This window comes from Toxorhynchites rutilus, chromosome 3, assembly GCF_029784135.1.
Source record: "Toxorhynchites rutilus septentrionalis strain SRP chromosome 3, ASM2978413v1, whole genome shotgun sequence".
Taxonomy (NCBI): Eukaryota; Metazoa; Arthropoda; class Insecta; order Diptera; family Culicidae; genus Toxorhynchites; species Toxorhynchites rutilus.
The window spans coordinates 295,856,686-295,978,581 of NC_073746.1; the positions used below are offsets into that span (position 1 = coordinate 295,856,686).

The 121,896-nt window shown below is 38.9% G+C and overlaps 4 protein-coding genes across 21 annotated transcripts; all 4 read left to right on the top strand.

Annotated features, from left to right (window-relative positions):
* The first annotated feature begins 19,066 nt into the window (after nucleotides 1-19,066).
* On the top strand, nucleotides 19,067-42,909 carry LOC129777757 (endothelin-converting enzyme 2-like). 2 transcript variants are annotated; one of them, XM_055784223.1, is made up of 16 exons: nucleotides 19,553-19,571; nucleotides 27,325-27,364; nucleotides 27,428-27,510; nucleotides 29,282-29,368; nucleotides 35,355-35,475; nucleotides 35,619-35,713; nucleotides 39,916-40,209; nucleotides 40,270-40,528; nucleotides 40,585-40,831; nucleotides 40,886-41,566; nucleotides 41,620-41,779; nucleotides 41,850-41,898; nucleotides 42,111-42,178; nucleotides 42,241-42,371; nucleotides 42,430-42,594; nucleotides 42,658-42,909. In XM_055784223.1, the coding sequence occupies exons 4-16, from the start codon at nucleotides 29,326-29,328 to the stop codon at nucleotides 42,832-42,834; spliced, it is 2,490 nt and encodes an 829-aa protein (XP_055640198.1). In that variant the 5' UTR covers nucleotides 19,553-19,571; nucleotides 27,325-27,364; nucleotides 27,428-27,510; nucleotides 29,282-29,325; the 3' UTR covers nucleotides 42,835-42,909. The 2 variants fall into 2 exon arrangements, with proteins under 2 accessions (XP_055640197.1, XP_055640198.1); XM_055784222.1 differs by lacking the exons at nucleotides 27,325-27,364; nucleotides 27,428-27,510 and having other exon boundaries at nucleotides 19,067-19,571.
* A 12,238-nt stretch (nucleotides 42,910-55,147) lies between these two features.
* Nucleotides 55,148-77,951, top strand: LOC129777769 (endothelin-converting enzyme 1-like). 2 transcript variants are annotated; one of them, XM_055784247.1, is made up of 14 exons: nucleotides 55,148-55,322; nucleotides 67,316-67,362; nucleotides 67,423-67,501; nucleotides 67,568-67,662; nucleotides 67,722-68,015; nucleotides 68,081-68,342; nucleotides 68,405-68,642; nucleotides 68,698-69,279; nucleotides 69,335-69,494; nucleotides 76,989-77,037; nucleotides 77,095-77,162; nucleotides 77,223-77,353; nucleotides 77,414-77,578; nucleotides 77,638-77,949. In XM_055784247.1, the coding sequence occupies exons 2-14, from the start codon at nucleotides 67,332-67,334 to the stop codon at nucleotides 77,809-77,811; spliced, it is 2,328 nt and encodes a 775-aa protein (XP_055640222.1). In that variant the 5' UTR covers nucleotides 55,148-55,322; nucleotides 67,316-67,331; the 3' UTR covers nucleotides 77,812-77,949. The 2 variants fall into 2 exon arrangements, with proteins under 2 accessions (XP_055640222.1, XP_055640221.1); XM_055784246.1 differs by lacking the exon at nucleotides 55,148-55,322 and adding an exon at nucleotides 55,334-55,522 and having other exon boundaries at nucleotides 77,638-77,951.
* Nucleotides 77,952-80,190: 2,239 nt separating this feature from the next.
* On the top strand, nucleotides 80,191-91,677 carry LOC129779766 (neprilysin-11-like). Of its 13 annotated transcripts, none has more exons than XM_055787447.1 (14): nucleotides 80,191-80,327; nucleotides 85,051-85,098; nucleotides 85,149-85,233; nucleotides 85,300-85,394; nucleotides 85,456-85,749; nucleotides 85,817-86,072; nucleotides 86,141-86,297; nucleotides 86,352-86,933; nucleotides 86,990-87,149; nucleotides 88,833-88,881; nucleotides 88,938-89,005; nucleotides 89,065-89,195; nucleotides 89,252-89,416; nucleotides 89,475-91,677. In XM_055787447.1, the coding sequence occupies exons 2-14, from the start codon at nucleotides 85,068-85,070 to the stop codon at nucleotides 89,646-89,648; spliced, it is 2,247 nt and encodes a 748-aa protein (XP_055643422.1). In that variant the 5' UTR covers nucleotides 80,191-80,327; nucleotides 85,051-85,067; the 3' UTR covers nucleotides 89,649-91,677. The 13 variants fall into 13 exon arrangements, with proteins under 13 accessions (XP_055643422.1, XP_055643420.1, XP_055643416.1 ...); XM_055787445.1 differs by having other exon boundaries at nucleotides 80,197-80,327; nucleotides 84,900-85,098; XM_055787441.1 differs by having other exon boundaries at nucleotides 80,198-80,404; nucleotides 84,697-85,098.
* Nucleotides 91,678-95,801: 4,124 nt separating this feature from the next.
* Nucleotides 95,802-120,653, top strand: LOC129776195 (cdc42 homolog). 4 transcript variants are annotated; one of them, XM_055781692.1, is made up of 5 exons: nucleotides 95,802-95,944; nucleotides 108,579-108,896; nucleotides 109,025-109,134; nucleotides 109,198-109,395; nucleotides 118,793-120,653. In XM_055781692.1, the coding sequence occupies exons 2-5, from the start codon at nucleotides 108,719-108,721 to the stop codon at nucleotides 118,880-118,882; spliced, it is 576 nt and encodes a 191-aa protein (XP_055637667.1). In that variant the 5' UTR covers nucleotides 95,802-95,944; nucleotides 108,579-108,718; the 3' UTR covers nucleotides 118,883-120,653. The 4 variants fall into 4 exon arrangements, with proteins under 4 accessions (XP_055637667.1, XP_055637664.1, XP_055637666.1 ...); XM_055781689.1 differs by having other exon boundaries at nucleotides 95,883-96,039; XM_055781691.1 differs by having other exon boundaries at nucleotides 95,914-96,056.
* Nucleotides 120,654-121,896: the final 1,243 nt, after the last annotated feature.

Sequence of the window (121,896 nt, forward strand, 5' to 3'; positions counted from 1 at the left end):
GACGCATGTGAATCGCTGCTGAATCGCTACAAAATCGACCCGTTTCTGAAGCGGATGGTGACTGGCGATGAAAAGTGGGTCACTTACGACAACGTGAAGCGCAAACGGTCGTGGTCGAAGCCCGCTGAAGCGGCTCAGACGGTGGCCAAGCCCTCATTAACGGCCAGGAAGGTTCTGCTGTGTGTTTGGTGGGATTGTCAAGGAATAATCTATTATGAGCTGCTTCCCTATGGCCAAACGCTCAATTCGGACCTGTACTGCCAACAACTGGACCGCTTGAAGGTAGCACTCATGAAGAAGAGGCCATCTTTGATAAACAGAGGCCGCATTGTCTTCCATCAGGACAACGCCAGGCCACACACTTCTTTGGTGACGCGCCAGAAGCTCCGGGAGCTCGGATGGGAGGTTCTTTTGCATCCGCCGTATAGTCCGGACCTTGCACCAAGTGTCTACCACCTGTTTTTGCCCATGGCGAACGAGCTAGGTAGTCAGAAGTTAGCCACAAAAGAGGCCTGTAAAAATTGGCTATCCGAGTTCTTTGCCAATAAGGAAGCGAGCTTCTATAACAGGGGTATTATGAAGTTGGCATCTCGTTGGGAACAAGTCATCGAACAAAACGGCGCATATTTGACTTAAAACAGATGATTATAACTAATTTTATGAACAAATGAAAATTCAAAAAAAATACCGCAGGACTTTTTTGACAACCTAATATGTATAGAGAAGATTTATTTATTTATTTATTTATTTATTTATCTAACAACATACTTAATAAATTAGTCATTTATCAACTTTAAACATTCATTAGAATATATTTTCAAGTAATTAGTTAGTTCAAAGATAGTTATTTGTTCATTGCGGAAATCAGGGGTGACATTGCACATTTCGAAACGAGTGATTTTTGTTCGTTTCGACCATTTTGACATGCCTTTGACCAGCTTTGTTTACGAATCCAAAACTTTTACATTTCTCTACGAGACAAATTTTGCTCAAAATCTAGTACACCGAACATATGAACTTGAAAAAGATACATAATACTAAAACCAATTCGATTTTAGTTTCAATTTGCTCGAAACGAGTCACTCGTTTCGAAATGCGCAATGCCACCCCAGGTGCTAGGTTTCATTTATTTGCCGCTTTCGTGCAACGACACAGATGTTATTCCAGATTGCAGCCGAAAGAAAAAAAATCAATCTTTCACAGTCACGTTGTTCAGATGCGACAATCGTAAAACATTCGAATATCGCCAAAACTACCGCGGTTGATGCGCTTATGCGTTTCCGCGAGCGGCCCAAACGAAGTGTCATAAGTAGAATTTACGATAGTCAGTTGAATTGGAAAGTACAAGTCGGACTCGATTATATGTGCTTCGATTATATACAATTTTGGACTCGATAATATACAGTTTGAAAAAAAAACAATTTTACAATTTTGTACATTTCAAATATGACTTATTACAAGAAAAAATGTAAGCTTTCAACGTTAAAGTTAAATTGGAGTGGGTGGCAATGAAGTGGGGTAAAAATCGTGATTTTGAAGATTTTGCTTGGATTTTTCACTATGAATTGTTTATATCGATATTGTAGAGAAATTAAGAAAGATAGAAGTTGGGTGTCAAAAAACAAATTGTAGAACTTTTATTTGATTAAGAGAAACAATCAAGTTGATTATGAATTTTTAGGATAAATTTAACAACAACACGTTAAAAATTGCTAACCTTCAAGTTTTCACTTCCAAAATGTTATTTAAATGCACTAATTTAGAGCTTGAGCTTGGGTAGACTGTACAATTCGTAGTTGCTCTCCGTGATTGACCTGAACCAACCAAATTGCACAAAGAACACAAAGAATGACGCTTGGGACTAGCAAATCATTCTCCTTGTGCAATTTTCGGTGATTCGAGCTTTAAATTGTCAATAACGACGCCAGCCACGTCCTTACAGTCACCATAGGAAGGGAAGGAATGTTAGTATGATATTCGCCGCCCGAAGGCCAGAAGGGTCGCCTCTATAGCGTGGTTTCCTAGCGAATGTCATGGGAGGAACAGTTGTTAGTGGGGAGGGGTGAGAATCAGGATTCACTGAGGTAAGTGATATGATTATATAAACGCGAACTATCGACCGCTTGACGAATCTAAATTCCGAAAATTTTATCTGTCACAACACAGAAATTATCTCTAGATAACCTGACAAGGTAAACCTGTAAAATTCATTGGACTGTCTAAATATTCTTTTTTTATCGCCAGTACTTTTATCGAAATTCAATTACAACGGCGAAGAGTTAACTGTAGACAACCTGAGAAGGTAACCTAGTCAGTAAGACCAATGAGATCGGCGATATATTCCGTTATTAGTCGTGTGTATTTTATTATCGAACTCCAATTGCGATGACGAAGAGTTATATTTGGGAAACCTGAGAAGGTAACCGAGAGAACTCCGGAGATATTAGAGCGATCTTTTTATCGAATTCCAATCGTGCGCGTACTTCTGATACCAATGAATACTCATACCAATACTGAAACTAAACTAAAAGTACTATTTGTGGGTTAATGTTTTCAATTCGTTAACAGGAATTTCTGAAACTATTCTACACACATAAAACACACCAAAGAAAACGAACAATCTGTCTTTACCTGTCTTGTACATGTACAGTAAGTCCTACAGAATGAAGCACCCCACGACGCATCGCCTCCTATACTACGTCAGTGGATGCCCGGCAGTGTAACACAATGCAAAACACTTTTGTAGTTCCTTCTTAAACCACAAAAATGTCCCACACCGCATCACACCACCAAGCAACCACCACCGAACTACAAGAGATACATTGTGACGCACCTCATTCTGCAGACTCACCGCAAAGACATGGCAAAATAAGTGAAGACATTTACAGACTTCCCGTGTGGAAAACATATAATATTTTTAAATAAAATCATCTGGCATCTCTGAACATTAATCACACGCACACATACACTTATGGAGTAGAAACCAATGTGTAAACAAAACCACACACACTTATTTTGTATCCCAAACAATACCAATACAAACCATGTGTATGTGAGATTGAGAGGGAAATTTTTAGCCATGCAAGCAGTTCTTCCGACCTAAACACAACAGAAAAAAACTCTCAAATCATGCAGGGCACAGCGATACCGTTACACCGCTCTCCTTTTTTCCAGATAAGGCTACCGGATAAGGTGTCACCGCGATACGCGTGTCAACACAAGAAACACCAACTCTCCACAAAACAAAAACCCATAATCACAACAAACATTAAAAAAACTGTTTAACAGAATCAAAATAAGAACTTAGCTTCCGATGTGACACAATTCTCGTTCAAGATTGTTCAACCACTTGCAAATGACATGTTTCTCCGTCACATGGAATATATTTGATACATAAAATATGATAGAATAAAAACAGACACCTCTCCTCTTCTCCCCTTAGAGGGGGGAGGAGTGTCTAATCACCATAGAAACGTTTCGTCCTCCCTAAAATCTTCACTTGCCAAATTGGGGTTCGTTTGCTTGATTCATTCTGAAGTAAGGCAGAAATTTGTGTTTCATTTGTGGACGGAGTATCCGTAAAAACATTTTTTGCACCCTAAAACCTCCAGATGCCTAATTTGGTTCCGTTCGCTTGATTAATTCTCGAGTAATGCAGAAATTTGTGTTTTATTTGTATGGCAGCCCCCCTTTAGAGAGGGGAGGGGTACATATATATATATATATATATATATATATATATATATATATATATATATATATATATATATATATATATATATATATAAAATTTATATATATTTATATATTTATATATATAAAATTTTGTTCCTCTGTATTGGAAAACTGTGGACTGACAGATAATGAAGTCGCAAGTTATTCCATTAATCAAGTTAATCAAGTTATTCCATTCCAGAGATATTAGTATTATTTCTGAACAGTTTCTAAGTGAGCAATGCTTCAATTGAGGCTCGACATACGAAATTGAACTGCACAGATTAGCATTTTATCTTCCGTCATCTTCTAAATAATGCCTGAACTCATCCAAAAATGTCCTCTCTTGTTACGCGGATCATGGAATGATTATCAATATTACAAACACAGACGAAAAAGGGATCCTTTTTAAACTCGACGAAATGAAGTTTTAAAGCGTTTTATGTTAATGAAGTCGCAATGAAATAGGATGCCGCGCGTAGTAGGGAGACGTAGGATGAGACGCACCACCATGAAAAATCATGGAAAACGCAATAATTGGCAGGATTATTCTGTCCTCAAAACTTCTTTTTTTCATTACAAATACAATTAAAAGTATTGTAGCATCGAAAACCTCGTATTGCTTTATAAAATAGTAATATATAAAAATTGCATGATTTGTTGCAACTTTGGCCGCTTCTGTCATAAAACTTTTGGAACATCATAAAACTCATTTAAATTTTACAAACTTCAATTGCTATCGACTGAGTTTGAATTAATATTTTTTTTGTATTTAAATGCAATTTTCTAATCCATCTCATAATGCGGCACATCGCTCCAATATGGAGATTGAAAAAGTGTAAGTCATTTTCAATGTTACCAAATCACTCAGATATTTTCTGCAATTGTTTTATGCCTAGATGGTTTCTGGAAATCACAATTTCACATATCTTCTCTTGCAATATGTAATAAGAACCAGAATCCGTCTATTATTAAGAACAGTACAAACCTTTTTTTATACCATTTGTTTATTTATTCAGGTTCATTATCATTTTAGCTGTAACAGAGCCGAATTTTAATCATTAACATGTTACATGTTTCATTGTATCTATAAGTTGCACATTACACAGTAGCCATTTTCAGAGGTTAGAGTATACCTTCTGTCCTATTACCTATGATGCATTACACAGTAGCTAGTTAGGCGTAAGAGTATTCAGTCTGTTCTTCCATTGTGCAGTTAGACCGAACAGCTGAGACAGTTGATATGATCATTGTCGTGTTTTTTATAGCACAACAGCCCGATTTTTCTGGCAGAGCAGAGCAGTTGTATGGATGAATCGATCTCCATTCGACCGCGGATCGATCTCCATCGCTGATGATTGTTATTCTATAACAACACAAAGATGGTCAATTGAGGGCCTTGAGTTTGAACACACGATCGGTCACTTATTAAGCGAAAACGCAACCAATATGGCTACGAAGACCCCCGTACAAACATTTGAATCAAAATAAAAACTCTCAAATACATCGGCCAAAAATCTGACAGGCTATGTTCACGAAGCATTCACAAAGCAGCACATAAAGGGCGAACACGAAATTATTGCGACACATTCAACGGGGCATAACTTTTGACATAACATTGGGTAAAAATCAACCAAAGTTTGCACACTTTCTCATTGATGTGTATTGTCTACATGCTGTCAAACTCGAAGTCGTGTTTTTCGATTCAACGAAAATGGAGGTGAACCAACGCGAGTCGAGAGAACAAGTTCTTTCCAAACACCTGGAATTTCCTGAACTGTCACACCGGCAGTTGGGAAAAATGTTGAACATTCACCATTCAACCGTCTCCAGAGTGTTGAAGCGGTTCCAGGAGCGGTTGACGTTGGACCACGGCAATGGAGCTGGAAGAAAACCGGGACCGGAGAACAAAAAGACGGAGGGAAAGGTGAAGCGGATGATTAAAGCAAATCCCAACGTCTCAAGCCGTGATTTGGCTAAAAAGATCGGCATGTCGCAGAGCTACGTCCAGAATGCAAAGAAGAGAGCTGGACTACATACATACAAGGTACAGAACTTCCCAAACCGCGATGAGCGGCAACAATCGACGGCTAAAACTCGGGCACGGAAGCTCCACGAGAAGATGCTGACAAAATATGGCTGCTGTGTGATGGACAACGAAACGTATATAAAAGCCGATTTTAAGCAAATTCCAGGGTTGGAGTTTTTCATCGGAAAGAGCAAGTTCGATGTGGACGACAAATTTAAGAAGATGAAAATGTCGAAGTTCGCCTCCAAATATCTCGTTTGGCAGGCCATCTGCTCTTGCGGACTGAGGCGTAAGCCTTTCGTGACAAAGGGTACAGTAAATGACGAGATCTACAAATCTGAGTGCCTCGAGAAGCGTCTTTTGCCGTTCTTGCAGCAGCACGACGAAGCTCCGCTATTTTGGCCAGATTCGGCATCATGCCACTATTGTTCCAAAGGACATGAACCCGCCAAACTGTCCGGAGCTGCGCCCGGTGGAGCAGTACTGGGCAATAATGAAGCGGGAACTTCGGAAGAGTAAGAAGACAGTCAAAGACGAGAAGGACATGTTAAGAAAATGGAAAAACTGAGAAACTGGTACCGGATGACACTGTAAAGACTTTGATGGAGGGCATCAAGCGAACATGCGTTCAATTTTACACTCAAGGCTCCATCGATTAACTTTTCTTTTGATTTTTTAAGTAAATATATGTATAAAACTACCCTAAAATTTTTGTTTGATTCTAAACATTATAAGAAAATTGGCATGACATTTTCGGTGTCGCAATAATTTCGTGTTCGCCCTTTATTAATAAGATTGAAACATTATGAAAACATCTCGAAACTTCGAGACCATCTGGCGATTCTAACTAACAGTAACACATCGGAAGTGGAAGGTATAAGCAACGAATCAAGAATTGTCCAAAATAAACGCATCGATGTCGTTTGGAATTTTGACGCGTTTTGGGTCACTTTGGACACGCATAAGGCCATCTTACCTCGCTTAAGGTGTAATTATGTAGTAATAATAATATTGTGAAATAATGTGCAATGCCATAATATTAATCCATTTAGAATTCATTCCATTACAAAGAAAACAGACGTGGCTACGTTGTGGATTTTTTAGCTTTAGATGAGCGTCTTGCTCTGACCTCCCCTACCGTTCGAAAAATCTGTCTGCGACCGGGATTTCGTTTCGCAAGTAAGCAACCATACAGAACGTTGAGGCAGAGTTTAGGCGTGCACAAATTACGTAGCCCTAAAAACTCGAATTGAAAGAAATGCCTGAATTCATCCAAAAATGTCCTCTCTTATTACGCGGAACATGGCATGATTATCAATATTACAAACACAGAAGAAAAAAGGAATCCTTTGTAAACTCGACGAAATGAAGTTTTAAAGCGTTTTATCCGCTTTTCAGAAGATCAATCGGAACTTTCTATAATCTCCTCAGAGGAGCGGTTCAAGCGTCGAGAAATTTGTCAGTGAAAGTGGGTTTAGCCTCCGGATAGCAACCGAAGATGAGTTGATAGAGACGGGAGGGCTTATCATGTTTACGCTTATTTCTTGCGAAATTAGAAAACAAATTCAACCAACGACCTTTTCGTCAAATGGGAAGGATGATGATTCACTTGACCTTCCTGAATACATGAAAATAAAATTGATGCATCGAAAAGATAAAACAATTTTTATCTTGAGAGCTTGCTGTCCATTTGTAAAATAGTCTGTCTCCACCTCTAGCATAAGTCAGATATCGTTCGGATTCGAATGCAATAGTATAATTGAATCTCTTGCATTATCATCACATGGAATATTTACTGAATATTTAATTATAAATCAGAGGCAGATAGAAGAAAATAAACTCTAACGAATCCAAGAAGAGGCTTGAAATAACCGAGCATCGACAAAAGCCGGCTATTCTATAACATATGAAATCGAATGTTCTTTATCATTTGCCGCAATTGTGTGTGTATTGTACCATTTCAAAACAGATTGTGTTTTCTCACTGTGGATGCTTCATTGAAATAATAATTGAGCATAATAATAGCATGAAGGAAGTATTCAATCCTCTCTAGGAAATAATTCGCGGAAAGTAGAAGGATATTAAACCTGAACTAAAGCTCAGGTTTAATACCCTCGAGCTGAACCCAAGCTTTTTATTCTTCATGGCACTCATTTCTGAATTGAATGTTTGTAATTTACCCTTCATCACGCCTTCAGTTTGAAGCCATTTTTGTTCACCACCAAAAACACAGACATTATCAAAATCACGTGAAATATATATATTTTTCCTTATTTGGCCTATTTTTAATACCATGTTTATCGATTTGTTTTGTTTATTATTACAGAGCAGTCGAAGTAAGAGTAAATTTGTTCCCTACAGACATTCAAATGGAATGGCAAAACCATCAAAATCTAGCGCCTTCATTCAATTTATCGAAAACAAAACATACGAAACGCCATAAATCATACCTGAAATACGAAATATCACCTAGACATCAGAAAACAGATTGGATAAATGGATTTGAGACAGTGTAGCTATATAAAATGATTAAAATAAAATCATAAAATCATGAGTGCTTCTTGATACATTACTAACGAACTTTTCTATTAAAATCAATGTTAAATCAAACCCTTTAGACCAGCATCTCGTTGGAACAATGGGGATAATTGACTTTGATGAACGACTCCGTTACTAACCATTCAGCCAAGTGGACCATTTTCTTTTGGGCGATTTTTCGCAATTCTGTATCACGAACAACTTTAAATAATAGCTTAAGCCAAACAAATATAGATAGTTTGGATTATGGATTATATTATTATTAGATAGCTATGAATTTTTAATTACTGGAGAAAAAATATGCTTCTTCAAAAATCACAAGTTGTTTGTGAAAATATACTTCTCACCCAACAAAGGTATATGTAATAATTTAATTCGCGTCTTTTATTCATATTTTCCTTTAGGACTCAATCTTGGTTCCATCAAAGATCATATTTAATAAAAGTTCAATTAGAGAAAAAGTCACAGGAGGGTTGTGTCCGAGACACGACCGCATAGTTGACGTAGGATTCCGTTAGGCTATCTGTTGATTTTGGATATGTTTGAAGAATTACATCGTTAAACTCTTTGATAACGATTTGGTGGCCCTGAAAAAGGCCGTTTTGTTTGGTTGTTCACTCCACCAGTGTTTACCGAGTGATGATGACAGAAGGATGGTAAACAGACGTTGGATGGAGCGTATTAGATAGAAGATAACCGAATTGAAACGAGATATGACGAAAACCGCACTCTGTGATCCTAGAACAGTGCTGCAATTTGTCACAGTCACTGCGTATTTTCGGACTACTATGACGACCATTGCAACATTACCACCAAACGACGTGCTACAAAACAAATTCCTTACTCTTTGATGTTAAATAGTTTGTCAGTGTTTTGACCATCAAAGCATGTTACAAGTCAGCGCACTATGATCGTCAAGACAAGAAATACCATGTCACCTGATGTAATGGAAGTTTACACTTTTACCAGGATGCATTTGTTCACTTTGCTACCTGAATACCATTATTATATAAAATGCCAAAACATCGAGAAGAACAAAGGATATAAATGAGTCCAAACGGAGTATCAAATACGTGAATTTCGATATCGGGCAGAAATTTCAACGAAAAGAGAAATTTCTTCATTATTTCAGCATGTAGAGATTGTTCAAGCTTTGGTCAATTATATATTCCGTTGCCTAAAAGGTTTGCAATCTCTCACACGTTATCGCGTGTTAGACATAGTATTTACTTCAGTAAATACAAGAAACAACAACCGGAATGAAAATCGAAGCTTTGCTCGATGAAAATAAAATGCAATCTGCGACAATCATCAATTCATTATGGACAATTTTACCGCCTACTTGATCGGTCAAAACGTATTGACAAAGCTCAGTAACAGGCAAATTATTGCGTTGTACTCTGTCAGTCACCATTTGATCGAGATTTTTGCCAGTAGGAAATGACTAGCGTGCCTCGTCAGTTGTAAGTTACATAGATGAAAACATGCAGGTCTGTCCTAGACGAGATGTCTCCTTTGGTATGTATAAATGCAATAAAGAAAAAAAACTCACCAATGTAATATAAGATAATTACCAATACCGAACACAATTATCAATTTTTCTCCTCAGTGAAAACATGTTACATATTTGAAATGGAAAAGGTAATTTTATTTTAGAATTTTTACCTAATAAGTGTTTATTCAACCCAATGCGAATTTTAATTGGACTAACAACACCTAATACTATATGTAGAGCATATGGGGAATCACTTTTTTTAATATTTCTTCACTTTTCCAATCCTTCACGCCGTATAAACTTTCCTTGGGTGAAAATGAACACAACAAAACAGACAGCTTAAACCAAACGACCTGTTCTCGAGCGGGAACACACCTTGGTTTTTATTTATAAAAATTGAAATAAGTCGTTTCATATATCAAGTCATTTTTAACAAAACTGCATCCATATACAAGTTTACACTTACAGTTGTGCTAAATTTTTCACAATACACGATCGGTCATGGATATAAAATTTCACGAAGCAACCAACATTAAAGTTCTAAGATTAAATTTTATTTGCTAGAATTAATCGTATCACTCACCTTAATTGCAATATAAAAATGCCCCCGACTTGTATATAGTTGCCATGCCGTTTTCCTCCAGACAGCTTGGTTTTGATGTCTCTGTTAGGGAATACATTTCGGTAGGAACAAAAGCTCTCGCTACTTTCCTGTATTTGCAATGCCGATTTCCCCCAGGCAGCTTAGTTTCGATGTCTCTGTTAGGGACCCGCCGCATGTGTCGTCAATTTCAACCAATCAGAAGTGGTTATTTCCGTTGGGATAGGGGTTGAGATTTTTCAATTGTTCGATAGTTAGTTCCATGACATATATTATTTTTTTCAATATAAAATTTGTTATGAAGTGCCGAAATCGATTGACGCAAAAATTTCATCAATCCATCATGAAATGACTGAGCAATAAGCGGTTGAAATTGGACAATTTTCACGATGTGCTCGATTTTCGATTTTCAATTTGTACCCCAATATGTTCCCGAAAGACGTAATCCTACGTCAAAAAAATCCCGTGACGACATTTTTCAATTTTCATTAACATTTCGGTAATGGTTATCAAAATACCACGTACTACATGGGTTAAAAAGTCCCGGGTTTTCTAATGGAAGCAATCGTTTTTGGGCAAAGCTGGATTGATTCCTCAACATAGTTTCCTTCGAGGGCAATACACTTGGTATAGCGAGTTTCAAACATTTCGATTCCCTTTCTGTAGTACTAAATATCTAAGTCTTCGAAATATGCCTCAGTGCCACTCTGCAGACTGCCTATTGGACTCAGGAGTGTGGTAATAGATCCAAGTTTCATCCATTGTCGCAATACATCGAAAGAAGTACACTCGATTACGCTTCAACAGCATCAAACCGGCTGTAAAATCATCACCGCTTTTTTGGTCGACGGTCAGCAAACGCGGTCCCATCGCGCGGATAGGTTTTTAATGTCCAAAGTGTCGTGCAAAATGTATCTCACTCGTACTTTTGAAATACCTAACTTGCGTAACTTCACATTACGATCGTTCAAATCGAGTCGATGCACTTGTTTAACGCTTTCTAGATTCGTAGCCTCTTTTGGCCTCCCAGAGCGAGGTGCATCTGCGGTGTTTATACAGCCCATTTTAAGTTCACTATACCACCGATAAACTGTCGTTCTCGAAGGAGCAGAAGTGGAATAACATTTCGACAGCCACTGCATTGATTGTTCAGGAGTTTTCCCCATCAAAAAAACAATGTTTGATCAAAATACGATATTTCTCTTTTTGCATTTTCTATACGAATGGTCAGATAGTGACACTTAAAAAACTGTAGTTTGTGAACAAATGAATGAAATGTCATGAAACTTCACACATAAGCTAGCGACAGATGAACCTCTCGAAGTGAATCTTGTTCATTTTTATTGGCGCCAAACAATGGATTGAAAATAAACGATTTTTTTTTCAATTTGCTTTCCCACTAGAAGATTATTTGTTTACCCAAGTCATGAATTGGCTCAGCTTCCTCCGGTTTTTTCTTCCTGATAAACAGAAAGTTTATTAATACACAATAATTGGAAAAAATGCATTAAATAGAAAATTTACAGCTTTGGTGAAAATCAAATGTAATTATGAAACCAATCCTAATTTTAAATTCAAAATTGAGCATACCATTTTGCATGTGAATAACAAAATCGTTAACTCTTTAAGAGTTCTCCAAGCGTTTTCGTTATATTTATCCATTCCGTCCAACGCAATCTGCTTTACACTAGGATTGGGCGGTCTTGGGTCAATCTTTTCGTCTCCGATTTCCGATTTTTTGGATCGATTATTTGTACCTCAAAAATCGATCGAAAAGATCTTTCCGATCTTTTTGATCGTAGAAAATTTTTTGTAAATTTGTTTTTCTGTGAACATTGATTTTAATCTCACCAAAAATAACCTGATAACAAATTTCATGAACATTTTATTCCTTTCAAGGATGTCAAATTAGTGGTCCCCAATTTAGGTGAAGTAGTTTTGTAAGATTGGACATTACAAAACAAATACAAAAATTATATTCACACCATCACATTCACTAGGCTGACAGTGAAAATTGTAAAGAAACTGGATCAGGTCCAGCTGAAACTTTTTTTTCTAGAACTGGGACTACTACCAAGATTTCCAAATCCAAGATTACCACACACTAGGCGTATGGCACGGTTGGATTTTACGTATGGCATAAAGTTGAATTTCTAATAATAATTTTCAAATATTTTTTTTAATTAAATAATTCCATGACGGTACATGATGAATGCCCTCAAAATTACAAATTTTCTAGGCTTCCAAGTTTTTTTTGTGACCTTCATGCTGACAATTAAAATTGTTGTTTATTCTATGTTTAAAGAAAAAAACAACACTTTAATAGAACAAGTAAATAAATTGGAAAAAGGCATTCGATTTTTCAATGATCGATTCATGAATGATCGATTCTTTACTACCGATTTTATCAGTGAATCGATCCCCACGCCGTTTTGAAAATCGATCCGTCAAGATCAAAAGATCGCCCAATCCTACTTTACACCTGTATTCAGTACAGTTGCGCATAATTCGTTCCCACAAAACTACCGTTTTATTAGAGAAAAACGACCGTCCGTTCGATATTTTTTTTTGAACTAGTTCTTTTATACCGTTCATGAACGGTTTGCCCATCTCTATCATAGAGACTAAAGTCCCAATTGTTTGCAAACATACTATTTGTTGCTCTTCTCCCACAGCGCAAACAGCGAGTAAAATACTAAAAACTTACCTACTTTATTCGTTAAATTGTTTACTTGGTTTGCTATCTTCACTGTTTGTGTTATAATAATAAAAAAAAGCTGAAAAAAGTGCTCCAAAACAAATTACCCGCTCTAAAGAAAATATTGTATAGGATACTAAATAAGAAATTTTGACTATTTTTTTCTGAACCCCTGTGAGATTCAACATAGGTTCTAAGGGAAAAACGTACTTTTCAATGATTTTCACGGCATTCTCGATAGCTTCGAAATAAAAATCTGAGAAAAATACTGAAAGTGCATTTTACTTTGGTTTATCGAGAAATATTATTGAAAAAAAATCATAAAAATATTTAGTACTAAAAAATATTGAAATATTGATTTTTTTTCAAGATTCAAGTATTCACTACTACTCTAGTTCGTATTGTGTACTACTTTAAAGCTATTCTCGAATACAGCTATAAAAATTGGATTTGGCGTTGGAAAAATATATTGATTCAGAAAGGACATTTTTTGAAGCAATAATATAAATTTAGATGATAAATAAAGTATTTTGTTTAAAAACACAAACTCCCGAAATAAATTTGACAGATTTAGTGAATATAGAGTTGTTAAATCAAAACTCGAAACATGGAATATTTCCAGCTGTGATAGTAGAGCGGTGAAAATTGTGTGACAATAAACATTTAAGATATCAAATGTCAACCCCTAAACACGGACGAATGTAACAAAATTTGTAAAAAAAAAAAAATACTTAATTATTTTCCACAATCTGACCAAAAAAGTCATTGATAGGGTGTATATACTTGAAGTCAAGCCCGGACTGCATGAGCATCTCCCAACAAAGCTTCCGCATGACTGAAGAGAAGTTACAGCAGTTTGCAGTAAATCAACTATTTCAAAATGTTTTCCTAATTTTCACCGTCAGTATTTTTTTAAAATTTTCATTAAATCGATGAAATAGCAAATTTTAATTAATGAAACTAAACATATCGACATCTGTTCTATTGCAAAAAAAATACTTTTAGATGGTATTTTAAGCATAGTAAGATACTACGATAGTTCTTATAGTGAACCGTATAGAGATTCAGAAAAACCATCTAATTTTCTAATTTGCAACAATACTTTTCATAGCGCTGGTGATGAGATTTGGGGCTCTTTTTACGAATACATGAATACAATACAATAATAGATTTTAGAAAAATTAAAAAATACTGGAAAATCACAAAAAAATGGAAATAAAAAAAAATATTTTCGTACCGCGCAGCTCACGAAATAAAAGATCACCAATATCAACACGTATAATATAAATATATAGATATACATATTTAAATATAAATAAAACCTGTAATGGGTCTCAAAATTCTAAAAACAATCAAAATTTTAAAATATATGTTTTTGCATCGCGCAACACTGTTAAAATTCTCAAAAACATATCTAACATATCATATATTCTTGTCGTTGGTTACACACGATTATCCCTAAAGGCCCATTTATACGTTGCTAGTAGCTGACTTGAGAATGAGCAGCTACTGACCCGGTGAACTCGCTTGACATTTGGTTGACTCGCCTTGTCCGTTCACACAGTGTGAGCTGCTGACGAGAAACTAGATACTACAGCATTGGCTTACTAGGGATGCCAGATGATTTCTCAAATGTCCATCAAATAGTCAGAAACAGCAATCAGGTCCGAATTTGACAGATAATTGATTCGAAATCGACTTCTCTATTGGCAGTATTCGTCTCAGGTTTTCAGTTGCATTTATTTTATTTAGTTGCACAATTTTATTGCAAAATACACGCTGACCGTGTATAAAAATACTTTGTGCTGAATTTCTTCGAACTGAAGATACTATCCGAAAAAGCAGAAAGGCAAAAGGATTTGAGCCTGTAATTGGATGCAAGAAAAATGAGCAACAAATAAAATCTTGAAGGAACTCTACGATGATGATCCTTTAGAGCACATAGCAGTGTTGAAAAAAAAAAACACCTGAATTAGTGGAAACACTGTTGGATTTCATTGGTCCAAAAATACAACGCCAAGATACACTCATGAGGGATGCTATACCTGCAAGAGTGTAATTAAAAAACGAAATTGATGTGCCTTGCTTCTGGAATATTGTTCAGATTGTTGTCGATATTTTTTAGATTCTCGAATGCATTCATAGCTAAGATAATTCCGAAAGTATGTGATGCTATAACTGGCAACTCAAAAGATTTTTTAAAATTTTATTTATTTCGCCTTGTTGGCAGCTTCGTGTGCCAATTTGTGGAATAAAAATGATAGTAGATTTGCAGGTGGAGTAAATACGTGTCAAAAATTAAAAATACCAATTTAATAATAATGAACGAAAATGCACTTTTTAAAATCGAATATGTATTCTGTTTTTTAGAACAATACTTTATTTGCAAGTTGTGAGTGAATTTTGAATGAAAACTGTGCCTGATATTAGAGATTCTCAAGAAAACTATCTCAAAAAGAAAGGGTGCCCCGCCAGCGTACATAACAAAATAACAACGATTTCGTTTAGAAACTATGAGGGTTTATTTGTTTTTCCAATAATTTTCAAGTCTATAAATATCTTCGCATGTTTTCAAATATCTTAAAAATGAAGACATTTCTTTACATTTGGCATCCCTGATTCGAACGCTAAATTCTGTTTTTGACGTTTTGAGGGATGCGAGTGCTAGTGAATTCAAAAAACTTTGAAGTAGCTCGCACGCCGGATTACACATGACACTAAATGGCATGATGTGTTCACACGGTGTGAGTAGCTGCACTGCAGTAACTGACTAGACCGACTCGTATGCTTACTCGCACCGTCTGAACCCGGCTTAAGGTCTCGACGAGTGCATGGTTCAAGGGATTGAATGTAGGTCGTGATTTCATTCGCGTGATATCTCGGCTTATGTCCAATCACTACAACCTAAACGCGCATCTCTATCGCATTGGGCTCGCAGCAAACAATCTTTGTGATTGTGGCGATGGCTACCACGACATCGAGCATGTTGTCTGGTCGTGTATCCGGTTCCATGCTGCTCGCTCTCAGCTCTCTAGAGCACTGAAAGCACAAGGCAGACAATCGGATATCCCCGTCCGGGATATCTTAGGTAGCCGGGATCCTGATCTTCTGCTTCATCTATACCTGTTCCTCAGAAACGCCGATGTCAACGTTTAATGATGTTTCCTTCGTTGTGTCCCCGTTTCATATCCATCCTATCCGATCGATAAACTTTTACTTAGTCGCGGCAATATATACACACACTCTTTACAGATGCACGGGCCGAAGGTTGTGCGGTCCACTGATCATTCAACAAGAGCCAAAGGTTGTACCGCTCATGACAACTCTACACGAACTGATGATTGCGCCGGCTAGTGACCATTCTATCCTGGATTCCTCGAGTCGAGAAAGATGCACCACGCTAGATATGGGTTACAGACTAGGGGGGCGTTGCTGATTAATGGTCAGCTGCATCCCAATAGGAAGTATCCCGTGTCGGGCACACGTACAGAGCATTGGAGACAACAACATCCCAATTACGAAAACACTTGTAATACTAACCTCGAGCCAACCGCGAGTAATCGGTTACATATTACTAACATAGATAATAACTCCCGGCCCCGTGAGGCTAACGCCATATGAGCCTTGATAAAAATATATATTTTGGGAAAAAAAAAATATCATATATTCTCATATCTAGAGAAGGTGCAGAATTAAATTTGAATATGAATTAGAATAGTAGTGAATCTTTAAAACCACAAAAAAAAATTCAATACTTCAAGAATTTTTTTTAGTATTTAAATTTTTGGTGTAATTTTTTTGATAATATTATATTTCTCGATACACCATTATAAAATGCACTTTCAGTATTTTTTTCAAATTTTTATCTCGAAGCTATCGAGAATGGATTTTTTGCTCTTATTCGGCAGACTGTTCAAGAGAGCTTCCAATGCATCCAAAGATTAATACGTTGAGTTGGTTTCATTGCACCGACAGTAGATTTTTTGTTTAGAGAGTGTCAGTATCGTAAAGTATCGTAAATGAAGCGCTTGGCGGCCTTACGGAGTTGGCCGGAACCTCAACCATGGCAGATGAAAAGATGTATGTTGGCGTGTTCTTTTACCTTTTCGTGGCATTGGTGGTCGGCTGTCTCTACATTTTGGCCATTCGCCCAAAAGTTTTCTATCGGGCGCAGCAGAGGGATGTAGGGAAGGTTGGCGGTCTTCGCGACAACGTTCATCTCCAGCCGCTCCATCCTCCAGTGATTTTCTGGCATAATGGGCAGATCCCAGGTTCGGTATGAAGACCACATCACCTTCGCAACTTCCGGTAAGCACTTCGTACTGTGTATCTCCCATTTCACCATATGACTTGAAAGAAGAGCGGCTTGGACATTCCCTTCTCGTTTGTCAGAGAATGACCTTCTTGGAGAACTTGAGGTTTAATTGCAAGGACACATGTTAAGAGTTTCACGAATAAATGAGACTCTCTAAACTATGGTTTATGTCACATAACGTATATACATAACGTTTTGTTTTTTGTGTCCCGCGATGGACCACTGACCGTCTGGTCACTTTGTCCTAGGACAAAACATTAAATATACTTTTTCATATAAAATCGCATGTAGATTCCGCCAGATAGCGCACAGTATTGGTGAGTCCGTTTTGGTGAGTCCAACACGGCATAAGTTAAAACTTGTTAGATTAAAAAGAATTTCTAATGAAAATATTTTTAAAAATATCGAACGGCATGTTTTGAGTTATAAACATTTTAAATATTAAATTCAATTCTTGAGTATGATTTTTCAGAGCTGTTTTCAAAATATTATTTTCTCAAAATAGTTTCTTGTTTTCCCAATAACTTTGTCGCTCATCATATTTCAACCGGTTATCTAGATTTCGAGTTATGATTTTTTTTGGAAAAAAGCTAATATATTTTGGATATGCCCTTATAAAAAATCAGTCGTAATAGAAATTGGCCGTCTGAAAATAAAAAAAAATGTGATTTTAGGTAGCTGCCACTTTAGGTGGCTGCCACAATCCGAAACGTAATCCTACGTCAAGAAAAACAATAAGTTGTAACAATTTATCCGTTGACCGAACAGGTTTCAGTCTTGAAATCGCTTTGAAAAATTTCTAAAGACTCGAGGACAATTGCCCTGTGAGCAGTTGGGCAAAAGCCAGGAAAAAATCGAGCTTAAGCTAACCCTGAGAAGAAACTAGGTACAATGTAAACAACAAACACTTTTAAGCTCCTGCTTCCTTCAGCGTTCCACACAACGAGTATCCGAAGTTTTCTGCAACATTTGATACGTACGTGTCCTACGTGTACTCCTACCGTTGTATCATGGAATTACGTTTGGAAGCTAACGGACAACGGCGAACAAGCAATGGCTTCCGCAATATCACCACGAGTAGGTCAATATTTGTGCACTATACAGGGCCGCAAATGTGTACTCGCAACGAATATCCTCGGACGGTTGCGTGCTGAGCCTGGTGTCCACAAAGTAATTGCGAATGACCGCATCAAAAATAGCATGTCCCAACGAGGTCTCCTGATATCGCGCGTAGATGAGGATGATGATGGGGATGATGGAACAAGTTGAATATTTTGTTGACGAACAAAAATAATTCATGAGTTGAAGAAAATTGATTTCTGCTACCGAAAGTTTTTGCGTCTGATTTCACCACTTTCTGCCGCGAATAAAAGTATCACCGGATAATGGAAATAATAATCTATTTTCCCCGCTGTCACACATCATAACTACACTGTTGTCGTACCCATAGGCACACTCCCTCAATCAAATCGTGCACTCACACCAATTTCCTATCTCCGACCACAATCGTATTCAATCCTTTCAACCTCGCACCGTGGAAAATGCTGAAGGTGGGAGACAATATGAAAGCGAATAGTGCAGCCCATTAGAAGCACCACATCAATAGTCCGTCCTGCGAATAGGCGGCGAATCGAACCGATTCTTCACATCCTCAGCCAGTCAGAGTCGGTCAGTCAGCCACAGTCAACCACCGGTCGTCGATCGTTATTCGGACAGGAAGAGACCTATTCTCAGAGGAAAAAGTGATTCCATCAATGTGTGTTGTGTTGCAGACTTAAGAATATATTGCCAAACCACGTCGCTCGAATCGAGCTGTGCAGCCTTGGCATAGTTTTGGGTGGGAAAATAACAATTTCCATACAAACAGCAGCCCCAGTTGTGAGTGGTAAAACAAACACGTGTAAAAACGAATATCCGCATGATGGTGTGCACAGTGGAAAAAAAAATCTAGATAAAATATTGAATGTTTTCACCTGACGGTAGTAGTACGCGAAAATCTACAATTTCATTACCGTGTCTCAAAGTGGTAAAGGCCTCGAGGACTCTGCGGATCCAGCGTGTGTAGCATCGAGCCCCATTTCACCATATCTGTGATTAAACACTATACTGGAAGCGAGTAGCGGTGCTACCGGTGATCAATATTGAATATTGTGTAGCAGTTTCCACATCAAATTCTCCCAGGTTTAAGTATAATGCCAATATTAATGATTAAAAGAGCTCATAGTTTAATCGAGAGCAGGTTCATTGATGTATGAAACCTCATCGATATGATATGCAGTAGATTATAATATGCATGAAGATTCCTATTTATATTTTGTCACTAATTGATATTCGATGATCACATTAAAAAGTTTGGTTTTTTTTTGGGGAGGCTTGATTTTTATTGTTTGTTGATTGGACTCGAGTAAGTTTCATGCAATTGTATAACGACTTTTGACCCGGGCTGTGGAGCCGGAGAAAAATTTCCCAGCTCCGACTCCGACTCCCACAATTATTAGTACCGACTCAGACTCCTGCTAAACAAAAATGAAATAATTCGAAACCAAGTTTTTCATTAGTTTAGTTTACCATTTCCTCTGATTAGACAATAAAAATAAACATCAAAATATAGAATTATTTTTTCTAAAAAAAATGTCACCCTTCTAAACTCGAGTCGTCTGCGAGTAAAGGGTGTGTCACATCAAATTGCATCACGGAAAAAACGCTGTAGAAATTCGCTCAGTAGACCGATCCTTTTGAAAATTTTAGACAGTAAAATAAAAACTATTAAACAACTTTTGGCATTTTCTTTTTATTCATACTTCGAGCCCAAGCCCGTATGCTCGCACCTTCCTCTTTACCCCGTCCATAAGGTTCTGTACAACGTCAGGTTGTAGTTTTTTTTGAACAGAAATCCATTTTCTCTTGAAGTCCGCCTCCGATTTGACAACTTTTGGGTTCTTCCGGAGGGCCTGCTTCATAATCGCCCAATATTTCTCTATTGGGCGAAGCTCCGGCGCGTTGGGCGAGTTCATTTCCTTTGGCACGAAGGTGACCCCGTTGGCTTCGTACCACTCCAACACGTCCTTTGAATAGTAGCACGAAGCGAGATCCGGCCAGAAGATGGTCGGGCCCTCGTGCTGCTTCAATAGTGGTAGTAAGCGCTTCTGTAGGCACTCCTTAAGGTAAACCTGCCCGTTTACCGTGCCGGTCATCACGAAGGGGGCGCTCCGCTTTCCGCAAGAGCAGATCGTTTGCCACACCATGTACTTTTTGGCAAGCTTGGATAGTTCCTGCTTGCGAATCTCCTCCGGAACGCTGAATTTGTCCTCTGCGGAGAAGAACAACAGGCCCGGCAGCTGACGAAAGTCCGCTTTGACGTAGGTTTCGTCGTCCATTACCAGGCAATGCGGCTTCGTCAGCATTTCGGTGTACAGCTTCCGGGCTCGCGTCTTCCCCACCATGTTTTGCCTTTCGTCGCGGTTAGGAGCCTTCTGAACCTTGTATGTACGCAGGCCCTCCCGCTGCTTGATCCGCTGGACGAATGAACTTGACAAATTCAGCTTATTGGCGACATCCCGGACCGAACTTCTCGGATCACGTCTAAACTGCTTAACTACGCGCTTGTGATCTTTTTCACTGACGGAGCATCCATTTTTGCCGTTCTTCACCTTCCGGTCGATGGATAGGTTCTCGAAGTATCGTTTTAGTACTCTGCTGACCGTGGATTGGACGATTCCCAGCATCTTACCGATGTCCCGATGTGACAACTCCGGATTCTCGAAATGAGTGTACAAGATTAATTCACGACGCTCTTTTTCGTTCGACGACATTTTTCCAAATTTACGAAAAATTGACAGTGAAGCATGGCCAACGTGATCTATACAATCTTATCTGATTATAAGCGAAAGCTGAAGATATAATTCCTAAAAATTAAATTTCTACAGCGTTTTTTCCGTGATGTAATTTGATGTGACACACCCTTTAATCGGCTTTCTACCCAATTAACAAAGCAGGAAGGAACATTTTGGCTCCTTTATGGGGGTATTCTAGTGTAGAGATACAAATTTCGGACGTTTTTTCGAGTTCCGTAAACATACAACAAAGAGCATTTTTACTATCCATTATATCCTTTTCTGTTCATCTATCTTTTAACAATAAAACAGAAACTGAATGGAGAAAAAATATTCATAACTAGAATACCTACAAGCCGATGAAGTGAGGGGGTTAAAAAAAAAGTTGTGCCATGGCGTACACGATTCAAGCCCTTCTGGTTATCTGGAACAAATAAAATCGAACAGATTCTAAATCAGTAAAGATACCGCTATCGCTACAAAATTGTGTGAAGTTCACTTCAGCGCTTTCTCATTCATGTCTGTAGATTATACACGATGGAATGCTAAAAGCACACAACAAAAAAAAACCGCTATCGCATGAATCTCGGACAAGTCAAAAACATAATTTTTAACAAAATGGTGGACGTTTGAAAAACAATATGCGGTTTAAAACATTTTTCCTGACGTTTCCTGATTTAAAAAAAAAAATTTGAAAAATGTAATTTTTAGAGGTTCATGCGATAGAGAGATGCAGACAGATTGTGTTCATATAAATTCGACATGATTCGGTTCAGTAAAACTTGAGAACTTGAGTACGCCAGTTTGAAAAAACTAGTTTCGAGAAAAACGCGTTTGATGTTCATTGCTATGGCCGTACGAGGTTAGATACCGCATCACTAAAATGGCTCTAACTCGGTAAATAATGGAATTTTTTTATTTTTTTTAATTTTTTTTCAAATTTCTAGACTAGAATACTGCCTTAAGGTGAAGGTGGAAGCTAGCCACGAATGGCTGCCACAATGGCGCTCATTTCTTCCATCTCTCTCCCTCACCCCTCGCCCGAAAATCAATAATTTTACGAAACAGTGTGAAGAAAATGAGCTGTTTCGCACACTTCCCATCAAGTAATATCAACCAAACTCTAATCGATTACTCACAAGATATTAAATTTTCATCTGCTGTCGCACTGTATAGTGAAAAACGTCGGAAAATTCGAGCTAGTGCTCTGAAAGTTAAATTTTCATGTTTCAATCATCGGCAATGGTTTTGTTTGTATTGGTGAAAGCATCGTTATTTTTTCGACACTGATGCCAGACAACATCATCGAAACAACTATAAAAACCACTCAATAAAATGTTATTCCTGAGTCATAGCGTTTCATGTCATGAAAATCAATAGAATAAAATTGTGTTGATATTAACACACGCCCCGGCTGCCTATGCTTTCAAAAACAGTAAACGGAAAAGTATTGCATTCAATCAAAATGCCTCGGCCAACGAAGAGAAGGGTTAAGGCTCTCCAACGTGAATATGTGAAAACAATACGATCAACGAAGGAAAATATTAAGGAATCATCAACATCGAGTTACTATGCGGAAGAACTTGTTAATACCAAAAGAGCCCCAATTTGCTTGTGTTATAAATATGCTCATGTTACGCTCGCGTATAATCAGAATTTTACTTCATATGCAAATGCACCTTCTATATATATTTATATTTTCAATTGTTCATCGGAACATATCGTTCATACATTTTACTTTAGTATTGAATTGTAATTTTTTTTTCAAATGTATTCAAAGACTCGTGTCAATGAAGCGCCACACAGTCTGATAAGTGAATTGATCTATTTACGTGTGATTTGCTCTTCTCTCACAAACCCTATTACCCATTTTTACACGTGGGTTTACCTATACTACTACAATGGCTAGCTTCCACATTTACTTTGAAACTTATGTAAATGAGCCTTCAAAAATGAACGAATTCAAATGAAATTTAAAATGCTCGTAAAAACAGAATTGCTTCAGCCAAATCTTCCTTCATTGAGGCTTCAAAATTTTGACGTGGGAATACGTTTAACCGGAATATATGGGGGGTAAAATGAAAATCTAAACACAGAACATGCAGGAAAAAATGAAAGATTTCGAATGCTTATAACTCGAACATTTCTTATTGGATCGGAAAAATGTTTGCATCAATTGATAAGGTAAATTTCTACGCATCTATCGAAACTAACAAAATGTTATTTTTCATTATATAAACAATTGAATAACTGTAAAATATTGGGCGTTATCCAAACGCCCTAACTGCCTCGTTTTGATTGGCCCTATTTACGGTTTCCCTAACACAGCCATCAAAACCAGCCTTGGGGAAATCGGCATTGCAAATACATGAAAGTAGGCGGACTTTTGTTCTCACCAAAAAATGTTCCCTAACACAGACTTCAAAACCAAGCAGCGATGGAGAAATCGGCATTGCAAACACATGAAAGTGAGGGGGCTTTTGTTCCCTCCGAAATGTGTTTTCCTAACACAGACTTCAAATCCATGGTGCTTGGGGAAATTGGCATTGCAGATACATGTAAGTCGGGGGTATTTTTGTGCCGACTGAAATGTGTTTCCCTAACACAGACTTCAAATCCATAGAGCTTGGGGAAATTGGTATTGCAGATACATGTAGTCGGGGGTGTTTTTGTTCCGACTGAAATATGTAAGCAACTAGCAAGCTGCAATACGCAATATGCAACAGACGACATTATTTTGGCAATAAATTATGGGCAATAAATTGCTCTTCAACCGACACGTCGTGTTATTAGCGATATATGTTGTTCTACAAAGACGATAGCGATATCGTATTGCGTTGGTGTGTGAGATCATCTAAAATTAAATGGAAAGCCCCATTGGGGATAATATTGCTTATTGCATGTTGATAGTTGCTAGTTGCTTATTGCTCCGGTGTGCGAGCCGCCTAATACAGACTTCAAATTCACGGAGCTTGGGGAAATTGGCATTGCAGATACATGTAAGTCGAGGGGATTTTTGTTCCGATTGAAATGTGTTTCGCTAACACAGACTTCAAAACCAAGGTTTCTGGGGAAATCGGCTCTGCAAATAAATGCAAACAGCGAGTAAAGGGTGTGTCACATCAAATTGCATCACGGAAAAAACGCTGTAGAAATTCGCCCAGTAGACCGATCCTTTTGAAAATTTTAGACAGTAAAATAAAAACTATTAAACAACTTTTGGTATTTTCTTTTTATTCATACTTCGAGCCCAAGCCCGTATGCTCGCACCTTCCTCTTTACCCCGTCCATAAGGTTCTGTACAACGTCAGGTTGTAGTTTTTTTTTTGAACAGAAATCCATTTTCTCTTGAAGTCCGCCTCCGATTTGACAACTTTTGGGTTCTTCCGGAGGGCCTGCTTCATAATCGCCCAATATTTCTCTATTGGGCGAAGCTCCGGGGCGTTGGGCGGGTTCATTTCCTTTGGCACGAAGGTGACCCCGTTGGCTTCGTACCACTCCAACACGTCCTTTGAATAGTGGCACGAAGCGAGATCCGGCCAGAAGATGGTCGGGACCTCGTGCTGCTTCAATAGTGGTAGTAAGCGCTTCTGTAGGCACTCCTTAAGGTAAACCTGCCCGTTTACCGTGCCGGTCATCACGAAGGGGGCGCTCCGCTTTCCGCAAGAGCAGATCGCTTGCCACACCATGTACTTTTTGGCAAACTTGGATAGTTTCTGCTTGCGAATCTCCTCCGGAACGCTGAATTTGTCCTCTGCGGAGAAGAACAACAGGCCCGGCAGCTGACGAAAGTCCGCTTTGACGTAGGTTTCGTCGTCCATTACCAGGCAATGCGGCTTCGTCAGCATTTCGGTGTACAGCTTCCGGGCTCGCGTCTTCCCCACCATGTTTTGCCTTTCGTCGCGGTTAGGAGCCTTCTGAACCTTGTATGTACGCAGGCCCTCCCGCTGCTTGGTCCGCTGGACGAATGAACTTGACAAATTCAGCTTATTGGCGACATCCCGGACCGAACTTCTCGGATCACGTCTAAACTGCTTAACTACGCGCTTGTGATCTTTTTCACTGACGGAGCATCCATTTTTGCCGTTCTTCACCTTCCGGTTAGGTTCTCGAAGTATCGTTTTAGTACTCTGCTGACCGTGGATTGGACGATTCCCAGCATCTTACCGATGTCCCGATGTGACAACTCCGGATTCTCGAAATGAGTGCACAGGATTAATTCACGACGCTCTTTTTCGTTCGACGACATTTTTCCAAATTTACGAAAAATTGACAGTGAAGCATGGCCAACGTATAGATCACACTCTTATCTGATTATAAGCGAAAGCTGAAGATATAATTGCTAAAAATTAAATTTCTACAGCGTTTTTTCCGTGATACAATTTGATGTGACACACCCTTTACTTTTGTCCTCGCTTGCCTTTGTGCAGACTGGAATATATCTGTCCTAACATGAACTTCTAAACTTGCCAAACTAAGGTCCCACGTCAACCTTGCGGTTATATCATAGATATAACCCACCCATTTTTTTCAAAGCAGAGAACAGCCTCTGGCAAATAAGCTAGGATTTCACTTCAAAAGATGTTCAGCAACAGGTTTTCATTCTTATTCTCTTTTGCGAGGCAACGTCGTTTTGCTTTCCGATATACACCTATGTCTTTCAGGAAGGGTGCCTGTATAAAGTGGTATGTCAATCACTTCATTCAAAATATAAAAGGTTCGTGAGTAAAGCTGTTTACTAATTGACTCAAAAACTTGTTTCAATATCTCAAAACTGCTTCGAAAGCAAACTATCGAAATCACAAAAATCTACAAATATGAGTATCTGCTTGAAAGTTCATCTTAGTCAAGATTTGTCGATGCATATCTTTGCTGTCAGCGAAAGTTCTCTAAATATTGTGCTCGCCCTAGCCAATCTCAGTTTCTATTTTGCTACTGCGAGGAACACTTTTTTTCGCCACAGAATCCATCTTCAGAATATGCGAAAAACAAGCATAATGTAGAGTGGAATCAAATAGGAGGTACGTCGTCGGTTTTCATACCGTGGAGATTGTATGGATTGTTGATTTTATGCGTTTTCGGTTATCAGACAGATAACTGTAGTGTGGGACAAATATATAATCGCCAGAAACGTACGGGAAAAACGCCGCGGTACATACTGAATGCGTTAAGTGTATTGTTCTGAGTACGTGAACTGTTCTCGCGAGAACAAGAATGAATAATGAATCAACCATTTTCAGCTGCGTGTACAAAAGTACAAAAACCCATCGGTCCTTTTCAGGGCCACTTTCGAATGAATAGTTTTTTAAGAATTTTCAATGCATTCTAAAAATCTATTTAATATTTATGTTTGCAAGAAGAGAGCTTCTGTGAATTCATGAGAGTGTTTGGATTCATTGGTATAATGATGTTGTTTTGAATTGTAGAGGGGTTAAAGTTCTCGCAGTTTATTCACCTCTAACCTTTGAATAAACCAATTTGAAATACCAAACTGAACATCCCAGTCTTGGGATTACTATATGGCAAGCCTTGCTGCTTGGATGACTGATAAATCGTGAATGACTGATAAATCGTGAATGACTGATACGTGATTTTTTCAATCAATCATTCAACTTAAAATTTTGAAATTATGTTTCAATACTATTGATTTCGCCTTCAGTTTTCGGTTCGGTTCAGTTTTTCTGTTACCGTTCTACGTCTGCTGAGATGTTTCGTTCTGCGCTGGAGATGTAATTTAGCTAGGAGATACTGTAAATCTACTTGGATACTCAAGAAGTTCAGTATTCCAGTTTCTAGACAGCAAGCTATCAACAGTACATGTTGACGCTTAGAAATCATTTGACAATTTACCGAAATTGCCTCGCGAAGCGTTCGCACTCCTCACTCAGTGAAAGTATTCATTTATTGGCCTTTGTCATTGCTATCAAATATTTGTACCAAAGAGTTTTATTATTAAATTTCTTCAATGTTTGTGCTCGCCGGCAATAGTTTCGTAGTTCTATGTTAACAATGCGGTCGTGCCTTGAACATCACCATTCTTCATTTATCTTTTCTTTACGGCCCGCGGCACCATGAATTGTTTGTCGCCCCTATAAAAAAAGGTTGAGTACCGCTGGATTATATGCTTCACACTTAAATCGGGTACGATGATTCCGTTTGCGACATTCATTCTAAGCGACTAATGTCTCTTATAATTAAAAACAGAAACAGATACTAGTGTCCCAAGAGTCACCAAGTGATTGAAAATATCAACGGACGATTCGGTTCATGCTTCATACAGACCCGCGGTATGTATTCACTCTTATTAGTCATATCCATGAATAATTCCCTGTGTAAGAATTTCGTTTCATTCAAACATAATATAAAAAATATAACACGAACAAACGAATTGAATGAATATTGTCATAGTCATACACCAACAATGCGGTCGTGTCTTGGACATTATCGTCCATGTTTTTTCTTACTTTTTGTAACTGTTATAACTCCACAGCTGAAAAATAAAACAGCAAAGAAAACAACTGGAAACAACCTAAAGCTTTAAAAAATGCTATAGTTATTCAGCTCTTGCTGAAGCGAATCCGTAGCCTCAACCCATCTGAATTACGTTTGGGTGATCTTTATAAATAGATCGATCTTACCGAATCGATTTTCTAAACGGCGTAGGGATCGATCCACCGATTTATACCAAAGAATCGATCTGTGCCGAATCGATATTCGAAGAATCAAAAGCTTTTTTTACAATGTGTCTACTTATTCTACAGGGGTGTCGTCTTTTATTTAAACAGGGAATACAAATTTCATATTTCTATTCAAACATCAAAGGCATTTTGTTTTGTTTCTCAGAATTAAAGCCACAACAAATTTTAAAGTCCATAAAAACATTTTCCAGGGCATTCATCTCGAGTACAAAAGATCGATCCGAAATATCGGAAATCGAAATGGAAAAGATCGATCTTCTAAAAATCGATCCGAGATCGCCTAATCCTAATCTGAACGTATGTTCCTCTACGAACCAATATTTTTCCACGAACAAGCGTATTGAAGAGGTTATTGATAAAGCGGAGTACAACAATGCTCACGGCGAACCAATGCTCAAAACCGTAGTTAATTAATGTGTGAGTTTGCGGGTGGTCGGTTTATATTAATATCTGATTGTGATTAAGAAACACAATTCCAAAAGCCAGTGAAAGGAAAGTTGGGGGTGGAATCGGACGGACACGTTAAGCAAGCATAAAGTGGTAAACGAAACTGAACAGTTAATAGCATGCGAGCTTGACCAGTGGAGTGGGAGCAAGGCTCGAGAAATTATAAACGTTGGTGTTCAATCACAATATAAAAATCACGTACTCTTTCGGTGGTTGCGAGTTAGGCAAGCGCTAAATAATCGACATAGAATACAAACCGGTGGTTAGGGATGGATGGTTGGTGGGTACACTGTGGCACATAAAGTATTTTGGGTATTTCACAGGAATAAGAGTGATTGATAACATGAGAATATTCAAAGGTAGTATATATGTTCTATCCAAAACATTTTTTTTCTAATATGAATATTGGTAGAACGAAAAATCTAAATTAGGTTCATCCAATTAACCAATTTGTTTTTGGCTTCTTAACATACATGTTATTTTATAGCTTCGAGTTCAATTCCCGGTCAGATCGGAAGGTTTGTGGGTCAGGAAAGTTCGCCGAACTTGCACTGCTGCATGAGTATTCTCGAATTTGGCGAATTTGACAAAAAAGTCTCAATCAAGTAATGATTAAAATGACGCAAATAATAATCTGTGAAAACAACGAAGGTCCTCTAGAAAGAAGAACAACTCAAACGTAATTCCATCGTGAAATCAGTAGTGGTCAGAACATTTGGAATGCAAACATCTCTCTATTTTGTTTCCCAGAAGTGAATGTTCCATTTCAGTTGGCTTATATCACCATTCGAGAGCTGATCCGAATCGTAATCGAATCAGATATCCTCACTCGACTTACACTAACACCACAGCCATCACGTTTCATTGGCCATGTATATATATCTAATCAATCGCTTTGTACTTCAATTTTCAGACTGAACCGTGAAAAGTGCCGGAAAATAGCACCCCAATTAGAGCATGTCAACACAGAGAATTTGGACTGTGGAGGGAAAACGAGATGGTGAGTTGAGCGCATGCAAATAAACGGAGTCTTCCAGTAGTATTTGAGAGTGGAAAAACAATTTGCGATGAGCGTTATTTATGTCTGCGCGTCGTAAAATAGTGAAATAAAATCGTAAAAACATTTCGAAACAGTTAGTGAATTGCACAGCCGATGAACATAGAAATAGCTGTCTTACGAAAACGAAAAAAAAACTCCTTTGCCCTATTAAGAAAAAACAAAATTAATAAAATGCACTCAAAATGCTAATTTACACAAAAATTAAGATTACAATTTTTAAACTAAGCCGCTGAAATGCGAACATAGGATTGGTTTACTGTAAATGCTGCCTTCTCGATAGTTATTGTCCCACATATCCCATAAAGAATAAATAATACAATTCGAAACCAAACATTTCAGTTGCCAGTGCACTTCAAAGTGCGCCAATTGAAATGCATAAGTCATTCTACTTTGATCGCAATCATCGTTTTCCATACTGCGGAAACCACTCTTAGAAACCACCAATCTTTATGCAAAAAATGTTCATTAATTAAACGAAAATACTTCCTGCGGCGTCATCACAATGTGTTGTCTATTGATCGACATCATCACCACGCCGTATGCTCCCATGTTTCTCACGGTTAAGTTTCGCCTGGTTCGAATTTGCGATACAGTTTACCCTCGGGCAAACAGGAAATAAGCGCTTGGAATTTCATTTTTGATGAAAGTAATTCAACCAAAAAGTTTCCTGCCACTCTACAGAATATAAACAGAGAGGTTGAAAATGTAACAGTCTTTCAAAGAACAGGCGTTCTGGTTTAAAAGAAAATTCACAGGATTACTGTTCTTGTAGAAAAAGTTTAATTATTTTTCGTTCGAAAGACTTTTATACCCCTACTGCAAGCTCATAGTACTATGGAATGAAATTATTGTATATTGAGATGCTGGAAACTGAATTTAAGGTGTTCTTATATTATTCCTTTACGGTTCATTCGTTGCTACCTAATGCCAGCATAATGGATCGTCAACATCATGAGACTTAATTTCTTCTATAGATGGGTTGAGATAAAAATCCTCACCTGTTAGATAAAGAAAAGGGCTGCTAAAGCCAATATCGCATCTCTGTAGAAAATGAAACGCTAACTGAAGCAACAAACCTAAATTCTGATAGATAAAAATATTTTGTAAAGGTTTTTATTAAATTTCAACAACAATAAAAATATAAGAAAAATTTTCTATTGTTTTGAAATTTCGAACTTTTTGCCAAAAGCCTTGTATCTTTTTCTGCACAGTGACATTTTCAACTTATCTGTCATCTCTTTCCACTATTTTTCCATATCATATGGTGTTTTGGTTGTTTTGCCACACTTCTTCAGTTTACGCTTGACAATTATCCAGTTGACAGACTCACACTTTTTTTTCCAATAAAATAATATATAATAATAAAATAACATTATACAATACTACAGCATCTCGGCTGTAATGGCAGCTGACAAAATCAGGTCAGAACTTCACGAGACCTTCGTGTGACGGAATTCCTTCTGAAGACACATTTCGTTGTGAAATTATCCATCCATAGTTGCTCCAATGCTAAAAAGATGCCTTGCCACAGCATCAACTTGCGCGCGAATGAATCTGCGAATACAAATTAGAACATACCCGGAAACAGCAAGGTAATATTTTCGACCCGGGTTTTGTCCAAAGCCCATTTTACATATGTTTCATCGTCCACCAAAATTCATAACGCGCCATACTGAGTAGTCCAGCGGATTAACATCGGTGTTGGATTGCGGATACATATCCTTCGCCCAGAACGACAGATGTTCCTGCAACCACTTCTGAGTGCGGTTTGAGCTGTGACTCGGAGCCCCATCTTGTTGAAAAACAACATTTAGCTTCGGGACGTGCTACTCTTTGATCCACGGAAGAACATACTTACTTAAAATCCCGATGTTAACCACCGTTTTTACTTCGTCGCCTTCTGGAATGAACGCTGGGTTCTTTTTGACGTAGGACTAAGTTCACAGTTTCGAAAACCAAAGCGTTACGCCGGAGAACGGGATTTTGAGCGTGAATAGCTCCTAAACAACTGAATTCGTTTTGCTATCACGTTCTACAAAAGCGGGTACAAATGGAACGCTTTGGCTCGATTATTCAAGACTGCGTTGGAAGATATCTCTTCATGTCACCAGCTCACTGAACTTCTACGCATACCGTTTGATGATTAGGCAACATGTTGATAACTATTTTCTGCGATAACTACTACCATAATGCATGAATTGACTTAAATTGAGATTTGTTTGCAGTTGAATTCGTAAATAGTTTCATTCATTCACTATTTTAATCAATAATTTAATCAATACACAAAAGATAGCACTGCGCAGCGGCGATATCGTACCCAAGAAGGATCATCCGAGGTGGGATTATTGTTAATTGAAGAAATACAATTGATTACTAAGCCAACGGCAGTCCTACGTCAACCTTGCGGTTATATCATAGGTATAACCCATCCATAGTTTTTTGCCATCGGAAGCTAACAATCCAAACACCATAACACTAGCAAGACCATAACTATAACGTGGGACAAATCACGAATACGCTGCCACTTCATCATGGCGCAACTGTCAAACTTAGGAAATCGGCTTCTTTTACTCGAGGCCTGTTATGATATGAATTAGAGCTTACATACATGCGAAAATTACCAAAGCATTGTACGCACAGGTGAAACGGGAACTCTTTTTTGAACGCCTTTTGAATCCTCGAGGTCCAACGATCTCTAACTCCGTACAAAGTGTTTAATATTTAAATCCCCTTCAAGACCAGGTGTCCTTCATGAGCCCGAAGCAAAGACGATACTCGAAGTCTCTCAAGCTCCACGTGTTTTCGAATGTCGAGTGCCCAGAACAAGCTACGACGAAGTATGAGGTATGATTAAAAACTAACGTGGTATTTCGAATTTCCGTTTGACATTTTAATATATCGGTAAACATGCTCCTGAAGTATGATAAAATTTCCATTATTTATTTTGTTTGTGACAGTTGCAAAGGTGAGGCGAGTATCTATGAACTCGGTGATTTTCGTTTGTTGAAATAATTTGATTAAAAGTTGTAAGTGTTACAAAATGTGTGAAATAATAAAAAAAAACAATGGGAAGTTTGCTCATTTATTTATTAATTTTATTCATTTATTCATTTATTTATTTATTTATTTATTTATTTATTTATGTATTTTTTTTTTTATCTGTATTATAGTGACTTTCAACTCATTTGGCTGGTTCGTCACTTTTACTTCCATTTTTGGAAGAATGTCGGGAGTGAGAAAATCTAAAACAGAGGCGAATAATCTGTCAAATTTCAAAGCCTCTATAATTCAAACAATGACCATGATCATCATTTTTCAAGATATATATCGGGAACAGTAATGCAATTTTGTTCAGTGGGGGCAGCGCGTCGATCTACATGCCGACTGGTGGAAAGTGCTTCTGTATTTTTACACCACATTATTTCTGTATCTTGGCTGAGGTGTAAATTTCGAAAAAAAATTCCCGCAAATTTTCCAAAGATAAACGGTGTATGAATGATGTTTGTTACTTATTAAACCAAACAAATTTTAAACATGGCTTAAAAACTGCATTGAAAGCAAATTATTGAAATCACAAAAATCTATAAAAATGCTACGGACTTTCACATCAAAGTCAAGATCGACGGTTGATGCATGCCGCCGAATGGCCGTGAAAAACACTATCAATATTGTGCTCGCCCTAGCCAACTACATTCCGTGTTGAACGGACGTGCAAAATTTTTCAACTCAGAATGCATTCTCATATATTATAGCGCGAAGTAAGCATAGTGCAGAGCTGCATTGACGAGCAGAAACAAAACAAAAGAAAAATATTGGATAGGGCCTACCGCGTCGGTTTCCATACCGTTATGTGGAGATTGGTTGTGTTGTGTATGTGTTGAATCACAGTTACTTACTCATTTTATGGGTTATTAAATAGATAACGGTGGCGGGCGACCCTGAGAAATTGATTAATCGGGAATTAATTGGTGACTTTTTCCGATCGATCAATTTATGTTCGTGAATTGTTTCCGAGTTAAAGTGCCGTCAAAGAGCAGCATATTTCAAGCCGGATGTGAATAAAATATTTTTCAGCGATGAGAACTGCGTTCTTCGGTGGAAAGTTTAAGGTAAAAATTTATTCAATAGTGGTTGCAGTTGACGCCACAACTACACATCTGATTCGGCTCGGATTTTTTGTTGCTGTTCTGAGTGTATTTTGAAGCGTTTGAAATATAATTTTTCTAAGAGATACTGAAAAATACTTATACTCAGCAAGTTCAGCGTTTCAGTGCCGCTCTAGACAGCGAACAATACACGGTACATGTTAATTCTGAGAGTTAATATGAAAATCTGCTCAACGTTCGCGTCCCTCACTCAACGAAAGTATTCATTCCCCTTGATAGTGCTACCAAAAGTTTGTATAAATAGTCAACATGTCTAAATAACAACATGTATAAATAGTCAACAACAAGCCATTGGAATCAAACACAACGTAAAAAGGCATCAAAATAATGATTAAACTAGAAAATTATACGGTTTGATGAATAAGTCTGAAATCACAATGCAGCAGTGTGCGTTGCATCACACTAGATGAAGTGCCCAACACGCTATTGCGATTCAGCGATAAATTTATACGCTATTTTTAAATTTCTAGAAAAACTATTAGGGAAACAACCCGATTTTTTTCGCACGCTCTTTAGATTTAACGAAATACCAAATAATATTTCTCAGCGTCCAATACTGGATATATAGGGGGAGGCGTTTCAATCACGACATCAAAAAATCATGTCCCAATGTTTGAAAACATTACGCTCATTCATCTTTTCAACAATGCAAACCACATGAGTTATTAATTTGTAATCAAAGTGGATTCCCATAAAGTGCGGCTGACCACACAACCGCACATGTATGATTGACACTCTCCGATGACTAATGTGGAACAGGTTATAACCTTATCAAGCAACAGGAAACATATTCATCGAGCAACACTCACCCCAACTTCAGCACCGTTGAGGTCAATACCCTAGCGAGAAATCGATAACAGCGGGAAAAATGTACACAAACACACTAAACAAACAATCGAATCCACCGAACCCTACACAGCAGGCATCCATACATGTTTAATTCCGACTGCATGTGGAGGACCCCTGTAAAGGAAAATGCTTTATCAGTTCGGATTGTAATCAACGACTGCCGCATATTTGCGGTCTGAATAAAAAATGCAGGTGAGAAAACATGGAGCTACAGTTGTGTCGGTTGTCCTTTTCCGTCCAGTTTTGGTTAGCAGAGGAAGGGGTGTTTCCTTTTTGAATGCAGAATTATATGGACGGGATGATGTGAATTAGATGCGATACAGCTTTCTACTTCTGTCACCTTACAGTCGGAACAACAAACCCCTTTGAGAATGAATGGAACTTTTCACGGAGAAGTTGTATTTAGCCGTTTATTTATCTACTTCTACCCATGGCTATGAGCATAAATGAACAATGTACCTCTAGTTGACGCTTATGTTTTTCAAAATTAATGTTTAAACTAGAAAAAAAAGAGCATCCGTTACATAACATACGACAGGCGTGTTCGATAAACGTATACTCCTTAAACCCTTTCTATTCCAAGTCCTGTAAAAACAGTCGCCAGCATTATATTTTCTAACAAAAACAAACTTATTGCTGAAACCTTCAACTTGAGTCGAGCTGAGAGTATTGATATAACTGTTTATTTCCAAAATGTTCGAACCGATGACCATTACTTGAATTGTTGATGATACACGACACTGAATCAATACTTAATCATTTTCTCACATAAACTCTAACAGAATGCTCTTAAACTCATTTTTATGATCCTTTTTCCACCAGAAGGCACGAATTCCAACACATCAATTCATCGTAAAGCATTCAAACTCACACTTTTTTTCTGTTTATATCTTTTCCATCCCCACCATTAGGTCGACTAAACTCCAACAGCAAAAACAGTATAAACCACAGCGAAACACTTCCCTCCGATGATCCAGGCAGCCTAGGCGCCAACCATTCCCCCAACCCGTATCTGGTGGGAGTGCAATCAAGGTAATAAATTGTACCATTTTCCCACCTGTCCGAGCTTAAAACGAGATCGTATCGTCGTCAATAAAATTTTCCACCTTTCTTCTTCGCCACAAAAAAAAATGGTCCATCGGGACATCAATCCCTCGGCCCTCGTCCAACCTCAGATTCCGCCGCCGCTATTATCACAAGTTTACCGTTATAGCGCTGATCGTTATCGTCGTAATTTTGCTGATTGGAATCGTCGTGCTTGCCTGTTTACGTAAGTATTGGAATCCCCAAGGGGCATATCGGGGGATCATCGATGAGATGGTTTATTTGTTTTCATTTATGTTATTGGGGATCTGCAGGAAAATACACGTACTTTGATGTCGTAGTGGGGCACCAAATTGTATCGTGCTTCATGAGTTTTCATCAGATGTAATTTAACCCTACCGAGAACCTAATCGTTAATGCGAGGGTTGTTCCGAAAGTGGTACATAACATAGTAAAACTGCTTAGAAAATGACGCTATCTTAATCCAAATTTTCTTATTTTCTGTTGAACACGTGAGGATTCAGCACGCTATTAGTTGATCGTATAATACTAACCATTTTTATTAGACGGGGCGATTTGATGAGCAAAAAGCTTTCAAAAAGCTTTTTTGTTTTTTTCAACCGATTAGGATTGTATTCGCGTTTATATGGCCAAGTGTGAATCCAGCCAATTATAATACCCTGTTCTGTAGAAAAGTGTATTTCACTTGAAGCGTTCTGTTTCGATCAAAACAAATGGTAGTCGGAAGTGGGAAGGTTTGACTATAAGTAGTGTGAACCAGAATTTCCCATCCGCTATTTTCCAAACAGTTTTCAACTCGAACAGGAACATGAGGCCGAGCGTTGTCATGATGTAATATTATCGACTCGTGTCTGGTCGCAGAATAAATTGTTGCTTGTAGAAGTCTCCATTGACCATTTGACCAGATTTTATCAGCTTCACCTTTTGATCTCACCAAATCCAGAACATTACTTTGGCACGTGGATATTCGGCTTCGGCGTTGATGTTCCTAATTGCCCGGGCTTTACATACGATCTTTTGCGTGTTAGATTGCCTTAGTGAATTCATTTTTCGTCCCCGATAACGATTCGATTAAAAAAAGACTTCCAATATTGTCGACATGAAAAAATGAGTCGTTTAAAAGTAGCTTGTGAAGTTACTCCCAATGATTCTACAATCTCTGTTGGCGTTCGACACGAATCTTGATCGAGTAATGTCTCTAAATATTCGTCTTTGTCTTTTTCAGCGGCTCTTTTCTTCCTATTGAAACAGAAAATCGAATGGTGCTTATTTGCAACGAAACTTTACATTTTCAACTCAGTAAAAATTGATCTTGTGCAAAACAATACTTGGTTGACAGATGTCGACACTTATCGATACAGTAAAAATCATCTTTCACCGTCGACTATTTATAGTACCATAAACTACCTTGTGGAAGCGGAACGAATAAATTAACACACCCACTAAATTGTCAATTAAATAATTATAAGGATGGTGTCCAATATACGACTGAATTGTAGAACTACGAAATTATTGCCAGCGATAGTAAATATAATAGAAATGAACTCATTAATAGAAATATTAGGTTGGGGAAAAAGTTATCCATTATTTTCTCGGTAGTTGGCTTTAGTGATCAATATCTTGCGTAATATCGATCATACAATTTCAAGTTTAGGCTCGTTGCAAAGGTGACATTTCACACTGGAAAAAAGTTTTGCTGTTTCTTGTTTGTTCCATTCAGTTGTGAGTTACAGGGTGTTAACAATGGAGGTCAACAATGTGAAAGTTCGGTACATCTTACACTTTTTTTATAAATTCAAAAAAATGCAAGCCAGTCCGCTGAATTTATGAATGGTGTTTATGGTCTACTGTAAACCAATGAACCATTTGAAACTAACGATTGACCAGAAACGTCCAAAATTGGCCTACAGAAGGGGTATTGTGTTTCATCAGGACAACGCAAGGCCACACTATTCCGAGAGCTTGATTGGGATGTTTTAATGCATCCAACATATAGTCCGAACCTGGCACCAAGCGATTCCCACCTTTTTCTCGCAAAATTTCCCGAGTGATACGAAATTGAGATCAACAGTAGATTATAGAAACCTATTGCTAGAGTTTTTCGCCAATAAGGACCAGGACCTCTATCATAGAAACATTATGAAGCTACCTTTAGAATGGCAACAAATTTTACAATGAAACGGTGCATATTTGACCCAAATCGTACAATCCGAGGCATATTAAAAATAGTTTTGAATTTCACCCAAAAATAATGGATTACTTTTTCCCCAACCTAATACTTTGACAAGGGCCTATGAAAGAATGCTTGCACTGAGAGGCGCGAACGATCGACAACGCTATAAAAAGTCAATTCGAGCTATTGTCAATTGTCCATTAACATGTACATGCAATCAACTGCTCGCTGTCTAGAGCAACACTAAAATACTGAATTTTGAATATTCAAATAGTTTTTCCGTATCAAATAGCAAAACTACATCCCCCACATCCCCAAAAACATCATTTCCCAGAAAATCATCTGCTATGCAGTACCTTTCACAAAACGGCAGCAGAAAATCCGAAACGAATCGATTGTGTGGTGACGACGTCAGCAACAGCAACCCGTGCGGAACAAATTTTCACATTCAGTTTTCTTACAAAGAACATCGATTCCCCCGCTGGAAAATACATTGTTCACATCCAACCTAAAATACGTTGCACTTTAACACCACTTTTAACCCGAAAACAATGCTAGATTTCACAAAAATCGAATGACCAATCGGAAAATTTACCAATAAGTCCGAACACAGTTCTGAATTCATACAAGTTCTCTTCCAAACAAAAAAAACGGGTGAGTTTTATCTATGACTAGCTGACCCGACAAACTTCGTCCCGCCCAAAATTTATTTTTCCTTATTACATCCACGTTTTCTTACTAAGCGCTGTTCATGGGTCCAATCGCAGACATATTCATTGATTGATCTTCTATTCTATCGTTTAAAATTACCTTTTGCTATAAAATTCCTAGTACTTCTACCAAAACTCATCATTATAATATCAGATTATTTTCAGACAAAATTCTCGTTCAAGATTTTTCAACCACTTGCAAATAACATGTTTCTCCGTTACGTTACATGCCAAATTTGGTTTCAGTTGCTTGATTGATTCTCGAGTAATTCAGAAACTTGTGTTTCATTTGTATGGCAGCCCCCCCTAAGAGATGGGGGAGGGGTATCTAACCATCATAGAAACATTTATTGCACCCTAAAGTTTCCATATGCCTAATTTGGTTTAATTTGCTTGATTAATTCTCGAGTAATGCAAAAATTTGTGTTTCATTTGTAAGGCAACCCGTCCCTTAGAGAGGGGGGAGGGGTCTCAAACTATCACGAAAACCTTCCTCGGTCCCAATATATATATATATATATATATATATATATATATATATATATATATATATATATATATATATATATATATATATATATATATATATATATATATATATATATATATATATATATATATATATATATATATATATATATATGCCGTGGGAAAGCCTCGAATAACCCGAGCGAACAAGGTGACTTGTCACACAACCAATGCCTACTATGATTCTGAACACTATCAACCTTATCCAGTAAAATTTAAAAAAAAACCATTATGTCTCGTACTTGGAATTCTCAAAATAGATTCACTTTTCACTCCTGATAAACGACATGATGCAAAAACATTTTTCTTGTACAGTGCGAGCAAAAAAAAATTCACCCCTTATTAGCATTTTAGCTGTAACAGAGCCGGATTTTAATCGTGTACATGTCACATAAATAGCACATTACACAGTTGCCATATTGGGCGTAAGAGTATTCTTTTTGTTTGTCCAGTTAGACCAGACAGCGGAGACAGTTGATATGATAATTGATGTGTTATTAATAGAACAACAGCCCGATGTTTCTTGCGGACCAGAGCAGTTGTATGGATGAATGGATTATTTCGATCGATCTCCATCGCTGATGATTGTCGCATGGACGTAGTCATTCTGTAACAACACAAAGATGATCAATGAGGGCTCTGAGTTTTGAACTTACGATCGATCGCTTACTAAGCGAACGCGCAACCAATGTGGCTTTGAAAAAATCCTTAACACGACGTGCGAGTAGCTTTTGTTGCGTAGCCGTCATTTTGAGAACAAAAAACCAATGTTAAAAAATAGAGGCATCATTCTGCACGTATACTCCTACAAAATGTGGGGGGTTGAGATTTTTCAAAATCGCGATTCAACCGAATGCGTCGAGTTAAGAACGACCAAATTTCGAATTGATAAAGGGAGGTATTTCAAATATAACTGACGCGTTAGTCACTAGCCCATCAGTCCTGAATTTTCTTTTACAACCACAAAATAAACAAACCTTACAATCCCATTCGCAGTCCACTTTCCGCCAACCATTTGTCGCAGCCCGGAATGTCTCCGGTCGGCGGCAGCCCTCAAGCAATCCATGGACATCAGCGTAGATCCTTGCGATGACTTCTACAGCTACACCTGCGGGAACTGGGCCGATGATCATCCTCGCCCGGAAACATATCCCAGCTACGATTGGTTCACCGAGCGGCAGTCCAAGATTCTGCGGAACATCCGCCGGTATCTTCAGCAAAACGACAGCACCGATGATCCGCAGCCTGTACAGCAGGCAAGAGCCATGTATCGGGCGTGTATGAACTTGAGTGAGTTCCCTCGTATTAGGTTTACCTTTCTTGTGGCTCCTAATGTATTGACCTCTCCAGCCGCCATGGACGCCCTTGGATATGACTACGTGTTCACCCTGCTAAACGATATGTATCTTCCGAGCTATCCAACAATTCTAAATCTCACCGCTGTCGATTACGAAAGTTACGACTTTGACTGGATTCGATCTCTGGCGAAGGTGAAACAGTTGCTGGGGATGGACATCCTGATTGGCTTTGACGTATTTCCCGATCCGAGAAATCGAGACTACAACAAACTGGCGCTTGGTACCCCTGAGGCGGCATCCGATTTGCCATTGTGAGTAAGACAGCTAATCTTGTGGGCATCGAAATGAAATGTTACTTTGTTTGCAGCAACGATAACGTCATGAAGCACATTACGCGAGTGAAACACAAGATAATAGTGAGAGAAACGGATGACGAGGATGTAGATGAAGCAGAGGAAGATACCGGTTACATGAAGGCATACAAGAATTTTATGATTGGTACTATGAAAATCCTAGTGAACAATTCCGATTCCAAAGCCGAGCTGGAGTCATTCGACGACAGTTTCAGCAAAGCGGCCGATGTCTACGTAAGTATGTCCAAAGTTTTCATGAAGGTAAGCTAGAGTAACATTTGCAATCCGGTAACCACTGAGAGGATTAAATTGCAGTTTGAAAAACAAGCTGATAACATCTCCAAAACTAACGACACCGAGGATAGGCTGAATCTGCAAGATTTGGTCTACGTGAACTTGGATGATCTTCAAAATATGACTGACCGAGGGTCGGCTTCTAAGGAACCACTTTCAGTGTGGAAACGCTATCTGCACGATGTCTTCGATGGCATCCCAGAGGCACAACTGAATCTAAACGACCTCATCATCCTGACAAGCAACACAGATATTTTCTATCTGCGACTGTTAGTGGACTACCTATCACAAACCCCTCTTGTTCACATCGAGTTGTTCATTTGGTATACGGTAGTCGAAGAGCTGATCCTCCACACGACGGCAGAAATACGAAGATTACACTACGAGTACTACAAGATGGTGATGGCGATGGAAGGATACACCCCGCGGTCACTGTACTGTGCCGGGGCGGTGAATAAGTTGATGGGAATGGCGGTTAGCTTTGCGATTACCGAGCGTAACTTCCTGCAGGACACGAAACCCAGAGTGGAGAAGATGTTGAAGTATATCAGGGATGCGTTCGAGCGATTGGTACGGGATACAACCTGGATGGATTGGAACACCAAGCAGTCTACCTTGGAGAAGTCCAAAGCAATGCGTAGTTTAATTGGCTTCCCCGAGTGGATACTGGACGAGAACAAGCTTGAGGAGTATTATGAAAAGGTACTTTACGGTTTTTTCCATGAATCCAGATAAATTTGACGATTTTTGTCTAGTTGGAGATCAACGACACGCGTCATTTAGAAAATATGATTCAGATCATAGAGCAGCGAAACGTCCGGAAGCTTCGCCGGTGGAGGATGAAAAACATTCTCAGCTGGGATACGATTCCGACCAATGTGAACGCATTTCATACCTTCCAGGATAACGCTATCAGTGAGTAGATAGATGTTCAGATGCTACCTCAACAAATGCTAACCTCCATAATCTTCATTGTGGGACGCAGCCATTCCGATTGCTATTCTGCAGTATCCATTCTACCATTTGGGCCTAGAGTAAGCGTTGGTTTGGGCATCCGTTTGCCAAATACACATTTTCCATATGCACCGTCATCACGAGTTGAGCACTCTATTTGCTCGACCCCCAAGCTACACATTTGCACGCGTGTTGAGGCGTACACTCACAGAAGGCTTCTTTCCGAGTGCTGTTTTCTGCGACTCTGTGATAGAACTGTACAACTCATCCGATACTTGCGATACAATTTCAGAGCGCTGAATTATGGAGCCATGGGAACGATCTTGGGGCACGAGCTTACCCATGGATTCGATGATAGTGGTGAGTATTTGGACAGCAGTTGGTGAATTGAGCAATCTTCAATACAAAATTCGACTCTGCAGGTCGTCAATTCGACAAGGAAGGTAATCTGAAGCAGTGGTGGACGAACAGCACGGTCCGAGAATACGTTAACCGCTCGGCCTGTTTCGTGCAACAATACAGTGGCTATTACATTCCAGAAGCGGATGATCACGTAAATACTACATAGAACAAGTGTCATAGGGCAAAGCCGATAACTTGTTTACTTATAGATTGATGGTTTGCAAACACTCGGTGAGAACATCGCCGATAATGGCGGCTTGCGGGAAGCTTACTCAGCGTACAAAATCTATACACAGAAAAACGGCAGGGAGCCGCTGCTGCCAGGATTTGAAAACTACACTCATGAACAATTGTTCTTCATATCTTTTGGCAATGTAAATCAACTTCAGAGCATTGCGACAACATTAGTAACCTGTGTTCAAATACATCTTTCGCAGCTATGGTGTGAGTCGCACACGGCTTCCGCCGCTAAGGCCGCCTTGGATGACAGCCATTGCCCAAGCTGGATTCGCCTAAAAGGAGTACTGACAAATTCACCCGAATTTAGCCAGACGTTCGGTTGCAAGCGGGGCAGCGGAATGAACCCAGTCGGGCGCAAATGTCGAATCTGGTGAATATCAATTGAATTAAAAAAAACTGTGTGATTTTGTTCAACGTATAAGTGATTGATTTCCTAATCGAAACGTGTGATAAGGTAGCAATAAATTTCGTTATTTGTTAGCTAACAATAAAAGAAGAGTTATTGTCGTTTTATTATCCCTTTGATGCTCCATAAACAGTAAACAATCGTAGTAAAACAATTGAGAAAGCAATTCTGGGTGAATTCTTCTAGAATGAATTATATCACCTGATCTAAACACACCCCTGACTCTCCTCGTCGTTCATTTCAGGGCTATGCGGAGAAACAATGAAATAAACTATAATAAATTGTTTATAGACATTGACAACAAAAGCATCGAGCATGGTAGAGACAAACGGAACTATAAAAATGCACAATGATATGTTTTGAGGGAGCGTTTAATCAGAATTTGCGATAGACTGTCGGTACTACACTAAATCACAACAAACTCGATGAAGGAAATTCACAGAACTTGATGGTGCTAAATAAAACAACAATCATCTTAGCATGAGACAGCTGTTGGTTTAAAAGAAATCCATCTGCCGTGATCTCCAGCAATGAGGCTGATGACAATGTAGAGTGTTTCATCAGGCTGGAACGAAATTTCTGATCACTCTACCTCTACCTATAACTTTTTGAATACAGTAAGTTAGGAGGAGTGCGCGTTATACGGACAGTAGGGGTAATATGGACAGGTGGTTGATTTGTAGCTACATTTTGAATTTCAGATTTCTGTTGATGAGAACACCTTCTACATGTTATTCTATAATATTTAAACCAGCAATATGTTCCGTACACTCCCGCTGATACCATAGAGATTTCGCAGATCATCAAATTTCGGGCAACCACACAGGAAATGCTCGACGGAGTGGTGGATTAGGCAGTGGTCGCAGAGTAGACGGAAAGGTCCTCCGTTGAAATCATGCGAGACCGAGCAGTGGCCGGTTCTCAGTCTGGATAGGATTCGTTGTTCTCACATCATTTTAACGTCTTCGAATTCTACAATCGAGCCCTTAACCTTTCTGAGGAACTGCCCTCTCTCTGCGAACCATATTTCGGACCAGAAGATGCGAAAAGAGTTGGTGATCCACAACTTCATGTCATCAAGCGGCACCTCCCGAGTGAAAAACGGTCCGATGTGACCGATTCCGGCAAATCGGTCGGCCGCTTTGTTCCCTGCAATGCCGCTGTGTCCTTGAACCCACATGAGCACAGTGTCGGGTAATAGGTTCTTCCTGACGGCCTGTACCCATGGGTGTTTGGACCTAGTCGCACCGATGGCATCAATGGCAGCAGTGGCTTGGGAGATGGGATGGTGGTTGCCTCGAAAAAACTGGCCGCATCTGCCGAGAAGACATGGCAAATGTCTGCGACTTTTTTGCTGGAAATTAATCTGTTATAGCCATCGCTTATCCCGAATCCAACTCCTGATGGTTCTTTCGAGCCGTCCGTATGCCTGATTTCATGGAAACGGTATTTTCCTGCAATGATTGAAGTGCTCTGGCAAACCGGCCGAGCTCACCCCGGCTCGGAAGTTGTTTCTGATACCGTTCTACACGAGAACAGTTGGGAACCTCCAGTCGTTCGCCCCATACCGCCACCCGCTGCAGTATCGTTTTGCTAAGGACGATCAGGTGATTCTCTCCCCTACCGCTGGTTTTCGACAAAAAAAAACTGGCAGTCCTAGTTACAATGGTCAAGTCGATGATTAGGCTGAAAGGGGGTCCCCATTTTCAGCGCAGACGGAGGCAGAGACAGTCCGTAGTGCCTTATTATAAATCGGTGCCAGAGTTTTTGGGAGCTCATCTCCGGTCAAACACGTCAGCTCGAGACCATAGGTGAGGCGGCAGCTGATGATAGCTTTGACCACCCGTAACCTGACCTTCCTGTTGTTGCTCCGGTGCGTAGTGTGTACGTAGAGCGACAGAAAGTTCCTCATAGGTGAAGTTCCGGCTATGAGGATTATTGGGACGGCTCACCGGGACCACGAAGTGCCTGTCAACGGATGAACTCGGGGTCATATTCAGAGATGGAGGAAAGTCCCGCAAAATATTCTCCATGTGTTCGAGGTATCTACCGGATCGCTGAGGGTTATACCGTTCACTTGAAGAATGAGGTTGTGTTCATCTTTCCATTCAGCGCGTTGACTCTACGCCAAAGATTCGCAAAGGACTGGTTCTCGTTGATAGATTCCAGAAAATCAGTCCAACTGTCAAGTTTCGCTTTCCGGGTTAACCGCCGTACCCTGATGTGTTGCGCTCGATATCTGTTCATGGCAGCTTCCTTCATTCGGTCTCCTAGTGGTAATCGTTTAGCCACACGAAGAAACTCCCTCCGCTTACTGACTTCCCCTTTGATATCCACGGACCTACAATGCAGCGCTTTTTTGCCCGGAGTGGTTTTCGTTCTCGGGATGGAGGCTTCGGCGGCCTCCATGATGGTTTTGTTGAAAGTGGCGATGGTGGTCGGGTTGTCCCTAGATAGCAAGAAGTCGGAGGTTGTTCGAACGGCTACCCAGTCTGCTTTTCCGAAGATCCATCTGGGTCTGCGAGTCGTGAGCGTCGACGGGCCGTTGAAGCTAATGGTTATTGGGTGGTGGTCACTGCCATGAAGATCGTCGGCTTTGTTCTACCCTAATCTACCCACCAAGTTGAGGCTGGCTGCTGAGATATCAATGGCTGTGGTGCTGGTGCCTCTATGGAAAGTATCCATGCCGTCGTTTAAGACCGTGAGCTCCTGCTCCTGGGAGGATTTTCTCAAAAAGACCTCAAAAAGGTTTAGATAACTTACCATCAACACGAATGAACAGTTAGAAATGCAACGAAGTACTTCAGAATCATTTACTGCCGTTTTTTCATCATAAGCAGTATAACTACAAGTGATTTGAAGAGCTTCAACGAGCAGTATCCTCTGCGTAGAACGAGATTCACACTACAACATGACGAAATCGAAACCACTCCGAATGGGTTATTTGAACTGACTGAGTACTAAAAATGGCCTACGAATTAGAAACTTACCGTAATTCATGTTACATTGACGTTAATTTTGTAAAAGAGGGAGTTTTTTTCCATATGGTTCTATAGTTATAAAACACTGGAATTTTAGTTTTTTTAATGCTTCGCCCTGAACACAACAATACAGTTGAAATGGCCAGTCTTATAAATAAAGATAGTTATTGTATTCTATACTACATACTTGAATTCAACTGACTTCTTACATATCTCTTAAAACTCAGAAAAAATAGTGGTTCTATAGTTGTGAAACGCAGTGTAGTGCAATTCGATCAATTTGACCGTGGCGACGGCGGAATTTCAATTTTTTTCATTTTTCTAAAATCCGCGGACACGGTCAATACAAAACTACAAGTCCGATTCGGCTGAAATTTTGACAGTAGCCGTTAATGAGAATGTACTACACGAGAAGTAATCTCTCCTGCGATAGTGATACCATCGGGCGATGAGGGTAAGTATTTATCGGAACGCCCTCGTATATCATGAAACTAACTATCGAACAATTAAAAAAAATATAACAGTTATCAAAAAAACACGTGTTTTTGGATACAACATATATCTTTATTCTGTCAAGTTAAACACCTTTTTCTTTTCTTAAAGAAAAAAAAACAAAGCATTACTGCTTATACTTATTTGAACTCCTCACACAACCTAACAACAACGAGTCAGTTTCAATCATTTCATAGAAATGGACACAGTCAATTTGGTAATTAAATTTTACCGTTATTAATGCTTCGACACATTTGAGGAGCAAACGATTTCTATCATCAGACCAGAAGCTATTCATAAAACTGAATAAGCGCTCGACTGTGGCATTATGACTGGGAATGGCAAACAAGAACTGAGCGATTTTTAACAGTTCTGTGCTCGAACTTGGAACGATGGTTTGAAAATAAGTGGTCCATTTATGAACGACATGTAAATCTTTGAATTTCCCATCCTCAGCATTGGATTCAAAAAATGAAGAAAGATTCGACACCTGATCGAACAAGGCACTTTCATCAATTTCGATCACTTTTTCATATAGGTATTCCAAGCTTTCTTCAACAATGTCCCATTTAGGTACTTTATCTAACAGCATCCAGCGAAAGACTTTTACTTCATCGAAGTGACCAGTCCATTTGTCTAAATAATCTAGACAGTTTTTATACACCTCAATAAACTTCTTCTTCTTCTTTGTTTTTAAGAAACTTTAAACTTTGCAGTTCATTCGCCTCTAACCTCAATAAACGACTTTTTGATTCTATCTGAACGCTTCGAATCAAGACTGTCTCGAAAAATTTTCTTTACTTGAAGAGGAATGAACTGCTGAGTGTACCTATCCGAAAGTTGTTTGCGCACACTGTCGACTGTACAAACCGTTTCGATTAAGCTGTTATCTGCCGCTTCAATATTCTTTATGTTATTATAAAACATTGACATTAATGAATGGACAAACCACAGATACGCTTCATTTATGTCAAATGTGCAGGGCAACCCACCCCCACAAGTTCACGTTGAGTGGCTTGTTTCATATGGTGAAACACATTATGTTCTCCTCGGCGACCAACCCCACCGAAATTAGTATTACAGCTATCACCACCAAATGCAACACACTTTCGAAGCAGTTCATGTTTCACCAGATTTTCTATTAATAGCTCGGAGATACGGATCGAGGTTTCGTTTCCAATGACTCAAACGACAACAGCACATGTTGGATCCCCTTTTCACGATGAAAATACTGAACGAGAACGGGGAACATTTTGATCGCCCCATGATTGCTTCCATCCGTACTTACTCCGATGAAAGGAACGGCCAGCCTTCGCATCTCCTCCAAACGTAGTTTGATTGATTGTGGTCCCAGAACGTCATTGATTATAGCCTCAGTCTTAGTTCTTGCACATGCAAATTTGCCGGCAATCTCTGAATCAGGAAACACTTTCTTGAACAGCTTACTTCCGCAATCACAGCTCAGGTAGCTATACAACAATACAACAATAGTGCAAGGAGATAGTTTCGGATAAATTTCAATTATTTCACTTCGGTATTCAGCGAAAAAGAAAGCAGGCAGGCGAACGATAGGTAAAAACCAATAAACATTAAAACAACATTCCGAAGAAGCGCAATCATGAACTGTCAGACTTTGGGTGCGAGAATGGTTTTTATTACACGTTCGGGGGGAAGGGCAAGTGAATGTTTGTTTAGGAATGAAATGTACTACTGCAAAATGTATATGTACAGTTCAATTCAAAAACAATTCGTTTATAACAATTTTTTTTAGTTTTGAAACTTGACGGTCAAAAAGAGTACATTTGGGCTTATTTTGCAAAAAGAAGAGTACACTCATTTTTTTATTGGAAAAGAGTACATGTACTCTAAAAAGAGTACGGATGGTATCCCTAGTCGGAATCAAAAAGCAAGCTTTCTCTTGTACTCGCAATTATTGCTCAGTCATTTTCGGATAGCTTTACGATAGTTTTGCATCATTTTGGGCACTCCTTACAGTGAAAATGAATAAAATAATATATTTTATGAAACTACAGACTTCAAATACAGGATCTTTCAGATTAAACGCTAACGCAACAAATTTTAATAACTTTTACAAAAGTGAACCGAATTTTATTTTAGAAAAACGAAAATAAAGCTTATTTCAGGATATTTTCGATGTGACCACCTCTTTTTTCGATTCTTTGAGTTCCTCCAAATTTTGTGGCTTATTGACATAGCAAGGGTCCTTCACGTACCCCAAGAGAAAGTAATCGACGACGAGAAATGTTGAAATTCTCACCATAAGAGGACAAAGTTTCATTAAGGCTTCGGTTGCTCGAGTAGTACGATTTCACTAGAAATACACGTTCTTGTAAATTGTACATCTTGACACTAAAAACCATCCGATCAGACTGAACGAATAGCCGAATATTATCGTCCCAAAGTGGGGAATACAGTGTTACTATCGATGGAGCGAAAAAAAAATTATAAGAAGCTATTCGATTTTTTTGCCGGAGTGTTTTATCTGAAAGACCCTGCATATGCAAGTCGGGGTTATTTATGTATTGCAAGTAAGGTGAGTGATACAATTAATTCTAACAAATAAAATTCAAATTTGGGACTTTCATGTTGGTTGCTTCTTGAAATTTCATAGCAATGACCGATCATGCGTTGTGAAACGTTTAGCGCAAGTGTAAGTATAAAGTAGTATATGGTAGTGGTTGTGTTAAAAATGAATTGAGATATGAAACAAATTATTTCAATTCTCATAAATAAAAACCAATGTGTGTTCCCGCTCGAGAACGGATCGTTCAATTTAAGCTGTTTGTGTTATTGTGTTCATCTTCGCCCAAGGAAAGTTAATGCGTCGAGAACAATTAGAATAGTCAAAAATGTGATTCCTACATATCGTATTAGGTGTTGTTAGTCGAATTGAAATTCGCATTGAGGCATATAGCATCGCATTACGTTGGGTTTGAAGCGAAAATGGAATTGGGTTGAATAAACACTCTCATAATGTAAAGTTATAAAATCTTTTCCATTTCAGATATGTTTTCTCTATAATAAAGTAACATGTTTTTCTGTGATGTGAAAAATTGATAATTGTGTTCGATAATGATAATTATCTTATATTACATTGGTGTGTGTTTTTTTTGTTTTTTTTTTCATTCATACAGAACACAAGAGCCATCTCGTCCAGGGCCACAGAGGACGGCTTTCATCATATCTCAATACATTTCGGCATCTTATATCCTGATACGCTAATCCAACGACCAATCACCATCCTTCCGTTATCAACTTTCGGGTGTAAATACTGGTGAAGTGAACAAACAATACCCAACAATCAAACAAAACGGCCTTTTTCAGGACCACCGAATTATAATCAAAGAGTTCAACGATGTAGTTTTTTAAACATATCCAATATCGGCAAGCAACAGATAGCCTAACGGAACCCTACGTTAACTATGCGGTCGTGCTTCGAACACAACCCTTCTGTGATTTTGTTTTAAATGTTTGGAAGAAACAATTCATGGCTTGTGCACTACAACACGGCACCTGCTCACACATTATAGCTTTTTCATGATTTTTTTTGCCAAAACCAATACAGCGCGGACTCGATTATATACAGTTTTTGATTTCTTTTCATTGTATATAATCGAATCCTGTATATAATCGAGTCATTTTTTTTTTGTTTCGGACTCTGTTGCTTCAAACTGGCTCTATATTAAAAAGTACGACACGGAAGAAGATTTTGATGCTTTCATTTGAAAGATGAGAAAATTTAGAACAGGATATAGTAGTGGAACAATTAAATTAGTGGATTTTAATAACATTTTGAAAGTGAAGAACTTAAAAGTTAATAATTTTCAATGTGTTAATATTAATTTTATCCTAAAAATTTATATTAAATTAGATTGTTTCTATCAATTAAATTAAAGTCACGTCCGCTTCCACACACGGTCAATACAAAACTACAAGTCCGATTCGGCTGAAATTTTGACAGTAGCCGTTTACGAGAATGTACTACACGAGAAGTAATCTCTCCTGCGATACTGATACCATCGGGCGATGAGGCTAAGTATTTATCGGAACGCCCTCGTATATCATGAAACTAACTATCGAACAATTAAAAAAAATATAACAGTTATCAAAACGAAAATACCTCGTTCTAATTGGTCGGAATCGTAGATGCAAGCTTTCTCTTGTACTCGCAATTATTGCTCAGTCTTTTTCGGATAGCTTTACGAGAGTTTTGCATCATTTTGGGCACTCCCTAACAATTCATTACAGTGAAAATGAATAAAATAATATTTTTTATGAAACTACAGACTTTTTTTTTGTTTCAGACTCTGTTGCTTCAAACTGGCTCTATATTAAAAAGTACGACACGGAAGAAGATTTTGATGCTTTCATTTGAAAGATGAGAAAATTTAGAACAGGATATAGTAGTGGAACAATTAAATTAGTGGATTTTAATAACATTTTGAAAGTGAAGAACTTAAAAGTTAATAATTTTCAATGTGTTAATATTAATTTTATCCTAAAAATTTATATTAAACTAGATTGTTTCTATCAATTAAATTAAAGTTCTTTCACCGCTCTACAATTTGTTCTTTGGCGACCAACTTCTATCTCTCTTAATTCTGCTGTAATATCGATATAAACAATTCCTGATGGTAATTCAAGCAAAATCTTCAAAAATCACGATTTTTACCCCCACTGTACATGTAATAGCCACTTAAACTTCACCTTAAGGTTGTAAGGTTACATTTCTTCTTGAAATAAGCCATATTTGAAATATAAAAAAAATATTTTTTTCCCAAACTGTATATAATCGAGTCCAAAACTGTATTTAATCGAATCATATATAATCGAGTCTGTATATAATCGAGTCCGACCTGTACTGTAACGAAGCCCCAACTCCTATATACGCCAATCATAGCTCCGCTTGATTTTTTTCTTTTTTTTTAAATAAAGGGAGCCTCTCTCTGGCTCTGACTCATGGCCGCACTCTCATTTAGTAGGAGCCAGAGTTGAAGTGTGCTTCAGTCAGAATTTGATCGCTCATTTTGATTCACTACAACGCCCTCGAGAAACTATTGACAACGTTGAGGTGGAACATACGTCCAATTGATCTCGTCGATCTTTATTGCGCAATTATCAAAGGCAAACTAAGAAAATATGGCAGAGCCATCAAAAGATATTGGGCAATTATCTGAGGCAAACTGAAGAAATATGATAACGGGTGTTAAATAAAAAATGAGAATTTTTTCAATCACATATAAAGAAAAAATTATTTTTTTTCATCGATTTCAGTATTTTTTATTAATAACATAATGTATTTTCTTCAAAAAAATGTCAGTGAATGTTTGAGTAAGGGCCGTGGTCTGCTGTTCGACGCAACTTTGTCGCGATGCTCTCACAAGAACGTTGTACGGCACTTACCTCCATTTTCCGGATACAATTCCGGATTCTTGTAGTCAGTTGCTTCGTGTCTTTGGCCCTCCAATTGTTTTTATACACTAGTGCACTGAGTGAGCCAAAGAAATCCTCTATTGGGCGGCACTGGGGCAAGTTTGTTGGGTTGCGATCTTTCGGAACGAACGGTATCTTTTTCTCCTCTAGATACGCCAGCGTCTTCTTGGCGTAATGGGAAGACGCCTAGTCCGGCCAGAAGACGTACTTCCCATCAGCGTGATGCTCGTTCAGGAACGGCAGCAGGATTTTATCGAGGCACTCTTCTCGATAGATTTGTTGGTTGATTGCCAGACCGCTCGGCTTAAACCAAGGCTTTGAAATGCCCCGGTCGAAAATGGCGATGTACAACATAACCTTTTTTTCAAACTTGTGCTTGAACTTGTATTTCACTTCAGGCGGTGTGGATGACTTGTCGCTGGAGTCTGGAGTAGTAATTATCATTTCCTGGAATATGCGTTTTGAACAGCGGAAAATAGCTTTCGTCTTCCAGAACGAAAGACGTCCCGCGGTATTTTTAGGTCATCCACCGACACTGTGATTTAACCGACTCAATCTGCTCCTCCGTGTACTCCGGCGACCTCGTTTTCTTCCTGCAGACGATTCCTTCCATCTTGAGGGTCCGATGGATCAATACGTGGGAGCAGCCATATTTCCGACCGGCGTCACGCAGGCTGGTTGCGTCCTTGTTGTCAAACAGCTTCTTTAACGATGTCTTCCTCTGCTTCGTCATTATCGTCACCGGACGACCACTTCCGACCTTCCGCTCTACGTTCAGGGAACCCAGGATACGATATACCGTACTGAAAGGTACATTTTCTTCCTTAAAATGTGCCACCGTGAACTTTTTTTCTTGCTGGAAATGCGTTTCGTTGAACCGTACAATGCGTTCGCGGAGCACGTGCTGTTTCGACGCCATCTTTGCTTTGACTAAATTTAAACTAGCTAAACCAAACACGTCTACTGTTTCTAGGGAGCACAAAGAGCAATTTTCTTGGAGAAAGAAAATTTTACGCTCTTTATTTGAGTTACTGAAAGGTATTGAAAAAATTCTCATTTTTTATTTAACACCCGTTAGAACCATCAAATAACCAGCTCAAATGGAAAAGTGGTGGAACAAGATAGCAAATACAGTTACCAGTAGTACTGTGCAGAAAATGAAGGGTGGTATCAGACGAAAAGTTCGAAAATTCATCCGAACAGATGACGAATAATGTTCATGTTTTTTTCCCATAAAGTTCATTAAAAACAGACATAATGACCTCTGTTTTGTACGTCATTTTGATGCTAAGAAATGTTCTACTTAATGCGACCAAGTTTTAACAGGCTTTAGGTCAATGATTCGCACGATCAAAGAATTTGCCATTGTATGATCTACTCAAAGACAGGGGTCAGGGTTTTTGATATCAACCCTGTTTAACCGGTCGTCAACCGTATTTAATACTTTTTGGGAATCATTCGAATGTATAATGAGTGAGGAACTGAAGAAAAAAATCCGAAGAAAGGATCATCCATCCATTCAGCGACAACAGTACAACAGTACAACAACAGTACAACAACAGTAAAATTGTCCTCAACTGTAAAAAAATATATATCTCCTGTTTACATATTATAAAGGGTGTGTCACATCAAATTGCATCACGGAAAAAACGCTGTAGAAATTTAATTTTTAGGAATTATATCTTCAGCTTTCGCTTATAATCAGATAAGAGTGTATAGATCACGTTGGCCATGCTTCCCTGTCAATTTTTCGTAAATTTGGAAAAATGTCGTCGAACGAAAAAGAGCGTCGTGAATTAATCCTGTGCACTCATTTCGAGAATTCGGAGTAGTCACATCGGGACATCGGTAAGGTGCTGGGAATCGTCCAATCCACGGTCAGCAGAGTACTAAAACGATACTTCGAGAACCTAACCATCGACCGGAAGGTGAAGAACGGCAAAAATGGATGCTCCGTCAGTAAAAAAGATCACAAGCGCGTAGTTAAGCAGTTTAGACGTGATCCGAGGAGTTCGGTCCGGGATGTCGCCAATAAGCTGAATTTGTCAAGTTCATTCGTCCAGCGGACGAAGCAGCGGAAGGGCCTGCGTACATACAAGGTTCATAAGGCTCCTGACCGCGACGAAAGGCAAAACATGGTGGGGAAGACGCGAGCCCGGAAGCTGTACACCGAAATGCTGACGAAGCCGCATTGCCTGGTAATGGACGACGAAACCTACGTCAAAGCGGACTTTCGTCAGCTGCCGGGCCTGTTGTTCTTCTCCGCAGAGGACAAATTCAGCGTTCCGGAGGAGATTCGCAAGCAGAAACTATCCAAGTTTGCCAAAAAGTACATGGTGTGGCAAGCGATCTGCTCTTGCGGAAAGCGGAGCGCCCCCTTCGTGATGACCGGCACGGTAAACGGGCAGGTTTACCTTAAGGAGTGCCTACAGAAGCGCTTACTACCACTATTGAAGCAGCACGAGGTCCCGACCATCTTCTGGCCGGATCTCGCTTCGTGCCACTATTCAAAGGACGTGTTGGAGTGGTACGAAGCCAACGGGGTCACCTTCGTGCCAAAGGAAATGAACCCGCCCAACGCGCCGGAGCTTCGCCCAATAGAAAAATATTGGGCGATTATGAAGCAGGCCCTCCGGAAGAACCGAAAAGTTGTCAAATCGGAGGCGGACTTCAAGAGAAAATGGATTTCTGTTCAAAAAAAAACTTCAACCTGACGTTGTACAAAACCTAATGGACGGGGTAAAGAGGAAGATGCGAGCATACGGGCTTGGGCTCGAAGTATGAATAAAAAGAAAATGCCAAAAGTTGTTCAATAGTTTTTATTTTACTGTCTAAAATTTTCAAAAGGATCGGTCTACTGGGCGAATTTCTACAGCGTTTCTTCCGTGATGCAATTTGATGTGACACACCCTTTATCTCTCATGTTTCTACAAAGTCACCAAAGTACAATCATTTGACAAAAAAAATAAAAAGCATCACTCTCAACAATCAACATTCGATTTGATGTACATTCCGAACCCTATTGGAAACCGAAGATCTAACTACGGTAGCCACCCATATGCTACCACAACCGCTACCACCACAAACCGTAACTATTTTAAGGTTAGAAATTCCCCATTGGAAAACAAAAGCCGCCCATTCGAGATATCCAATGGCGGTAAACATCGAATCCGATATCCCCACGAACCGGTTTCTTCCGTTCTGAGTGGTATTCACGCTATGCGGAATAAAGCTTTTTATCGCCCGATGGGCAAGTAGTAAAATTCACACCACAGCGCACATACACACACGCACCTCATGTCAATAGTTGCAAACAAACACGTGAACCGTGAGATTAAAATGCTTGCGCTCTGTCAGTTAGGCGTCACGACGCGCTTTGTTCGAATCATTCTCTCCGATCGGTGTGCTTTCGAATTCGAGCAGTGGAAGGTGCCAAAAAATAGGTGTTTCGAATCTCTCAGTGCTGGATTCGATTTCGGCGCGGTGGAATACCAACTCCATGCTTTCGGGATAGTTGATGTGAAGTTATGTACGAGTGGTCATAATATTTAGTGAACTGGTGGTGGGAACAAACAGTCGATTAGCTCAAGTCAATTGCGTGATGGATAAAGATTTATGATTTAGTGACACGAATATGAGAAAAGCAAAAGTGCATGCATTCTATTTTGTCAGCTCGAAGATGGATCTCGCACTAACTGAAAAGCTTCTTCGTCGAAGAAACAGAATTGAGTAAACCCAAAATTTACAATTATTATAATTATGTCAATTGCGTTTTCTATTATTTTTGCTTAAAGGCAGCTTCTGAGTGCATTTCAAATAATGAGAAAACAGTGGGCGAAATTGAATCTAACAATGTTTCATGGAAACAAAATTCAGTTTGTTCGCAAATATATTGTGCACTTGTGTTGTTTGTTCTTCGGCATTCATCCAGATGTTGGAAAAATGTTACGTTAAACTAAAATCATAAGTAAACGCCGATATCACTAACCTCAAAAACATATTTTAGCCTAACATAAGTATCCTACTCTGAAAAGAACTTTTGCTGTTACCATTGGCGTTGGTGTTGCTGGATCATAGCTTTAATGCTCTCGATGTTGACTTCACTTTAACGCATTATTTTATTTCTGCCCAATTTCCTAATTTCTACACACTTCCTTGTGGCTTCCTCTTGCTTTATTTTAATGATGCTTTTAACTTAAATGTACATTCGATGGGGATATTTTGGTGATTATGATGATGGTGATGATGTTGTCTCGAATTATAGAGGCTTTAAACTTTATCAGTTCCATAGCCTCTAGCCTTGAAAAAAAGGCAATTTGGAAAACTAAACTATCATTCTTTGGTATCGAGAAAGACTAGGAATCGTCATCTCCTCAAAGCAGTCAAAGTTTTGATTTTTTGATCCTCGAAAATCTTCAAAACTTTGTTTGCTTTGAGGCACCCCTAAATCATGCTCGATTGAGCTGAAATTTTGTGCAGGTCAATTTTTTGGGCCAATAAACAAAATGTACATGGTCGGTTCTTTAAAATTGATAATTAATTTTTTTTTTCATACCTGCATTGCCACTCCGGCTAACTCCCAGAAGGTCGACCAAAAAACTGAGATAGTACCAAATCTCGACGTTTTATGCATTTTTAAGTCATTTGGCAACGAAAAAAAAGGTCAGTATGAGTGTAACACTATCTGGTGGCAGTTTCATGGGAAATGCTCCAAAGCTCAAACAGGTTAATCAAATCTTCAAATATGGAAATCCAAATCGAGAACGGATCGTCCGATTTGAGCTGTCTATTTCGTTGTGTTATTAGTCCAATTGAAATTGGCGTTAACGTATTTAGCTTCGTGTTCCGATGGTTTTAAGCAAGCATGGCAATTGAGAGTTCTGACCGGGGGATTTTTCGTCAGAGAAATTCCTTTGACTTGCACTGTGGTCACGCGTATTCTAGAGCTTGCCCCTCGGAATACATTCAAGGCGTGTTATTTGGCTTAAGAAATCTCAACTAAGTATTAATAAATGACGCTAGTTGATGCATACGTTGAGACGGCAAAAGTTCCACAGGGGAACGTTAACGCTATTCAAGAAGAAGGCAATTGAGAAAATTCTACTGTTGCCATCATCGCTCGATTGTACCACTAGTTGAATGAATAAACAATACCCAACAATCAAACTAAACGGTTCGATTCGTTATTATCAAGGAGTTTAGTAATGGCGCTTTTCAAAAATATCCAAAATCAACATGCAACAAATAGCCTAACGTAATCCTACTTCAACTATATGGTCGTGTTTCGGACACAATCCTCCTGTTCCTTTTTATCATTTCGGATATTACTTCAGAATGCACCGAGCCTTTTGAAATTTTTTGAAATTTGAACTCTCTAGTGAACGTTTTGATGGTCCTGAAAAATTCCAAGGTGTTATGGAAGCAGCTGAAGATGATTGATTCATGATTCGTTCTTGTTCTCGTGATAATAATACATGGGCTAACCATATGTTGAAATTTGTGTCATTATTACATTATTAGTCGTAATAGTAATACATCTCTTCTTCTAAATACACACACTGCTGGCACAGGAAATTCTATATTTGTACCATCACTATCGATATCGCATAAAATTAAAAATGCTTGCATATGATTCAGTCACATACGAACAGTCTCCACTCTCTCCTATCTTTTCATCGAGCCATCGCTGTCGTCCGGTCGCATGACTGATGAATCGTGAATAAGGCGTTTATATTTGGTTCCACCAACAATATTCTACATTTCTTGACCACCACATTCTACCTTTGGCAACAAATGAACACCATCAACCTCAACGTGCGCGTTTGATGCAAAAATACAAAAGAGCTCTCCAACAGACACAATAAAAATCGATGCAGTGCATCAACCGAATACAATTACATGACTGTGTGTGTTGGATCGGTAGCACGACAACGGTTCTGCGGTAGAAATACGCTTCTAAACGCTTCAACTTGCAAGTCCACAGCGAGAACCCTTTTGGACTTGCAAGCTTACAGCGAGAACCCTTTTTAGTTCTGAAAAGAACTGACAGATCAACCCCTCCTGCTTGGTAAACGGTTGAATAAAATAGGATTGGGCGATCTCGGATCGATTCTTAGAAGATCGATCTTTTCCATTCCGATTTCCGATTTTTTGAATCAATCTTTTGTACTCGAGAAAATCGAGAAAATCGATTTTTTTTACTTTGGATCATTTCGATCTTTTTGTAGATTTGTTTTTCAGTATACATCGATTTTTTTATCTCACCAAAGGTCACCTAACATTTTTTTAAACATAATGCCAACATTTGGATTACTTCTTCTAAGATTTACTTCTGTACAAATGCTGACAGAGACAGAACTAGCAGCAGCTACTGAGAGAATGAACTGTAAGCGGTTGCGCATAGGATCCTGAACCTGATGTTGACGTCAATTATAGGCGAAAGATTGTTTTCTAGATCTGGCACCAAAATCAAGAATCGGTTTCGACTAAATGACAGATGTATGGCGCGATTGGCTTTTATGGGATCCTGGTCAGCTGAGTTCTGGGCGGTTGTTGAATTTCTAATAATACTTTTTCAATTAAATTATCAAATAGAACGACTTCCTGACGGCACAAGATGAATGCCCTGTGGCTGTGGCCAAAATGATTTTGATATTTCAATAGCAATATGAAAATTTGTTATTCCTGTTCAAAGAAGCGACAGCATTCATATAGAATAAGCAGATAAATCGACAAAAAAGCTTTGGATTTTTCAAAAATCGATTCAGCAAAGATCGATTCTTTGGTCCCGATTTAATCAGTTGATCGATCCCTACGCCATTTGGGAGAATCGATTCGACAAGATCGATCTTTTTATAAAGATCGCCCAATCCTAGAATAAAACACGTTGCGAAATGAGCGCATAAACACAGGAAAATGACAAGAAAATTGAAATTAGTTTGCTGCTATTACTGCTGTCTTTGCTGAAGATGGGGATGGGGTTGTTTTTTTCCTGCTGGGTACATTTTCCACTACGACTTTTTGTTTGATATATTGTTGCTGCTGGTGAGCTTGTTTATTTTGGTGTTATTGCTTTGTAACTACCCGGATACAAAATGACCGGTCGCTTCCCCGCGAAGCAGCTCTTTTTTACATACTGACTGGCTGGAGAATCATACATGAGTGGGGCTTGTGACGCAATGTTCGACTTCTCTTGAAGATCTTGGTGCGAAAATAAGATTGACTTGTTCCCTTGTTATTGATATTAGAGAGACTTTAAGCTTTTGCAGCTCATTCGTCTCTAGCCTTAATAATGCACTTAGGGACGAACATAAACTAAACTCCATGCCTTAAGAAAGACAGATTTCATTCCCACTCGCGCCTGCCGGCAAACGATGTTATTTCGATGACCCAAAAACAGGGCAAACGAACGTGTTGAATTATATAGGCTTTAAACTTTTCAGTTCATCCGCCTCTAAATGAGGTTGACTAATGTATGCATTAAAAAAATGGACAAATATCGGATGGCGATGAAAAAAAAACTACAAAAAATTATTCAATGAACCAAATTTTCCTTGAATGCTAAATTTATTAAGCTTTCTAAAAAAAATATTCGTGCCTCACGATGGTTGACTGGAACCTTAGCAATGATCGATGAGAAGATATATGTCAGCATGTTCTTCGGATCTTTCGTGACCTTGGCGATTCTAGGTTCTCCGTTTGTGGTCCCCCAGCAATTTTCTATCGGTCGCAACTGGGGTCCTTTGGGTGGGTTGGCGGACTTCGGTACAACGTCTGTCTTCAGCCGGTCCATCTCCAGTGATTTGTTGTCGGCCACTCTTCCTAGGCGACTGCCTGCTGTTCAGACACGTAGACTGACGCTTCCGCATGAATGTACTTGTTCATAGTTTGGTCGGTTGCTCCGACCTCCCTTCCAAGGCGCGTGACGATGAGGTTACCTTGCTCTCGGTCTCCCTCTCTGGCTTCTGCTGAGAGATTCTGATCAGAACCAGACATCCTTTCGACGCTCTCGCCATTCTTCTGAAGAAAGAGGATGTTTGATTGATTGATTCTTTGTTTTTAAGAGGCTTTAAACTTTGCAGTTCATTCGCCTCTAGCCCAGTGAAGAGCCACAAATCAAAACCAGCCCAGAGGGGACTGGTAAAAGGGAAACCAAAAACAAAAAATCATCCATCAAATCTGTCCGCTCGGTTGTCGATTCAAGGCGAAGTTAGGATGGAAACCTATGCTTCATAAGATATTTAATATATGCTGCAAGGAAAGGATATATATATGTTTATTATTTCGAGGAGCAAAGCTGTAACGAAGCACAAATGACCTAGAATTCAAGCGAAGGGCGTGGTCCGGAACAAAAAAAAAACACAAAAAGACCCCTACTCAGTGAGATAGGAAGGAAAGGAGTGCATAATGAAGCTGCAAAATTACATGAATTTAATAAAATTATTTGGTAGATGTAGGAATAGTTCAAGCTGGGTGAGGCTGAAAAGTAGAGTTAAATGTGAGCTGTGAAAATAAGTATTTATGTATGAATCTGCAAAATTTAATAAAAATTATTTGGTAGATGTAGAAATAGTCCAAGCTGGGTAAGGCTGAAAAGTAGAGTTATATGTGAGGTGTGAAAATAAGTATTTATGTATAAATGTATTTCAAATAGAGTATGTATATAAATACATCTGAGACTGAAATCGCAAAGCGATTCTAATAAGTATTGTAATAGTATATTTAAATTTTCTCAAAGAAGCCGGTTTCTCTCAGAAACGCAATAAAATTGGTTTCTTGTGTCTCATCTCTGCTGGGGATATCTCGGAGATTTTGGCCTAAGTTGTGCCGGGCTCGGCATCTTTGGTGTGTTGGCATTCTAATAATAGATGTCCAACTGAAACTGGTGCTGAATTGCAAGCACATTGTGGTTTTTCAATCCTTTCTATCAAGTGGCAGTGCGTAAATTTTGTATGACCGATCCGAAGACGGGTCAAGACTCGTTTTTCATTACTGCTTCCCAGGTCGTTCCAGGGAAGAGTGGAATTCTTTACTCTATGAAGATGAGTAGGGGGACTGTTTACCCAGGCTATGTCCCAACCTTCACGGATTTGATGCTTTGTCCAACGGACTATATCAGATGGGGGACAGGGCATATCTGGAGGTTTGGTTTTACTACCCTTGCCGGCCAGTTTGTCGGTGGCTGTGTTTCCAAGGATTCCGGAATGACCCGGAATCCAGCAGAAGGAGATGTTTTTTTCAGTAGCAGCCTCTTCAATTTGAATGATCCATGGGTGTTTACAGCATCCGTCTAGAAGGTTTTTGAGACAGCTAGCTGAGTCGGAGAAGATAACAGTAGGTAGGGAGTCATGTGTGCATTCTTGTGTTGCTATCAAAAGAGCAAAAGCTTCCGCACTGAAAATGGAGCATTGTGGTGGAAGAGAAAAGCTACCAGTGCGCCTGATCTCAAAAAATCCACATCCAACTCCATCGGTGTTAACTGAACCATCTGTATAGACTTGGTGTTCAATTTGAAAATTTGTTGCAATGAGGTGGTTGAAATGAGCTTTAATTTTAGAAGGAGGGTCTCTCGCTCGAATGGTCTTGAGAAGGTCAAGATTAATATTCGGGGGTTTGACGTTCCATTTTCTTCCCGTGGCAGTTGAAAGTGCACTTATATCGGGAAGATCCTTGTTTGTGATTTCCTTGAACAAAGTTTTAGCCCTACGTATAAGAGGTACGTTATGGTCACTTTCAGGAAGCGAGAGGTGACGGATGGCTTTATAGGTAATGGTTTTGGTCACCAGGTATTCGAAAGGGAGTTGACCACTTTCAGCCATGACAGCAAGAGTTGGGCTAGTAGTGAAAGCTTCTATTGCTATTTTTACTGCTTGGTTATAAACAGGTTGAAGGGTGTTCAACACTTTATCTCCTTCTCGGCTGAAGATGCCTATTCCGTAGAGTGTTAGAGGAACCAACCAAACATTTATGATTGTTAGCTTTCTGTGTCCGGAGACTAAATTGCCCGCAATACTCTTGATGACGCTGAGTCTTACTCTGGAGGCTTTTTGATCATTTGGACATGGGGTAAGAAGCTGAGTTTTTTTTATCGAAAATTACACCTAGTATTTTGAGTGTCCTCGCAGAAGGAATTGAGATTCGATTGATTTGAAGGTCGGTTTTCTTCTTGTGGAGTCTACCAATGAACAAGTGTTTGGATTTTTCTGGAGAAATAATAAATCCTATACTTTCGGCCCAGTTTTGTATGGAGTTTCGGGTTTTTTGAAGCCTCTCTCTCTGCATTATGCCGAATTGGCTCGTAGAGATAAGAGTGATGTCATCTGCATAGACTAGGATTTTAATGTGTTCGGGGATAAGTTCGAAGATAGATTGCAGAGCAATATTGAAAAGAGTTGGTGAGAGTACTTAACCTTGTGGAAAACCGTTTTCTAGGGTTTTTACAGAAGATTGGTGGTTATTTATAATTGTTTTGAAGGTACGGTTTTCAAGGAAACTTTTAATGAAGAAGCCTAGTCGGCCTCGAATCCCTCAATTATGGAGATTTTTCAGTACAGGGTACCTCCATGCCAGATCAAAGGCCTTAGATAAGTCGAGAGAGTCAACATCTGAGAAGAGTTTTCTTTCAGTACCTCTTCCCGCACGGAAAGCAAATTGTCTAGAATCCAGCAGCTTGTTAGACTCTAAAAAGGTCGTTAAGCGTCTGTTTATGATTCTCTCCAAGATTTTCCCAACACAACTTAGTGATGGGACGAAAATTGTCAAGAAGGTGAACATTCTTGTCTGGTTTTGGAAAGGATATCATTAATCCCTCTTTCCAACAATTGGGGATAGTTCCTTGGTTCCAGACTTTGTTGAAGAGTTTTAAAAGTGCTTTTTCCCTAGGTATGGTAAATTTTTCAGTATTAGGTAGCTGATATCATCGGGTCCTGTGGATCCTTTTCTAACTTTCTTCAGTGCCCGTTCTGGCTCTTTGAGGGAGAACTTTTCAAAAGTTTGAAGTCGATGGGAATTTTTTCGCAGTCTGTTTTGCGGGTTCGAAAGGTAGGATCGTAATTTCTATTGGAGGAAGAAGAGGCGAAGTGTTCTCCAAAGGCCTCGGCTATGATATTCTGGTCATTGGTATATTGACCGTTTATGAAAATATTGTACTCGGTTCTTCGTTTTTTTCCGTGGAGTCTGTTAATATTGATCCATAAATCCTTTGACGATGAGCTGGGATTAATTTCGTTAACAAATTTAATCCAGCTATTTTGCTTGGCTGTTGTGATGACAGCTTTAGTTTCATTTCGAGTCCTTTGGAAATCTTTAAGCAAAGTAGACTTATGTGGACCGTCTGGATGGGCCTTTCTAAGTTTGCGTAAGGCTTTTCTTCGGGTTTTGATTGCTGTCTTGACCTCTGGTGGCCACCATGGGACGCATTTCCTACCAGGCTTACCACTGGTTTTGGAATATGCAACATTGCAACCTCATGGACAACTTTGGAAAACTCAAGAGGAAGTTTCAAATGCCGGATCGGTTATATCTGGCGGAAACGAAGTGCCTCAGTATGTCCCACTTTTTCGCGCTCTGGGGAGAAATTGGCAGTACGAACAAAGTATCGAACGTGTTGTGTAGGATTTAAGGAAAATATGATTCATTGAATTAATAAAATTATTTTTTTATCGGGATCCGAAATTTATCCAGAAGCCAATATTTGTATGGCTTCGTTTTTTTTATTTCTTAGTTTCTCTTGGTCGGTTCAATTTGACGAGCACAAACTGTGACAATAAAAACGTGGAATTTTGCGTGTTCAGATAATGCTCGAAATTTGACAATCAATCAATTGTTTATCTAAAAAAATATATAATTTTCTTTATTATGATAAATGCGAACAAATATTTCCAATCAATTGAGGTTAACATCTATGCTAAAGTGACCAGATGGTCAGAGGTCTAACGCGGGACACAAAAAACAAAACGTTATGTATATACGTTATGTGAACATAAACCATAGTTCAGCGAGTCTAAACTGATCAGTATTATTTCTTTCTGAGTATCGGCACTCAGTTGTGATTTTTCGGTGGTTCAGATTTTGTTTACGCCCGAAAATCACTCGCTCAATCAGAGCATTTACGCCTGGCAAGCACGATTCAAATTCTACAATTTTCTTCAAATTACCGAATGGAATGCTCGAAAATTTCAATTCATTTTACATCGATTCAAGTGTTAACGTATGCATTAAAAAAAATGGACTAATTTTGGATGACGATGAAAGATAATTTATAGGAACAAATTTTCTTTAAATCTTACGTTTATTAAGTCTACAACAAAAAGATTCAAGGCTGTTGATTCACAGCAGCAGCACTGTCAAGCAACTTGATGATTCTTCCATATTGTAAGCTCCACCCCACAGCGAAGGAGTAGGACATCCTGAGGCACTTTGTGTCCGCCAGATATAGCCGATCTGGTATTTACAATATCATCTCTCTGCCAGGGGGTCTCCGTAGCCACATTGGTTGCGCGTTCGCTTAGTAAGCGATCGATCGTGAGTTCAAAACTCAGGGCCCTCATTGACCATCTTTGTGTTGTTACAGAATAACTACGTCCACGCAACAATCATCAGCGATGGAGATCGATCCACGGTCGAAATAAGATCGATTCATCCATACAACTGCTCTGCTCTGCAAGAAACATCGGGCTGCTATTCTATTAACAATGATCATATCAACTGTCTCCGCTGTCCGGTCTAACTGGACAATGGAAGAACAGAACGAATACTCTTACGCCTAAATGGCTACTGTGAAATGTAATGTACCATATGCAATGGTATAGAAGGAATACTATAACGCCAAAAAAATGGCAACTGTGTAATGTGCTATTTATAGATATGATAAACATGTGACATGTGCACTATTAAAATTCGGCTCTGTTACAGCTGAAATGCTAATGAGCCTGAAATAAACGAATGAGATAAAAAAAAATCTCTCTGCCGCTCCTTAAGCCGGGAGATCGAAGCAACCGGCTAAACGCTGGAGAAGAATCTGGCCAAAATGGACATTTTTATGCGGAAGCGTCAGAGGAGACCGCCCGTATCTGAGCAGCAGACAGAAGGAGTAGCTTGAGGTGCTGGTGAAAAACTTCTTTCCGGCGAAAGAAGTGAAAAACTTCTTTTCGTACTCATAATGAAAGACGAGACGTACTTGATGCTAGAATTCAAAGAATGGCAGGGGACCGGGTACTTTACGTTCCCCAGGTAAGCGATGACGTCGAATATATCATTCACATCAAGTTCCCGAAGAAGGTCCTTCTCTGACACACGTGGAGGGAATGTCCAAGCCGCTCTTCTTCCGAGTCATATGATGAACGGGGAAATATATAGTACGAAGTACATGCCGGAGATGGGAAGGTGATGTGGTCTTTATGCCGAACCTGGGATCAGCCCATTATGCCGAAAGATCTCTGGAGGATGGATCGGCTGGAGATAAACATTGTCGCAAAGACCACCAACCTTCCCATCATTCCCCAGCTGCGCCCGATAGAAAACTTTTGGGCGAATGGCCAAAATAGAGAGACAGACAACCACCAAAGCCACAAAGAGGTAAAATAACACGCCGATATACATCTTTTCATCGGCCATGGTTCAGGTTCCGGCCAACTTCCGTAAGACCGCCCAGCGCTTCATTTACGATACTTCATCAAACAACTTTGCCTTTTCCTGTCGAGTATACACTAGTTCTCTCGGCTTATTTGAAACGTTAAGCCCTGACCGAGCTAGGGGACCAAAGATGAACTTTTCGTTTGACTCACGTTGGTCCCTGCGGATCAATAGGGGACTTTTATAAAAATCATTTTCCAATTTTGTTGCGCTTCCATTTGACACTCTCTAAACAAAAAGCCCAATGTCGGTGCGATGAAACTAGCTCAACATATTAATCTTTGGATGCATTAGAAACGCTCTTGAATAGTCTGCCAAATAAAAGTTTTTTTTGAGGTTCATCCATTTAAGAAAATCAACGAGATCAAATTGTAATATTGAAATATATTGATATCGCGGGACATTTTCGTTTCTTTTGCCAAATGCGGGACATTTCGCGGGACGAAATCTTACGCGGGACATTTTGTTGAAATGCGGGACTGTCCCGCGTAACGCGGGACGTCTGGTCAGTTTAATCTATGCCATCTATCAATAAATAGTCGAGTTATAATATTATTTTATGTACAGTCACTTCATCCACTCTGAACGCCGCAGAATGCCAGCTTGTCTTAAACTGCTTTTCGCTTTCGACAGTTTTTGAAGTCTTCTTCAAGTTCCGCTTGAGACTGATTCAATATTATTTGATTAGGCGAAGTTTTGGCATATTGAGAGAGTTCTTGGGCCCGGGCGCTACCTGCACGTTGTTGGTGGCATATCACTCCATGCCCAAAACACGCACTCGAAAGTTATACAGCAAGGTTCTAATACTACATGGGTTGAAAAATTTCGGAATTTTTAATAATCGAGGGCAATACACTTGGTATAGCGAGTTTCCAACATTTCGATTCCCTTTCTGTAGTACGAAACGTCTTCGAAATATGCCTCAGTGCCACTCTGCAGACTGCCTGTTGGACTCAGGAGTGTGGTAATGTGGTTCCATGTGGTTTCATCCATTGTCACAAAATGTCGAAAGACGTCCACTCGATTACGCTTCAACAATGCCAAACCGACTGTTGAATCATCAACGCGCCGCTGTTCTTGGTCGACGGTCAGCAAACGCGGCACCCATCGCGCGAATAGCTTTTTCATGTCCAAAATGTAGTGCAAAATGTATCTCAATCGTTTTTTTTAAATGCCTATGACCTCAGCTAACTCGCGTAACTTCACTTTACGATCTTTCAAAACGAGCCGATGCTCTTGTTTTACGATTTCTGGACTCCTAGCCTCTTTTAACCTTCCAGAGAGAGGCGCATCTGCGGTGCTTGTACGGCCCATTTTAAATTCACCGATAAACTGTTGTTCTCGAAGGAGCAGAAGTGGAAGAACATGTCAACAACCACTGCTTCAATTGTTCAGAAGTTTTTCCCTTCAAAAAACAATGTTTGATCAAAATACGTTATTTATCTTTTTCCATTTCCTATACGAATGCTCAGGTAGAAACGCTTAAGCAACTGTATTTTGTGAACAAATAAACGAAATGTCATGGAACTTCACACATAAGCTAGTGACAGATGAATCTCTCGAAATGAATCTAGTTCATTTTTAGTGGCGCCATCAGTTGAAAAATACCGTGACTTTTCGGTCCATGTAGTATGCTCACTGCTAGATGACGTGGTGATGGATTTTAGGCAACTTCCGGGGCAAAAGTTCGAATAATAGGAATGGGAAAAGGATAATAACTACTCGTGAAAAGTCCAGTTTCAATTAAAAATAACACTTTCCTTTTGCACACAATGAAAAATCCAAAACTTTTATATTAACAATTGCATATCACCAATGACAGAAAGCTTGTGAAAAAAATAGTTATTTACGATAAATTTCACTTCATTATTGCTTTTTGATATATTTTAGTGAAGAAAATCCAGCCATGGAAGAAAACCCCGAGGATAAAGTAATGGGTAGGACTTTTCTCAATACCTAAAATATTGTCGATTACAACGAATCGTTTTTTTTTATAGCTACAAGCGTGGAAGCGGCCCACAAATTCAAATCGATCGGATCAAAACTGCGACCTCTGGTTAAAAGCTCCAAAGACAGGTAAACTATGTAAAACGTCACTTCCAGTAGCACACTTTAACTCACATACACGTGATGTCCTTTCAGATCGTGTCGTGTGTTCTGCCGTCGTTGCTTCATCTTGGTTCTGCTGGTGGCGGTCGTCCTACTTTCGTCAACTATCTACGTAATCTTCCAATACGGTAAAATATTTGACAGATTCACCGATTGTTTTCATTGCCACATTGCTCCTTCCTTCCAGCGGACACCTTGCCGAACATCTGTCACAGCAAAGAGTGTCTCCGTTCGGCGGCAGCCTTCAAGCAGAACATGGACCTCCGGATAGATCCTTGTGAGGATTTCTACTCGTACGTCTGCGGTAACTGGGCCGACGATCATCCCCGGCCGGAATCGCACGGTTCCTACAGTTGGTACGCTGAACGGCAGTTAAAGATCTATCGGAACGTACGTGCTCATTTGGAAACGAACATCACCCGGGCGGACCCAAAACCAGTGGCTCAGGCGAAGGCGATGTACAAGGCATGTCTCGATGAAGGTAAATTAGTTTCATGCGTGTGGATATCGCCATAATAGCTCATCAGCATATGTTCTTTCCGACAGCTGCTCGAGAAAAACGTGGTTTCAAAGCGGTCACCCGGTATCTCAAGGAATTCGGACTACCAATGATTCCAACTCTGCTAAGTTCGGTCAAAACTTCAAAGCAAAATCTCAAATTTGATTGGGTCAGCTCGGTGGCTAAAATTCAAAGGAAACTTGTACTCAACGTCATCATTGGTTTCGATATAGTGCAGGACCATAGAAATAAGAGTCGAAATCGTCTGTCTCTAGAGTATCACTACTCACCGGGAGATTTGGATTTTCCGTGAGTTTTCTAAAGATAAGTTAAATTAACACATAACTGATTCAGCTTTCCTAATACGAAAGCGCATACGAGTGGTCCAAACTGAAGGTGAAAGGACACAACCGGAAGGATTTGGCCGTACCCACCGATGACGAAGGTGATGAGGATGAGGAAGATGATGACAGCTCAATAAATTTAGAGGAAATGGCAGAGGATTTTATGGAAATGATCAGCGCTATCGATCCGGGTATCGAAATTGACAAGGAAAAGATGTTGTTTCTAGCTACTCAGTTTACGGAGTTTTATGATCGATTGCCGGATGTAGGTATGGTGCGAATTGTGAGTTTTTCCGCAAATTACGATGCATGTTTTATAGCGTGTGGAACCCGAGGGAGAAAATATAGGCTATTATAAGCTTCATGAGTTGCAACGGATAACCGATAAGTACATCGCACCCAGGAAACCTTTTCCTATTTGGCAGCGCTATATGGAGATTCTTTTCGCTGGATTGCCGGAGGGAATTCCGACAGCAGAAGATGAGCTTCAAATCGACGACGTAGACATTGAGTACTTGAAAAAGCTCATCGATGTCATATCTCGAGAGTCACCGGCCTATATTGAACTGTACATTTGGGGAAAAGTTGTCTCCTTTTTGGTAACAAACGACTTCAGCCGTGCCTACGGGGAAGAAAGCTGCACAGAGAGTGTTCACAATCTAATGGGTCTTGCGGTTAGTTACGCCATCGCTGACAAAGATTTTCTAACCGAGACAAAACCACGTATCGAACGGATGCTGCGAGATATTCGAACGGAGTTCGATCAGATGGTTTTGAAGACGGACTGGATGGACGCTTACACCAAGTATGCAACACTAGAGAAGTCTAAAGCCACCGAAAGTTTGATAGGATTCCCGGAGTGGATTTTAGACATCGAGAAATTAGAACAACACTACGATGGGGTACGACTGAATGCATAATCTTGCAAGAATCTCAGATAACCGATTGCACATACAGTTACAGGTTAGTGATAGCCGTCACCTAGAAAATTGGGTTACCGTGGTGGAGTTCCTAATCAAAGATAGACTACGTTCCTGGCGCATGAGCACCGATCGAATTTGGGACATGGATCCGACGGAAGTGAATGCTGCCAATTTGCAGGAACGCAACGCAATTAGTAGGTTATCGCACACACTATCAATTCAATGCATTCATGAAGTCATAATATTCGGTTGTAGCCATGAGGTTGTCTCTCTACACAAAATAACTCATTTTGGCAAATGTTGGATCTCCCTTGCAGCTGACGTAATCGGTGCGTCCGAAGGTTGTAAAACGAGTTTCGGCTTCAAGTGATAACACCCGCTATAAAACTGTTATGACGAGTAAACATTGAAACGACTATACATGTCGTTCTTCTCGGTATAGCGAACAGTTTGGCGAGCAATTATCACTTCTCTTGATCTTCACATCAACTCAATAATGAGTATGACGTTAGATTTCTTTCAGTACCGGAGCTAAAAAGACCCGCAGTCACAATTAGGCCGCGAGTGCAATAGTTAATTGGTTTAATGAGCTTATTATTTTTTACCGAAAGTTTCCACTCTGTAACGATTGTAGTGAAAATACTGCGGATAAGCTAAACATATATTTTCCTAATTAATTACCACCATTTCATTCATGTCCAGTATTGCAATTTTTACTGGGAGCGTGAAAAAAATATTACTCAAGTTTCGAATTCCTTGAGTTTCGAGATCACAATGCCAAGAATATGCCAATATTATCTCGAAGATTGGATCAAGGAGCTTATCCGCATGAGTGTTTGCGGGCTGCTCGGTTTTGAAGTTCACTCGACAATGTTTTTTCTCAGATCCACCGAGAGAAAAAAATTGGTAACACGACAATAACTGGGAGCGAACATGGAGCACAAATCTGTTCTTTACACCGAGCTTCAGATATAAGTTTTGTTCTGGTTGTACAGTTGATCAATCGTTTTTGTCTACTTCCGGCTGCAAAACATTCGAAATTGTGCCGTAGCTTGTATTCTGTGCTGTGATTTTTGTGCTCTGTATATATAATTCTATGACAGTCAACAGAAGCATAAATGTATTACGAACTCTTGTATGTTCCCTGTTGAGTACATTTTCCACTGCGACCAGTTATTTGATCTATTGTCTAAAGCCTCTACAATAAAAAAAAAACAATCAATTAACAAATTCTATATGACGAATGTACAGTCCCACAGTGGTGTGAATCAATCAGTATTTTTATAGAGATTGTCGAAATTTGTCAGTGAGATGTGAGATGCTATTTTGTATTGGTCATGACTTTCATATTATCTGACCAGTGGTGCACACGACCTTACAGATGAAGAGTTGAATGATTTCTGTATTTGTAAAACATAGTTTTCATGCTGAAATATCTTTACTTCGTGTTTGCACCTCATTTTTAGTCCTTTATCGCGTTATCCGTGATTTTCGTTATGCGTGGTGGCCTAGCCAGACTACTTCGCGGATAATCGGGGTTCTACTGTACGTTTAGGAAAATGTAAACTATTACATCATTGAATAAAGTATTCAGTATGATTCCTTGCCATGGTGGCTGCGAGCAGACAAACGACCACAAATGGTTTAACTCGTAGTCCTGACCCTTACCTAATCATCTATATATATATATATATATATATATATATATATATATATATATATATATATATATATATATATATATATATATATATAAATGGATTTCTGTCTGTCTGATTCTTATAGACTCGGAAACTACTGAGCCGATCAACTTGAAAATTGGTATGTAGGGGTTTTTTGGGCCGGGAAAGGTTTTCATGATAGTTTGAGACCCCTCCCCCTCTCTAGGAGGGGGGCTGCCATACAAATGAAACACAAATTTCTACATTACTCGAAAATTAATCAAGCGAATGCAACCAAATTAGGCATCTACAGGTTTTAGGGTCCAATAAATGATTCTATGATGGTTAGATACTCCTCCCCCCCTCTCTTAGGGGGGGCTGCCATACAAAGTAAACACATATTTCTACATTACTCGAGAATTAATCAAGTAAATGCAACCAAATTATGTATCTGGAGGTTCTACGTTGCAATAGTTGTTTCTATGGTGGTTAGACACTCCATTCCCCTCTCTAGGGGGGGTGGTCTGCCATACAAATGAAGCATACATTTCCGCATAATCCAAGAACTAATCAAGCAAACGGAACTAAATTTGGCAAGTGGAGGTTTTGCGATGCAATAAATGTTTCTATTGTGGTTCGACACTCCTCCTCATCTCTTAGGGTGGGCTGTCATACAAAAAGATAAACAAATTTCTGCATAACTCGAAAACTAATCAAGCAAATGGAGTCAAATTTGGCATGTGAAGATTTTAGGGGACACGAAACGTTTCTATGGTAAATAGACACTCCTCTCTAAGAGGAGAACAGGGGAGGGGTCTGTCTTCATTCTATCATATTAGAATTGTGTCCGAAAATAATCAAATATTGTAATGATGAGTTTTGGTAGAAGTACTAGGAATCTTTTAGTAAAGGTAAATTTAACGGGGCCGATTTGAAGATCAATCAATGAACAGTTCTGCGATGAACTTGCGCTTAGTAAGAAAACGTGAATGTTTGAAGGTATTGATTTTTTTTATACCAACAGTTTATTTTATTAGGCTCATTTAGCAATTCAGCTGTAACAGAGCCGAATTCATTCGTGTACATTTTTTATCTTAAGATAACTTTTGTTGTATATTACACTGTTACCATTTTGAGGCGTAAGAGTGTCCTATTCTATCGATGCACAACACATGTCGCCTTTTTCCGGTGTAAGAATATTGCTATTGTTCGAATGTTCACAGTTGGGCTGTTTACAGCGAAACTGTTGATATGAGGCTTCCTTTGTAGCGTTATTAATAGTGCCAACTACCGATGCAGCAGACCGAAAATGTGAGCGGTAAGGGACTGGGATTGTTGCGTGGACATAGTAGCTAGAATAACACACTAAGATGATCAGTTGAGGGGCCCTGACTTATGAGCTCATGATCGTTCGCTTAGTAGCGGACACGCAACCAATTAGGCTACGAAGACCCCCAATAATATTATTGATAACAAAAACATTATAGGAGGTTGTGTCCAAGATACGAGCGCATTGTTGACGTAGAACTACACTGTTATTTTATATAAGTCGCTTGTTTATACCTTCGAATATTATTCTATAATGTTGTGAAATTTTAGAAACAACTGCTTAGTAGAATAATCTCTGAAATGATTTTTTCATTGTAGAATCAGTTGACGATAATTGATTGATGATTCATTCTTGCCCTCGCAAAACAATCGTATGTCGCAATTTATTTCATGTCAATACATTGAAAATATACCTCGAAGGCTATTCCGGTGGCCTTTTTCGAAATTTACATAGACTCGGCTACAGTCGATTATATACATGTTGCACCAGCACCATTATTCCATATCTCATAACTACATCAATATATCTTTGGCAGCGCATGTAAACAACAACAATGACAACACTTGCAAGTATCAAATATCATGCTACATGTTATTTAGTATTGCCTCAAAGGAATCGCACCTCTAGAGATCGTTCGTACAACGTAAACCAAGCGCCAAACAAGCGTTCGTCATAGCATGCATACAGAGCCATACATTGGTGGCTTGAAACTACTAGCAATATAAACATTTCTCATCATTTTGCGCTATTCTCAAAAGAAACGCTTCTGTTAATATTACTGGCCTCGAAAAGAGTTGCATTACTTTCTCATGCTCGAGATAAGCGCAGCTGTCTCCCTTAGTGGAGGAAGTTTTGATACTGGCAAGCAAAACCTAATCACATACAAAATTCCAGAACATTTACTTTCTTGATGTCTAAACAAGAGAAATAAACTCTTTTTGTTAATAACAACCTCGAAAACAGTAGCAATGCTTCATTATGATCAATATTAGCGCAAATGCAATCCTAGTTGAAGGCAGTTTTGCGACTGGCACGAGAACCCAAATAACTTATAACATTCCAGTAAGATATTCAAGATGCTTAGTATTCCCAAATAAGTTTTTGGTGCACAACCTCAACGTCTGCTTCGCCATAACATCAGTTTAACGCATTGATGCATTTTCAAAGGCACCAAAGAAGCCCTTATGATGGCGGAAAACAAACAATGTTAACTGCTTGGAAAAAAAACAGAATTATGCCACACAGCTTGTACTCTGCTGTAACACCCATCGATGCGAATTCGCTGATGAGTTTGTCAAGAGCGACCGCCTTCACCACCAGCGGGGGGAGCTTGATTTTGGTCGCTGCCTGGGCGTTTACATTTTCGCTGTTGTTCGGTGCGGTGTCACATTCGCGAAGGCTCGGTTCAGTGCGAGCGCTATTCACTGCACCAACACCGCGTGCATCATTAGATGACGCTTACCTCGAAATTTTATTGCCCCTAGCAATGCGTTCGTTTTTTGCAGGGCTCGAGCCTGCCTTCCTCTTCTTCTTGCTCATCGCACACTACGCGAAGCGTCCAATTTATGACGCGGAAAGAAGAACACACAATACGAATAACGCGAAAAACGAACAGAAAAATCAAACGACGATTTCCAAGTTGGATTACCACTGGTGGGGTCCAATCTTAGATCGAAACGCAGCGAAAGCAAAGTGAACTGGATTACTCAACAGTCCGATGCCGAATGAAAGTTTGCCTCAGCGAGATCCACTGTTTATACTCTAGGCAAGTATTCCCCTTCATTCTTCTTCTTTTCCTTTGTTCACGGAGACTTTAAATCCTACGATTTCCCCTCCGTTGGTCGTCGATAAGTTGCTCGTTATTGATAGCTCTGTTCGGGAAAGCACTCAAATGGACAGAACAAATGTATGGGAAAATAGGAACACTTAAAGTTTTCATGAATTTTAACCATTTACTAACAAGGGGATTCTAATGTATGGCATATTAAACAAATCTTACGGAATTTCCGATTCGTTTAGTATGTAAATCGCCAAAATCCGTTCGCGGCAAAAATAGTTATTAATGTTAACTTTATTTCATAAAAACGTGACCTGTTTTCTGATTCGACACCCTTAATGAAAGACGTAGTTCTACGTCGAAACAAATTCTGGGCGGGACGAAGTTTGCCGGGTCAGCTAGTTTTTCTATAAATTTCCTAATACTTGTACTAAAACTCGTCATCAGAATATAAAATTATGATCAGACACAATTCTCGTTCAAGATGTTTAATGACTTGTAAAAAAAAACATGTTACTCCATTACATGGAATGCAGATTAATTACGACAAATTTCATGCCAGTTCGACTGACTTATCAAATGTACCCTTCAAAATGTCGCCAATAAGCATTTTCTATTTTCTCTAACAACAACATTTTCATGTTTTCTTTTAAATAGCATAACTAATCCTAATTTTGTTTAAAGTCAATATCGTATATTCGGCAAAATCCTAGACATTAATAAAATATAAGCTTTTGTCAAAGAACGCCATCAGTTTTTAGAATACATGTCATTTTTGCAAGGAGACTCTTGGAAAACTAATGTTTGACTCTTAACATTTTTGTGTGTAAATACTTGGGATTGACATGTTCATAACATATTTCTAAATAGATAAAAAATGAAGAACATCAATCGCGAAAAGTTACACACAAAATTGTTATGAGTTGAACAGCAGTAATAATTTTTCAAAGAAAACATGGAAAAGTTATTGTTTGAAAAACTCTTTTCCTGTAGAATAGTCCTCCTTCCGATGTACAGTCACCCAGTTTATTATTGTATGTGTTATTCACATTTTTTTTTTCAAAATTTAAAATAAAACTTTTTAAAGAAAAATGTATCCTAAATTTTAATTTTTTTTTCAATGTTTTTTTTTTATTTTAAAATTTATATATTATATAATTTATATATTAAATATATTTTAAAAAAAATCGAATAATTCCCAGAATGTTATTACTTAACATAAACTTTTAAAGTAAGTAAGTATGAAAAAAAAGTAAGAAAAGAAATTAAAAATTACAAAAAATTCTACTTAAAAATCTATAAACCTAAATTTTGGTCGAAATGGCTTCTTGTTCTTCTTCTTCTTTCTTCTTTCTTCTCCTACTTCTTCTTATTTTTCTTCTTCTTCTGACACTGTATGGGTCCGGTTCAGTTGTGGTGACAGAGTATGAATCATTCGCCTGGCGTATTCCATATGATTCTGCTGCTTCATGACGCATAGGTGGGTTCGATATGTAGCGAATGAGAGGCAAAGAAGAATATAAACTTGCAGCACCGAAAGTAATCATGACGTTTTGGTTCGCATGCAAATGTGTATCGTGAAGAGCTAACCAAAGCAGAGTTCTCTCGTTCAAGCATTGGGGGAAATGACTTCTGCAGGATCATATTTTCATATTTTAAACAAACGAAAGTGAGTTTTTCAGTGAATCGTTCAATCAGCAAACCCTGCCTAGTAGTTAGCGTTGCGCTTACTAAGATAAGGGTTTCAGGTTCAATTCCATTTGAAAAACGCTTTCCCTTTAAAAGTGCCCTTTTTCGATGTATGAACGACTTGTTGGTTATTGTACGAGCTATTCATATTTTTTCAGAATTAAAAAAAACTTATTCAAGAAATATGAATTATTTTCCTTAAAAAAAATTTTTCCGAGTGTTTTTTTTTAAATTCGCTTGATATTTGTTCAATAGAAAACATAAACAATTGCATTCTTTTATCAATATCTTTAGGTTCTATAGTTCTGAGTTAGAATTGTTTATAACTGTGTGTGTTTTTTTGACTTCTTTAAAAAAAAATCCAACTCAAAAACTATTTGACCTAAAAAAGGACCATTTAATTTTTTTTTATTTTTGGGAAAATCGAATGTTAATTTGGAAAATGATATTTTCATTTTTTTTTTTTTAATATTTGTTTTATATTATTAATGAAAACTTAAACGATTTCCTTTTATGACCAAAATTTTGTAGATCTTATAGTTTCGGAATTTGAAATCTGTGTAAAAACTTGAGTGAAAAACTTTAACACTTTCCGAAAACAAGTTCCAAATTTTCCAATTTTTTTTGAGATTCCATGTAAAGCATTCAATTCCACCATTGCATCCAATGGGTCACATCGTTTCACTGCAATCTAAGACGATGCTGTCAATGGTAAACCGAGTTGGCGTGAAATAATACGTTCCAGTCAAAAAAAAATAGAACCAGAGGCTCATTTGAATATTTTTGATTTGTTTTTTTTAAAGAAATAATATAATCAATTCAATTTACATTCTTGTTTTTACCAAATTTTGATCGTTGCACTCTTTTGTTCGAATTTTTGCGATGCGCGTGTAAAATTTCGACTCCTTTTGCTTGGACGCCATTTCTATAAATGAACCTCAAATGTCAAAATCAAAATAAAGGCATCTTTTGCGCACACGTTACGGAGCTTTCAGGTTGCACAATTAAAAGAAATGCGTCGAGTTTAAATCGACCAAATTTTTATCGGAACACCCTTCACCTGCTAAGGCGTTGCTGTGCAGTCCGCGCATAAGATTATTTATATCCGATGCTGAATGTGAGCTAAATTACTAAGTTTTAACAATATATCTTCAATTTAGTTGATGAAAATATTAGCCAATTGGGATCATCACAACCACAATTTGAACCAAATCTAATTCCGATTTCACAGGTATCCCTGTTGCGATTATTCAATATCCTTTCTACTATCTTGGACTAGAGTAAGTCAGCTACGAATATTTGTTAACTAAGCTTCTGACCAATAATCTTTCTTTAAGAGCACTGAACTATGGCGCTTTGGGAGAAATTTTGGGACATGAGCTCACCCACGGGTTCGATGATTCCGGTAAGTCAGTCGTAATGTTACTTGAGGTAATACAACCAATTATTAATTATCATCACACAGGTGTCCATTATGACAAGCACGGTAACCTAAAACGCTGGTGGTCGATGCATACCTTGCAGGAGTACGACGACCGTGCTACCTGTTTCGTCCAGCAGTACAGCAAATATTACGTTCCAGAGGCGAGAGGATTCGTACGGCGGCGAACTGTGGTAAAAAAACTGCATCCAAATAAAATACCATTTTCACTTCAGGTCGACGGTAATCTAACCCTGGGCGAGAACATTGCCGACAATGGTGGACTACGGGAGGCGTTTCATGCATACCGGGCATACATTGAGAAGCACGGTCCGGAACCGATTCTGCCCGGTTTCGAGGAGTTCACTCATGAACAGCTGCTCTTTCTGTCATTCGGAAATGTATGCTTTGACGCTTTGAATGGAGCCTTCATTCTGTTAATGGTTGTATTGTTTTGTAGCAAAATTGTGAGACGCTGCCACCCAGTGCTTCCAAACAGATTTTGGAAGATGAACACAGCCCGTCAAGGTTCAGAGTGCAGGGCGTGCTGAGCAACATGGAGGAATTCAGCGAGACATTCAAGTGTCCACCAGGCAGTACCATGAATCCAGTAGACAAATGCCGCGTTTGGTGATGAGGAGACTGTAATTTATTAAATAAATAAAATTTTCAATATGCGATAAGAACGGATCAACTGTTTTTATGGAGAATCGCAAATCATATTCGTGATGCACCACACGATGGATATGAAAAAGAGCAGAAAAACATGACACACCTTCGTCATGGGTGTTTTAGTTTTCTTTTTTGTTCCATACTCGGAAAGTATACCCTCTATTCAACTGTATAGGGGAAATAGGGGGAATACGGACATATTAAAAAGAACTTCGATTATATCTTTGGATACTAATGTTTCCCAAAATTTAAATGCAGTTTCTTGTAGTTCAATATACTGTTTTTCGAATTATTCGGTCAAATGTTATCAATAAAAATTTTTGATTTAAAATTAGACCGAAAATTAGAACATTTTTGTGATGAGGGTAATGTGGAAATATAGTGAGAGTGAAACGGACATGTATATAATAAACGAATTGTAGAAGTTTGTCGCTCGTGAGAGGAATGCCAAGGTCTGAACGAATGTCCATTGAATGTTGAAAAAAAAAACGAATTAACCCACCTAGAAGTGATATTGTGCTTCTCTGCACTATAAACGGTCATACCTCAACTATTTCACTAGAGACGAATGAACTCTCAGAGTTTAAAGTCTCTCTAATTCAATACCTTCCTTCCTATTTCACTTCTGGTTCCAGTTGACTAAGCAGTCAACATTTGGCGATTTGATTTCCGTTGGTAGACGCGTGCATTCCTTAGGAATAAAAACAGAGACTTTTCACAGCTCGTCTCACCCCTACTGACACTGTCCGTTTCACCTCACCAGTGCAATTATTATTTTTTTCGACTAACAAATGAATTTACTTCTTGGTCCATGCCCAAATACAATAACGATTGAATTAAATTTTGGAATTGCTTGATATGGAAACCACAAAAATTACATCTGCACGCGGAATCACTTGTGATTTTCAGGTTTGGATTTCCTTCTCCACTTTTGACCAGACGTCAGAGTTAAAGGCTGATTCAATTTTCATAGAATGTCATGTAGGAAGGGTTCTCATTAACATTAAATTCAAAATGTAACTATACAAACCAATCGAATGTCCATGTTATCCCCATTGTCCGTCGTACCCGCACCACCCCTAGGTGGTTTAACCCTTTGCGGTCGTATTAAATTTGGGCATGGGTAACGTACTGGTCGGAATTATTTTTCCTTGGAAAAGCAAAGATACATGCAAGATTATGAAACATAAACATTTTTTTCTTGTGAACTATATACTCGTATATGTATTATAGGGTAGCAATGGATATGTGGATTTTGGATTTTTTTTTGAAATTTGACATGACCATTTCAACTGCCACCCTAATGTATTAGCATAACAATTTATTTTAATGTAATGTTTTGTATAAAACATATATTTTATAATTCGTCTTCGTGTGAAATCTTTCGAAACAGTCTCCAAGAGTAAATCATATGAAGTATAATCAATACATAATTATATTTTTATTATCCGTTGGATATAAAACACGTTTGCCATTAAAGCAATAAATATGTAATTAATGCCAGCAATTTGTATCCGAAACGATCAACACTTTTCACGTATAACAAACAAAGATTGTTTTATATGAGATTATTCAGATGGCATAAGACACTTATGCAAACCTTTTTTTTTTACTTTGAAAAAAACCACTTCAGCATAATTTGAACCAGTAGCTGCTCGAATAATGATTTCTGCGTATCCGAAATGGTCAGAACTTTTCACTTTAGATGAACAAAGATTTTATCGCTTGAGACACTTAAGCGATTATCAAAATAACATGAGACATTTATGCAAACAGTAGTTCTGATACTAATGAACAAACTTTTCCATCACACCAAAGTGTTACAATGGCTAAATTCTGCTGTTATGATTTTTGTCCCACATTCCACATTGACCATTTTGTTTGATACTGAGTCCCGTTATCTATTACTCATTGGAACACCGTATTGATTCGTGAACAGGTTCACTAGACATCAAGCTTCGTTTAGAAAAAGCATAAACTGATACTTGGTTGAGTAAAATATAATATTAGCATGGTTTCTTGTTGTGGTGGCTGAGAGCAGACAAGCGACCACAAAGAGTTAATATTGACAAAGATTAACAAAATATGTCAAAATATTGGGGAAAGAACAACGATCCGGTTGATCGTATGAGGTGCATGGAAAATGTTTTGGAAATTAACTCTGTGAGTGTCTAAGTCATAAAAACAGATCATGCTCTCCGTTCGAAGTACCATATATTACTATTTTACGATGATCGGTGAGTAGTAAATTTTACACCGAAATCACCATACACTATTGGCAAATGCCAATAGCTGCAACAAATAGCTGAATTATGGGTTATAAATTTGGTCGTCCGCCATTAGCATCCTGTTAGTTGAGCATCGCACCGCGTTTTGTACGAATCGTTTCTCGAAATCAGTGTTTTTCAATTTTAACACTAAAACAAAATAGTCTGAAAGTGAAGTAATCTCTCGAAGTTTTGTGCAACTATATTCAGTGTAAACAATAGAAAATAACAGTGGTTCGAATTGGATGCAGTCAAATATTGATTATTATAATCAATATTTATCATCACGTAGATAGATCTCGTTCCAACCGAAAATTTTCTCCGTCAAATAGAAAATATGTCACTCTTGAATATTTCGATCATTCTGATTACTTTGGTTATTTATTCAAGCTGCTTCTAAGCAGCATTTATAGAGAACAAGAACAACACACGAATTGAAATTTGATTCGTTACATTTCTTTGGTACTTAATTTTCATTACTTTTGTAAAGCACATTGACTATGTTTTGATGGAAATAACTATTTGCAAACTTTGAAACAGCACCCAATATACAAGGAAGTAAGAAACGGTTTCGGGTATTAAATGCGCACATTGAAATCCGCCGTCAAAGGTACTTCTATGCTCATTCTTATGAAGTATGGAAGTCAGTCGCAAGGCCGTTTTAGTCTTTTCGTAAGAATTGCCTGTTTTTTTTTAAATTTCCAGAGATATACCAAAGCTCAGTTAATGTGAAATGTGTTTGGTCGAAACATTCATGAACCAAAAAAACGCGTGTAATAAATTCCTAACTGGTTTTATAGGTATAACCAGTTGGTGGCTCTGACCGCTGACTGGAACGGCGGATCCTTCGACTAAAGGAGACCTCGTTGTTGATAGCTCAGGAACTCGGATATTTGGTCTTGAGAAAGACCGTTTGGAATGTGGCTTGCACTAGAGAATGAAACAACACTTGAGATATCTCTAAGCATTGATTGATTATCGCGTAGATCTTGCACGGATAAAGCTTGGATTTCGAATGAAATATAATTTTGGTAGGAATCGGTTTGTAAGGTTCATTCGGTTTATGTATTTGTGTCATGCACCATACATCGCATTTCAAATGGAAGTAAGTGATTTGGATGGGGATAACGATAAGAAAATTTGGAAGTAAAACTATTCCACGGGACGCTTGTTCTTCATTCGTACTAGTCGGTCGCGAACACTAGTTGCGAAAATTGTTATTTCTTCAAAAAATTAACATCAATGTCTTTGAGAGGAACAACCTTTTCGGGATGCTTCCAACCAAGATGAGGCATGTTGGAATTTGTATCCGTTTGAATGAAACTGTTTGTTTTCGTTCCATACTGCTTGTTATCTGCATCTACCCTTAGTATGATTACCTCCTAAACATGTTCGATCTGGGCTTTCTCGATAGTGATCAATCTGACCAGTCCAGCATCTGAATCCCCAGTTCTATGAACCATGCCATATGGTCGCCCGACGTCTATAAACTGATGGGTTATCCCGTGGGGAAACACAATCGTCACGATGGTTCTCAAGTAGGGTAACACGGGGTGATTTGGACCACCCCTTTATCTCAAAAATTACGGCTCAACTTGGATTTTTTATAATGTCATTTCCTTCTATTGTTGAACCGTATGTAACTAAAGTAAAAAATCTTTGGTAAAACGTCACAAGTAGAGGGAAACGGTAGCATAAACACAGCAAGCGCTTTGATCGTCAAAAAATGTGAGTTTTCCGATAGTGGTTTCAAGGTTTTTCCCGCTAATTAAACAAACTTTTCGTGTATTGCGCAGTAAAGTTCTGTTCGCCTACAGGAGAGGAACAATTTGATGTAGCGAAACTCTAAGTTTGATAACAATAAATGAAATTAATTGCATTTTAATTTTTGCGTGTTGTGTGGGGTGACATGGACACGTTTTTTGTGGGGTGAATTGGTCCTACAGGTTTGAGACTTTTCTTTGGTTCAATTGATTCCAGATGCCGCTGAATTACGAGAAGAGGATGGACAGTCAACGTTGGAAGAAGGAGGAGCTTGAAAGGAGCAACGCAGGCCATCGAGAACGGATTTTCTTTGACCAAGCATCGAAAGTGTTTTAAAATGCTCGACCAACAGTGAAAAGATTCATGCAGAATTCGAGATGGTGTCAATCCAACTTTTCTGGTCTGGAATCTGGCCAAGACACCTGATATCGATCCCAAAACATTGTTACTGAATGTAACATTATCCCAAAATACTTTACATAAACATAAGTATGTTTTTTTCGATGAAACACACACTGGACCAAATCACCCCACAGACGGTCCAAATCACCCCGCATCAAATTTTAATGTCCAAAAATCATCTCTTTTATTTTATGATATATTTGGTAGATTGAAGCTTTATATAATGATTAAACATTATTTATTGAGAGAAAACAAGTGTAGCTTAGTATACAATGTGACATTTTTATTTAGACCGTATTGGTTTGGAAATATTAGGCGATTTGCTTAGGTGGTCCAAATTCCCCCCTTTTCCCCTACATCAAAGATCTGGCTGTTGTAGCTGGAAAGCTACCTGCTTTGAGAGAATCCTTCTCTAACCATCGAACTTGAACCTGCAAAGTTGCGAGTCAAAAAATCACGATATAAATAACCGTGTGGCCAAGCGTTATCATGTGACATGTGGCCGAGCAAAATCATCTTTTCGTTTTCAATAAATGATATTGGGTGTGAAACTTAATTCGTTCCCTTTGTTGCTTGGCAGCTTGTACCGTCTGGTATGGTGCCCATATTGGAACTGCATACTCAAAGATGCTGCGAACCAGTGTGCAGAACAGTGTCTTAAGGGAGTACATATCCGTGAATTGAATCGTCTGTCTTCGAATGAATCCAAGCACCACAAATGCTTTAGCTGTGGTGGCTGAGATATGATCTCGAAATCGCAGTTGTGTGGTCCAGATCACGAATAGAGTTGACCCGCTCCAACGCATTGTTGCCGATGCTGTACGAATGGTCGATTGTGTCGAGCCGTCGTGAGAATGAGATCACTTTGCATTTTGAGATATTCATCGCCATACCATTTTCACGGCACCGCAGCATGAGTTCGTCGACGTCCTTTTTGCCAGGGCCGTTGCCTTTGGACACATCAATATTTATTATAATATATTATAAAAAATATTATTTATAATAAAATATTACATATATATATATATATATATATATATATATATATATATATATATATATATATATATATATATATATATATATATATATATATATATATATATATATATATATATATATATATATATATATATATATATATATATATATATATATATATATATATATTCCCCGTGGTCGGGGAAGGTTTTTATGATAGTTCTCTCTAAGGGGGTTATAACTCGATAATTAATCAAGCAAATGAAACCAAATTTGGCATGTGGAGGTTTTAGGGTCCAATAAATGTTTTTAAGGTAGTTAGACACTCCTCCCGCCTCTCTAAGGGCGGGCTGCCATACAAATGAATCACAAATTTCTAAATTACTCGGGTATTCATAAAGAAAACGATTACATATTGACGAGCGTTGTTAGTCCATTTGATGTTTGCGCTATAGAGGCGAATGAACTGAAAAGTTTAAAGCCTCTTAAAAACAAAGAAGAAGAAGAAGTTTGCGCTAACGAAATTCATCTTCGTTCGAAAGTGGAAAAGGATTTTAATGTGATAGAACGCACTCCTATATCGTCTTCTATCTATATAAATAAAAATGGATCACCGAAAACTCGAGAAATAAATTGTCCGATTGAGGGCTGTCTTTATTCTATCATATTTTTTGTATCAAACATTTATTCCATGTAACGGAGAAACATGTTTTTTGCAAGTGGTTGAAAAATCTTGAACGAGAATTGTGTCTGAGAGTAATCTGATATTCTAATGACGAATTTTGGTAGAAGTACTATGAATTTAAAGTAAAAGGTAATTTTAATGGGTAGAAGATCAAATTTAATGGGTAGAAGATCAAACAGTTCTGCAATTGGACCCATGAATGTGCGCCTAATAAGAAAACGTGGATGTGATCACGAAAAATCAATTTTGGGCGGGACGAAGTTTGCCGGATCAGCTAGTAAAGTATAAAAATGTTTGAACTTGAGTTCGTCTGATAAACTAAAAAAATGCTCTATTTAGAGACGTGACAAAGATTCAAAATATCTGTGTTTCAAATGCTTGTTTCCTGTAAACTACAAAACAAAACCTAGATCTACCCACGGCTCTTCAAACAACTATTTAATTATCCAATAATTATCCATGGTATATTCATATTGAAGTTTGGTTAAGCAAGCGCAGAGAAAAACTGAAATGAAACTCGCCTTTCTCAAAGGTTGATGCATAAGAATTAAATTTGTTTCAAAGAATTTATGTTATAACTAGTGTTTATTCAGATAACGTTTTCATTTTCTCCTTATTCTTGATTTGAAATTTGATTCTTTGGTGCACAACCTCATGGAATGGGTCACATGCCATTTTCAAAATCCTTTTAAGAAATATATCGGTAAATTTTGTACTATTTCTAACTATTTTTATGTCATTGGCTTAGAAACTAATTCTAGCTGTGTAATTACCAAAACCGGCACCTTAAATGAACAAGATAGGCAAGTTAGATTTTCAGGAAACCCGGAATATTATCAGTGTCTGATTACCTTGGTACAACTAGTGCCAGCCCCCCATTCATGAGCATTTGGAGAAGCGTGATCACTTTAATCCCATCATCAGCTATCCCCAAAGCTCATACACGTTTAGTATTCTCGAAGCGATCTAGGACGAACGTCTAAAATCAGCCAAAACTCAAATTCGGTGAACTTAAACTGATCCTCTTTAACACACTTTGGCAAAACTACGATCATTCGAAAAGTTTCCAGCTTTCATCTCAATTTCAATATTACATTTTTAGTAAACAAAATTCCAACCATGGAAGGAAGCCCCCCGAATAATGTTATGGGTATGGCTCGACAATTATGAAACATTTTGTCTATTAAATCATATCAATAGTTTCAGCCAACAACGTAGAAGAGGCTCCTACCTTTAAATCGATCGGATCCAAATTACGACCTCTGTTGAATAGGTCCAAAGATGGGTAACCATTCCAAGGCAATATTCTATCACATATTATCTGTCATATAGGCCTCTGTTCTCCAAGCAGATCATATCGAGTTTTTTGTCGCCGATCCCTCATATTTATTCTGCTGGTAGCGATCGTCCTTCTGTCATCAATCATCCACATCATTCACCGTTATGGTAGTATATTCAACGAACAATTGAATGTTTGAAGCACAGCTGTATTCGTTCCTAATTACAGTGAGGACCCGACCGAACATTTGTCACAGCAAGGAATGTCTTCGTGCAGCAGCAGCCTTGAAACAGAACATGAACCCTCGTGTAGATCCCTGTGATGATTTCTACTCTTACGTCTGCGGTAACTGGGCCGACGATCATCCCCGACCGAAATCGCACGATTCCTACAATTGGTACAGCGAACGGGCGTCAAAGGTCTACCGGAACGTACGTGACCATCTGGAAACGAACATCACCCGGTCGGACCCTAAACCGGTGGCTCAGGCGAAAACGATGTACAAAGCATGTCTTAATAATGGTAAAAAGACAGAATTGTGATTCACGTGTGTGAACTTTCGGAAATCAATTTCTGTTCCATTCAACAGCTGATCCCAGCGGCGAACAATATCTCAAAAGGACCTTGAAGGAACTTGGACTCCCAGTGTATCCGTCTCTGTTAAACTTAACTAAAACTCCAAATCAAACTATGAAATTCGATTGGATAAGCTCGGTGGCGAAAATCCAACGAAAACTTTCGAAAAGCGTCTTTATTGGATTCGACATCGTGCCGGATCATACAAATAAGAGTCGTAACCGGCTATCTCTGGGATATCATTTATTACCACATATGCTGAATATCTCGTGAGTTTTCGTATGTCACAAACTAGCACTTGATTAATGGTGTACGTGTTTTGGTGGTGGAATTTTAGCGCTTTCAATTTGTCGGATCTGGTATTGATAAAAGACGGTTCGAGTGAAGAAAATGACGACTATATTAGTTCAATGGAGCTTAGCCCCGGTGATATAGAGGAAAGGATGTTATTCTTAGCTACAGAGTTCACGGAATTCCATAATAGATTGCCGAACGTATAATCGAATAAGATTTTGCAATTTTCTGTTAATTATTGTGTCTTTTTACAGCGTACGAAGTCCAATGAGACAAATATAGGTTATTACACGCTGCAAGAATTGCAAATGTTAACCGATCAGTACATCGCACCTCGGGAACCACTTCCTTTCTGGCAGTGTTATATGGATACTGTTTTCGCAGGAATACCAGAGGCAATGCCGACAGCGGAAGATAAGCTACAAATCGACGAGCTAGATATAGAGTATCTGAAGAAGCTTATCGATGTTATATCACGAGAAGAGCCCGCGCGAATTGAAGTATATGTTTGGATAAATGTTGTCTTATTTCTGTTTGCCAATTTTTTCGTCCGCGCCGAAGGAGAACAAGAATGCTCTAGGGTCGTACAGGAATTAATGCCCCCTGCGGTAATCCACATGATCGCTAAAGAAGACTTTCTGACAAAAACAAAACCACGCGTCAAACGGATGCTTCGGGAGATAAGAAGAGAGTTTGATCAAATGGTCCTGAACACGGACTGGATGGACGTTGACACCAAGAATGCCACCCTAGAGAAGTCTAAGGCCACGATTAGTTTGATAGGACATCAGGAGTGGTTTTTGGATACGAGAAAGTTAGAACAGCACTATCGTGGGGTATGATTAGCGGCATTATTGAAAAAGAAACCTTGTGCAACCTTTTGAATACACAGTTACAGATCAGTGATAGCAATCATCTGGAAAATTGTATGAACGCGAATCAGCTTTTGAACAGTGAAAAACTGCGCACGTGGCGCGACAGCAACGCTAGAGATTGGACCATACATCCATTGAAAGTGAATGCTCAGTACAATTTTGAACACAATGTAATCAGTGAGTTATCGAATTGAATTAGCCGCTATACATATTACCTCAAAGGAAAAAACTTCGCCAAAGCGTTCGAATATTTGAAAAAACAATCCAATGCTCGTACAACCCGAGAGTATGAATTGAGACTCCTTTTCCCTTCTGTTCAGAACTTTCCACTGAATGTACTCAGCAAACATTAAATCGTATAAGATGCCATAACTGGAGGCGATATACATACATTCACATTTGAGTGATATATGATGCGTACAATTGGCATATACGAGATATGGCTATTAAAAAACGGTTACGAAAAAGGGTCATGTTTTAAAAATTACGTTACAACGATATGCTTCCATTCAATATACTCCCCTTAGCTCCTCACACACTTTCCCATAGGTTTTTTCCATTGTTCGAAGCAGTGCTGAAACTCTTCTTTTGTGATGGTGTTCAAAAGCCGCGTCACTTTTTCCTTCCCCTCTTCTACAGACTAAAATCGAGTACCTTTCAACACGGATTTGATCTTGGGGAATAGAAAAAAGTCACATGGGGCTAGATCTGGCGAGTACGGGGCATGTTCGAGCACTGGAATGCCCTAAAAATTGCTTCACCGACGGTGCGTTATGGGCAGGTTGTTGTTCGTGTTTTTCGTCACGAATGATTTCCGACGCGCACTACAACCACGTTCCATTCAAACCACTGCTGCTCGCAAACTACTACAGTGACAAAAACGTGTTTTCGTATATTTTTAGCAGACACAAGCTACCGAACGCACTATTCGTTTTTCCCCCACCCCTCTAGGGCGCCCCCAGGCGCGCAGTCTCGTGTTTTAATAGCCATACCTCGTACATGTAAAGTGGAGGCGATATACAAATATGTTATATTATAATTGTATATAAAGCCGTATATACCGATATACGATGCATGTCACACTGATATGCGATTTGACCTTACAATGTTATAAAAAATTAATAGAATGTACGTAACTATATATCACATCGCGATATTAGGATGATTGTTGTACCGATATACGACCTCATCCATCAATGATATTGAGGAGCGTGTTTTTGCATTTTATACGATTTCAGATACACATGATTCATCATTTGATTGATATTTTATACGATTGTAATTTGATACGAATTTATATGTGATCCAGCCTGTGTAAAAGTTATACGATTTAATGTTTGCCGGAGAGAAATAATTTCAAATAATTTTCAATTAAATTGCTATCTTCTTATTCAGATTCGAATTCTTTGCTCCTCTAGCGAGTGGTAGGTGGGTTAAAATCGTGGAAAAACAAGAGGTGTTCGACTACATCGAACTAGCGATGACAGTGACACAGCGTTAAATTTGCCACCAAACATCTGAATTAACAAGTGAACGTACTTTGTTTAGATCACACGAAGACGCCATAGGCATAATACGTATCATTTGTAGTTCCAGAACTTATTAGATAGAGCAACCAAAAACATACCTCTTCTTATTAAGTGTACTGGTAAACTTCTGTATGGAACAGTAGTTGTAGATTTTTTACTCATCACTTATAGCCAATACACAACAAATTGTCGTCTCCGCTTCTCTCTATTGACCCCTCTAGCGAGAATACAAGATTTTTTTCCCGAACAATACATAAGAAAACACACTTAAAATCCTGACTCGAAGAAAACAATCCGAATAAATTCAGAAGTCCCATTCTTTTTTTTTCAGCCATACCAGTGTCAATGATTCAGTATCCTTTCTACTACCTTGGACTAGAGTAAGTTATATCCAATCATTTCAAGATAATCTATAAATCAATCCATTCACTTGTAGAGCCCTGAACTATGGTGGGTTGGGATCTACTCTAGGGCACGAATTGACCCATGGATTCGACAGAGATGGTAAACGAAGAGTTTTCTTCACTTACTGCTAAAAAAGCTGAGTAATCGTATTCCGGTAGGTATTCGTTTCGACAAGCACGGAAATAGAGAATCGTGGTGGTCGGTACATTCTTTGCAGAAATATGATGAACGAGCTGCCTGTTTCGTCCAGCAGTATAATCGATATTATGTTCCCGAGGCCAAAGGATTTGTACGGAACTAGAGTTGGATTAATTTTATATCGATAAAATATTATTTACACCACAGGTCAATGGTAATCTGACCTTGGGTGAGAACATTGCTGACAACGGTGGCCTTCGGGAAGCATTTCACGCATATCAGACATACGTGAAGCAGCACGGTCCAGAACCAATCTTACCTGGCTTTGAGGAGTTTACGCACAACCAACTATTCTTCCTGTCATTCGGAAATGTACGGATGGTGATCATACACAAAGTACTCATGGAATTACCGCCTGTATTTCTTACAGATATGCTGTGGAACATTGCCACTCAATGCTTCAAAAGGGATCCTAGATGATGTACACTCTCCGTTCAAGTTTAGAGTTCAGGGAACTCTTAGTAATATGGAGGAATTCAGCGCAGCTTTCAAGTGCCCACTAGGCAGTTTCATGAATCCCAAAAACAAATGCCGCATATGGTGAAAAAGCACTGTAGAACATTTAGATAAAAGCTCAAATAACATAATCGAATTTCAAAAGTAGTAGCGTTCATTGCCCAGAGCTTACAGCGATTATATTTTTTCTCTTATTGCTATCCTTTTTTTTTGCGCATACGACATAAGTGGTTCAAAGGAATTCGAAGTGAAAAGCTCAACTTTTCTCAAAATAAAATTTCCTAAACACTTTTGAAAACTTATGATATGTTTGATGAAATGATGCTTCTAAACATTAGGTTATTATAAAGGTTAGCTCTACATATCAAATGAGTTCTATGTAAAAAGGTAATACATTCTCTGCAAGTGGGAAAAATCTTGAACGAAAATCGTGTTCTGGTGATGACTTTATATTATAGATGAAGTATTGGTGGAAATGCAAGGAAATTCATGGAAAAAAAAGTTAGGTTATGGTCAGGACCATGTCTTCTACGTATTCAAACGATATCGAGTAATCATCTTCAATTAATCAATATTAAAATCAATTTGAATATGTTTCCGGGCCTGCCAGTCTGATAGAGAGTGAACTGCTCCACAAATACGGATGAATCATTTTGACGTTTGTTTTGCGACAAGGCAAGGTTGCCACATTTACAAGAATGCAAAAGATGATTTCGATCGAATCGTCAAGTCGAGTTTCAAACCAATCGGATTCTGGGATATGGGTGACTGTTCGATATTGTTACCGCAATAATGGATCAAGCGTAGATTTGAAACTTTGAACGCCTTGCATGGCGGATGTAATAAGTACAAGGCGTTTACCTTAACATTCCACCAACGACACGATCACAAGCGTACTCTGATGTCCAATATAGCAACGAAGAAATACTGACAATGACAGACGATCATCAACAGAAATCAATAATGTAGACATTGAATCTGGCAATCGTTGGGCAGTACTATATTCGCCTCATCTGAGCAAAACACTTAATATTCATATTGATGTTGAGTTCTGCGATTCGATGTGAAACATTAAACACATTTGCAAGTCTGTGAATATGGATGAAATATGTCGGTATTCAGAATACCGATGTGAATACTCTATTGAATGAAAACGACGAAAATCCATCAGCTCCATTGAATCTGTCTGACGCATCGTTGTTCCCATTTAATGAACAGTTATAAATCTAACCGTCCATCTTGAAAACGGCAAGCGCGTATTTTCCATCGAAACAACAATCGAACGAAATTGATATTGATTTTCTTCATTTTATTCTTCGAAGTTCCTTTTTTGATACAGCCTTGCAATTTTTATACTGTATTCACAACTGTAAGTGAAGATAAAATAACATATTAGGGTAAATTATCTTGGTTTGTCCGATTTAGGGTATTTTTACGCAACTAGTAAATGCAAATCGATTGCTCTTCAAGAAAATCACATATATTCGATACGAGTTTGGGTTTGTTGAAAAGCCCCAAGTCTCTAGTTGCTAATACTGCCACAAGGCGTTGAAATTATTCAAATTTTTATGTTTCTTAACGATTTTTCTCAAAGAGAAATTATGATCATGGTTTGTCCGGTTTTAGAAATCACCATTTTTGAATGAAAACATTCGAATTCTCAAGTAGATGTTGTATTTATCATTGCTTGAGTTTTCTGTCATCATATTGATCCATTCATAATTTAGGCTTTCTTCAGAATATTGCCTTTTCTTGAGCATTTTAAAAGTATTCACCTGAACAAACTCAACACAGAGAAACTGACACAATGAACAAACTGCAGCGCGTCCAGCGGTTGCCATGGAAATCATGTGGACAAAACAACATTATTGAATTGGACAACTCATGATCAGATTTGAGTTCAACAAAATGCGTTAATTTAATGATTTAGCTATGAAAAAATGATACAAATGGTGTACAAGCATGATGTTTACAATATTTATAAGTGTTATAATCCAGAAAAGGTCTGAATACGTGCCAAATAATCATCTGGTGATCGATTAAAAGTTAGCTCGAATGAGGGGCGCATTGACACTAATAGGAGGTGTATTTCATAATCCTTTGAAACATGTGATTCCGTAAAAATATACTATAAAACTACTGTAAGTCATGAAAAAGACAACAAAAAGAAACAATTTTATTTATATGTTTGAAATATTCGAATACCTGATTTGACAAAGGTGTGCTGAATTAGAGCATTCAAACTTGACAAACCTAAATCATTTAACTTATATAAATTTTCGCAGAATAAAATTTCTTCAAAACTAATCGCAATTATATATTTTTTTGTGATTATAACATTGTTATTTATGGAAAGAACTACAAACCTTCCATAAACTCACATTGAAAAATTTAAAACCGCAGCGCCGCCTAGGTGTAGCATTGTATGTTAGATCGCCATCTACATTCTACAATGAATCGCAAATTTATAAAATGAATATTATGAATCAGCTCATGCGATACTACATTAGAGCTACATTAGAGCTCAGAACCACAAAATTGATGATGTTTGTTTATTATACGCACTTAAAAACAGGATTCTTCTTGAAAGGCGTTAACGTTCCCTGCGGAACTTTTGCCGTCTCAACGTATGCATTAACTAGCGTCATTTATTAATATTAGTTGAGATTTCTTAAGCCAAATAACACGCCTTGAATGTATTCCGAGGGGCAAGCTCTAGAATACGCGTGACCACAGTGCAAGTCGAAGGAAATTTCTTTGACGATAGATCCCCCGGCCAGAACGGGAATCGAACCCGAACACCCGGCATGACAATGTGAGACGCTAACCACTCGGCCACGGGTCAAAAACAGGATTCGGTCGTGCTTATTCATTTTATTTCTATTTAGATTCGTTTCAACCATTAAATGTTGTCAGCATATGGTAAGAAAGTTGGAGTTTTGTATATTTACGATTGGTTCCACACACGTTCTGACCAAAGTCATAGATAATCTTTAAAAAATTGAAGTTTGATAATGCATACGGTTATGAATGCTGTGGATAATGGCGATGAAATCGATATCATATTAAGTTGGCTGTTATCATTGATTATGTAGGGGCCGATAAGAGAAGGGTTTGCAGTATTTTTAGCGCAACACATGCTACTCATTGTTTACAAAGTTGAAAAAAATCAAGTTATAGCATTATACCACGCCATTCTATTAATATACATACCACATTATAAAATGATGATTTTCTAACCTTTTCAACGGGGAAATTTAAAGGAAAATTCGGATTTTTCTAACAAATTTAAACGAATTTCATGAAAAAAAAAGTTTTACTAGCTGCACCATCTGGTTGTAAATCAAACGTAAATTCGTCAATATTCTTGAATACATCATGCGATTTGGCCTCTTTACGAATTTACGCAAAGCTGAATCAGCTCATGCGACATCTACATTAGAACTCAGAACCACAAAAGTGAGGGTGTTTGTTTATTTTACGCACTGAAAAGCAAGATTCGGTGGTGATTATTCATTTTATTTCAATTTAGATTCATTTTAGCCATTGAATGTCGTCAGTATATAGTAAGAAAGTTAGAGCTTTGTATATTTACGATGGTTTCAACACGCGATTTGACCAAAGTCATAGATAATCTTCGAAAATTTTAAGTTTGATAATGCATACCGGTTATTGATACTATGGATAATTGCGATGAAATCGATATCATATCAAATTGGTCGATATCATTGGTTATGAGGGGCCGATACGAGAAGGATTTGCGCAAAACACCCTATTCATCATTTACTTAGTTGAAAAAAATTAAAGTTACAATACTTATAACAAGCCATTCCTCCTAATACACATATCCCATTGTAAAATGATGATTTTCTAACCTTTTCAGCGTGGAAAGAATACACAAAACCGGGAAATTTGAAGATAAATTCTGATTTTTCTAGAAAATTTGAACGAATTCCATACCAAAAAAACAAAACATCCTCATTTTACTCGCTGCGGCATCTGGTTGTAAATCCAACGTAAATTCGTCAATTTTCATGTGAATAAATCCATATATCCAATGAATCCACAGATGTAAACGCGCCATTAGAAGTAAACGAGTGGTGTTGACTCTCCGGCCGTCAATTGACAGCTTCCCGAATCAAGCATAACACCCCTGCGAACAACAATTTTTTTTTCGACCAGGGATGCCAGGCAATTTTTCGAAATATCACGCCGCGGAATGTTATTGTAGAATGTGAGAATAATTGTAAACCTGAGTATTAAATCAATGTCCTGAAAAAAAGGTGATGAAGTTGGTCGAATTTCGAGCGACATAGCATGCGCTGCCATACCTATCTCACAGATAGTGACGTCAGTCGTTTTGTTTATCTTTGTTTGCCCATCGCATCCATGTGAAATTGCTATTTTCAGGAAGTAATTTATCAATTAAAAACGTAATTTTTTGTAGTGCTCCCGCCGAATATGAGGCTAATGTGATAGCGTAAAGTGAATATTTGTGAAATCACGAAGAAGACGGATCAAAGTGATATTTCCATGTGCCATTTTCACTCCCCCACGATCATAGAAACAAACGAAGTTTCGTTATTTTACCGTTATTAAGTGGATGTTTCGAAGGCTCTGAGTGTCGGTGTGTATGTTGTGAGATAATAATCGCCAATTAATCAAAATTTCACCGAAAATGTTACTGCTTTCGAGAACTAAGCATATGATTGCTCTCTGGACCTTTTTACCACATGAATAATCGAAATAAGCCACGATATGATTGTCATCTGTTAAAAAACAACCAGTTAAATGATTTCATGAGAATTTTGGCTCAAATTATGATGCAACCATGAGTACTTTCAACATTGTTTTGTTTCTTCCATACACATTCCATATTGAATGCAAATAATTACGACACGATATTTTGCTTGCCAATACAGATACACTTCGCCCACTGCTCCACCTCTATATGTATCTCATTGGTATTAAATTATGATTCTTATGATTCTGAATTCGAACCGTTCCTTCTCACTAGTGATGTCTAAATTTTTCATTTTATTCGATTATCGATTAATCGTTGGGACATTTTTCAATATTCGATTCATTCGAATAATTCTCTTTCAATATTCGATTAATCGAACGAATATTTATTTCTCGAAATAATCACGTATCACGTTGGCATTCTGGTCGCGTGATGTTAGATGTTGGATAAAGAAAAATATATAGCCTAATTCTAAGCCTAAAAATGCATTAACCTTGAGAAAGATTCCTTCTTTCATTAATAGCGATTACAGTGACTATTATTCGATGTATTCATATTTTGATTTCAAATTATTCGATACAAAATTAATCGATTATAACTTCAGATATTCGACTAATTGAATTAATCGAGCGATTAATCGACGTCTCTACTTCTCACGGATGTAGTTGCAATGAGCACCATTCATTGACGACGAGGCTAAATCGAATTGTGCGGAAAATCATCGAAAACAAAACGGGCAGAAATCAGAGTTTTCGATAGTAAATGTTTATTGAGTTGAAAATAGAGAAAATCAGATGAACAACGTTTAAACTCGTGTATTGCCAGGGTGACACAGGGAATGGCTCCAATCCATACTCTTGGCCAAAAAGAGGAGGCAACTTGCAATTCGAGAGCAATCATGTCTCCATTTGACACAAAAAGAAAAAAAAATGGAAACGTTAGGAAACTTCCTCCAGTTGCTATGCTGACTCGTTCACGAAGAAATAAATCAATGAAGACCATTTTTTTCTAATTCAATTTCGATTAAACTCAAAATAAAATGAGTAGGAAGAACGGAAGGGACACCTCTTGGCGTAAAATTGATCGGAGTTATGATTCTGTAAAGTTTTAAAATTATATTCATGAACATATTGAAGTACGGGGTTTGCTGATTGCTAAAATTGCTATCTATTGTATTTCGGATCCGGTGGCGCTAATACGTAAGTACCCGGCCTAGTTAGAAAATAATCATCTGTCAGAACTGCGTATCATTTTGCTTTAACGTCTCAATGTACCACTTCAATCATCACTCAAATTGGTGAACTTGTACTTATATTCCAAAAAGTTGTCACAATAAGTCAAATGTTTTCAAAATGAAGTACGTCTTCACATTTGGCATCCCTGATTCTGACATTAGCAAAATGATGGCCGTACTGTCATTTCACGCTCTTCCGAGACTGTTTATGAATCATCGCCCCTTGAAGCATTGGCTTTTTCTGCTGCGAATGTGTTGGTACAACATCATAATAACACAGCAAAAAAAACGGTCCGTAGTTCGAGGAGAGTGAAGAGGAGGAAGAAGAAGCACCGTTTTTGCCGTCTCTGCTCGTCTGTTTCTGGCAATCAACCCGCTTCGCAGTGCCGCAGCAGTGAATAGAAAAGTGAGTATCGGTTCGGTCGTTCGTCGCGCGACTGCCCTACCCATTTTTTCGAAACGGAAAAATAGAAAGATATTTTGTGCGAGAAAACGTAAAAAGTGAGTTATTACTGGAGGTACATTTTTAAATCTGAGTAGCGAAAAAAATAGCAGTGCTCGGTGTTCCTTTCCTATTTGGGATCAGTGTTTTTCGGTGGTTGAAAGGAGTGTTCTGTGTGCTCTGTATCCGGTTTATGTTCTTTTTTTTTTTTACTTATCCTCAAAGAGGACAAATTCCTCGCAACGATGACCAAATCATCAGACGACGGCAATTGAGTGCAGTGACAGCGGGTGTGAGTGAAATGGCACTAGCGCCGCGATGGATTTTGTGACAAGTGTGCGGCGCAGCATGATAGTGCAAGCGAGACAGGACGAAGCAAAATGGCGATTGTGGAATTTGATGAATTTTTATGAATGTTTTACTTTCCCATCGCGAATACTGTGGATTGAGTGGTATTCTTTTTCCTGTGGATTAATCGAGATTTGATTTCATTGTGGTTAGGAATGGATGAGGTATTACTGGCGACATAAAGGATGTAATGGGGAGCAATTCCCCCTATAAAAACAGCGTTTGTCGCCGTGGCATCCGTAGAAAGTTTACCCAGTTTTCTCATTGATGTTGATGCGTTCAACTTCGATCAAATTCTGGATGAGAAAAATATTATGTAATTCTTCCAGCCATTAGCTGTAGCGAATACCGTTTGTAGGGGTGGGGAACCGGTTCCCTCCCACTCCCGCTCATTCAGTGTTATCAAAAAATCATCGACTCTGCCGAAAACGGGGAAAGGTCAATGGCTACTGTGTGTGGGATGAGATGCATGTCGTTGAATTGGCTATCAAAATGAATGCATTCTGTGACTCTACCATATCGACTGTGTTTTGGCTAGGCGAAAAACAGAAAGCACAGATGGGCAAAGAGAAGAAAATCGATACAAAACCGGCATTTTCAAGGATAGCTCTCCGGATATTGGTCGAGGGAGAAATAGAAGATTTCCTTTGCTTTTCTCTGTGGGTTATTTTATACCGCTTCTTGTGCGAACAATCAATATTGTGGAGCGCAGTTTAAGACCATTAGATATGAAACCGTCTGGAATTGAAAGTACCAAAGTCATTACAAGCAAAATAGTGACATTCCGCTCTTCGTAATAGACATTTTTTTGCCCGTGTTTTACGCGGGTTTTCCAATTAACACGGTTTTTTAACGCGGTTTTTTATGAGGTACGCATCCCCGCGTAAAAAAACTGAGTGTATATGCCTTTTATTTCAAAATGTTGGATACGCACACGCGAAATAGAACGATTATTAGCTGTTAGCAATTTCTCAATGCAACATGCACCGTTATCTTCTCAACAATGTGCACAAATCGTTGACTACACCTTCTATTAGTACAACCTCGGAAGGTCGAGATTAGAATCCAAAGTATTGATGGGCGATAAAGCCTAGTGTATTCCAAAGTAAGAAATTCGAAAGACGACGTGTGACACTGGGCCTGATCACGAACGTCACTTCACGGCGAAAACGAAATAGTTTGTATGTAAGGTTATGTGCACTTCATTTCGTTTTCACCGTGAAGTGACGTTCGTGATCAGGCCCACTGTTTTCTATGTAAGCCTTGAAATATTCGGTAGTGCACTGTTTTGGTGGTTGCGTTAGTATGCATAAACTACATTTTAGCGGGGAAAGCTGCTTAAATGTTAGAATGAATTGCCAAATGTGCAATTGGGCTCTTCATGCGCGCGTGCAGTTCTTGGTTCATGTGCCTTCGAGATTCTTCCTTTTCCGTTTGTATAGCCATTAGGGATTGTTAACCGGTTTAACCGGTAATACCGGGTCATTCTCCATTACCGAAATACCTTTATGCCGCTTTGAAATATTACTCGAGAATCAAATAAGATCTATGACTTCCGACCTACGATCTCCGAACTTCAGTTCAAAAAGTCGCTGCTCGATCTGAAAACGAAACACAAGATAAGCTTCCACGATGAAGAACTGACAGCGATAAAGGAATTGGTTGATGCCAACGAACCAGTTCTGGGCGCTGTTGAACTGCTATTGCGGAAGCAATGCATCCTATATGAAGTTGACGTCAGATTACAATTTAAGCTAGAATAGCTATCGGAGCAACCATCGGGAATTTCGAAGCAGCTGCTTGAAGTCCTGACTGGAAGGGTTGCAGAAAGACGTTTCGTATATGCAGATTTATTCCCGCATATGAATAATCATTCTGATCGTAATCGTGACACAATTATGACTTTGGCATCTTCTATCAAACACCACGGACTCCATTGATCAAACAGGCATTTCAAATTGTTCCTGACTTGATCAAATTTGACGATGATATTGATTCAGTAGCTGGACTACAGGAAAAAACAGGAAGTGGGTTATATCTATGGTATAACCGCAAGGATGACGTAGGACTATCGTTGATTTAGAAATCATTTGTTTGAAGTTGAATCTAAATCCATTCTGAATTAATAAATAAATGAATATTTGGGAGACTTCGAAAACGAGAGCGTTACGTTGGAGGCACAAGGTTTTATGCATCCAATATAGGATACGAAAAACCTTGTTCTGAAGAATAATCTTCAGAAGCTAACCTGCTAACTGTACTTGATTGACAAATCACAAACCCAAATGTATTATATGGATATTTTATGGATAGAAAACATTAAAATAAACTCTTTCACATGAATGTATTTTTAAATTCCCAGAGGAACTGGCTGATTATTTCCTAGCAATGATTAGATCTTTCCGGAACTTTCTCGATGCTGAATGGCATCCAAACGGAAAGAATTCTGCGCGTGTATGTGTCGATCCTTCGCCGTTCACCTCCTCCAGCACGTTAGGCAACGATGTTGTCTTGTCGATGTCCTCACGATAAATGAATGTGTCTCACCACCAGAATATCGCTTAAGTATGCTTTTTGTGTGTGATTGAATCGAGAGAAGGTGTGGTTTACGATGGCAATTTGGAAGGCAAACTAGAGGGGAATGAACTCTCTGAGCTCGGAACTTTCGGCGACTGAGCAATAATCGATTGCGGGCGCATACAATATTGGATACGGAAATATCCTACTGATGGGGAAGAATAATCTTCTGAAGCTATCCTGTTAATTGCGATTGATTGAAAAATCACCAAACCAAATGTATTTGGTCACAGTGTTACATGGATAGAAAACATTAAAATAAACTCTTTCACATGAATGTAATTTTAAATTCCCAGAGGAACTGGCAGATTATTTTCAGTAACGATTAGATATTTCCACATTTTCCTCGATACTGGAAGCCCACCAGTGGTTTATGCTAACTCGATAACCATCTGTTAATAGTACTTGATTGAAACATATTTGATAACAGTGTTACATGGATAGAAAACATTCAAATAAACTCTTTCACATGAATGTATTTTTAAATTCCCAGAGGAACTGGTAGATTATTTTCCGGATCTTTCTCGTCGCTGAATGGCATCCGAACGGAAAGAATTCCGCGCGTGTATGTGTGTGTGTGTAGCGGCTGCTTCGAGATCTTCCCGGGGAACCGTTTGTGGCATCACTCTCCTCCTGATGGATTCATGTCTAGTCTAAGGTGCACAAACAGGCTCTTGTTGACACCGTTCATCAGCGCTTTCATGATAAACGAAGAGCTTCACCACAACAGCGACAACATGCTCCAATCGCTGTTCAATTAGAACTGAGTGGATTTCCGAGCGGCGCTCGCTTATATACCGATTGGTGATTTCAATAGCCTGTTTTGAAAGCAATTTTAAGACTATTGAAACAAGTTTTTGGATCAAAAAGTAACAAGTATAGAACGCGTAGACATTTTATCTTTCGAATGAAGTGTTTATCATACCATTTCGTTCAGTTGTTTAGGAGCTATTAACGCTCAAAATCTCGGTCTCCGGCGTAACGCTTTCGTTTTCGAAACTTTGATTTTACACCCCAGTATAGAAATGAAAGACGTAGTCCTACGTCAAAAAATCCACTGGACGATGCGAAATCTGCATTTGAGCATCGAGAAAAAACTTGACGATTGCAACAATCAAAGGTATCAACGTCCAGTCCAAGCTCAACATTCATAAACGGATTGATGAAAAGCCTCCGACAAGAGTTTTCGTACAGAGTGCATTAGAGGCAAATACATGACGATGGTATTCGGTACCAGTGTTGCCACATTTAAATCTGTACCAGAGGGCAAAAATCTTTCTCATCTGTACTTTTTTTCCAATAATTCGAACCATCGAAAATTTTCGTTGTAGAGAAAAAAAATATTTATTAACATGAAAAAAATATTCATTTATTTACTACAAATACAGCAGAACCCCGATTATCCGCGGAATAGTCGGGCTAGCTCACCGCGGATCACGAAAATCGCGGATAACACAACAAATGACTGAAATGAGGTGCAAACACAGAAAACAGATATTTCAGTATGAAAACAATGTTTTATCAATACAAGAACTATCCGTCTGTAAGGTTGTGTACACCAGTTGTCAAATAATGTGAAAGTCATGACCAAAACAAAAACCTACCACTCATTGTCAAATTTAGGGTAGGTTCATAGATAACTATGGAGCTCGCTTTCGCGGATAAATGGGGATTATACATAGTTTTTCTGAATCTAGATTGCATACTATAATTTATTAAAATTTTCGTGCTGCCGCTACGATGTTTAATAAAATCTTTTAAACCCAAAATAATGTTCATCGTAACGTTGCTGATCTGATTTTGTAACTTATTTGTTCTGATTATATTCGGGAAAAAATCGCTCGACATTTGCCGAGGAGTGAGGCATAGTGATAACGTTACAAACAAGAGATCGAAGCGCCGAAAATGCGAGCGAATCGTCAATTCTTTTTAGCCATTCAATTTTTGCCCACCAACCCTGCACATGCTCGTTTTCTGAAATTGTGATTTCCTTAAGGAGTAATTTTATCTTTAGGGAATTAATTCTCCACATCTTGTACATTCCCATTGTAGAATCCAGGAAACGCTTCTAACACAATGTTAATGCTGGTCAAATTGGAAAATTTTCTGGGATTTAACATTGCCGCAGAATTGAGCGTCGAATCATCAAATTCGAATCTTTTGACGTAGAACTACGTCTTTCATTAAGGGTGCCAAATCAGAAAACAGGTCACGTTTTTATGAAATAAAGTTAACGTTAATAACCATTTTTACCGCGAACGGATTTTGGCGATTTACAGATGGTTAAAATTCATGAAAACTTTAAGCGTTTCAATTTCCCCATACATTTGTTCTGTCCATTTGTGTGCTTTCCCGAACAGAACTGTCAATAACGAGCAACTTATCGACGACCAACGGAGGGGTCTCCAAGAAACAAAGGAAAAGGTAGAACAATGGAGGGGAATATTTGCCTAGAGTATAAACAGTGGATCTCGCTGAGGCAAACTTTTATTCGGCATCGGACTGTTGAGCAATCCAGTTCACATTGCTTTCGCTGCGCTTCGATCTAAGATTGGACCCCACCAGTGGTAATCAAACTTGGATATCGTCGTTTGGTTTTTCTGTTCATTTTTCGCGTTTTCGTATCGTGTTTTTCTTTCCACGTCAGAAATTGGACGCTTCGCGTAGTGTGTGATGAGCAAGAAGAGGAAGGCAGGCTCGAGCCCTGCAAAAAACGAACGCAATGCCAGGGGCAATAAAATTTCGAGGCAAGCGTCATCTAATGCTGCACGCGATGTTGGTGCAGTGAAAAGCGCTCGCACTGAACCGAGCCTTCGCGAGGGTGACACCGCATCGAAAAACAGCGAAGTAGGCGATTTCGGCGCGTCGGTCGAAAATGTAAACGCCGTTACCCAGGCAGCAACTTAAATCAAGCTCCCCCGCTGGTGGTGAAAGCGGTCTGGAAGACTGGAAGGCTGGTGGGTCTTACTGGAATGTTATAAGTTATTTGGGTTCGCGTGCTAATCGCAAAACTGCCTTCAACAAGGATTGCATTTGCGCTAATATTGATCATAATGAAGCATTGCTACTGTTTGTTATTAACAAAAAGAGTTTATTTCGCTTGTTTAGTCACCAAGAAAGTAAATGTCGTTCTGGAATTTTGTATGTGATTAGGTTTCGCTTGCCAGTACCAAAACCTCCTCCACTAAGGGTGACAGCTGCGCTTCCCTCGAGCATGAGAAAGTAATGCAACTTTTTTCGAGGCCTGTAATATTCACATAAGCGTTTCTTTTGAGAATTGCGCAAAATGATGAAAAGTGTTTAAATTCCTAGTAGTTTCAAGCCACCAATGTATGGCGACATCTATAAAATAACAGTGTAGTTCTACGTCAACAATGCGGTCGTATCTTGGACACAACCTCCTATAATTTTTTTCTAATTTGTTTATCAGCTCAACGAAAGAAACTGCGGCAAATATCTTTTGAAATGATCTATTTTTTGCTGTTCATTGTTCTGATAATTTCTTCGACTGCTATTCCAACCTAAAATTCTTGTCGCTTTTCAAATGATCTTCATATTTAATAGCATTGGACATTGAAACTGTTGCGTTGAGAGGGAGAAACGACTGAAACACGTCTTTACGTTATGACTTTCAGATATCTAAGAGGTGTTTATTATTCTGTCTGTGACATTTATATCCTTGTGGCGTTGTACAATATCAAGGTGTTTAAATATAGTTCTCGAATGTAATGACACCCAGGTATAGAAATGAAAGACGTAGTCCTACGTCAAAACTCCATGCTTTTCTTCAGCCAGCGTTGAGTGTGACTAGACGTATGCCAAGAGCACTAGATCCTGCTGTGGAGCAACGTGTTTACAGAAGAAAGGTTGACCTTCACCTCGAGATGCAATTGATTCTTCAAAATATCAATACAAAAATGCAGTATTGTTTCTCACGTCAACATTAATAATCACAGGAGGCATTTTCCAACCATTAGACGCCGCCAATCATCATCATTACTGTATGCGTAATAATTTTTGCACCATCGTACAATAAGGTTCCCGTTTCATCTTTGTATACAATGCTTCGGTTTTCTTTGCACGCGCATAAGCTATAATTCCTATCATAATAGGCTGAGAGTGCAGTGCACCCGTGGCCGAGTGGTTAGCGTCTCACATTATCATGCCGGGTGTTCGGGTTCGATTCCCGTTCTGGCCGGGGGATTTTTCGTCAAAGAAATTTCCTTCGACTTGCACTGTGGTCATGCGTATTCAAGAGCTTGCCCCTCGGAATACATTCAAGGCGTGTTATTCGGCTTAAGAAATCTCGACCAAGTATTAATAAATGACGCTAGTTAATGCATACGTTGAGACGGCAAAAGTTCCACAAGGGAACGTTAATGCCATCCAAGAAGAAGAATAGGCTGAGAGTAAAAGAAACCGATTTCTTTAGTTTGACAGTTACATCGTGACGAAATGGCAGCGTATTCGTGATTTGTCCCACGCGCAAATGTTGCAAAAAGACTTTTCAATCGCCGCTGGAGTGTCCCGATGGACCTTGAAAAGGGTATTAGACCGAGAAAAGAAAGGACAACTATCCGCGAAGGTGGCACAGGTCGTCCAAGGTCTGCTCAGATTTCGAGGGTTATCGCTGCCATCAGAAGGAAGATTCAGGCGAATCCAGTGCGTTCAATGAGGAAAATGATGGAGGAATACGGGATCAGTGGCTTTACGAAGTAGAGGCACGGAAAAAATACTTACATGATTACCAACCGCATCCGGGAGCTACGAGTCGAGCGATGTAAGAAAATCTTGAATTTCTTCAAGCGAAAAAAATCCGGTAATTCTGTTACCGACGAGAGCATGTTTATCGTCGATCCTGTATCAAACTCCAGAACCGATCGCTATATTAGTTTTTCCCGAGAAAAAACGTGAGTGACGATCAAAAACGTGTAACTCTGCATTTTGCAGAAACATTGGCATTTTGACCTTTTTTATGGAACGTACCGGATTACGGATCCATGGATCGAATCAACCTTAGTGTACGTGCTGATCACGGACGTGCGTCTCGTGGCTTCCGGAGCATAATACCCATACCATAAGGAATTGTAGATAATGGCCGAATGACAAACGTCCACCATAGCAAATGCCCATTTTTTGTCCACATTTCCGTCTCTAAGCAGAGCTTTTTGTTGGCAACTTGATAAATTGCCAAAATCAACCGATTAGCCGCTGAATTGGCTGAAGTATTGTCTTAGAACCAGAGATTCATACCTTCTGTCCAACTTTTATAAGACCAGGTGATGGTCTTGCTGCTTTGTGCCATTGTAAACAAACAATGCTTGAACTTATATTCTAGTGTACTGGTATTGGTGACTATCATATATAGGGCTCTTGCTACACATACATGCAGAGCATCTGTTGGGCAAACATCATTTGTTTACATTCGTAGCTTCTATGCAGCGGAAACGAATTCATTATCAATCGACGTTCTTGTAGATGATTTAAACATAGTTGCGATCTTTCTATTAGCGTGAAATATTTCATAGAATTAACATGAACTTTGTGAAACATTTAGGCAAGCTATTTACCGAACAAAAGCTTTTGTGTGACGCATATAGCTTAACTTAACTTACTAGCACCTATTTCGCGATGGTTATTAAGCGACTTTCTCACTAGATTTGAATCGAAAAAATAACAGGAAAGGATTATCAGCATGTTCGGACCTAGATTCAAGACACAGAGGCTCGAACTCACGTTCGAATGCTTCCTTGTTTTTTCCATGAATTAGCCAATTGATGGATTTTTTCGTTTCCGATCAATTTTTTCAAAACCATATTTCAATTCTCCGCAGAGCATTCAGGTACCCGGAAATCATATCTGAGGGTTGGTTGATCTTTCTGGCTGAATATGTTTTTAATTTAAACATAATCTTCTGCTTTTTTGGCGAAACTAAACACCGATTAAGGATATCTGCACACGAATATTCATTATAGTTTACTTCTTCACGAGGCCAGCATTTCAGGGCAAAAAGCACAAAGCCTAAATGGGAGCACACTTCACCTAATCCGGCTATACAATCGCAATTTGCATTGTTTCTGTGAAACTTTTTGAAGAAACAATCTGCTTCTATTGATATGGATCATAGCCATAACATAAATTTCTATTTTTCTCCGTGTATATGGCTTTGACGCTAAAAGTAAATATTTTTATGTAAAGAGACATATATTCGCATGTTATTAATATAGTGAAGCGAGTAATTTCTATAACTATTTCGCTAAAATAATTATTTAAACAAAGCTCAATCATGTCGATCCATATAAATCCTATGCAGCGATCTCTTTTGCCTGATCACAGATCACTAATACATATGCACGCTGCAAGCCCCCTATTGCATGATTTTCTTATGTGTGTGTGCAAGCGCTGAGCGTAAACCAAAGGTTTTGTATTTTTCAAGTGTCAAGTTTCTATAAGACCAGTTACATTTTAGTTTTTTTTTTCCAAAATATATATTTTTATCAAGGCTCATATGACGTTAGCCTCACGGGGCCGGGAGTTCAATACTTTGACATTTTTTCTTATTATCTATGTTAGTAATATGTAACCGATTACTCGCGGTTGGCTCGAGGTTAGTATTACAAGTGTTTTCGTAATTCGGATGTTGCTGTCTCTGCTCTGTACGTGTGCCCGACACGGGATACTTCCTATTGGGATGCAGCTGACCCTTAATCAGCAACGCCCCCCTAGTCTGTACCTCATATCTAGCGTGGTGCGTCTTTCTCGACTCGAGGAATCCAGGATAGAATGGTCACCAACCGGCGCAATCATCAGTTCATGTAGAGTTGTCGTGAGCGGTACAACCTTTGGCTCTTGTTGAATGATCAGTGGACTGCACAACCTTTGGCCCGTGTATCTGTAAAGAGTGTGTGTATGTATTGCCGCGACTAAGTAAAAGTTTATCGATCGAATAGGAGGGATATAACACGGGGACACAACGAAGGAAACATCATTAAACGTTGACATCGGCGTTCCTGAGGAACAGGTATAGATGAAGCAGAAGATCAGGATCACGGCTACCTAAGATATCCCGGACGGGGATCTCCGATTGTCTGCCTTGTGCTCTCAGTGCTCTAGAGAGCTGAGAGCGAGCAGTATGGAACCGGATACACGACCAGACAACATGGTCGATGTCGTGGTAGCCATCGCCACAATCACAAAGATTGTTTGCTGCGAGCCCAATGCGATAGAGATGCGCGTTTAGGTTGTAGTGATTGGACATAAGCCGAGATATCACGCGAATGAAATCACGACCTACATTCAATCCCTTGAACCATGCACTCGTCGAGACCTTAGGGATAATCGTGTGTAACCAACGACCTAACTCATCTCCACTCCACGTGCGCTGCCAACTTACGAGCGTGTACTGACGAGGAATGTGGAAAAATTCATTATAAGCAATTTGCATTTCAAAAAGTGTGCCTTCTAGAGCGCCCACCTTAGCTAGCGAGTCCGCTTTCTCATTCCCCGGAATCGAACAAGGAGAAGGAACCCATGCTAAGGTAATGTTGAATAATTTTTCGACCAAAACATTCAATAGTTAGGAAATAAGATGAGCGTTTATCAACCTTCATTGAGCGGATTGCCTCTATTGAGCTGAGACTGTCTGAAAAAATAAAATAGTGGTCGATGGGCAATGTTTCAATGATCCCCAGTGCGTAGTATATCGCACCCAGTTCAGCGACATACACGGAACAAGGATCTTTGAGTTTGAAAGAGGCACTGGAATTTTCATTGAAGATGCCGAAGCCAGTGGACCCGTTTATGATGATTTATGAGTTTATGATTATCAAATGTTTCTACATTTTAGTTGTTTTAGTTATTTTGATCAATAAATTTGGAAAATGCCGAAGGAAAAGTGCTCACGAAGAGAAAAGAAAGTCAAATCGATGCATTTCACCAAAAACATGTTGGTATCAGAGAAATTTCTCGTCGGATTGGACTACTACTGGCGTGATTTACGGAAAAAGAGCAGTGTTTTTCAACCAGGAATTTTGGTGGAGACTTGTGCATGGTTTGGGCGGGATTCTGTGCAACCGGAAAACTCAAAATAGCTTTCACATCATTCAAGGATTACATGCATGTTCTGGAATACTCTCTCCTACCGTTTTTGCGTGGATATCGTCGCAAAAAAATCACATTTCAGCAAAACTATGCTAATATTCATATCAGCAAGGAAACTAAGCAGTGGACTAAGGAACAAAAACTTTTTTTTTTATTGATCGGCTCGCTCTCCAGACTTGAATTCTGTTGAAAATCTTAGGAGGATCCTTATACGTAGAATCTACACGTAGGAAAACGGTACAACACGATTAAAAAGCTCAAGGTCGCAACTTCGGAAGCATGGAGAAATATCGAGAAATTCGCTTAGCAGCATTTGATAAACAGTATTCCAACACGAATTTTCCAAGTTATTAGCCGAAATGGCAAGGTTGCCAATTATTGACATGTAAATCAGCCGATCGTTTTGAATTTTTCATTAATAATACTTATGAATTTTGAAATGGTCTTATAGAAACTGGACAGCTGAAATTATCACATTTAAGCACAATAAATAAACAAACAACTCTTTTGAACGAAATTGACGTTAAATATATTTTATTCTAAGCATTAAACAATGTATGAATGTATTTTGTTGAAATTTTAACTGTTTGTGTAGCAACGAAATAGAATCAGGGTGGTCTTTTAGAAGTTGGACAGAGTGTATTATTTATAATATCTCTGATATTACTGACATTCAAGTCACATACAATACTAGTAACAATACAGTAAGGAGTTCGGCTCCTTTAAACCTATGTAACTGAGCCTGTAAAAATAAACGATTTAAATAAAAAAAAATAAAAAAAAGTCACATACCGCGTGTTGTATCTTGTTTAAAGCCGATTTGAAATGTTGTCTACGAAGCAAACTCATTTCCTCCGAACAGTGAGTAACTATCTAAAATTTGCTAGAGAAATATAGAGGTCGAATTCATCGAATAAATTATTTGAGGATACATCGTACACGATAACAGGAGGTGGTGATGGTGTATGCTCGTTAAACTCTTCTACTCACGTCACGTCCATTTCTCCAATTTTTTATCATCACGACAAACAAACAAGAACAATGAGTGCCGGCTGTCCCGGATAAGGATTCTACCATACACACATAGTGCGACAAAGTAGAGCCATAAAAATCGGTAATCTCGAAGTGCAACACAATAAAAATTTCAATTGATCTGAGATATGCAAATGAAAGCTACATTCGCTGCTACGACTCGCCTTTGACCGCTCAGCTGCGGCGGTGCGCCCCATATCTTTCGCAATTTTAAATCGCCTCTCCCGCATTCAGCCCTGATTTTATCAACGTCGTTTGACATAATATGCAAATCACCCGTTCGCCGCTACCTATCTAATATGCTGCTCGGTGCCGTTCATTTTTATGAATCATCAATCCATCGTCGTCGTCAGCGTCATCATCGCCACTCTGGTGGTGCATATGGTATGCCACCATAAGCTCAGCTGCGGAAAAAAGCAAACAAACAGCGACTTCTTTCAACCACCAGCAGCATTCGCTGCGCTAAATTTTCCCCTTCGAGAAATCGCACATGTGAAATAATAATATCATTTCCCGATTGACGACGCTCTTCTATTTGCAGACTTTTTTTTTAGTCTGTTTCCACATCCCCATCCCCGGCGGAGCATAAGAGAGAAAGAAAGGAAGTGACCCATCGTCGTCGCGTAACAACAGCACCGGCAGCTAAGCTAGCAAAAGCAGCGGAAAGAGCGGTGGTTAACAATGCAAACGATAAAATGCGTCGTAGTGGGCGACGGAGCGGTCGGTAAGACCTGCCTGCTCATCTCGTACACCACCAATAAATTCCCTTCGGAATATGTACCGACCGTATTCGATAATTACGCCGTCACGGTTATGATCGGTGGCGAACCGTACACGCTGGGACTGTTCGATACTGCTGGTGAGTGTGTTATCAAATGTTTCTTTCTTTTTTGTTGTTTTGGTGAAAAGAAACCACGTCAGTCTTCCGCGTAATGAATCACTGACGTGATCAACTTTGAAAGTGATCGAACAATGTCCTCATTTCAGGTCAGGAGGATTACGATCGGCTTAGGCCACTGTCCTATCCACAGACGGATGTATTTCTGGTGTGCTTCTCGGTGGTAAGCCCAAGCTCATTCGAGAATGTCAAAGAAAAGGTAAATGTTGAAGAATACCGATCGTGGGTGTGTTCACATTTCTGTTATCGTTAACATTTTTAGTGGGTTCCGGAGATAACGCACCACTGCCAGAAGACGCCGTTCCTGCTCGTGGGCACTCAAATCGATCTGCGCGACGAGCAGAGCACACTTGAGAAGCTGGCCAAGAACAAGCAGAAACCAATCACACTCGAGCAGGGTGAGAAGCTGGCCAAGGAGCTTAAAGCGGTAAAGTACGTCGAGTGCTCAGCGTTGACGCAGGTGAGTTGGACGAGGGCTTGTTCAGGGGTCGTACCCCATCGGTATCGCGTAAAATCAACATGTAAAAGTCTCCCTTTTCGAACTTAACGAAACATTTTTCCATCGGAAGATGATAAAATTACGGTTGAACAAAAGTCACATATTCGATACGGAATCCTTTCAATCGTGATTTATACAAGAATGAGGGAATGTGTGAAATCGCTTATTCAATGAATACGCTATGTCGTATGTGAACTACGTCTTAGCTACATCTCTACGTAGACTCAGTAATTAGCAATGCGTCAATTTGTTCTTTTGTTTGATGCCAAATGTCTTCAAATTGCTAAAACGTCGAGATTTAGTGTTATTTTAAAAATATATTTTTGTCAAAAATCGACCGCATTGTTGACATGGGATTAAGAGAATTATTCAATTCGCTTGTTTTATCAGTCCAGAATTTGTTTTTTTTATAATGCATGGAAATATATCTAAATTAAAATGATTCGGTGTCCGTTCCTCACGATTTAACTCGAGAACGGAGCAATGGATTTGAATGTCAGTATCAGGTTAGATGCGTCTTAGTCTGCGTCAGGTTTATATGCCAAAAAAGGAAGGAAATCATTCGAAAAGTTGAAAAATTGTAACGTTATTTTTTAGCGCATGAAAATTATTTGAAAAGTCGGAAAATTGGAAAGTCATTTTTTTAGCGCATGAAAATTTTGGAAATTGAAAATTAATTTTTAGGCAAATTTTGCATATCTACATATGAAGCTCCCTTATACCAGCCAGTGCATAATTCCGCTCACTTGAGCTTGAGCTTGGGAAGTAGTTGCTCTCCGTGATTGACCTGAATCAGCGAAATTGCAAAAGGAACACACCGAATGACGCTTGGGAGTAGCAAACCATTCCCATTGTACAAGTTTCAGTGATTCGAACATGAAATAGTCAATAACGACACCGGCCACGTCCTTACACTCACCAGGGAAAGGGAAAGAATGTTAGTATGATATTCGCCGTCCGAAGGCCAGAAGGGTCGCCTCTATAGCGTGGTCCCCTAGCTTTTATCAAGGAAGGGATAGTTGTAAGTGGGGGTAAGCAAGAATCAGGATCTACTGCGGTGAGTGATATGATTAGGAGTTTATCCATTACTTTCTTTCCATAATAACCATGGATAACAGCTATTACAATCATCCTCCTTATGGGCTTTGAACGCTCTGCTCTGGTTCTCAATAGTTTCAGGTTCTTTTTCGGACATGCCACTGTAGAGATCCGTCATTCGCAGGCGGAGTTCCAGTGCATAATTCCGCTACTTGACATAAAATACTGTTTTTATCACTAGCTATCTTATTTCTTCTGATAAATTCTATTTGTGTATAATCGCAAAACTATAACTATTCGAAAAAGTGGCAACCAAGTATTATTAGTTACGCTTAACTGTATAAATTTCAGGCAATATCGTTCGTCGCGACATAAAATACTGTTTTTATCACTAGCTATCTTATTTCTTCTGATAAATTCTATTTGAGTATAATCGCAAAACTATAACTATTCGAAAAAGTGGCAACCAAGTATTATTAGTTACGCTTAACTGTATAAATTTCAGGCAATATCGTTCGTCGCACATTCACCATATTTGTTGTTTTCTTTAGCAAAGTGGCTAAGAGCATTGTGCGTTGTTGTTATCAATTTACAAAGTGTAAACGATTGAAAATCTCCGAAAGCAACAAAAACAGAACGATACAGGTACACTGCTCTGATTATTAGTTTTCCATTGCAAATTCGATTAGTTGTCAACAAAATAAACATGGCTGGAACAAGGATACCCATATTTATACTTGTTTCTTATTCCACCAAACAGCCGCCGGTCAGAAACGCATGCAATAGGATAGGTCGAATATAGCAGACGCTCTGGAAATGATGAGAACCGGATTTCCCGTTCGAAAAGCGGCCGAATTGCACGGAATTCCGTATTCAACACTGAGCGAGAAGGTCTTGGGAAAGTTTTCCAGACCACGTCCTGGAAAAGCAACCGTTCTCGATGCCACAAAAGGACGAATAGTTGAATGGCTGTTAGCCAAAAAAAGAGTAGCACATTAAGTGAGAAAATCAGTCCGTTCCAAACCATTTAAAACGGGATACCGGCTCGTGAATGGATCAATGAATTCATTAAACGGCATTCAGGAATATTAAAACGGCCAAGCGTATTGCCAAAGCATCGTTCAGCTGTTTCCAAGCAACAAATCAGAAGCTGATTTCACGAAATCCATGAGTATTTCGAGGAAGAAGCGCTTTCCAATGAGTTTAAATCTCCGGAACAGATGTATAATTTGGACGAAACGAAACAGTAGTACATACAATACCTACAAAAGAACTGGTTTTAACTGGTTCCGGCCGAAAAAAAATGTCCAGAATCTTACACTGTACTATTTTGTGGAAACGCAGCCGTTTAGTTAGCGGTAACGTTGATGCTATACCCGTACAAATCCAGGATGCCGAAAAAGATCTGGCAGAGATTGGCCGAAAGCTGGGCCGCAGCAAGAACGAAATCGGGTCGGATTGTTTCTCTTTCTCAAGGAAGTTTTTTACCCTTAGCTTGTCCAGCAGAGAATATCGTTCCCTATTACTTACTATTAACACATGAGGGACCGCACGTTTTGGGGCAAACTAGAACGCTTCATTTGTTCGGATTCCACGAATGAGATCGTTTCCTTCGATGTGGATGAGACGAAGGCGAGCCAACGGTAGGCCTTGTTAGACTCTTGGCCAACCGAGGATTTAACCTTCAAGTGTAGAAAACACGGGTTATTTCGTGATCCATCCGTAACAGACGGAACACGAAACACGAGAAAACGCGTGAGCGGTCCGCAATGTGTTAAATAGGCATAAGACACATGTCTCTTATGAAACGATGCTGCTATGCACGAAAAAAGACATAATCCTGATTTGCCTTCCACAAAATGTCACTCAAATCACTTAGCTGCTGGACGTCAGCTATTTCCGACCACTGAAAAACTGTGGATATAATGGCCAACCTATAATCGACATTGATCAACGGTTTCCGGCGATGTGGATTGTATCCGTTAGACCCTGATGCTGTTAATTACTCAGGTCTTAATGGAAAATCTAGTGGAGCGTCTTCATCACAAGCTGTGTTACCAATAAATAAAAGATACATTAGTACTGTAATTCATTCGATTACTGATTTCGACTCATTTAAAGTGTTTACAATATAAAATATTATCTACTGTTTAAAACGATTCATTATTATAACAATTTGATTACCATCACCAATTAACGGAATCAGGAAAATTATGTTTTTGTTGGTTAGAATTCGGACCAAAAGGTGCAAAATGTTTTCCATCATTATAGGTGGTATGAATACAGGAACGCTCTCATCCGTATGTTTATAAGTAGTGTAAAGCCAGCGCTACACGATGCTACGAACACCCTCGAATGCTGGACGCTCGATGATTCGACGCATCGTGTAGTCGACAGACGAGCTACGAACCACCAATGTCGAGTGTCGAATATTCGCATTGGAAGGTAATCCGTTCGTTGTGGATTACCTTCCAACGCGAGTGACACGAGTCAAAGGATTTTTGTCATTCGTTGATTCGACACTCGATGACATTCGATACACCGCTACACGATTCGTCCGAATCTATCTTTGACAGATTGGTTTGTTTACAAGGAACTGTGAAATTCTGAAAGTTCAAAATACTCGGCGAAATATTGCATTCTAATAATGTTGATTTGAAGCATTTTTAATTTACAGCCCGATATCAGTACAATTGCTACGGCAGCGATTTGAGTACTCGCATCGTTTCCTAACGTTTTTGATTGTAAATAAAAACAGTAAATATTCGATCCAAATACTTTCCGATTGTTTGGGCCGATTGCTTTGAATCGATCATTCACTTCACCGTGTAGCAGCACATTCGTCACAACATTTGACGATTCATCGAGTCAAATGTTTGAGTCCAACATTCGAGTGAAACGTTGGACAAATCGTGTAGCGCCCGCATGAGTAGTGAAACGAATACCAAGCAAGTATCACATTTCAGAACATTATATACGCGTAAGCAGTCATTTTTAGAGTACACAAAAATTTATAGAAATTTGAAATTAATCGAAAATTTGTTTCTTCATATTTCTGAAACATTCAAGAATATACTCTAGAAAGGACGAATATCCCATTATTTTACCAAGCTAACCTACACGATATCTCAATTTCTACTGAACTGATTTATTTCAAATTTGATGTGAATAAATTTTTATACTAAATATCAATCTTTTTAATTTTACTATTTTCAAAAAATGGAAATTGTCATAAACGTGCTAAAATTTTTTGTTCAAACGGCCAAACTTTTGTTTAATTTGTCCGAGGTTGCTACGATAGCGACATTTTCAATTATCGAGAATCTGTTCGGCTTATTTGTTACTGAAAATCAGAAGGGTTATAAAATAAAAATGGATCATAAAAGACGACATAAGTCATTATATCCGACGTTTTTACGAAGAATTTTAAATGAAACCAAACTTCGTTGTGTAATTACGTCATAACAAGCGGTGGATCAATATAAACATGTTACATAGTTAACTGCCCAAGTTTGTATAGGATACGTAAACGACAAAATGAACAAAATCGACTTTTTCGCTGTTTCGCATTCTACACAATGTGATACGTTTGCTCAACATGCAAAACAAACATTTTTTGTTCGAAAACATTTGATCAATTTTGAAAAACGTTTCCGAAAAATCACAGTTTGTCCACATAACAGACGTAGTTCCATACATCTTTCATACATCGTTCGAAAATCAACAATTGTCAGTATGATGTGCTATAAGCTAAATCTACATTTCAATCACATTCTTTATGGAGTCCAAACATTTATGTCACGATAGTGTCTTATTACTAAGTGTTTCCTAATAGATGAATATAAGAAACCATTGAAACGCTGCTCATATAATTACTTTTTTTCTGTACACGATGAACAAAGAGAAGCAATTGTGTTTTTTAATGTTATAATCACCTAAATTTCACGAACCTGCTGTTCTTATCATATCCCAGAGTATTCTTCAGGAAAAAGTATTAGGCTGTCAAAAAAGTCCTGCAGTATTTTTTTTAATTTTCCTTTGTTCATAAAATTAGTTACAATCATCTGTTTTAAGTCAAATATGCGCCGTTTTGTTCGATGACTTGTTCCCAACGAGATGCCAACTTCATAATACCCCTGTTATAGAAGCTCGCTTCCTTATTGGCAAAAAACTCCGATAGCCAATTTTCACAGGCCTCTTTTGTGGCTAACTTCTGACTACCTAGCTCGTTCGCAATGGACAAAAACAGGTGGTAGTCACTTGGTGCAAGGTCCGGACTATACGGCGGATGCAAAAGAACCTCCCATCCGAGCTCCCGGAGCTTCTGGCGCGTCACCAAAGAAGTGTGTGGCCTGGCGTTGTCCTGATGGAAGACAATGCGGCCTCTGTTTATCAAAGATGGCCTCTTCTTCATGAGTGCTACCTTCAAGCGGTCCAGTTGTTGGCAGTACAGGTCCGAATTGAGCGTTTGGCCATTAGGGAAGCAGCTCATAATAGATTATTCCTTGACAATCCCACCAAACACACAGCAGAACCTTCCTGGCCGTTAATGAGGGCTTGGCCACCGTCTGAGCCGCTTCAGCGGGTTTCGACCACGACCGTTTACGCTTCACGTTGTCGTAAGTGATCCACTTTTCATCGCCAGTCACCATCCGCTTCAGAAACGGGTCGATTTTGTTGCGATTCAGCAGCGATTCACATGCGTCGATACGGTCAAAGATGTTTTTTTGCGTCAACGTGTGTGGCACCCATACATCGAGCTTCTTTGTGAATCCAAGCTTCTTCAAATGGTTAATAACGGTTTGATGACTTATCCCCAGCTCTTGGCCGATGCTACGGCTGCTACTATGCCGGTCTTTCTCGGCTAATTCAGCGATTTTGTCGCAATTTTCGACGACAGGCCTTCCGGAGCGTGGCGCATCTTCGACGACCTCTACACCAGAACGAAAACGTTGAAACCATCGTGCGGTGGAAATGGAAACTGTATCGGGTCCATAAACTGCTCAAATTTTATTGGCAGCTTGAGATGCATTTTTGCCTTTGTCATAGTAGTACTGTAAAATATGTCGGATTTTCTCTTTATTTTGCTCCATATTTGCGACACTATAACTCACGAACGACTTAACCAAACAAAACACTGTCAAGGACTATATTATAGCCTTTCCAACAAGCTATAGTATGACTCGATACAATGAATACAACTAGAACTACGCGCTTACAACGACACCTCGCGGAAATACCGCAGGACTTTTTTGACAGCCTAATACTATCATAGACTCGCAACAAATCAAGAGCACCTTTTCCAGACATTTCACTAAATTTATTCCGAACCATTTTGATTTTATCCGATAACAACTGAAACTACCGACGGAGACGTTTTGACTATTATCGGAACTGTAAATACTAACGCTACAAACAGAGCAACCTGGTGATTACGTCTAGCTATGCGGACAAATGTTCATTGAAACGATTGATTGTCCACATAAATAGACGCAAGCGTTTTCCAAATGGAAAAAATATGTTATAATCCGCAAAATCACCAATGCCCTCTTTTTGCCGATAATATCCTTCAACTGGACAGATAATTTCATCGGAAATTTGCATGGTTATGCTTGTAGGCCAAAAAACAACAAAAATGCGTTTTCCCATTTTTGGTGTTGTCGATTACGTCTCCTATGCAATCATGGGCAGTTAACCAGTTAACTGTGATTGACGAGTATGCTCGTCATGGAGAAGTGGTTAAATTTTGTATATTGACGAAACAAATAATGAAAAAACGGATGGTCTTACGAAAAACCAGATTTGGGGGCAATAAATGTTTCTATGGTAGTTAGACACTCCTCCCCCCTCTCTAAGGGGTGGCTGCCATACAAATGAAACACAAATTTCTGCATTATTCGGAAATTAATGAAGCAAACGAAACCAAAGTTGGCATGTGAAGGTTTCAGGGTGCATAAAATGTTTGTATGGTGGTTAGACGCTCCTCCCCCTCTCAAAGGGGGGCTGCCAAACTAATGAAGCATAAATATATGCATAACTCAAAAACTAATCAAGCAAACAGAACCAAAGTTAGCATGTGAAGGTTTTAGGATGCAATAAATGTTTCTATGGTAGATGGACGCTCCTCCTCCTCTCTAAGGGGAGCTGACATACAAATAAAGCACAAATTTCTGCATAACTCAAAAACTAATCAAGCAAACGAAACCAAATTTGGCATGTAGAGGTTTTACTGTGCAATATTTTTTTCTACGGTCGTTGTATGGGGCAATGAATGTTTCTATGGTGGTTTGACACTCCCCCTCCCGGGCGGGGGGGGGACTGCATTACTCGAATCAATCACGCAAACGAAACCAAATTTGAGGGTTTTTGGGTACGAGAAATGTTTCTATGATGGTATGACACCCCTCCCTCCTCTGGAATATAGGGGGGGGGGGGGTTGGTGGTACCAAAATATTAAAACACATTTCAATCAAACATATTTCAACCGAACATGACAATTGAAAATTTTCGGAAAACTCGGAAGAAAACGGGAAAATTTGCGAAAATTCAATTCCCATATGGTCGTTCGGTGTTAAGTCAGACCGGACCATGTGACATTTTTTTGATTTCGAGAAAAACGAGTTTGAAGTTTGGTGCTATAAAGGGTTTGCATTAAAAAATGATTATGATACGTTATTCCTGCTGCACGCAAGATTTTCCATATCCGGTAAATGTGGAATGTTGCTTACGATATTCTCGAAATTTTTTATTTTGCGGCTTGGTCCGCTCTGACTTAACGCCGACCATATGTTCTACAATTTCATAGTGACAAGCGTTGTTAGTCTATTTGATGTTTGCGCTAACGAAATTGATCTTTGATCGAAAGTGGAAATCGATTGTAATGTGATGAAACTCACTCCTATAGCTTCTTCTATCTATATGAATAAAAATGGATCGCCGAATGTGTTGATAAGAGCAAAACTCGAGGAAAGAATTGTCCGATTTAGGGCTGTCTTTATTCTATCATATTTTCTGTATCAAACATTTATTCCATGTAACGGAGAAACATGTTATTTGCAAGTGGAAAATTTTGAACGAGAGTTGTGTCTGAAAATAATCCCCTAATAATACAGGGTTTTCCAACTTAAAATTCCGAAAGTAAATTGAAATAAAACACACTTAGAATTCGAATTTCGATGAAACTTTTATTTCAAATTAAAGTTTGGTTTATGCCATTATGTGTGGAATACAACATCATTCAAATGTCCACCTAGGGCTTCCTCGCACACCTTGATCCGGAACAGGTAATTTTCGATGACTTTTCGGCACATATGGGGCGGTATCTCGGTCATAACTTCACGAATGTTGTCTTTCAAATGTTCAAGAGTTTGCGGAGAGTTGACATATACACGGTCTTTCGCATAACCCCACAAAAAAAGTCTAGCGGGTTCAAATCGCATGATCTGGACGGCCAATTGGCATCACCAAAACGTGAAATTATGCGTCCCTCAAATTTCGTTCGCAATATGGCCATGTTCGGTCGTGTTGTGTGGCACGTGGCGCCTTCCTGCTGAAACCACATGTCATCCGTATCCATATCTTCAATTTGTGGCAAAAAAAATCGGTTAACATGCGGCCATTCACAGTTACCGTCTCGCCGTCCTCATTTTTAAAGAAATACGGCCCGATGACTCCACCAGACCATAATGCGCACCAAACAGTGACTTTTAGCGGATGCAATGGCCTCTTAACAATCACGTATGGATTTTCTGAGTCCCATATATGGAAATTTTGGGTGTTCACATAGCCACCGAGCTCGAAATGTACCTCATCGCTGAAGAAAATTTGATGCGAAAATTCAGCATTTTGCTGCTGCTCGCCACTATATTGGTTGCTCATCAATGACTGCATGAGCAGCAATGTACAAAAAACAACTGTTCGAAAAAATTACGGATTAGGGAATTGTTATGTGCACATACAATATCAAACAAATTTTAGAGAATTTCCGGTTCTATTGGGTTATGATTTGTACACTAAGACCGCTCAAAAATATAACGGTTCTTGATGTAATGGCAGATGGCTAGATCATCATGAAACTTAATGAAGGGTAAAATCAATTTAATGAAGCACTCCCTTTTGTATACTTTTGAATTCCGATAAGAGGTTTTATTGCGACTTATATAATTCTCTGGTTGAAGAATGGTAAAAATCGGTTTCTATTAAGTTATCAGTTGTAGTAAGCGATCTAAACAAAACAATGAAAAAAATCATAACAATCAAAATTCCAAAGAATACAATCCGTTCTAATGTGTACTTCTCTCTCTTTCCTTCTCCACAACAGAAAGGGCTCAAGAACGTATTCGATGAGGCGATTTTGGCCGCGCTGGAACCACCAGAGCCAGCGAAAAAGAGGAAGTGCAAGTTTTTATAAATCGCTCGAAACCAATGAGCATCGGGCGCCAGGCAGGACTCACAGCAAGCAGCAAACCACAAAAAAACGAACATTCAACGTTGGTTAAGTATATACATGTAAACAACTACCGCAACAGCAAAGAAAAAAGAATACAAGAAGGCAGGTTTGCAATGAAGCGAAGCGAGAGAACACATTTCCTATAGCAGTGGAAAGCAAGCGGCAGGAGCAGCCCCAGGATTGATAACAAAAGTTGGTTTGAAAGGTTTAACTTTACTAGTAACAGTAAAAATAACACACACACAAAAGATCGAATAACGATGGTATTATTGTAAAACTTTTTTGAGGCAAAGAATTAATGGTGAGAGAACCCCATTACGCAGGTAGAAAAGGGCGAGAAAACTACACAGTAAAAATATATTGCTAATATACAATTAAATAGTAAAACCAACAAAAACTATGAGAGAGAGAGAGAAAACAAGAAATTTATACAGCTTTTTTACAAAACACAAGAAAAATATTAAAAGTGATAAACACAACACAACTAAATTGTAACGGAGGCAAAGGAATGAGATTAACAGAGGGGAGTATCTGTCATCGACGGACGTTTGTTCTGTTGTCTCCAGTAAGGAAAACGTATCCAATCAATTGTTATCTCTAACTTTTCGAAACCTCATTAATTCGTGTGTTCCGCAAAGGTGATCGCAACACATCTAATCATTATTTCATGCACTCCAAACAAGCGGTCAACTAACCACCACACAAAAGGCGTTGGTGAATGAGAGCCCAAAAGAGAGTATGTATTATTATTACTAATCCTCCCAGAAAGAATAGAATCATTGTGCGAACGAGTTTTTCATCGTTATAGTTCCTCCGTCAGTTACAGCACCGTTTAGAGATGCAAAATCGTGTACACACTTTTTAACGGAGAACGCAAAATTTTGAGTAAAATCGAGTAAAACGACACAAAAGAGAAACTGAACACAGTGATGGTGTTTTCTTTTGCAATTAGGTTTTTCCTTCTATCAAATAATTAATATATTAAAGGTTAATATAAACAAGCGATAGGAACGTAAATATAACAAATTAAACAAAACCATGCGCGAAAAGTCATACTGACGGACATCATGCCGCAGCAGAAAAGTGTCCCGGTGCGTCTGCTATGATCAAATCGTATGATTTAATAGGCGCATTTGTTCCTTCTCCACCTGGTTCATTTCTCATATGTTACTTTGCGATTCATTGTTCATCTTTCAGACATATTCGTTTTCCGAGTTGCATTTCTTTCTTAACCAGTATAACGATTCCTTTAGTTTGTGTCAAATGAGAAAGACGATTTCATTTCGATTATGATTAGTAGTTCGACATTTGTCCTTAACCGTGTTTATTTTGTTTTTGTAAATCTTGCGGAATGCTACACTAGGAAGAAGAGATTTATATTTAATGAAAAATAATTGAAGATAAAAGCGACATTTTATACCGCGACATAAGAAGAAGAATAAGTTTTTCTTTCGGTAATGAAAATAGGGGGCAAGATTACAGGATGTGTTCGCGCATCCCTTTTGACCCATTTGCAGAAGACGGAAGAGAAACAGCATAAAACAAATAACAGTAAAATAAAGAAAATATGTTCTTTTAGTTCAGTAAGAATACTAAACCAGCAACAATAGAGCAAAGGTTTTGCGAAAACTTGGAAATGATTAAGAAAAAAACAATTCTAATATATATTTCGTATATATTTTATTTTAAAGTGAATAAAATTATTAACTTCATGCCAAAAGCGTTAGATAAATGTATTCCTGTTGTGGATTTGGAAAGAACGGTTCCCGCAATTAGGTAATCTGTGTGGTGGGACTATTGTGTACACGGGATATCGTCATTAACTTTGATAGTATTAAACAAAATTTATTTCGACATTTTTGTCCTTATTTGTCCGGACTCGATGGCAATGGCGAATTTTACCTCTTTGGAGGACGCCTCCCCACGGAAAACAAACATGTACAACAGCAAGCCCAGGAAGGGTCCCAGTTCCAGGATCCAGCTACACAAAGAACACATTCCTGGTCGAAAAATATTAAAGATACTCGGAGTGTTGGTCGACCACAAACTTAGCTTCCTACGCCATTTCCAGAAACGTAAGAAGAGCTGTGCTACCCGTTTGAACCTTCTGAAAACTATTTCCAAAACGCACCGGAGCAACAACAGGAAGATCCGGTTACGGGTAGCCAAAGCTATCAGCAGCAGCCGCCTCACCTATGGCCTCGAACTGACGTGTTTGAACGGAGATAAGCTCACCACAACTCTGGCACCGACTTATAACAGGGCACTACCTCCGGCCTCCTGTCATCAACAAATTCTGGTTTGCGGCGAACGACTGGAGGTTCCCAATTGTTCTCGTGGAGAACGGTATCAGGAACAACTTCCGAGCCGGGATAAGCTCCGCCGTTCTACCAGAACATCTTAAGGCCATCATAGCAGAAAAATGCCGTCTCTACGAAATCAGGTATACGAATGGCTCAGCAGGACCATCCGGAGTTGGATTTGGGATAAGCAACAGCAAAAAAGTTACAGACATCTACCAGGTCTTCTCGGCAGAGGTGGCAGGCATTCTCGAGGCAACCACAATCCCATCTTCCAAGCCGCTGCTGATCGTTTCCGATTCGACGAGTGCCATTGATGCCATCGGTGCAGCTAGGTCCAAAAACCCATGGACTCAATCCATCAGGAAGTACATATTGCCCGACACTGTGCTCACGTGAGTTCCCGGACACAGCGGTATCACAGGGAACGAAACGATTGATCGATTGACCAGAATCGGTCACATCGGACCGTTTTTCACTCGGGATGTGCCGCTTGATGGCATGAAGTTGTCGATCACAAACTCTTTCCGCACTTTTCGGTCCGAAAGGTGGTTCGATTGCGGAGGGTCTTTTCATTCACTATGCGTCCATTACTGTATCCACAACTCCGTCTAACAATTCCTGTGTTGCTCGGAATATGATAATCTGCGAAATCTCTCCGCGGGAATGTACGAG

Coding starts and splice junctions, on each gene's coding strand:
- LOC129777757 (XM_055784222.1), top strand. CDS start 29,326: ATGTCAACACAGAGAATTTGGACTGTGGAGGGAAAACGAGATG. Junction 35,714..39,915: donor CGTCGTGCTTGCCTGTTTAC/GTAAGTATTGGA, acceptor TCCCATTCGCAG/TCCACTTTCCGCCAACCATT. Junction 41,780..41,849: donor CTTCCAGGATAACGCTATCA/GTGAGTAGATAG, acceptor TGTGGGACGCAG/CCATTCCGATTGCTATTCTG.
- LOC129777769 (XM_055784246.1), top strand. CDS start 55,428: ATGAGAAAAGCAAAAGTGCATGCATTCTATTTTGTCAGCTCGAAGATG. Junction 68,343..68,404: donor CCGGGAGATTTGGATTTTCC/GTGAGTTTTCTA, acceptor CTAATACGAAAG/CGCATACGAGTGGTCCAAAC. Junction 77,579..77,637: donor TCTTTCTGTCATTCGGAAAT/GTATGCTTTGAC, acceptor ATTGTTTTGTAG/CAAAATTGTGAGACGCTGCC.
- LOC129779766 (XM_055787438.1), top strand. CDS start 80,362: ATGCAGTCAAATATTGATTATTATAATCAATATTTATCATCAC. Junction 87,150..88,832: donor TTTTGAACACAATGTAATCA/GTGAGTTATCGA, acceptor TTTTTTTTTCAG/CCATACCAGTGTCAATGATT. Junction 89,196..89,251: donor TTCCCGAGGCCAAAGGATTT/GTACGGAACTAG, acceptor TTTACACCACAG/GTCAATGGTAATCTGACCTT.
- LOC129776195 (XM_055781692.1), top strand. CDS start 108,719: ATGCAAACGATAAAATGCGTCGTAGTGGGCGACGGAGCGGTCGGTAAG. Junction 108,897..109,024: donor GGGACTGTTCGATACTGCTG/GTGAGTGTGTTA, acceptor TCCTCATTTCAG/GTCAGGAGGATTACGATCGG. Junction 109,396..118,792: donor AGTGCTCAGCGTTGACGCAG/GTGAGTTGGACG, acceptor TCTCCACAACAG/AAAGGGCTCAAGAACGTATT.